Source organism: Euleptes europaea, chromosome 5, assembly GCF_029931775.1.
Source record: "Euleptes europaea isolate rEulEur1 chromosome 5, rEulEur1.hap1, whole genome shotgun sequence".
Lineage (NCBI taxonomy): Eukaryota > Metazoa > Chordata > Lepidosauria > Squamata > Sphaerodactylidae > Euleptes > Euleptes europaea.
The window spans coordinates 1,265,000-1,408,091 of NC_079316.1; the positions used below are offsets into that span (position 1 = coordinate 1,265,000).

The window sequence follows — 143,092 nt, forward strand, 5'->3', positions numbered from 1 at the left end:
TGTTTAGTTCCCCCCACCCCATAAATCGCCACCATACTGACAAGGATGTCCCATGTAAGGCCATAACTAAGCAAAGCTGTCCCTCCCCCCACCAAAGAGACACTTACCTGTGATTACTTCATGTGCAGATCTCACCAGCATTAATAAAACAGATGGGGGGGAGGTCATGTGGAGACCAGCCTTCTTGATTCTGGTGATTCTTTGCTTGCATCAACTGTCAAATGAAAGGGGAATTAATAGCAAAACGTTAACTGGGAGGGGGGGCATCCCTCCTCTCCCCCCTTTTCTCTTCCTTGGCAGCACCAGAATGGAAATGCCTGCAAAGAGGGAACTTTATGAGAGGTGGAAGATGTTCTGTCTCAGGGCTGCACCACAGTTTTTAGTCGATGGATTGTTTAAAAGACAGATGATTAATCATTTTGCAAACCTGTTTTTGTGCGACTGTTGAAGGAAAGTATACGGAAGGTTAACCAGTTGAAAAAAAAAAGGAAAACTTCCACTCGTTCTTTGAAAGAAAGATCATCTTTAATATATTATTTTGTCATGCTCATCCAAACCAGGATGAACAAGGTTTGTGTTCGAGAGAGACCATCTCTGCCCACTCCCCCACCCCCATGTTCAACCATTTTTTCTGGGCTACTCAAAATTATTGTAGGATCGCCAATTCTGAACTGGGAAATATTTGGATTAGAAACTGGGGAGGACAAGATATGGGGAAGGGAGGGACCTCAGGAGGTTGTAATGCCATAAAGTCCACCTGCCAAAGCAGCCATTTCCTCCAGGTGGACTGATCTCTGTTATCTGGAGATCTATTGTCATTCCCGGAGATCTCTGGGCCCCACCTGGAGGTTGGCAACCCTGCCCATCCCACTTGCCAGCACGTCCTCAGCAGCTTGGCCATTCCTGAGTGAAATATTCAGGGGCCAAATCATGGAATCATAGAGTTGGAAGGGGTCATGAGGCCATCTAGTCCAACCCCCTGCTCCATGCAGGATCAGCCTAGAGCACCCCTGACAAGTGCTTGTCAGAGAATTGATCTCTGTCATCTAGACAGCAATTGTAATTTCAGGAGAACTCCTGGCTCCACCTGCAGGGGTTGTGGCTCAGAGCCTCTGCTTGGCATGCAGAAGGTCCCAGGTTCAATCCCCCACATCTCCAGTTAAAAGGGACTAGGCAGGAGATGACCTGAAAGACCTCTACTTGAGACCTTGGAGAGCCGTTGCCAGTCTGGGTACACAATACTGACCTTGATGGACTAATAATATGATTCAGTATAAAGCAGCTTCATGTGTACATGTGTATGGCAACCCTAAGTAGCATTCAAAACTTGATGGGCAGGAGGGAAAGCCCAAGATACGGATACTTCTTTGTTCCAGTACAAACCAAATGAGAGGGACTCATGTGAACAGCTGCCTTCCACTGCAGGTTGACACTCTGAGCATAGGTCTGCAGAGAAGGCCTTAAAGCCCATGCCTGGGGGTTCCATAGGCCTGTCAGTGGGGCATCTTGCCATAGATGGCAAAGGAACTGTAGCGTCACATGTGGGCACACCTTTCCACACCTGCTGGTTTGGCTCACAGTCACATCCTGCCCACAGGTCACAAAAAGAAAACTGATTTTCCAGTGATAGTTTCAGGCGATGGCCATGATGGTTGGTCTGTAGTAGAAGAGTCCAGTAGCACCTTAGGGACTGACAAGATTTTTGGGGTATAAGCATTTGAGAATCGAAGCTCTTGACTCATGAAACATATACCCCCCCCCCAAATCTCAGTTTGGTGAGTGGTTCAGAATGAATTCCGATGTGTCTGTGTGATCATGCTTTTTTTTTTTTTGCACTAGACTTTCTCTCTGCTGCCCCCATCCCTCTGCTGAGTCTAATTTTTAAAAGGGCATCTAGTAAAAAGAGCAATTGGAGTAGGTGATGTCTGTTTGGTGAAAATCGTTCCAGCAGGATTCCCATGAAGGCAGCCTTTATGTCAGTCCAGCTTCTCCTAATTGCTGTCTTTGAGGTCTGCCTGGCTCCATCTCCGCACAACAGTAAATCACATTCATTGCTGTGCCCCCTGCCAGCCAGAAAAGTTGGGGGAGGGGGAGGTTACAGTGGATAGATGTTCCTGCATCAGCAGTTTGGACCCATCTCATCTTTTGGAAAGCAATTGCTCCGACATGATTGGCCATGACCTCATCCCAATTTGCTTCAGCAGCTGAATCATCTCCCTCCGAAGAGGTCGGTGCTCAGCAGAGAGATCCTATGGCACCTGAGGCTCCTGCTTTCCAAAACTGGGCATGGGGTGTGTGTGCCAGGGATGCTCAATGAATGGACGGTCACCACGCTGTGCAGGCTGATCAGCACAAAGTGGCTGTCAGCGCCCAAGCCTTCGCATTTCCCACAGAACCGAGAAGATCGTCCGACTGCAGGAAACAAATGCATTTCACAAGTCAATAGCTTCAGGAAATTGGAAATGCTGGAATTCCTTTTATTTGCTCAGCCCCACTCTGTGCCCTCTGTGGTGATTTCTTTCACTCACCCTTGTCAAAATACATGGGAGATGTAGAGGTACCCGACAGTTTTGCACACATGCTCATGCACACCTCCCATTCATTTCAATGTGTCGTGCGGAGGAGGACAATGTCCCAATGGGTTGTGCGCAGCACGCGCAAGGCTATCACTGATGATCTGATGAAGAGAAGTGTGTAACTTAGAAGTCTGCAGATTCCTTTCCCAGGCTGACCTTGGCCCAAGGAGCCATCACTGACCACATGGGCCTGGCCTCGCCATGTGAACATGCCTGCTTTGAAGGCCCCCCCACCCCGTTTTCCCAAAGCTCCTGTTTTGCAGCTGTCCTTTTAAACACTGTGACAGTGAATGGGTGTTAATTATTTAGGATTCGATATAAAACATTAACAAGCTCTTAATTGTTCCAGCGGAATGCTTTTTTAGAAGAACTTTTGTTTGTTTGTTTTTTGCATTTTCAAGGGGAGGCATTCTCCCAGCTAGGCGATTCGGAATTAGCACTTGACTGCAAACTCCAGAGTCTTTTTCTCTCTCTGCTGTCTAATATTCACTTGGAAAAGACTCTCCCTCTGCATTTCCTGAGCAGCTGTGGAGATAGAAGGGCTCTGAGCTTCAAGGGACTTCAGCCAGAAGATGCAGCTGAGTGTGCTGTTAAAATGGGTCTCTGATGTGCAAAATTGAAAACCCCCCCGCCCCTCCCCAGCAAAGTCTTCAGTGTGGCAATATCCAGTTTTTGTTCTTGCCAGCCTCTTAGAAAGGAACTGTATGCCCTGTTCTTCACGTTTTTTGCCCTTGTCCTGGGTATTTAGCCCACGATGTAAATACTCTCCTTGCTGGATGGCAGAAGCGTTTCTTGTTGACCAGGCTTCAAATAAATAAATAAATAAAGCCCCTTTGAGATTCTCCCAACCAACTGAAATAATGTCTATGGAACTGGGGTTGACAGCTCTAGGTTGTGAATAGGATTGCCAAGTCCCTCTTTGCCACTGGCAGGAGGTTTTTGGGGGCAGAGCCTGAGGACGGCGGGGTTTGGAGAGGGGAGGAACTTCAGTGCCATAGAGTCCAATTGCCAAAGTGGCCATTTTCTCCAGGTGAACTGATCTCTATCAGATGGAGATCAGGTGTAATAGCAGGAGATCTGCCAACCACCTGGAGGTTGGCAACCCTAGTTGGGAAATTGTTGGAGATTTGAGGGTGGAGCCTGGGGAAACGGGGTTGGGGGGAGCTCAGTGGGGTATAATGCCCCAGAGTCCAGCCCCCCAAACAGCCATTGTCTCCAGGGGAACTGAGCTCTGTCATCTGGAGATCAGTCAGAATTCCAGGAGATCTTCAGGCCCCACCTGGAGGTTGGCAACCGTCTTGCCAGCTACACTGTGTGTATTTGAATGTCACAGAACTTTTAGCCTGAGAGAAATACGAACTGAATAAGAAAAGGTATTTGTGAGTTCAAAGCTTTTCCCTACTTATAAGAACCACCTCCCTTAAATAAATAATGATTTCCTTAATTTACCCTTGACTCCCGATAAATGCCTTTCTCTGCTCTACCCATCATGATAGCTAAAAAGGATTCCCCTCCCCTCGTGTGAGCAGGAAGATTTAAGAGCAACCTTGAAAAATCTGCTTGGAGCCAAGAGAGAATCTGGAGCTGGAAGAACTGTTGGAAGTAAAAGCCAGACCCCGTTCAATGGCACAGACCCACCAAGAACAGGGACGACTCAGGTTATTTCTTTAGAAGCAAGAGGTAATTTATTATGCCAGTAGGAAGAGTCTGTCTCATGACAGCCAATACCACTCTTCAAAGACATCATGCAACACATGGGAGTATTTATACATTTTTGAATTCTTTGCCTAACTTTTGCTCTGTGCGCGTGCCTCATGATTTCACCTGGGTGCTTCTACGCATGTCCCATGATGTCACCTTACCAATTAGCTTAATTGGTGCAACTCTTTGGCCTTTGGCCTTTTCTCTACCATATCTCCATTTCCATGCCAACCTTCTATACGTTTGAACCTGGCTAGATACCCATGTTAGCTCATCCTGCTTTAGATATGTGAGGCCTACTCTCAGTTTGGCATGCCTTTTACCAATTAAGCCGTTACTTTGGCCTGCCTTCACCGTATGTTCTAATCCTTGGAGCGATTTCTAAACTTCTGTATTATCTAGTGAACTTTTGCACTCTTGCTGAGTTCTTCTATGAGGAGAGTCAGATCCCTCCTGGCCTATACATTTCAAGCTTATACATGCATCCCTTTAAGTGCTTCAATGAAGTGTTTTTCATACATTTCTAACATACTTCAGTGAAATGATACTATTATATGGTGGTATCTTTAATAATATGTGTACTCATAAAGTTTGAATAACATACCTTCCCTATAAGCTAAGATTTCAGCTTGTGTGCTCATAGTATGTCTTTCCTAGAATTTTAGCTTGTGCTTACTAGATTCTAGCTTATGTGCTTAACTGTTGTGATACACAGTGCAAGCCAAACAAATTGAGATTTTACACTTCCTTCAGAACTGGGTGGGTTCAGGTGATTGGAATTTGGATCACAACCTCAGGATGCCAACTCCGGGTTCAGAAATACACACATAGCAATGCAAAAGGGTCCAGGCGGACCTCAATCATACCAACATCCAAAATTCAAAAACATTCCGAATGTTGTTATGTATGTCTGCTTATTTGTAAAAAGACATAAAATGTTTTTAAAAATCACGACAACATCCAAAACTTGTTCAAGTGGAAAGGAATCCCAGTTGTGTGGAGGGATGGGCACTTGGCACCCGCCTACGGAGGGACCCGTATGTTCCTGTGTGTTCCTGCCCAGGAATTAAGATCACAGGGAGACACCCTCCTGACTGTCTCACCAATCAAAGAAGCTCATCTGGTGGTCACAAAAGAGAGGTCCTTTTGGATGGCAGCCAGTCCCACAATTATGGAATAACATCCTCAGGGAGGTACATGCGGCCCCCTCACTTCAATCTTCAAGAGGCAGTTGAATTTACAGCTTTATTTAAAACAACACTTGACTAATTTTTTGTGGGTGTTAAGTGCTGTCAAGTCACTTCTGACTTACGGTGACCCTATGATTTCATGTCCTCTCAAATGTCCTGTAGTTAACCGTCTTGATGAGGTCTTGCAAACTGAGGGCTGTGGCTTCCTTGATTGTGCCAATCCATCTCTTGTTGGGCCTTCCTCTTTTCCTGCTGCCTTCAGCTTTATTGTCTTTTCCAGTGACACTCGTCTTCTCACAATGTGACCAAAGTAGGATAGCCTCAGTTTAGTCATTTTAACTTCTAGGGAATGTTAAGGCTTGATTTTACTAACTTTGTTTTTATTTATTGGCAGTCCTGACTGGCAGTCTAGCCCCAAGCTGGATGGCCCAGGCTAGCCAGATTTCATCAGATCTCAGAAGCTAAGCAGAGGCAGCCCTGGTTAGCTCTTAGATGGGAGACCACCAAGGAAGTCCAGGGTCACTACGCAGAGGCAGGCAATGGCAAACCACCTCTGCTCATCTCTTGCCTTGGAAACCCCATGAAGGGCCACCATAAGGCAGCTGCAGCTCGATAGCACTTTCTACCAACACCAGTCCTGATTGGAGATTTTAAATTGTAGTCTCTTTTGTGTGTGTTTAAATAATGGTAAAAAGATGGCTAGCAGATGCCTCAAATAAATAAGTAATAAAATACTTCATGCTGATTCAAAGAATCATAGGAACATAGAGTTGGAAGGTACCACCAGAGTAATCTAGTCCAAGCCCCTGCGCATTGCAAGAAATTCACAACTACCTCCCCCCCCACAGCCCCAGTGACCCATGCTCAGAAGATGGCAAAAACAAACAAACAAACAAACAAAAAATCTCCAGAATCCTCCAGGATCCCTGGCCAATCTGGCTTGGAGGAAAATTGCTTCCTGATCCCAAAGTGACAATCAGCATTTCCCTGGGCATGTAAGAAAGGGCCAGGAGAACTGAGCACTGGCTCAACCCTTCCTGCCCTCCCTCTCATGATTCTTGCCAGCCCAGGAAATGAAAGAACCAGGCTAACTGTAGCATGGATGCCTGCCTGTCAATGGGTATTATCCCTGATATCTATGTTGAACCTCCGGGTTCAGCAGCAGTCTACCTCAGATGCTGGGAAAAACAAGAGGGGAAGGCTGTGGCCTTTTGATCCCATCACTAGACTTCCTGACTGGCTGCTGTTGGGGACGGAATATGAGGCTACGTAGACCCAATCCGGCATGGTTTTTCCAGTTTTCGTAACAGAGAGGGAATCCCTCCAGCTGTGGCCTAAGTCCGCGTGGCTTGACCTGTGGGGTGGGGGCTGATGCCCAGGTGGCCCAGCCTGAGTTGGTGGATGTAGTGAGGACTAGTGTGGTGTGGGGGTTGAACGTGGGAGCTGTGAGGTTCTTTAGGCTTCCGTTGTATGTTCCTTGTGCAGCCTGAGCCAAGCCTCTGCCCTCAGACTCAAAACCTTTCTGCAAAATACAAGTGACTCTGGGCGAAAACGCATGGTCGCTTTATCCTCCTTTAATCCTTGTTTTAGCCAGGATCGAACGCACATTAGGCGAAACGCATGCGTTCGAACCTGGCTGAATCCTGGCTGAAAGAGGGATTAAAGGAGGATAAAGCGACCGTGCGTTTTTGCCCACTGACCCACCTTGTAGGATTGTTGTTGGATTCCTGAGACAAAGGATTTGATGCCTCAATCACTTTTTTGAGAGGTTAAATTCATGATGGTTGGAACCATTGCTGGCTATTAGACAAGACAGCAAGATTTTAATCATTTATTTACTTCATTTATACCCTGCCTTCCTCCCCAACGGGGACCCAAAGTGGCCTACGTTGATCTCCTCACCTCTATTTTATCCTCACAACAACCCTGTGAGGTAGGTTAGGCTGAGAGAGTATGACTGGCCCAAGGTCAAGGTCAGATGAGCATGCCTATTATATTAGGTGCTTTGAAACACAGGCAGGATGGTGCTGCTGCAGTCATCTTGTTTGTGGGCTTCCCAGGGGCACTTGGTTGGCCACTGTGTGAACAGACGGCTGGCCTTTCTTATGTTCTTATGAGGCCTGGGTATGGGTGGACTTTGAGCCTAGAGATGGAGCTGGTAGGGAAGGGGTTCTTCTGGGCACATCGGCCTGCCGCTGTCCCCCCTCCCCCCCCATCAGCTGCCTTCCAGAGACACAAGACCGCGGCCATCTCCGTGGCACCTTCATCCCCGAGGATGGATTAATTTGTTTGCCGTAATAAATCCTATAGCAAAGCGATGAATCACCAGGAATAAATCTGAAATATTGCAAGAGGAGAGAACTGGCTGCAGTTGATTTACGGCCTGCAAAGGCCATGTGTCTTCCTGGGCCGCTGAGGAGGGAGGCGTCCTTGGGAGGTTGTGTCAGCTCCTCCGAGGTCTAAATCCTGCTTTCCTGCTTGTTCTGTCTGAAATGCATTGTGATTAGAGAGGTGTCGGGACCGTTCTTGCTGTCCCCCTTTTCGTGGTCTTGTGGTCAGAGCTTTTTCCATCATGGCCACCATCTAGTAATGCCAACGTCTGGTACCCAAAGCCCATGTGTTTTCTATTCCCTCTACTGCGAAAAGCAGTCTTGGATTTCTTGGGGACGGGCAACCTATGCAAAACAATTAGCTAGGGGGCTTTTATTACACACTGGTGTGTGTGTATGTATGTTGCTTTCAACACATGGCGATCCCCTATTACACAGGTAACAGGATTATATTGTAATGAAACATTTTCCAGAAAGCTGCTTGTTAAAGGAATATGGACTGTTGCGGTAAGAATGCTCCTCATAAGTGATTCAGCATCGTTTAACATGTCATGCTTAAATGCTCATGCTTGTTTCACCTTTGTGTCCAGACTTCAGCTTGTTTTCAGATTTCTGCCACCCAAATATCCCTGCACTGTTTATTGGATGTCCCATCCAGTTGCTCGTATTGATTTACACTGAGTAATCTGCCTTGAGTCTCAGGGAGAAAAGCGGACTATAAATAACATAAATAAATAAATCTTGTGCCCTTAATGTAAGATTAAGGGTTTCAGGGGTTTGAAGGTGGAACCTGGGGAGGGCAGGGACCTCAGCGGGGGGACAAAGCCATAGAGTCCACCCTCCAAAGCATCCATTTTCTCCAGGAGAACTGGCCTCTGCAGTCTGGAGATGAGCTGTAATTCCGGGGGACCCCCAGGCCCCACCTGGAGGCTGCTGGCGCCCCTACGTGCCGGCTTCTCCAACTCTGGTCTTGCAAAGGTCCAAGCTACAGCACAGGGAGGAAGTGAAACTGAGTGCCCCCCTCCCCAGGCTGTGAGTGGGACACTCAGGAGGGGAAGGGGAGCATCCAGGTGCTGCAGATGTAGGTTTGCCAGCTCTGGATTGGGAAACACCTGGAGATTTTGGGGGTGAAGCCTGAGAAGGGTGGGCTTTGGGGGAGGGGAGAGACTTCAGTGGAGCATAATGCCACAGTGTCCCTCTTCCAAAGTAGTCGTTTTTTCCAGATGAACTGATCTCAGTCACTTGGAGAACAGTTGTAATCCCAGGAGATCTCCAGATGCTACCTGGGGGTTGGCTTGGCAACCCTATGCAAACCTTTCCTCTCGAGTTCTGAGGCTCTGCAAGCCCCAGAAAGGGGTGAGATGGAGCACCTTCGTGTTCTGGATGCCTGCGGACCTGAGGGCCAGAAGAAGGTAGCGTAGTCAGATAGCAGTCCAAGGGTCAATATCAAAACAAAGTCCAAATGCCAAGTCAGTCCGTTCCAAGGTCAAAGCCCCGAGAGTCTCAGAAATAATCAGGAAACCAAGAGACCACAGGATGATGATAATAACACGTTGTTCCCACATCAGCCTGGATGCCAGTGTCTGCTTAAATAAGCCTAAGAGGGACCAGCTGTTGCTGATTCCTCTGACTCAGCACTCTCAGCTGGAGGGAACTCATTATTTCCATTGCTGTCAGCCAGCAGTGATCTTCGTAGTGCTTGTAATCTGGCACTCCTTCTACGCTCGAGTAGGAATGTTCTGCACCTTTGGTCTGCTGTTCCAGTGGCCGTGGAGAGCCGCTGCTGGACACAGGTGAGTCCCCTGCCCTGGGTGGTTGTGGGCACAGGAGACATTCATCCGTCGGTGCCCTGCTCAGTTTGCTGCTGTTCCTCAAAAGCAGCCATTTTCTCCAGAGGAACGGATCTCTGTCATCTGGAGATCAAGGGATGCCAACCTTCTGGTGTACCTAGAGATCTCCCACTATTACAACAGATCACCAGACTACAGCGATCAGTTCCCCTGGAGAAAATGGCTGCTTTGAAGGGTGGACTCTGTGGCATTATACCTTGGCTGAGGCTCCTCCCTAAATTCCACCCAGGCCCAGGATCCACCCCCAAAATCTCCAGGTATTTCCCAACCCAGAGCTGACAATCAGTTGTAATTCTAGTAGATCTCCAGGCCCCACCTGGAGGTTGGCAACCCTGGTGGGCACCTGCCCTTCTCTCTCTCCTCCCCGTCCTGGAGGGGACACAGGAACCATGCACATCCCCCTGGAGCAGCAGGAAGCATTTCCTGCAGAGGAGGGCTGTCTTATTTCATTGGTTCTTGTAGGTCAGTGATGGCGAACCTTTTAGAGACCGAGTGCCCAAACTGCAACCAAAAACCCACTTATTTATCGCCGAGTGCCAATGCGGCAATTTAACCTGAATACCACCCCCAGAGGGGGCCCAGAGGGAGAGGCTAGGGTTGCCAAGTTCCTCTTTGCCATGAGTGGGAGGTTTTTGCGCCTGAGGAGGGCGGGGTTTGGGGAAGGACTTCAGTGCCATAGAGTCCAATTGCCAAAGTGGCAATTTTTTCCAGGGGAACTGATCTCTATTGGTTGGAGATCACTTGTAATAGCAGGAGATCTCCAGCTAGTACCTGGAGATTGGCAACCAGTTCCTTAGTGTTTTCTCTCTACATATCCAGACAAATGGAAAGGTGTTTGAAGGATGGCTTGTGGGCACTTCAAAGGTGGAATAGGACTGCACCCCCCTCCGCCCGCACAGACCCAGAGGGCGCCGGAGAAGCCGCTGGAGGGAAAGAAGGAAGGAAGGAAAGAAGGGAAGGGAGAAGGAAAGGGAAGGGAGGGAGGGAGAGAAAGAAAGAAAAAGAGAGAGAAAGGGAGAAGGAAATGGAGCAAGGGAGAGAAAGAAAAGTAGGGAAAGAAAAGGACAGAGGGAGACAGAAAAAGAAAGAGGCCATTTATGCATGGGAGGTTTTGCCTTGGATTTGCCACTCGGTGGGGCGTGGCGGCGGCGGCAGGCTAGTGAGAGGCGAGCAGGGTAGGGCAGAGGACGCCTCCTTCGCACCCACCGGCCAGCCATGCTCCTCCACCCGCACAGGCCCAGAGGGCGCCGGAGAAGCCGCCGGCCATGCCGAGTGTGGGCGCTCTGCTTCTGTTCCCCGCTCTCCCACCCACCTGGCCAGCCACGCACGCTCCAGTGGCGGCAATGGCGGCAGCTTCTGTGGGAGAGTCCGGGGGCCACCGCCAATGATGTCGGAGGTTCCCCACCCCTGGGCTACAGCCTCCCCCATTCGGGGCAGGGCAGAGCCGGAAAGGCCAGCGGCTTGGAGGAACCACGCGTGCCGGCAGAGAGGGCTACGAGTGCCGGAAGTGGCACCCGTGCCATAGGTTCGCCAACACGGTTGTAGGTTATCCGGGCTGTGTAACCGTGGTCTTGGAATTTTCTTTCCACGGTCACACAGCCCGGATAACCTACAAGAACCAATGAACTCTGATCGTGAAAGCCTTCGACAATATTTTGCTGTCTTATTTCCCCCACCGAGGGCCTCCAGTCATCTTACAGCAAATAAGATTGTAAAACTGCCTTCCGAAGGCCTCCAATGGAGTTCTTCTTGCCTCCGAGACAGCAGGCATAGATTAATAAGAGCAGAGCACGCGGGAAGGGTGCATTCCCCCAGGTGCCTCTGGGCTGGCTGCCAAGAGCTCCCCTTGGCAAAGGCAGACGCAAGAAGGGGGCAGCTTTCCTTTTGGTCATGCCGCACAGCCCAGATGCATCCGAAGTCCCCCGGAGACCCACCTGCCTCTGGAAAACAGAACGCCCCTGATCTCTGGGTGAACACCTGACGAGGAGCATCATCAGGCAGCCCTGGGTTGCAGCTCCAGGTTATTACAGTCAGCGGCCGCCCTTTCTTTTCTGCCTGTCAGGCGTCAAAAGCATTGGCACCACAGGATTGCCAGCTCTGGGTTGGGAAACACCTGGAGCCTTGCTTCGCCCTGGGGTGTGTGTGTGTGTGTGTGTGTGGGAGGGGTTGGCAGCTATTCTGAGGCCCCGGGTGTGGGCTGGATCCCAAGACATGCTGGACAGAGAGTAGGGTTGGCAGTTCTTTGCAGATTCCAATTTCTGCCTGGCTCTCATTCATAGTTTCTTTGGTTAATAAATATTGTACAGCGGTCCCAACTTCCCCGGTCTCATGTCTAAACTCAATAATCTCTCCAGTTTCTTGGATGATCTCACCCCGGCTTCCAGTTCACCTGTCACGGCTTGCAGGCAGATTCTCTTCCTCAATTTCAAGCATGGATGGACCCTTCTTTTAATATTGCGTCTCCACACAGAACCACCAACTCCCAGGTTGCCCCCCCCCTGGATTGAGAAGGACTCGTTCCCAGGCACCTGCATGTTTCAGCGACACACTCAAGAGTGTGGCTGGCAGATCTGGGTGCAGCACCAGAATGGCTACCGGCCTGCTCTGCTTGGAAGGCCATTGATCCGGGTGGCAGCTCTGAGCACCAAAATCACATGGTGAAGGAAGGATCAGCCCCTGTGCACCACCCCCACGTGGCTCCCAGTGCCCCTCTGCTCCCAGTGGCCCATCAGCAGGGGGCATCACAGGAAGCAGCCATACGGTTGTCAGCTCTGGGCTGGGCAATACCTGGAGATTTTGGGGGTGGAGCCTGAGGAGGGCAGGGTTTGGAGAGGGGAGGGACTTCAATGGGGTAGAATGTCATAGAGTCCACCTTCAAAAGTGGCCACTTTCTCCAGGTGAACAGAGCTGTTGCCTGGAGATCATTTCTAGCGGGAGATCTCCAGCCACCACCTGGAGTTGGCAACCCAAAGCAGCTGCCTTGTTTCTCTGGTGCCACCTCTCACTGCCTCTGCCCGGAGCATGCCGACTCTCCCTCCTTGTTGCCTGCAGCTGTATCAGTGGAGACGAGGGTACGGCAGGGGCAGCCTGAGGCCACCGACGCCTCTTCCTTCATTATCAGGACAGCCTGAAGACGGTCTGGGCTGCGGAAGGAGAGCTTTCAAGTCACCCAGAATGAATCGAAGGAAACTCTCTTTTGCTGAGCTCCAAATTATCTCACCAGGCCTGCCTTTGTGAATTTCTGTGCCCTCCTGCAGAGAGATGCCCTGCAAGAGCCCTGGCGGATCCTGAGAAGACAGTTACCAATGGGGAGGCCACGCTGTGACCCAGGACTGTCAGAGCCGACTTGGGTGCCACCAACCCTGGAAGATTTCTCCCCAGCACGGTGCAGTCTCTCTAGGCCTGGAGTCTTGACCTCAGTGTTTGCAAGCCACCCTTCTTTCTCAGCTTTGAATCTCCGGCTGCTACACGTGTCGGTAGAACCACAAAATGCTGCTTTCAGATCCTCAAATGAAACGTTTCCTTCTCTTTTCAGGCAGCCAGCGCCGCCTCTGCCGCTTTGTAGGCGAATTCCACCAGCTGCAGACAAGTCATAGCTGGACCTCTCAGGCCACCTGGTGGAGATATTTGAGACTCTCTTTATGTAAACCCAGATATTTTCACCTCTGCGCTGACTTTGATTTGGACAGCCAAGTCAGCCCTCCTCGCCTGGTCAAGAGGTCCACGTAGGGACGCCAACCTTCAGGTGGTAACTGGTGATCTCCTGCTATTACAACTGGTCTCCAGCCGATAGAGATCGGTTCCCCTGGAGAAAACGGCCACTTGGGCAATTGGACTCTATGGCATTGAAGTCCCTCCCCTCTCCAAACCCCGCCCTCCTCAGGCTCTGCCCCCAAAATCTCCGCCAGTGGCAAAGAGGGACCTGGCAACCCTAGGTCCTGGTGTTTAACTTTATTTATTGAATAATGTGTATACTGAACTTTCTCCCTTACAGGATTCCTGGCGGTTCACAGTTTCCTAAAAACAAGAGATGTATACAGAGGAGTCCTGTTTGTCCAAGATCATAAAGCGGCAGAAGCATATCAAATACAGCCACCCTCTAAATAGTAATTTAGCCTTTTATATTTTAAATGCTGTTTTAAAGACTTGAAGTTTTAATATTGAGACGTTTTAAGGTTTTGATATTCACTGCCTAGGCTTGCCAGGCCAGCAGCGGGAGAGAAAAACCTGCAGGCATTGACTCCATGGCACAAGGTCTGCTCATCCCCAGAGGCCGGTCGCACAACTGGGCACTCCCATCCTCTCCCAGAGGTAGAGCTAAGCCACTGTGCCACCCTTTAAACTGTCTGCTCTTTTGCTGAGGCAGATCTGCACTGTGACGGCACTCTCCTGGACCTGGAGGAAGACTTGAACCCTGCTCTTGCCTCCCACATTCCACCCCGCTAAACACACATGAACACACGAAGCTGCCTTATACTGAATCAGACCCTGGGTCCATCAAAGTCAGTACTGTCTACTCAGACCGGCAGCCGCTCTCCAGGGTCTCATGCAGAGGTCTTTCACGTCACCTACCTGCCTAGTCCCTTTAGCTGGAGATGCTGGGGATTGAACCTGAGACCTTCTGCAGGTTGAGCAGATGCTCTACCACTGAGCCACGGCCCCTCCTCCCAAAAGGTGATTAGATGCTGGAGCAGGCGTGCCATAGGCTCAGATGCGAGGCCAGACAGCATCCTGTCCATCACAGGGGCCACCCTGGTTTCCCTTCAAGGGCTTTGAGAAGGGCCAATTTTAAATGGTAAAACCATGCTAAATTCCCACCCACCCAGCTTAAAGGCGTTGCCTTAAAAAATTGTTAGCTTTAAATTACAATGCATTATTATTATTATTAATATTAATATTATTGTTTCTATTTGTATTCCATCCTCACTTCCCTCATCAGAGTTGTGCAGAGAGGATCATTCTCCCAGAATAATGGGGTGTGTAATTAAACTTTCCATCTGTCTTTGGGCAGAGACATCTGGTGTGCCAATAAACAAGAGGCAATTCTATGAGTCACAGACAAAGAAAAAGGGAATCTCCTCTCTGCTCCCTCCAAGCCCGGCTGGTCTCTGGTCGGTAGCAGCGGTTATAATCTGGCTGCATTAATACCTGCCCTGCACCCACCCCCACAATTTGCAAGCTGAATGGGCTGTGTAAATTGGGCTTTGACATGTTGACCAAAGCACCAAATCTTCCCCCTCAAAAAAAAAAAAAAAAACCCCAAACAAACCCCACTTTGCCCACTGAGGGATTTCTTCTGCACCTGGCAAGCAGGTTGACAGCTCCTTTTGCCATTAATTTGGGCAGTGGTTCACAAACTTTTTTTTTTATAGTTATACTTTACATATTAATAGCATCGAAGAAAAATCACTGGCAAACAAGATGGGAAATTTCCCCTAATTAAAGGAAAATCTGAAAGTTTTTGCTCTGAAAACTGAAAAAGACACAAGTCCCCTTTCTCTTTGCACAGATCTGGAGGATATGTCTGTTCATTGGTTAGTTTCTGAAGTTAACTCCCATTCCTGAAATTGGGGAGGGGCTTTGTTTTTGTTTGTTTGTTTGTTTTTTATCATTATCCATAAAGCATATGAGGTGACTAGGTGATATGCAATTTTAGTAAACCCCATTTAAATTTCCAATTCCCTGGCTTCCACTAGAGGGAGAAACAGCTTCATGGGCAGCGGCAGGGATCCACTGCGGCGGAAGAACAGGCCCCGCTGCCTCCTTTGTCTGGGGCTTAAAAAAAAAAATCTCCCTTTGCTCAGGGAACTTTTCCTAACTCCCTCCTTCCCCACCCGGAACTAGAAATGCACGACCATAAATGAACAGATTCACCCAGCTACATCCCGCAACAAAAGACGTTCACCTTGCGTAAATAAATGCCAAGACTTTATTTTTTGTTACAGCATTGCAGTCTCAAAAAGAAAACACTCCTCAAAGCCTGTCCCAGCAGCACAGAGGACACCCTGGTAAAGTCTACAGGGCTACTTGGCTAGGCTTAGTGGCTCGGAAGGACGGAGGCGACGGGTGTAACCAGCCAGGCTCAAGGATGTGGGGACGGAGGGAGGGCCCAGACGGTCCTTGCATGGAGAACAAACAAAAAGGGGAGCGACGGTCTTGATTAAGGGAGGGGGAATGTCGACACTTTGGGGGTAGTCGTGTTCAGATGCTTTGGAAGCCAAAATGACAATATTGTTCAGACGGCCCTGGAAGCCCAATTAAATGTGCCCTGGTGGTACATAAGAAAGCTCGGACATTCGATTGAGTACTTTGCTGCCTTCACATCCTGGCTATTCATCACCTGGGCAGCCCCTGTGTTTACAGACCACATGAAAGTGGAGAAGACTTGCTAGAGGGATAAAACAGGAGGGTGCGCAACAAAGCCTCCCCGCCCCACAACCCCTTCAGTGCATATGCTTGCTTTGGCCCACACAGCACGCTTCCGCATCTCAGAACCACACAGTTGGGGTCATGACCCAGGGAGGAATGGTTGACGGGGTGTTTTCCTCTCCAACCGAAGCCTCTCGCTAAGCTGCAACTTGGTTTAAGGCCCAGGTGAGTTAACCAGCCCCTCTCATGCCGGGAAAATCTTAAAGGCAAAATGCTGTTCCGCCCGAAAGACTAACACAGCTTATCCTGGCAGAGGCTCCTGTGACTCGGTGTTCAAGTCCTCAGATGCTGGCAAGCTTGGACTGATAGAAGCTTCGGCTGGAATCCGGGACCGGCTGTTTCATTTTACTGCAACAGACTTAACACAGTTACCCATCCGGAATTAGCATCTATGGACTGTGTAGTATCTCCAGTGATAATTGTGAAAGATACTATAAACTGTGACATAAGTTAAACTTTACCATTTCAGACATTACATTTTTGTATTCCTGGGAAAACTTTGGCGAAACCAGCTATCTTGAATAATCCCAACTTTTTTTTGGGGGGGGGGGGGGCTTCAAAGGCCTGCAGTATCCAGAAAGTTACAAGGCTGCTTTAAATTTTGTTGCATCTCTATTTTGAGAGAACGTGTTTCGCAACTTTCCCACATGTTTACAGTACATTTCTCTCCCCCCACACTGAAATTTTGTGATGGTTTGAAAATGACTTTGACTTCCCAAACCCTAAGATTAAACTTACAAATCCTTTGGCCAGAGGCAGGTGCAACAGACAACCCAATAGCAGGCCAAAACAGCATTCGCTTTCCAAAGTTTAAGACTGGATGCCAAGGGGCAACACGGATGGGCAGCAGTAAGAACAATAGCCAGGCTGGCAGGAATGCATAGATGGGCGGCTGTGGATGCACGCAGTTCATGTTCAGAACGAAGAGGCCGTGGGGCAGAGGGCTCTCAAGGCGGGATTGAGCTCAATACCCGCCATGGGCTTGAAAGCCAAACCCCGGTGTGCTACACTTAATAACAACTTTCCCTGAAGAAAACACCCAGTGAGACCTCCAAGGTGGCAGCTGCCCACAGGAGGTGCCTCCCACTGGAATGGGTGCCCTGCACCCAAGGGACCTGCTGCCAGCAAAAGCTGCCCTGAACTGCAGAGAGCGCGTCCTTTGGTCAACGCCACCAGTCGGTCCCAGCTGCGGAATGAAAACTGCTTCTCTCGAGCTTTCTCCTCTAAGGGGCAGGTTTCTCTCAGCAGGAGTGATGGAGGCTTTTGTGCTTGTAACATGGGGGGAGAGGCCCCCCAAAAGGGGACTGGGGACAGGACAGCAAAGGTTTCTACTGCACTTCAGCAGCAGAGGGTCAGAAATGCGGCACAGGACTTCCCTGACACATTTGTAAGATCCACCACTCCAGGTCGGGTGACATCCCACAACAAAGGGACAGGATGCCACAGCGATGCAGCGACCTTCCCTTGTGCAGCCAAAACAGTTTTACAGCAGGCGTTCATGCTAGCCCACCAGAGCGCCAACCAGTTGCCTACACAAGCACGCTGTGACAGTGGGACTGTGAAGCTGGGGCCCATGATCTCCAGGCAGTGACCCCAGCAGGGGTATATAAAGGAAGTAAATAAATCCAATTTAAAAAACTCTTTAAAATGAAAAGCTGTCTCATCTATTGCCCAAAGAAAGAAAACTGATCAGGGAATGAAAATGCCTTTTCTTCAAAGGTGTTGACATGGTTCATAACCAGAGGGAGGATACAGCTCCCATCTCTGCTCCCAAGAACACAGGAGAAGATGGACCGGATGTCTTTGGAGCCAACAGGAGGACTTTCGTGGCAAGGAGCTCCTGGCTAGACCAGAACGGGGAGGGCAACTCTGGGCATCAGGTGGCACAGGGACGTTCCCTCGCCCCACTAGGTCCTCCAAAGGCACCTGGAAACTTTGTGCTTTTTGAGGTGGGTGGATTGCGGCTCCCAAAAGGAAAGGAAGTTGCTTGCTTTTGTTTCCCTCCGGTTCTGAGGCAGCGCTGGGGTGGGGGATTCAAGTAGACAGAACCAGAATGGTTCGAGAGGTCCCTTTCATTGGACTGTTGGTGGAAACAGATTTGGTGATCCAAAGGACTTGGATCCATGCAGGAAAGCTTCTGTGGCCAAAGCGGACCAACCACCCAGCTTGGCGTGAGACAGAAATAGCTGTTCATATGAATGGCAGGCCAGCTGGGAACATATGAAGCTGCCTTATACTGAATCAGACCCTTGGTCCATCAAAGTCAGTATTGTCTACTCAGACTGGCAGCGGCTCTCCAGGGTCTCAGGCAGAGGTCTTTCACGTCACCTACCTGCCTAGTCCCTTTAACAGGAGATGCCGGGGATTGAACCTGGGACCTTCCGCCTGCCAAGCAGATGCTCTGTCCCTGAGCCACGGCCCCTTCCCTCTTGGCTCCCAGGAAACAGAGAAGTTGGGCAGGCCCAAGTGTCCGTATTGCATTTTGATTATGACAGAGGGACGGGCCAAATTCCAGGAGACCAAAGTTATTCCTGGCAGAAACCCACAGCAGTTTCTGTGGAGGTACAATGGCCACCCCGTGCAAAGGTTCTGGAGGGATTTCCAAACAGGTGGCCCAAAGACACACTGGGTCGTCTACTGCTCTTTCAGAAAGGGGCTCTGCAGCGATGCCCCCCTCCGCCGGGATCTTGCTGCATGCTCTGAAAGCACGGGGTGTGCTGCAGTAAGCCCCACCTTTCTCCGGGGAGTCTCCACACGTGCTGGAAATCAAGCGCATCTGGTTTGCCGGAAGGGGCTTAACCGGTAGCTTTGAAGGCGGTGGGCACTGCCTGTCCTTTTGCCTGGGACTCCCCCACTCAAAGGGACTTGGAACAGCGACCACGAGTTGGTGAAACCTGGAGGTTCTCCTACACAGCCTCTCTTCACACCCACCCATGAACCGTCTCTAGGAGGTGTCTACAAGTTAACCACATGGCCAGATAAGAAGAAGAAAGAGAGCGTTGCTCCAAGATCTTGTTTTCTACAGGCACGTTTTAAGAGTTTCCTGGTCAGCTTGGGACACTGGCAAGTCCCTGGAGGACAGAGAGCAAGAGAAGAGTTTCCGGCTTCACAATCCCAAGCCTGGCCGCTGGTGTGTGTGTGTGTGTGTGCGCGCGTCTGCCCTGCCTTGACCCTCATGTGCCAGTGGGGGTGAAGAGGCACCCAAGATTTTTGCTGATTCCCCACCCTTTCTCTGACTCTACCCTTTCTGAGTGCAAACAGACTCACAGCCTGCTCACCAGTGCAAAGAAAAAAAGTAGACACCATTTGGTTCCCCACCAGACAGCTTTGCCCGGGGTGGGTGGGGGCAGCAAGAGAGTGGCTGAACACACCGAGCGAAGGGTGCCCCGGGGTGCGGGCAAGCCTTCGGCAACCCAAATTCACACCAGAACTCATAAATACAGTTTTGATGGGGTGCAAACAACCGAGGAGGGGGAAATGGCAGCTTTGTTAGTAAAAATAATTAACATTCGACTATTCCATTGTCATATAAAAATAAACATATATAAACCCAAACTGTTAGATTATGGCACTGCAGGAGTTCTGAAGAGAAGAGAAAGAAACGTGTGGTGGGCCGGGAGAAGGAACATTTACACTGTGCATATTGGTTATTTTGTTCAAAAAGAAAAAAGGAGAGAAAGAGAGCAAAAACACTTTTAAAACATTGAGCGGAAAAAAGTAAAAAGGGCTAGACGGAAGGGCAGTGAAATCCAGGTTCGGTTAGGACTGAAGTTTGAAAACAAGGGCAGGTGGTAAGTTCCTCTCTGGGGTGCTGTAGAAACAGCCACACAGACAGCACACCTGAGAGGAAGGGGAGGGCTTGTGGGATTCTTCCCCACCCTACCTGAGGCCCTTCTGATGACTTGGGGCATCTTAACACCCACATGTGGCTCTCAGAAAAATGTGGCCAGATCTCATTGTTTCAGAAACGAGTCCAAAATGATGGGGGCTCCTGAGCCTATAAGGCAGACTGGAGAGCAAATGTTAAGGGGATTTGTAGCCACTTATCTCTTCCAAGTCTAAACCCCAGAGCAGGTGAGACTGACAAGGGCAGCACATCCACTGTGGAGCTCAGAATCTGCTCTGGGGCCACCCAAGTTATATAAAAATCACACTAAAAACAAACAGGCAAATAAAGCCACAAGGGGTTTCCCAGACTGTGCATTTGATTCCCAAATGCCACGCTCACCCTGGTGCATCCAAGCAGCCTGATGCGCTCGTGTGCTCTTTCGCCACAGTAGTCGAGAACACTCTGGGCTGCTGAGTTTATGAAGCTAGTTGAGTGGGGGCCAAACCCACTTCTGGAGGGGACCTTCCGCCTCGAGGCGGCTTCAGATATTCAGGCACTTGGCTCAAGAGGCCACTGCCAGCTCCCGAGTCCTCCAACCCCTTCACAAAAGGCAGGCTCTGCCCCAGTCTTTCTCTCTCACACATTCAATAAACAAAAGAAAGGGTTTTTTGGGGGGGGGGGCAGCTGAAGAGGGAAGCCCTGAAAGTTGCAGCAAAACTCCACGCTCCAATTATGCAACCCGATAAATGCTACAGGGTCGGGAAGCGGGGTGGGGGGAGAGATTTCACTGCCCTGCCCCTAGAGAGGAGACACAACGAGGAAAAAGAAACCCACAGGCGGCAGAAAAAGAGGCACTGTCTGTGCACGGAGACCGTCCGGCTGCCGGAACCGTCAGGTAAGGGCCTCCCGAGATCTCCCAGACGCTTTCCAGTTATAGCTGCTACAGAAGAGAGTCAGTATCAACGCAAAGTCTAGTTTGTCTACTGCTTGTAGTGGTAACCTGTAAGAAAAAGAGAGAAAGATTGCATAAGGCAGCATGGCACAGTGGTCAGAGTGCCAGGCTGGACTCTACTGAGGACACCCCTCTATTGAGGACACCCAGGTTCGAATCCCCCTCTCTGTCCCAGAAGCTCGCATGGAGACACTGAGCTAGTTGCACACTTTCAGCCTAACCAGCCTCACAGGGCTGTCGTAAGGGTACAGTAGAGATAGGGAGAATGTTGTGAGCCACTTTGGGTCCATACTGGAGAGAACGGTGGAGTATGAACGAGGTAAATAAACAAATGCGCAAGCAAGCCGTGGTCAGCAAATCCCAAGAATTCTGCTTTACCTTTGGGAGTTCAACCCTGGGCATTTTCTACCCTTGGTTGCTTGGAAGAGGTCGGGGGGGGGGGGCCCTGCCCCCATATCACGCCCAGTTTCATTGCCCCAGACAAGATTACCCATCCCCCCTCCTGGGCCCAGCCCTCCACCAGCTGCTTTCAGTCCCTTCGGCACAGATGGATGCAGGGCAGGGCACAGGAAGAGACGCCCATCTTCTCATGCCACTGGTAGGTAGCCAGCTGAACACCCCTGCAGGGCATAAAGCCTCGTTCTCCCCCCCACAGCTGCTTGGGCATCATGCCTGGAGAACCGGCCCTGCCCTCTTTGCATGCAGGAGCCTACGAGAACCAGTGCTTCTGGAGCGGGTGCAGAGGAGAGCGACGAGGATGATCAGGGCCTGAAGACCAAGCCCTACGAGGAAAGACTGAGGAACTCGGGAACATTTACTCTGGAGGAGAGGAGGTTGAGGGGGGAGATACCCTTTCTCTTTGTGAAGGGCTGTCACTTAGAGAAGGGCAGGGAGCTGTTCCTGTTGGCAGCAGAGGATAGGACTCACAATAATGGGTTTAAATAGCGAGAGGAAAGGTACCGGCTGGATATTAGGGGGAAAACATTTACAGTGAGAGTAGTTCAACAGTAGAATCAGCTACCTCGGGAGGTGGTGAGCTCCCCCTCACTGGCAGTCTTTAAGCAGAGGCTGGACAAGCACTTGTCAGGGATGCTCTAGGCTGATCCTGCATTGAGCAGGGGGTTGGACTAGATGGCCTCTATGGACCCTTCCAACCGTACGATTCTGTGATTCTCCTCACCTTTATGAGAAGCCTCTGGCTTGGAGCTCTGATGGCCCAGGTGACCAAGGTCCTCCGATTGAGGCGGTGGCGGCCTGGCAGAGAGACCGTGAGAACCGTTAGGGGAAAACATCAGTAAACGCCCCCCTCTCGTGGTGCATTTAGTGGGTTGCGATTTTGTTTTCTGGGAAGGCAGTTTTAGAGGGTAGCCATGTTGGCCCGCAGTGGGACAACTAGCTTCGAGTCCAGGAGTGCCGCAGAGACCAACTAGATTCTGGGAGGGTATGAGCTTGCGAAAGTCAAAGCTCCGTTGGTACCAGACAAAGGGAACTTTGACTCACAAAAGCGTATACCCCAGGAAAAATGTTGGCCTCTAAGGTGCTCCTGGACTCAAATCTAGCTGTTTCTCATGAACAAATACTATAACCGTTAAGTAAATAGGAGAACAGTGGGGGAAATGGGGCAGAATGAATACAACCGTGGAGGGCGGGACGCACACAGAAAAGAAGCCAGCTGGAAAACAATAAATGCGACTAAATCACTCAGTTCTTGTTTGGGTCTCAATAACGGATCTCAGCAGGCCAGACTCTCCCCCCACCCACCCCACATACATACCGTGGGGTGAGGGTGGGTTTGCAAGCCCTGGGTGGGGAAATTCCTGGAGATTGGGAAGTGGGGCCTGGGGAGGGCAGGGTTTGGAGATGGGAGGGTGCCCAGCAGGGCGCAATGCCACAGAGTCCACCCTCCAAAGCAGACATTTTCTCCAGGGGAACAGCTGTCTGGAGATCAGCTGCAATTCCAGGAGGTCTCCAATCTCCACCTGGAGGTTGGCGACACCAGTCAATTCCCTCCCAAAGCAGCCTCCCCAGCCTCAAAGGGAGAACTCCCGTCCTCTCTGAACAAGGCCTTCTAGGGTTGCCAACCTCCAAGTGGGGACTGGCGCTCTCCTAGGATTATAAATGATCTCCAGGCAATAGGGATCGGGGATCCCCGGAACAAACTGGTTGCTTTGGAGGGTGGACCCCAGGGCAGCGGTTCTCAACCTTTTTCCGACCGTGGCCCCTTTCCAATCTTGTTTCCTTCCTGTGGCCCCCCACCCCACCCGTCCTACCTGCAGAAAGGTAGCTCTTTAAATGTTTTGTTTGTAGATAGCCAAGGAATAAAGAAACATAACCAGCCACACAAAATGCACACACATGCAGTTCTTAATGGGAAACTGAAATTTACAAAAAATACCCTACAAAAAGGGAATACAACACGCTAATAAACAACCATGTTCACATACAAGGGAGAACAAAGCCTCCACCCACTGTTTTCTGTTTTCTTCACTTCTCTGTTTTCTATTTTCTTTACTCCGGCACTTCTCTGTTTTTTTCACTTCTCACTTCCCTCTGTAGCCCCCTAGTCTCGTGCTGCGGCCCCCCATTTACGCAATTTTCATCTGTGCCCCCCTTGGAATATCCTGCCCCCCCTGGGGGGGGCCATATGGCCCCAGGTTGAGAACCAGTGCTCTAGGGCCTTGCACCCCAATGATCTCCCTCCTGTCTCCAAATCCCACCCTCCCCTGGCTCTGCCTTCCAAATCTCCAGGAATTTCCCAGTGTGTTGGCAACCCTACTCTTCACCCTTGGGCCCCAGGATCATGGCAAGCCCACCTTTACCACCTCTGGGAGAACAAAGTGCTGGAGCAAGCCAGAAGCATACACCCCCTCCCCCCCAATGTTCCACCCCAGCCTAGCCAGCCAGCGGCCTTGCAGGGGGAGCCCATGGAAGCCTCCCCACCTTTTGCCACAGAAGTCCCCAATGGGGTGCCCAAGGGTGCCATGGCGCCCTCCAACACATTCTCTGCGTTCTTATTTGCCCTTAGAGGTTTGATTGGCTACGCAGATTTTTAAAAATGTTGCTTCATCTGCAACTGCCTCCACACCACAAGGAACCTCACTGTGTGACTGGATGTAAGCTGCGGCAGCCGCTTTGTGGCTGGCTTTGCCTCCCGCGGGAGCTGTTTTGCAGCTGTGCCCACCACGCTGTGACAGAATTCCAAAGGTGCCCCCAGGCTCCACAAGGGTTGGGGACCGCTGTCTTACCGCGTTGGTTTGTCATTCCTGTGCCGGTGAGTTTCGGGACCTTCCCTGGACCGTGGGCGCACCAACTCATGTGTATCGTGCTGTGCAGAGAGAATACAGGGGGATATTGAGCTCACTAGGATCAGTAGGACAACAGGCAAGGACCCATTTCGTTGCAAAGACATGACGCACGGTACGTGGCTCACATTTTGGCATTTTGACCATCCCATCGAGAATCAACCAAAAGGGAGACTGCAGCCAAGAAATCAGAAGGAGATTGAGACTGGGAAGGGCAGCCATGAAGGAGCTAGAAAAGATTCTGAAGTGTAAGGATGTGTCACTGGCCACCAAGATCAAGTTAATTCATGCCATTGTATTCCCTATTACTATGTATGGGTGTGAAAATTGAAGAAAGCTTATAGGAAGAAAGTAGACTCCTTTGAAATGTGGTGTTGGAGGAGAGTGTTACAGATACCGTGGACTGCCAAGAAAAACAAATCAGTGGGTTCTAGATCAAATCGAGCCAGAACTGACCCCAGAAGCTAAAATGATTAAACTAAGGCTATCGTATTTTGGTCCCATTATGAGAAGACAAGAGTCACTGGAAAAGACAATCATGCTAGGAAAAGTTGAGGACAGCAGGAAAAAAAGAAGACCCAACAAGAGATGGATTGACCCAATGAAGGAAGCCACAGCCCTCAATTGGCAAGATCTGAGCAAGGCTGTCAATTCATAGGGTCGCCATGAGTCAGAAGCAGCTTGATGGCACTTAACACACACACACATTGAGAATGAGCCTGCTGGGTCAGAGCACTGGTCCATCCAGTCCAGCATCCTGCTTCTCACTGTCACCAACCAGCATCTCTGGAGGTCCAAAAACAGGGCATAGAGGCCGAGGCCTTCCCCTGATGTTGCCTCCTGGTACTGGGCTTTAGAGGCTAACTGCTTCTGAAGATGGAAGTTCACATTATTCACCATGGCCAGTAGACCTCTCCTCCATAAATCTGTCTAATCCCCCTTTAAAGCTGTCTATAAGAAAATGCATCAGGGCCCTCCCTGTTGCAAAGACAAGCTTGACACCTGGAGAAACACCGGAAGGAATCTCGAAGGAAATCCTCTCGAGGGGATAGCTTTTCTCACCGTGCTCTTTGAGGGGTGAAAGTGAATTTTAACTTGGCATAAGCGGAGCCATCTTTATTTTCCGCTAGGTTCCTCTGGCTAAAAGTGAACTTTTGTACCCTGACAAGTTTTTTCTGCTCGCTTTGCTGTTCTAAAAGGACTAAGAAGACAAGGCGTCCGTCCTTGAGTGCTGATAAGGGGGTACAGAGCAGAATTTTGACTAACCCTCTCTGCAGCTTCAAGAAGTTAGTTACAATTTTTAAGCCGAATGAATACGTCAATACTTGCTTATGTCTAACTGGATGGGATAATTTTTTTTTCTAGTTCTTCCCTAGTAACGCTGGGATTTCATTAAAACTATAAAAGTTGTATGCATAATAAGCTTAGTAGAACTTTCCTGTCTTCAAGTTGCTACTGAGACTAGGGGAACTTTTCAACTCGAGCTTTTAATAAAGGATTTTAATAAACGGTTCTGTTTTGTTTCGAGTGCATAATTGGGCAGCCCTCCTTGGAACCTGCAATAAATTCCCCATTAGGGGCTTCTACTAACCTCTGACTGGATCCCTACTGGAGGCAAGATGGTGGAAACACCCCCCCCCCCACACACACACACAGAGAATAGACTTTCAGTATGATCCAGCAAGCTCTTAGCAGAAGCTCAATTTAAACTGCCAAATGACCAAACATAACCTGCATTTGCATAAGATATTAAGGTTGCAGAATCAAGTTTTTCATGGGTGGGGGGGAAATGCCTGTTCCTACTTTCCTTCAAAAACATACAGCTTTGCAGTTTCTGCTTTCATACTGGTACACATGCAACTTTTTCTTTTTTTTTTAATTGTAAGTTCTACCCCACTTCTCCACTCAGTGCTCAAATTGGCTCATAAATCTCTTAACGACATCAGCACATTTAAAATAAAGAATAATTAAAAAACACTTAGAAAAAAACCCAGAGGAAGATGGAAGCCAACGAAACCCAAGCAGTGGGTTACTAACATCACATCTGACCAGAGAACCAAGGTCTCCAGCGTAAACAGAGATGTCCACGACATCCCTCTGCTACAAATACCAGTGCCCCAGTGACTTCCAGAGGCAGGGAAAACTGGGTCTGCACTGGGGCTGTTCCAGGGATGGGACAACCACCTCTCTGGGGGGTAAATGGGTAGCCGGCTGCCCACTTTGCTGGCTTGGAGCTTCACCCACCTACCTTCCAGTCTTGGTCCGGTCTCCTTCTGTCCAAAGACGACTTCTCTCGCTCCTTGGCTTTTCTGTAAGCCGCCTTCTCCTCCGCCATCAGGAGGCGAGCTATTTCCTAAGAAGAAACACACAAGTTGCTTTAAAGGAAAGGGCGCTCGGCCACAGGCACAGCGTGGTATAATGGTTAAGAGCAGCAGACTCTAATCTGGAGAACCGGGTTCGATTCCCCACTCCTCCATGTGAAGCCAGCTGGGTGACCTTGGGCTAGTCACAGTTCTCTCTGAACTCTCTCAGCCCCACCTACCTCACAAGGTGTCTGTTGTGGGGAGGCGAAGGGAAATTGTAAGCAGGGCTGAGACTCCTTAAAGGTAGAGAAAAGGGGAGATATAAAAACCAATTCCTCTTTTTCTTCCGACATGGGTCTCGAGTCTATGTGTGGACCCCTAGTCCCAGGCAGAGGGCTGAAGTCAGATTCAGAATGGCTGGGTCACGCCATAGAAGGCATTGCAGGCTGGGAGCAAAAGCAGCCCTTGACTGGCACCCAATGACTGCCCACTCCCCCCAGCCCCCGGAAGCTATGATCTTAAGAAAGATGTAGACAAGCTGGAACGTGTCCAGAGGATGGCAACAAAGATGGTGAGGGGTCTTGAGACCAAGTCCTATGAGGAAAGGTTGAAGGAGCTGGGTATGTTTAGCCTGGAGTGGAGATGACTGAGAGGGGATAGGATAACCATCTTCAAGTACTTGAAGGGCCTTCATAGAGAGGCTGGTGCCAAGTTGTTTTCTGTTGCCCCGAAGGTCGGACCAGAACCAACGGGTTTAAATTAAATCAAAACAGTTTCCATCTAGACATTAGGAAGAACTTTCTGACAGAGTGGTTCCTCAGTGGAACAGAGTTCCTCAGGAGGTGGGAAGCTCTCCTGCCCTGGAGGTTTTTAAGAAGAGGTTAGATGGCCATCTGTCAGCAATGCTGATTCTATGACCTTAAGCAGATGAGCTCCGCCTTCCCAGGAATGAGGGTGGGATATAAATGTAAATAATAAATAAAATAAATGATGAGAGGGAGGGCATCTTGGCCATCTTCTGGGCATGGAGTAGGGGTCACTGGCAGTGTGAGTGTGGGGGGGAGGTAGTTGTGAATTTCCTAGATGACCCTGGTGGTCCCTTCCAACTCTATGATTCTATGATCTACTGAAAACCCTCTTGGCAGCTTCCCATCTGTACACCAAGTTCCATGTAGAGAGAGATTCCTGGAGACTGCCCCGTGTACGGTTGCCAGCATCCAGGTGGGACCTGCAGGCCTCCCAGCATTATAACTGCTCTCTAGACTACAGAGATCAATTTGCCTGGAGAACATGGCTACTTGGGAGGATGGAAGCTATGGAATTATACCCTGCTGAGGTCCCTCCATGTCCAGGCTTCACTCTTAAAACTCCAGGAATTCCCCAAGATGGAGCTGGCAGCCCTCGTCCTGAGTCTAAACACAAGCCTGGGTCTCCTATGGAAGCCCTGCTAGACTTCTCCTTCCACCAGAACAGACCTCACATCCTCAGGTGTTCAACTCAGAAGATGTTTCAGCATCTATTTTATCCACCCCCGCACCTCCAGTCTTATTTTGGGCACAGTTTTCTATGGCAACCCACCAGCAGCCCTAAACCTGCTGAAGTCCGCATAAATAAAGCAACTACTTTGTCCACATACAGGAGCTTCCTGGTTTCTCCCTAAAGTTCGAAGGGCCAGAAGCTGGCTGTATCCAACTCTATGATGGCTAGGGAAGTGTGCACATGCACAACAGAGTCACACACAGAGTGACATTCATGGAGAGCAGCCTTCATCAAGTTCCGACAGAGACTCTCGACCCTGCCGCTCAATCACAACTGGGTGTGATTCACAAGCGTGGCCTTCTCTGCCAGTCCTGACTAGCACAGATCAGGAAGCGGAAGACCCCTTGGGCCAGAGGAAAGTGCGGCCATCAGCAGAACCGATCCGCAATGGGGACAAAGGGCTGATGGCTGCCCCAGGGGAGGCATTCAGCTGCGGAAATGGCAGCCGGGGGGGAAGGGGCAACAGGGAAGGGCCAAAGCAGGCAGGATGAAACACCTTTGCCAGGCTGTGTGAGGGGCAAGGGTGGGGGGAAGAAGCAGAAGAGGAGGTTGAGGTTGAGGAGGAAGAGGTGGAAGAAGAGTTGGTTTTAATATGCTGACTTTCTCTACCACTTAAGGGAGAATCAAACCAGCTTACAATCACCTTCTCTTCTCCTCCCCACAACAAACACCCTGTGAGGTAGGTGGGGCTGAGTGTGCCCAGTAGGCTTCATGTGGAGGAGTGAGGAAACCAACCCGGTTCTCCAGATTAGCGTCCCCTGCTCCAAACCTCTGCTCTTAACCACTACACCACTCTGGCTCTCAGAAACCAGTGCTGAAACGGAAGCCGCGCAGGAGTCTGCACGCCTTCCAGCTCCCCTCTGCACATGGAGCTGCCTTCTACTGAATCAGACCCCCTCGGTCCATCAAAGTCAGTATTGTCTACTCAGACCAGCAGCAACTCTCCAGAGTCTCAGGCAGGGTCTCTGACATGCTCTGCTCTACCCTGCTCATTACATGCCCCTCTCTCCAGTACCTACCTCGTCCTGGGCAACCTGGACTGCCCTCTTGTCCACGTGGCTGGCCTAAGGAAAAGAAATACAAAAAGTCCAGGGTTAAAACCAGAGGGGCTGCCGGCAGCGCCAGCAGGGAGTGAGATGCTGTTCACACACATCAATACCTTACTCCCCACTCTGAGCTTCAGGATCTTGACTACGAGAGACAGACTGCACACACCAAAGACTCTCTTGGGGGCTTACTAATGCTGACAGCCCCCAAACCTCATGAACCACAGGAGCTGGGAGAGCCAACAGCGGAGGTTATGACGTGGGGGGTGGGATGTTCCACAAACTTTGCAGAACAAGACTAACAGGAATTGAGCAGGACTCCTGAATACAGAGACGACCCAGACTTGGGGCATGCCAAGGCCAGAATGGAATTCCTTCTCTTCTAGGGGAATTTAGTTTGTCCTGGAATAAAAGGCACCTGATACCTGGATAGAGCATGTGTGGAAAGTGCCGTCAAGTTGCCACCAACTTATAGCAACCCCGTAGGGTTTTCAAGGCAAGAAATGTTCAGAGGTGGTTTGCCATTGCCTGTCTTTGCATAGCAACCCTGGTGGTTGCCCATCCCAATACTGATCGGGACTGACCCTGCTTAGCTTCCAACAGCTGACGAGACAGGGCTAGCCTGGGCCACCCAGGTCAAAGCAAGAGGAGTTCAGAAGGGTGCAGCTGAAATACAAACAGCACATAGCTCTTCTGCTGTTGGGGCACGAAGAGCACACAGAGTTTCTCTCTCCTTCTCTCCTCTCCCCACAAACCCTCATCCGTCCTGCTCACCAACAGCTCTTCCTCTTGCATCTTCCGGGCGATCTCTGCATCATAGAACTCAAGCTCCTGGCCAGCCACGCGGGGTTTGTGGTAAGCAGCTTCTTTTGCTCCTTTTGATTTTGTCCCTGCAAAACCAGAAGATGAGAGGTGCGATTCCTCCTTCTCATGTTCACGTCACATCCCCCCCCCCAAAAAAAATCCAAATTCTACACAAGCCACGGATTTTCGCCTGTACGGCATGTGATTCGTGCCGCTGGCAGGCTAGCTTAGTTGCTGTGCCACACACCCTGCACATGGGGAGCTGGCACATGCCAAGTCAACTCCTCTGGCCTGTGCTGCCTCTAACAGCTGACTTTCCCAGCAGCTGCCTGGCATTGAGTGCACTGCAGTGCCCACAGACGGAAGCTCGGATTTGGGGTCTGCAGGTCGGCTGCTGCACCTCTGAGCTCTGGCTTAGCTCCCAGAGACTGGAAGTGCCACCACAGCCCTGTGGATACAGAGGTTTCACCAGGTATCAAACACCCAATGGGGAGAGCCAGTGAGGAGTAGTGGTTAAGAGTGGTGGACTTTAATCTGGAGATCCAGGTGTGATTCCCTGCTTCTCCATATGAAGCCAGCTGGGTGAGCTTGGGTAGAAGAAGAAGAAGAAGAGTTGGTTTTTTTATATGCCGACTTTCTCTACCACTTAAGGGAGAATCAAACCGGCTTACAATCACCTTCCCGTCCCCTCCCCACAACAGACACCCCGTGAGGTAGGTGGGGCTGAGAGAGCTCAAAGAGAGCTGTGACTGGCCCAAGGTCACCCAGCTGGCTTCATGAGGAGGAGTGGGGAAACCAACCTGGTTCTCCACATTAGTGTCCGCTGGTCATGTGGAGGAGTGGGGGAATCAAACCCAGATTCTTCAGATCAGAGTCCACCGCTCCAAACCACTATACCATGCTGGGTAGTCACAGTTCTCTCAGAACTCTCTCAGCTCCACCTTCCTCACAAGGTGTCTGTTGTGGGGAGGGAAAGGGAAGGCGATTGCAAGCTGGTTTGAGACTCCTTAAAAGATAGAGAAAAGCAGAGCATAAAAACCGACTCTTCTTCTACCTGAGAGCCACATCTGGTGCGGTGGCTAGTGTCAGACTAGGATCTGGCAGACCCAGGTTTGAATCCCCACTCTGTCACAGAAGCTCACTGGGTGACCTTGGGCCAGTCGCACATTCTCCGCCTAACCTACCTCACAGGGTTGTTGTGAGGATAAAAAGGAGGCGAGAATTATGTAAGCCATGTTAGGTCGCCAATGGGGAGAAAGGCAGTGTATAAATGCAGTTAATTAATTAATTGATCAAATTACAAGCTTGCCTTTCTAATCATTTTACTTTAAAACAAAGGGATTCCATGCATGAAACAGAAGCGCTAAATGCTGGGTCAAGTGAAATTCTTCCACCCCCTAGATTTTTTTTTTTAAGTTTTGAATTCCACAGCCAGCTGAGCTCGGCCTGGCACATCTGGAAGGAGAACCAAACATAGAGACGCGCTCCCTCTGAGGGGCATTCCTGCCATCTGCAGACGGGGCCCCAGAGTTGGGCCCCCGCACTCAACCGCGTGGCAGAGGGGAGATTTGGCCTCCCCTCCTCTTGGCTCCGTGCTGTTCTGCTGGCAGCCTGTCCCAGTGGCTGCTGCCACCCAAGCCGGGGCTGATTCATCTTCTCTTCTATGAAGCTGAAAATGCCCAGGATCTTAAGGAGAAATGTGGCGGATTGGCACATAGCGCCCACAGCTGCTGGGAACCAGCAGATGACCATGAGAGGGAACCGCCACAGGACGACAGGGCCGGCGGGGGGGGGGGATACTGGCTGCCCCCACACTCCATGGGACACCGTGCCTTAGCAATCTGTCCCAGCTGGGTTTTTCTGGTGCAGACAAGACAAGCCAGCCACAAATGAGGGTTGCAGAACACAGAGAGCATGATCCCGAATGACGGGTGGCTGCAGCCGTTAGTCACGCTGCCTTAAAAGAGCCAGGGTTAGAGAGGTTTCTTCTGGGATGTGTTACCCGTGAGAAGTCAGTTGAGCGCATGCAAAAACCCAAACCTGCAGAGCTGTGGTGGCTCCAGGCCCAGCCCAAACTAGTCCACCACCTTCCAGTGCAAGACCAGCTAACCTTTCCTACCTTTCTGAACTTTCCAAAGGCTGTACAAGATATGGGTAAACCTCCACACCAAAAGCCTGGAGTTACTCCCCCACCCCCAGCTCATTCTAACTTGAACAGGACCGACAGCTTTCGCCTCTAGCTCTTTCTGGAGCTCACTGACCCTAGACTGGCTCAGAGACCAGGAGAATAGCCCCCCCCAGCAGAAGCCCTCGGCAAAGATCAGCTCCAAGGTCACCCGAGCCGGCATTCTCTGGCCCGTGCCTCCTGGCATCAGGCCCTACAGCTGCAGAACGCCAGCTCCGCATGGCAAAGGGTGCATGCCAGAGTAAAAGAGGACTTTGCCTCCTCCAGCCCTGTGACCTCAGCAGCACGAAAACAACCCACGGTAGGTAGATGAGGGCTGCTGTTTAGCAGCTATAAAGCACTTCGCCGCTGGCAAGATGACTCACTCCCCTGCCCTCACAACCGTCATTATCCTCCCTTTTACCGATGGGCCGAGCAGTGAGTCAGTAGCAGAGAGAAGGACTCAACGGCAGGTCTCCTCTATCCCCCAAACCACAGCCAAAGCTGCAACGAGAGAAAAGCGAACCTGCCATTGGGTGTGCAGGAACACACACACACACACACACACAGATACAGCTGGCTTGCAACCCTCTGTGATGGGTGAGGACAGAATGTGGCTTCCCTCCAGCGCCCACAAGCTTAAGCCCTTTCCTCTCAGGCTTGCAGCTCCAACTCCTCGCATTAAATGTTCTCAATAAGGGGGGGGGGGGAAGAGAGGATGCCTCCCTCTGCCTGCACTGGCTCCCAGAAGCAGGCATCCTTTGTTAAGCAGCCCACACCGGCAGCTGAGGCTCTAGCAATTGTGTCCCTCTCAGGTGCCACTTCTCGGACCACAGCCTGGCACCAAGCTGCTGCTCTTCCTCCGGGCTGAATCACAGCAGCTTTTTTGGCCAACTGATACAACAATGACATTTGCTTTATTGCTTGCAGGGGATGTTGAAATAGAATCTGAAAGACTCCCCCTGAAGAAGCGTCACGCAAAACGTGTTGGGTTTGCAAAACTTATTAAAGCCCTATTTCTCTTCCACCAACTGTTTCTTCGCCTTCGTTTTGCTTGGGTGCACCCCCCCCCGCCCCTTTTCTCGTCAACTGATACAACAGCAAGCTCTGGGCAGCGCTAGGATACAGCAAGTGACCCTCCTGAAATGCTCTCGTCTTCCAGCACCCTTAGCAGCGCTCTTTGCATCCGAAACCCGATTCTTGCCCTGGCTGCAAGAAGGGCAGCCCCGCACCTGTGGCAAGGGAGCTGAGAGGGACTGCACACTAGAGCCGCACGGCAGTGGGAAAGGTCATGCGCCAGCCCTCAACATTTGCTCCTGCAGCGCACAGAGGCAGGAGAAAGAGCCCCCCATCTGGCCCCCACAAGGAGCACAGGGTCAGCCAGGCCTGCCGGTGGGAAACATAACCGGTGTGCTCTGCAACAAGCAGACAGAACTTCCCCATCCCTCCTACACAATCTTGGTGAGAAGCTGCCGCTGTTGGAGAGCCAGCTATGATTAGCGCCCACAGGAAGAGGATGCGAGCGTCTGCTTATAGATCCTCGAGCTATTACAAGCTTGACCCTTGTTGCAAGTGACACAGAACTGGGTGTGTGTGTGTGTGTGTGTGTGGGAGAACAGGACTGAAGATTTGAGATGAGCGTGACTAATGCAACCAACTGCCAAATGGCCTGCGGAAAGCCTTCCTGCTATGGTGAGAAAAAAGGGAAGAGAGACCGGAGACCCAAATTCCTTGGGGCAGGATTCTCCCCACCCTCAGCTAGAAGATCTCTCACAGGCCTTGGGCAAGGCACCATGACTGCAATCCCTGCACCCCCCTCCCCATATGCAACATGCCCCCCCCTCGCAAGAAATTGTGAAGTGTTATTGACACTCACAGTTGGTGACAGGGGCACCTTTAAAAAACCAGACAGACTTTGTTGCGGGTCAGAAATGGGAGTAGAATTAATGAAATAACCTTAAGCAAGTGCATCTCAATCAACAACAAAGCCGTTCCTAAAGAACAAAGCCTCCCCCTGCCAGCGTTCCTGTCGCCACGCCACTCCAATCATCTCCCTATGCCGTTTTTAGGCAGCTGCTGTATACGGAGGCCGGGCTCTGGGGTCCCCAGCTAAGTCCCGGGCAGCGGCCCTCTGGCCTCTCAGGCAGCAGAAGGTCTCCACAGAGATCTTTTGAGTGGAGATGCTGGGAACTGAACCTGGGCCCTTGTGGAAACAAAGCACGTTGTCTCCCTACTGAGCTATGGCCCCTTCCTCCACACTCTCAGCCAATCTAGAAAGGGAATGTGGCTCAGTGGTAGAGCATCTGCTTGGCACGCAGAAGGTAGAAGAAGAGTTGGTTTTTATATGATGACTTTCTCTACCTTTTAAGGAGAATCAAACTGCCTTATAACCTCCTTCCCTTCCCCATCCCAGAACAGACACCTTGTGAGGTAGGTGGGGCTGAGAGAGTTTGGCGAGAACTGTGACTAGCCCAAGGTCACCCAGCTGGCTTCATGTGGAGGAGTGGGGAAACCAACCCAGTTCTCCAGATTAGTGTCCGCCGCTCATGTGGAGGAGTGGGGAATCGAACCCGGCTCTCCAGGTTAAAGTCCACCGCTCTAAACCACTACACCACACCGGTAGCAGGTTCAGTCCCCAGCACCTCCAGTTAAAAAGGACCAGGCAGTAGGTGATGGGAAAGACCTCTGACTGAGACCCTGGAGAACCGCTGCCAGTCTGAGTAGACAATACTGACCTTGATGGGCCAGCGGTCTGATTCAGTATAGGGCAAGCTTCATGAGTTCATGTGACCACGTCCCCAGGGCCAAGTTATTTCCCCATGTCTAACCACACTACGCAATCCAAGGAGCATGCCCTGAGATAGCACCCCCCGCAATGTAAAAGAGGATTCTGGGATGCGGCAGTCGGATCCTACACCCCATCAACACCCGCCCCGGAAGACCACACAGGGCGCTCGCAAAGTCAGGCAGGCTTCAGTACAACCCCAGCACGGAGCCTGGCGTGTTTTCAAGCCACACTTTGGCTTTTTAAAGACCCTAAGCAGCTTTGGCTGGAGACTGCTAACATTATCATTACAACACCCAAGGTGCATTTAAGAATTATATAAATTGTTAACTGCAGCACAAAGGGTGTCAAAAAAAGCACCAAACTATTTCGGGCTGCTGTTGGAAAGCAGTCAAAAGTGGAGTCATTTTCAAAATAACACGGCAATTAATGTGCCATTTTACGCATCAGGAGTAGGCATTTTGCTTAGTATAACATACTAAGCTGCAAGCTGTCAGCATTTGGGGCCCAAATTCTGGCATTCCACATCCAAGTCTGTCGTTATCATTCCCCCAAACCCCCCCCCCCAATTAGGTTAAAAGTAAGGCCCACTGGAACCTACCGATCTGTCTGAAACTGACATCTATCATTCCAAGCTCAGGCAGAACCCCAGGTCAACCTGGAGGGGGCCTGACCAAGGAAAGCCAGCTAGATTCCCAAAACCTAATCATTCAAAACTTTGGGGTCAGGAAGCAATTTTCCTCCAGGCCAGATTGGCCAGGGATCCTGGAGGGTTTTTTGGGGCCATCTTCTGGGCATGGAGTAGGGGTCGGGCGTGGCGGGAGGTAGTTGTGAATGTCCTGCATTGTGAAGGGGGTGGACTAGATGACCCAAGAGGTCCCTACCAACTCTGTGGTTCTATGAAAATGATGAAAAACATTCGCTGAAATGCAGCCCCCTTTCCCAGAAAATACACTTAAAAGTACCAGCTGGTCCAAAATCAGAAGCTGCTATTTTGGAAAACAATTAGCTAAGCAGTTCACTCTGCAAAAGAATTTCTAACATATTTCACCTGCCTGACTCAGGCAAAACCATCCCCTCTCTCTCTCTCACGGGAGTTCAGAGGAAACCGACAGCAGGGGGTCCCCAGCTTCTTTGGACTCACGAGCATCTTTGGAATTCGGACCCAGGGAGGTGGGCGCAACCACAAAATGCCCACCGCAGGAAGTCGAGCCAACCACAAAATGCAGGGGAGCAAGGTTATCTATAACTCTAATAGCAACTTTTCAACACTGTAGACAGAAGCCCCACATAACCACACCCACTTTCTAAAAGCACTTGGTGGGCGCCTGGAAGGCTGGTGGCGGGCGCCATGGCCCCCCCGGCCACCGTGTTGGGGACCCCCGGCCAACATCATCAGAACGCCTACACAGGATCCATCTTCAGCACAGCCCTAGTACAGACTCAGACACCTCTGCAAACATTCTTTTCAGCCATCGTCTTGGTTACCTGGAGTCCGAAGGTGTCCTCGGTCCCTTTCCCGGTACTCCTTACTAGGTGAGGAGGGAGACGCTCTTGCCCTGGGATCTGCTCCTTCAAATTCTCTTTCCACATCCCTCCGGTGGCCTCGCTGGTGGGACGCTTCAGAGTCCTGGAATCGGGGGTCACGGGAGGCCCTGGATGACGGGTGGCCCTCCCGCGGCAGCCTATGATAGCCCAAGTCTGGGGAACGGCTCTGGCCGCCCCTCCGTCCCAAACGCCTGTCCTCCATATCAACAGCCAGACCAGGTGGTCTCAGAGACTTCTCCTCCCAGCTGGGTGAGCGACTCTCCCAATGCTCATGACGCCTCCGGCCACGTTCCTCGGCTTCCCAGTCCAGGAGGAGAGGGGGCGATTTCCGGGGCCTCTCTTGGCTTCGGGGCTGCCTCTCGTGCCTCCCCCTGCTCCCCTGGTTAGCACGATCCTCCTCCCCGTCCAGAATCAGGGAGGCGGCAGTCCGAGTTCTCTCCTGGCTGCTGGTCTTCCTTTCCCTGTATTCTCTGCTTCCACTGTGGCCCCGGCGAACATCTTCATCTTCTTCTGTGCCCGGAGGGGGCCTCCGAGGTTTCTCCCGGTGGCCTGGTTTCTCGTCCGGCCTCTCTCTGTTGCGCCTCTGGCCATCTCTGGCCTTGGTCACTTCAGAAGAGCTCCCCAGAACCTCCAAGTCCAGCCCCTCCAACACAAGAGGAGGCCCCCTGCGGGGGTCCCTTGGCTGCCGGGATTGCCGAGGCCGAGAGGGGTGCTCAGGGGCCTGCTCCTGGGGGCCACCCCTCAGCTCCTCTAAATAGCAAACGGATAAGATAAACAAGGAAGTGGGGGGTTAGTGAGACATGCAAATGGGTCAGAGAGGGAGACATGAGGGCATGCAGTGGGCGAGCGGGGAAGGTAGAGCAGCAAAGGAAAAGTCCAGAAGGAACAGGCCAGGCAGGCAAAGACACTGCAACCCATAGTGGGGCCAAGGAAAGCCCCCAAGGGGGCGCAGGGGCCAAGGAAGCAGGGGCCAAGGAAAGCCCCCAAGGGGGCGCGGGGGCCTCTGGACTGACATGACCGCGGGGGCAGCCCAGGGACCGATTTTATGGGCTGCCCCCCAATGGAGACTCCAGGCACAGAGTCCTAGAGCAGGGGTGCCAAACTCAATGGCTACGAGGGCCGGAGATGACATAAATGTCACTTGGTCGGGCCTTGCCTTGCCAGGCCAGAATGAGAGTGGGGGGAGGGCTGCCTCGGCCAGCCAGATAAGAGCTCTCAAGGGGCTGGATCCGGCCCCCAGGCCTTTTGTTTGACACCCCAGTTCTAGATCTTAAGGGCAACAAGTTCTCCACCAGGGTGCAGGATAAGCGTCATAGGCTGAAGGCATTGCAACTGGTTGGCCACTGAGCGAGAAGACAGGAGGCCGGACCACAGGGACCCTGGCTGGTCTGATCAAGCAGGGCCCTTCTTGTGTTCTGATGAACCGTTGGCTGTTTTGACAAGTTTCATTCTTCAGGGGCAAATGGAAGATTACTTAGGCATGCGGGAAAAGAAGGGAACAGAGGCCACGGAGCCACAAGAAATCTCTGCCAAGCCATTAAAAGGCATGGGGAAGGCAGCCCGTAAAGCCACGGATGAGAGCAGAAGGTTGCACAGTCAGCCCCAAACAGCTCCTGTCCAGCCTTGGAGAGCTGCTGCCCCCCTTATGCCACCAAGTCGCAGCCAACTTATGGTGACCCCCCCTTATGGTTTTTCAAGGCAAGAGACATTCAGAGGGGGTATGCCATTGCCTGCCTCTCCATAGCAACCCTGGATCAGCAATTCTGATTCTGTGACCTTAGGCAGATGATGAGAGGGAGGGCATCTTGGCCATCTTCTGGTCACTAGGGGTGTGGAGTGGGGAGGTAGTTGTGAATTTCCTGCATTGTGCAGGGGGTTGGACTTGATGGCCCTGGTGGTCCCTTCCAACTCTATGATTCTATGATTCTATTCTATGATTCTATGACTTCCTTGGTGGTCTCCGATCCAAGAACTAACCAGAGCTGACCCTGCTTAGCTGCTGAGATCTGATGATATCGGGCCAGCCTGGGCCAGCCAGATCAGGGCTTGCACATTAGAGATGACAAAACTGAGCTGAGAGTGATTTCCTAGAAGGCAGCCTCGTGGATTTATGGGCAAGGGGCTTCTGCAAGAGCACCTCTCGCTTCCATGTGGCTTGTTCAGGAAAATCTCTCGTGGCCTGTGGCTATTTGTTAATTTAGCTCTGGGAAACTGGAGGCAGGGCAGCGGCTCCTCACCCTTCCTTTTGTTGGGAAAAACAATGACAAAGCAGAGAATCAGGAAGCCGGAGGGGACCTCAAGAGGCACCAGCTACTTTCCTAACACTTGCAAGCTAAAGAGGAAGTGTACAAATTCGAAGAGGTGCGTGCTGGAGAAACCACCACCGGCAGCTGCAACAGCAAAGCAGTTTCCCAATTTCACAGTCACAAAAGTCCTTGGGACCAGAGCTCGTCTGATTTCAAAGTGATCTCAGAGAAGAAAAGCAGATTCGACCCGCAGCTCAGCTCCCTGCAATTTCCCGGCTCGCGAGGCAATTTCGCCAAAGAGGACAGTGGATGGTGATTGGAAACGCATTTCGGCAAGCGTCACATCCAGCATCTTGTGGACTTCTGGCCCCGTGTTGCACACCTGTGCCGCTCTTCAGACAACCTCCAGAGAGCTGCAGTCCATTTCCTGTTGCACCGCCCCCAAATAGCCCCCAAATAGCCCCAAGCCTCGACGAGCAAACCGTTCAATCAGCACTACTGTCTAGCGTCCACGGCCACTTCACCCACCACCACATTATGCGCTCCCCAGAAAGCCCGCAATGCAGCTCTACTAGCCCTAAGATGCACACACACCATTCACACTCACAAAAAGAGGAAGAACAAGCTTAGCCAGAGCCCCGTTCCCAGTCTGTCCCCACACCCAGTCCACCATACACCCCATAGGCATCCTTCCACATTCCCCTCCTCCCACTGAAGTGCTGAAACTCACTGCAACTGCTCAGAGGTCCCACACAACAGCCAGTGGAAGTGAACCGCCCAAGGAAATAAGTGTAGAAAGACTGTTGTCCTCCAGCTGCCTGGATTGCACAATTCGGGACTTTGAGCCTGAAGTCAGACTGCAAAAGCAAAGAGGAACCTCCCCCCCCCCCTTCCACAGCATGCTTTTTGCCTGTGGAGGCGCATTACCTCTGCTGTCTGGATAGTGACCTTCTTCGTAAGCGCTGTGCCTCGAAGGCTCGGCTGGCGGGGGAGGCTTCTTCCTCCTCTTCTCTTCCTGAAGCTCCTTCTGTTGAAGAATCCGAGCGATATCCTACAGAAAGGAACTGTTACAGCCGGCCTTCCTTGGCCTCAGAAGATCCCCGGATTGACCTCTGACAGACTCACTTCAGCCTTTAGCCGGACTCAGCCTGGTGAACTATGCCTCCATTTCTGCATCATTATTTATTATTTTATTAGATTTTTACCCTGCTCTCTTCCTGGACAAAGCCGGGAGAGATATCTGTGTAATGTGTAGGGCCAGGATGCCTTCTTGTGAGAACCAACTTTGTTACTTGAAATTGTTTTGCTACACTGGCAGAAAAAAATAATTTTTGCTTTTGCTTAGAAAAAGGACTGTTTTTTTGCGTGGAGTGAGACAGGAAGCCTGAAACGATGCCAAAGAAAATGCTCTGACTCAAACAAGCATGTTCCTTATCTGGCTATTTTTTATTTTGTTTAATTTTTCCATGAAATCATTAAAAAGACACATTGCTTCAGACTCTTTTAATTTTTTTTTCTGTTAGGAGAATAATCCTATTAATGGATTCTCCCCCTTTTCGGCTGGACAAAAGACTGTCCGGCTCTTGGAACAGGGCAGCGGCCAACGCAGAGTTGCCCTGAGTCGAGGGCGGTCAGATCTCCCCAAAAAGGGACATCTGTGAGGAGTCACTTCTCACGTCCCCCCAAATCCTTTCCCAAGCCCAAAGAGCAGCCTGCCAACATTGCCATGTGGTATGCAGCTACCCCCACTTCCCAGCTCCCAAAATAGTCTCTTTCGGCCTTTTGCAAACAAGTTCCTGATGGGGCTGCTTCCTATCTACTCCACCGCACACCTGCCCCAAGCACAGTAGTGCAGCCGCCTTCAGGGGGGAGGCGTGCATGTGTGCGCTCGGCCCGAGAGAAGCCCCCTCTTGCTATGCTCACCTCATCATCCTCTTCTTGCCGCCGCTTCTGCTCTGCTTCAATGACCAGCTTGACTTGAATTTCCTGAGCGATCTCACAGTCCTGCTGTTCTCTGTGGGATGTGGGGGGAGGGGGGCAGAGAGGCAGAGGTGGTCAGAAGGGGGCTTGTGGGCAGGTCACAAGCATGGAGAGAGGAAGGAACACGCCAAGCCAGAGGCAGGGGTGGGGGGTGGGGGCTGGCTGCACACGCATGGAGAGAAGCGTCTTAAAATTGGGAAACCGTCGCATGCCCTTCCTTCCAGAGGGCAGCCGTGAGACTCGGCTCCGGGGAAAACCAGCAGCAGGCTAGGGGCACCTTAGAGACTATAACGGTTTCATTTTACTCCAGCAAAAGATTTTGTGGGCCAGAGGCCAGGGTTGCTAGGTCCCCTCCCACCCCCCACTGCCTACTGCTGCTTAACTGTTCAGCGGGAGGAAATTCCCAGGGCAAAGGGGGTGGGGACCAATGTCCCCGGTGTGATGATGACGCTTCCACTGCAACCGAAAAGTGAGCATCTGGTGACGCTTTAGCATCTAGAACCATAGAACCATAGAGTTGGAAGGGGCCAGACAGACCATCTAGTCCACCCCCCCCCGCCGCCCTGCTCAGGGCAGGCTCCAGACTAACTCTACGGTTGTGCCAGAAGTGAAGCCATTGCACCAGGGATGCCGATCGCCCCACCCCAACCACTGAACTCCCCACTTTCCCCATTGCCCACCGGTTGCCAGGCTGTGTCTGGCAGCCCTAACTACATCCCATGGCATCAGAAAAAGGAGCCTCTAGTCCATTAAAGATTCCACGAGACCCCCAGCTTATCCCTTCTGATGAAACCTCCTCTACCCACAGACTGAATTTTAAACTCTCACCTAAAGGGTCATTAAAAATACAGAAAACGTAAACGAATCAGGAGTTCAGCCTAGTGGGAGCTCATGCGGGCAGGGCGGTGCGCAGCCAGCCTCCCTGTGTGGCTCTTCCCCCACCCCCCGCCCAGAGAGAGCACCTCCCCACACACATGTTTTTGTGGCGCTCTTGGAAGCGGCTGAGCGCCTTGCGGTCCTCTTCCTCCTGAAGCTGCTTGGCCATCTGCAAGTCATACTGGACCAGGCGGTTGCGCTGAATGTTCGTGGCCAAGTGGTGCTCGACTGCAAGGGAAGGAAAACATGTGCCATTAGGCCGTGGGTCTGGGAGGATCCACACCACCTCTGGCTGTCCCCCAAGGGAAGTCTCACTCTGTCTGTAGCTCCTTCTCTAGGGTACTGGGAGGAAATGACTGCTCCAGACTTTGGAGAGTGATCCCGATTTTGGAATAGGCAGATCCCTGTCTTGGATTACACTATTCATCAGTCGCCATTTGCTCTTGAACACTTCCATGATTTGAACAATGTTTGACAGCGCAACAGAAGATGCAACACAAAATTCCTTGCCCTGGGGCAAGGAATAATCCAATAAAGCACCAAGGAGGAAATCTGCAATAGCATTTAGCTCCACTTCCCCAGCACTTTCTGGGGAAATCTGCATGTGTAGCAGACATAGTGCTTCAGTGTGTTTGTGCAGCGTTATGCCGTCTGCACACGCAGGCCTGCTTTTCTCTTGCCTAGTCTTAGAGACAGGGCAATGTCTCTGCTGCAGAATTCTAAGGGCAGAATGCAGCTTCTTAGAAAACTAAAAATTTGAATATTTTTAAAAATGGTCAACCCTTCAGAATGTGGAACTACACTGGAAGGGAAGACGGAAATGCCCGCTGCAACACCAAAGCATGTATGTGGGGGATCGGTGCCCTACATGCCTCTCCTCAAGTCGGGCTAAACCACAATTCCACAGAGCAAGAGGAATTAGGACAACGAGCATCACTTGCTTCGGGAGGCCGAAGCCCCCTTCACTTGCTTGACGGAACTTACTTTCCTGTTCTTGCAGGTTGTGGGCCAACGTGTGGTCCTCCAAGACGGCAAAGTCCCGGCAAACTGCAAAAGAAAAGCAGAGCGAGAACGGCTGGGTTAGGAGAAAGGAACACAAACCAACCAGACACCTGATGGATGTGGGGGTAAGCAATCGTTTCCAAGTATCCCCTTCCTCCCCCCAGCCAGCCCCACAGAAATGGGGGACACGCAGCTCCCTCCCACGCTACATGCATCTTCTCCATTTCCTTCCTACCAACCTCAAGCAGACCTTGCAGAATGCAAAGAAGTAAGCAGCCATTCGACCGTACAACTTCATTTGTGCAAAAGAGAACTAATTTCCTATTTGTGTGCCTTTTGAAGCCATTTCAAATCAGCAAGAGGTTAACGTTGCCATCAGGGGGCAAGTCCTCTGTGCCGCCACCCACTGAAGGAAGGCAGCTGGCAGCCATCAACAGAGTCTACCCTAAAGCGCCCCTCGGTCTCCCAATCAGTGCTTTAAAAAAATTAATTATAACCCACTTTTTCAATAACTGGGATCCAAAGTGGTGTATCTCGTCACGTGCTCTTCCTCCCCTTTATCCACACAATAGCCCCACTGTGATATCCACTGAGTTGAGAGGGTGTGGTCTCACCACAGATTTGTACAAGGGCAGAATGACAGCATTCCCCATGGGTATGATACCCACAGAGGAACAGGGCTGCAAAGCCGGCCAGGCGTTTCACCTCCGAAACCAGAAGTAATAACCATGATCAATCAATAAAGCTGCGGAGGGGGAGGAACAGGAGGACTCTGTGGCTGATCCCGGTGCCGCAGAGTCCAAGGCGGTCGCCCAGAACCTTTCCAGCCAAGCCAGGCACCTTGGGGGAGAGGGAGAGAAGGCAGCCTTGTATTTGCTCAATAAGCGATGGAGCAAATTTCTTGCCGCATGAGGAAACTTCTTTGCCTGCATGTCCTCACGCTGTATGCTCCGTTGAGTCTGTGCTGGGGGAGCCCTGGCTTGGTGCCTCCTGAAGCCACAGAGGGGGACGTTACTGGATTCCTGCACTCAGGAAAAAATGGTATTTGAGGACGTGCTTGCTTGGATCCCAGAGCAGGTGCTTACTGGGTTGCCTAACCAGGGGAACATAAGAACGTAAGAAGAGCCCTGCTGGATCAGACCAGTGAGGGTCCATCTAGTCCAGCATCCTGTCTCACACAGGAGCCAGCCGGTTCCTCTGGAGGGCCAACAGCAGGGCATAGAGGCCGAGGCCTTCCCCTGATGTTGCCTCCTGGCACTGGGCTTCAGGGGTTGACTGCCTCTGAATGTGGACGTTCCCTTTACTCAGAACAGCTAGTAGCCACTGATAGACCTCTCCCCCACGAATCTGTCTAGTCCCCTTTCGAAGCCTGTGGCCATCACCACATCCTCTGACAGTGAATTCCACATTTTAATCACTCTTTGTGTGAAGAACGTGGCCAGGCAGAGAGACTGCAGAGAAAGCCCCACACCTGCCTTCAATGGAGGTAGGAAGACCAGCAGGGCCAGACTGAAGGGCAGAGCTGGGGGAAGAGGGCCGGCACCCACAGGGAGCATCAGACACACATTCATTTCTTTTACTGGCGTTATTTACAATACTCTTTTCCTCGCTGCAACTCAAGGAATAAGTCAACGCAATCAACAGGACGGGTCATCCCACAGATAATGCCATAGGATTTGACTTGTGGCCATCCATCCACTTCTTTCTGGAAAAGCTACAATTCTGGCTCGCTCCCTAATCACAAAAGGGAGTCAGGACCTCTCCCATAAGCAGGCTCTGAAAGGGCAGGAGATACACAAGAGAAACAGCCTCTCACGCCAAGCCCCACTTCCGGGCCTCGCCAACGATGCCTCTTTTAGCAATCTGACCCACGGGCCAGTTAGGCCTTCAAGGGTGAGCACAGGCCCATCTGGAGAAGCATCTCTGTTCTCAGGGGTCCATGAAAAATATAGAATCATAGAGTTGGAAGGGACCACCAGGGTCATTTAGTCCAACCCCCTGCACAATGCAGGAAATTCACAACTACCTCCCCCCCACATCCCCAGTGACCCCTACTCCATGCCCAGAAGATGGAAATAATAATAATAATAATAAAAAAAAAACCTCTGGGATCCCTGGCTAATCTGGCCTGGAGGAAAATTGCTTCCTGACCCTAAAGTGGCAATCGGCACTACCCTGGGCAGGCAAGAAAGGGCCACGAGAGCCAAACACTGGTGCAAACCTTCCCGCCCGCCCTCCCTCTCATGATCTGCCTAAGGTCAATGAATCAGCATTGCCTTCAGATGGCCATCTAGCCTCTGCTTAAAAACCTCCAAGGAAGGAGAGTCCACCACCTCCCGAGGAAGCCTGTTCTGCTGAGAAACCGTTCTAACTGTCAGAAGGTTCTTCCTAATGTTTAGCCAGCATGGTGTAGTGGTTAACAGCGGTGGTTTGGAGCGGTGGAGTCTGATCTGGAGAACCGGGTTTGATTCCCCTTTCCTCCACATGAGCAGTGGAGGCTACTCTGGTGAACTGGATTTGTTTCCCCACTCCTCCACATGAAGCCAGCTAGGTGACTTTGGGCTAGTCACAGTTCTCTCAGCCCCAACTACATGACAGGGTGCCTGTTGTGGGTAGGGGAAGGGAAGGTGATTGTAAGCCAGTTGGATTCTTCCTTAAGTGGTAGAGATAGTCGGCATATAAAAACCAACTCTTCTTCTTCTAGCCGGAAACTCTTTGGATTTAATTTCAACCCGTTGGTTCTGATCCAACATGAAGTGCTGGGCTGGGCCTGGCCTTTGAGGGGGAAGACCCAGACCCGTGGGCACCGTGGCTGGCCTAGCCCGAGCCATGTACTCTGTGACCTGCTGTCAGAAGCGCTGAGTCTTGGTTCCGCTCCTGGACACCAGAGCCCTCCCCCCACCTCTCCCCCAGGGCAGCAGCCCACCTCCAACTTTCCCAGCAATTGTAAGAGGGCCAGTACTTGAGGTTCACCTAGCTTCCTTTTGCCCCTCCGGGCATCCTCTCTCACCAGCATGCCATCTCTCCCACTCCTGCCTTGTGCCTCAAGACAGCAACATGGACAGACTCCACACAGACAGACCCTTTCCACACAGTCCAGTTGCTGAAAATATAAGGTACAAAGACAGACGCACAAAGCAGCCTGAACCCTGCAAGAGAAGAGGGAAGACGGGCCCTAGCTCTGAACGGCCGCCCTCGGGCGCCTTTTAAAAAGCCCAAGGCCAAGGCCAGGAACACGGCAACCTTGACGAACGGAAGGGCCCTTCCCTGCGATCTGGACGGGGTGCGGAAGAAAGAACAGCTTGAACGAGCGGCGCTGGTGCTCCCAACAGGAAATGCAAATGATTCTGCCCACGTTTCTTGGCAGGCTGGGTCTGGCAGCCCTCTGGGCTGGCTTCCGCCGCTGCTTTCCACAGACATGTGCCTGAAGACCTGCCGCCGCCGCCTCCTCCAGAGATGCCTGCCTGCCACTAGATGATAAATGGGTCCTTCTTCACCGCCAAGACAGACGGGCTTCCTCTGCAGTCTCTCGGATCTGTCTCCGGGCAGCAAACACGGGCCCAGAAACAGACACAACCGCGGCATCTTCAGAAGGGCCGTCTCTGGAAAAAACTCACTCCCAAAACCTCACTCTGCCTGCCAAGAGCTGGAAGGGCACCCTGGCCTTTCCCCTCCACAAATCAATCATAACGGGATCCACCGCTCTTCAGCACAGCCTGGGGGCTGCTTATCGCTAGAGACAGGAGCCAACTTCTCTCTCCCTAAAATGCAATCAAGAAGCTTCTGGTATCCTTTGCAGCAGTAAGACTCTTGGGGGCCAGGAACCCAACATCCCTTCCTCCGCTGAAAAACTCTCTCTCTGTGCATCTGTGAGCAAATCTGAGAAATATGAACTGTACAGTAATACGTGATGTTTCCCAGCTTAAGAAACAACGCTCCCTTGGAAACGATTGTCAGTTCAAAAGAGGGTCCAGCAAAACAACGTTCTCAAAAGAAGCAACATAGAATCATAGAGTTGGAAGGGACCACCAGGATGATCTAGTCCAACAACTTGTACAATGCAGGAAATTCACAACTACCTTCCCTCCACACTCCCAGCAACCCCTACTCCATGCCCAGAAGATGGCAACAAAAATCCCTCCAGGATCCCTGGCCAAACTGGCCTGGAGGAAAATTGCTTCCTGACCCCAAAGTGGTGATCGGCACAACCCTGGGCAGGCAAGAAAGGCCCACGAGAGCCAAACATTGACGCAACCCTTCCTGCCCTCCCTCTCACGATCCGCCTAAGTTCACACAATCAGCATTGCTGACAGATGGCCATCTAGCTTCTCTGCTTGAAAACCTCCCAAAGAAGGAGAGCCCACCACCTCCCGAGGAAGCCTGTTCCACTGAGGCTCTAACTGTCGTGAACAATTCAGGGAAAGGTATTCATTTAGCAACAGAATCCATCTGTCTTGAATCACGAGCTAGTCGCTCGCCGCGCCTGTTCATTTTTGTCTTATGTATGGATTTATTCAAAAGGTTACAGTGCACTTTTTAAACAAGAACTCAAAGCAAAATACCCAGAAGCCAATAAAAACACGGGAGATCAGCGTGGACGCAGCCTGGATCTAATCATGCCCACTTTAAGCTGTTGCAATGTTGCACTCAGGACTGCCTTTGAAAACCCATTTGGAAATATCAGTGGGGGGCGCCCAGGCTGCACGGTAAACCGGGATCGACTCATCTGATCACACTTGCTGGTGCTGGAGAACTCTGCTGCGGATTTCACTTCATTTCTGGATGCAAGACCAGCTCCTACTTCTATATTTTAAAGCTTGGCGTGAACTGGGAGTCTGAAGGACCAGCCGTTCCTTCATAAAAACCACCTGTTCTGCAGGGTCCTCTGCCCAGGACCTGATCGAGGGATTCCTGTCCTCTGAACAGGGTCCTCTCTGTGGTGGCACCTCAAGCGTGGAAAACCCTCCTTTAAAACATCTGCTAGAAACAATACTGGTGCTTCTTGGGTTCCAAGTCAAAACCATTCATTTCTGCCACACATCTTGCTGAAGAGGTCAACGAGCTGTTCCTGTTGGCAGCAGAGGACAGGACTTGCAATAATGGGTATAAATTATGGGTGGAAAAAGGTAACGACTTGACATTAAGAAGAATTTTTTTACAGTGAAAGCAGTTCAGCAGGGGAGTCGGCTGCCCAGGGAGGTGGGTGTGCTCCCCCCTCACTGGCTGTCTTCAAGCAGCGGCTGGACGAACACTTGCCAGGGATGCTCAAGGCTAATCCTGCATTGAGCAGGGGGTTAGACTAGATGGCCTCTAGGGTCACTTCCAACTCTTTGAGTCTATGAAGCTTTTTCAATACTTCTTATTTCAGAGTTTTGGAGTGTGGTTTCAATTCTTTCTGTGAATTGTTTTGATTCACTGTAAACCACCTTGGACTTTCAATCAGGGAAAGGCAGGATCACAGTACTCTCAACAAAGAATAGCAATATATTAAAGGCACACCATTTTTTAAACCTTTCAACAGTACAGCAGCAGACATAAGAAACAGCCTGGAGTATCTTAAGATAATTAAAAGATCAAATGCTGGCCAAAACGGAAAGCTTTTAACTGCTTGCTTGAACGGCACAGGCTCCCAAAACTGGCAGCTGTCCCATGGCAGGGAGTTCCATAAGTATGGGGCTACTATTAATGGCAGGAGGTGTCACAACTCAGTCAGGGGGGAAGAGTATGTATTGGGGGGGGCTCTTACCGGCCTCCTGAGCCCAGGACTGGTCAAGATTTAAAGCATTTTAAAATCAAGTCTGGGAACAGCAGACTATGCGTTTTCGCCCTAAGTTACTCGAACCCCGTGCAAATAAAAGGTTATTTAATTTCCTCTTGTAATAGGGGCCAAGTTATATGATGTCATGCAGATATTTAGATAACAACTGTTATCAGTGGCTCTTATTTTCCCTTCCGGGGCAGAAAGCTCTTTCCTGGGCAGCCAAGCAGGTTTTAACTCTGAATGTAGAAATCCTTTTACACCCCAACAAGCAAAAATCCTGCAACGTTTTTGGAGGCCGGCCGGCAGGCAGGCTACTTGTGAGTTGGAGGAGACAATGACCTTCCAAGCTCTTACATGCCTGCAGCTTGCGATCCAGCGTGGTGCAGTGGTTGGAGCCTCCGACTGGGATCTGAAAGACTCAGGTTCGAATCTCCACTCTGCCACAGAGGCTCGCTGGGTGACCCAGGGCCGGAAACACACTCTCAGCCTAACCTACCTCACAAGGTTGTTGTGAGGATAAAATGGAAGAGGGCAGAATGATGCTGTAAGCTGCTTTGGGAACCATGAAGGAGAAAAATAGGGCGTACCTAAATCAATCAATCGTGCTATTAAATAAATCTAATCTAAATAAATTGATCATGCTATTATAGGACTGGGGCGGGGGGGAAGAGGCCATAGATCAGTCACCAGAACAAAAACAGGAGGAAGAAGAAAGCAAAACAAGTTCATAAACAGTTTAGCTGAGGAAAAGAAAGGATAGAAACTGCCAGCATGTTCTTCAGGGGAGTCACAGACTTGCTGGAATTTCGGTCCCCTCTTGAAACGCACTTATGACTGAGGCCGTTTGCTGCAGATAAAATGAGAAAAATGCTTTTGAATGGGGATCTCAAAGCTTCTCTCCAAGCGCTCCTCTCCAGAGTCAAATTTTTATAAATGGAAGAGAGAGAGAGAGAAAGAGAGAGAACAGTTCCTGCTTCTACATGCCTAATAAGTTTCAACTCCATACTATACTACTATCTGTTTCTGTATGATCCTGCTCTCTAATGTCTGCGTTGGTTACCATGCAATGCTTTCTTTCAGCTCTGTGTTCAGATTTCTGCAACCCAAATCCTATAGCATTTTTGTATTCCCAGCCTGTTGATTTATTTATTTTATTTATTACGACATTCAGCCTTTCCTTATGGTTCAAGGTGGCTCTACAACAACAGTTAAAAACATTTACAGTTAAAACCAAAAATAAAATAGCCCACCCCAGATCTCTTCCCCCTTAAAAGATGCCTGCCATTCAAACTCCCCCAAAAGCCCTGGCAAACAGGCGGGCCTTGCAGCATCTCCTGAAGGTCTCCAAGGAGGGGGCCCCTTTCACCTCTCCAGACAGCCCATTCCACAGAGCTGGGGCAACGACGGAAAAGGCCCCGGCTCTGGCCGATGCCAGACGGGCCGCATTAAGTGGCAGATGGCGGCCTGATGACTGTCGTTGGCGCACAGGGACATACGGAAGGAGGCGGCCCTTCCGCTACACGGGCCCCAGGTCGTGATGGGCTTTAAAGGTCATAACCAGCCACCTTTCTGGAAGCAGGTGTCGCAGTAGCAGGCGTGTGGTATACGGCATTGACTTACACTGGGTAATCTGCCCTGAGTCTCACTGAGAAGAGCAGACTATAAATACAGTTGTGTGTGTAAAGTGCCGTCAAGTCGCAGCCGACTTATGGCGACCCCTTTTTTGGGGGTTTTATGGCAGGAGACTAACAGGTGGTTTGCCAGTGCCTTCCTCTGGACAGCAACCCTGGACTTCCTTGGTGGTCTCCCATCCAAATACTAACCAGGGCTGACCCTGCTTAGCTTCTGAGATCTGACAAGATCAGGCTCGCCTGGGCCATCCAGGCCAGGGCATAAATACAGTTAAGTAAAATAAAATAAACAAAACTCCAGCTGTCAAAACCAGAGCGGGAATTAGAGGCAGGCTCCTCAGGTGAAGCAGGTGCTGAAATTTCAACCCAGCCCAGCACCCTGTTGGAAAATCTGCCCTTCCTAACGGTGTCACTTGGCTACACATTAAGAGGGGGAACTGACCAGATAGTCAGATAGATAGATGGGAAGATGTTAACAGTTGCACCTCTCCCCTCATTTCCTGCCCTTTGATGTTTAGAGCTATATTGTCAGGGACAATATCCTCTTCCCTCTCTCTTCCCTTTTACCCATCGACCAAGCAAGACCTAGGAGCCGGGTGCTCTCTGTGCCCAGGCCTTCCCACCCCAAGATGGAGTGGAAGGCAGATACCCTTTTATACCTAGAGAAATAGCAAGATAGATTAGGATAGAGAACCCTCGTTTGTCCTTTCCTATCAAATATGTATTTCAATAATAAATGTACTTTAGTTTAATTAGAGCACACGACTGATGCTCCCTTTCTTTTCACACACTCACGCACGTGTGGCTTCTGCTGATGCTAAGCTTAACGCACTCTGCTAAATACAGGAATATCTCCACGACAGATATTCTAACAGGTTATGGGCCCAGATTTAAAAGTTATGAGTTTGCCTGGATTTTGTTCCTGATTTTGTTCCTGCGTGGAGCCCGTCTTGAAGCTGCTTCCTGAACCTCGAAGGGTTACAGATTTGCTTTCTGGCCGCCGAAAGGACTGGTGGAATCCAATCGTTTCCCCACAGACGGAGGAGAAAAGGAAGCATCTCTTGGAAAGAGGAAGGGTGAGACCGAACCGATTTCTATATTTCTGGGGGATATATCCATGCCAATAAGTCACGATGACGTCCAATAAAATAGCCGAGACTCATGACCTTGTGATTTTAAGGAAAGGAAATTTTTCGGCCTGGGAAACCCGTCTGGAGTTTGCCCTTGAGTCGGAAGATTTGCTTAAATATGTAAATGAATCGAAGCCCGCAACTCCAAATGAGGATTGGAAAGCAGGCAACAGGAAAGCCAAACGAATACTTGCGGCTAGCATTGGGGATGAATTGTTATGTACCTTGAAAGGGTTAGAGACTGCAAAGGAGATGAAAGAAGGAATTATTAAATCGGTGACCAAAACGGGCTGGCCGTATAGAGTTGCATTATACAGAAAACTGATCAGCACACCCTTTAAGGAAGGGAGTGATTTTGACGCACACGTTTTTAAATTGAAAGAATTGATCTCGCAAATGGAGCTAGCAGGATCCACCCTGGACGATGCAGATAAGCTTGCATTTCTATTCATGAGTCTCCCAGACAACCTTACTGCCCTGGTTGGGCAACTCGAGTGTAAGGGTAATCTGACCCTAGAGTCAGCGGCTGACGAGATCAGCACAGAAATCGCTCGCAGGGAACTTTTGCAGGGATCGGGAAATTCCCTCTCTGAGGAGTTCGCGCATAAGGTGGCTGTAACAGATCACCGTTGTAAACCACCAAACGCCTCTCTTCATGAGAACAAAGAAAGGTCCAACCATGAGGGAAGATGGGAGGGGCCGAAGAGGGAGACAAACGGCAGGTTTAAAGGGAACAGTTTTGGCGCGAGAGCAAAGAGCCCCTCCCCTCCAATGCGATCAAGGAATCAGGCTTCTATTGTGTGCTTTGGCTGTTCAGAGGTTGGCCACAAGGTGTCTCACTGTCCACATAAACAGAGTGAATATGCAGACGACCCGGACCGCAGATATAAAGATTCAGACAGGAGGCGGTTTCATGACAAGCCCAGACATTTCAACTATTCCGTTGGGGTAACTTCTCACGAATCGTCACATTTCCTACTTGACACGGGGTCCACTACTCACCTTTGCAATATGAGACAGTTTCTCATTGACTTAGAAGAAATTTCCCCTCAGGAGGTAACTATGGGGAATGGAACAAAAGTTTTAGCCCGACAGAGGGGCACGGGAATCTTACACTGCCAACTAGAAGGTGATGAGACGTATGAATTACAATTGAAGGGTGTTTTGTATGTTCCAAACCTCACTAGTAACCTGGTCTCTTGGAGTAGACTTGCTGCTGAAGGATATGACATAAATGGAAGAGGGACCAGATGTACTATTTCACTAAATGGAAAACCATGCATGATGACAGAGGAACGGAACGGTTTGCCTGTTGTTCAAGAAGTGAAAGCTGTTGGCTCCCCTGATCTGGATGCCACCGTTCCCAAACAAGAGACTCATATGACAAAACACTGTGACAAAGCAGATAAAGTCAATCTATGGCATCGAAGGCTAGGCCACTGCAATTTCCAAACACTTCGGGAAATGGCAAAAAGGGATCTAACTCAAGATTTATATTTCTCAGATTGTGATTTTGACACTAACTGTGTGTGTTGCATTAAATCCAAAGGAGTAAACAGACCCTTTCCGAGAAGGAGTGAAAGAAGAACTACAAAGGCCCTAGAAATAATCCATTGTGATCTCTGCGGCCCTCTGGATAAAACACTAGGTAATTTCCAATACGTTGTGTCATTCATAGATGATTACTCACGGTATACTGTCTTGTATTTGCTCTCTGAGAAATCCCAGGTACTGGAAAAACTGAAGCAATACGCAGCTCTCGTGCAGAATAAGTTTAACCGGAAAATACAAGTGTTTCGCTCGGATGGAGCGGGGGAGAACACATCTAAAGCAATGGAGCAGTTCCTGGCAAATGAAGGCATTGAGCATCAACTGACAGTGGCATATAATCCAGCGCAGAATGGTGTGGCAGAACGAATGAACAGGACTCTGATTGAGATGGTAAGATCTATGCTTACTGATGCACATCTCCCACACGATTTTTGGGGGGAAGCCATAATGACAGCTGCCTACATACGGAACAGGGTGCACACAAAGGCTACGGGGAAGACACCTTTTGAGCTGTGGCATGGCCACAAACCTTCCATGCAACATCTACGTGTTTTTGGCAGCAAAGCCCATGCATATATTCCCAAAGAGAAGCGTGGGAAGCTAGATAACACCACACATGAGGGAATTTTTGTAGGCTACTCAGCCAGGAGCAAGGGTTACAGGATCTTAGACCCAGTCTCCAAGAGAATCTCAATAAGCAGAGCAGTCTACTTTGATGAAAGGGAAAGACGGCCAGCTTCAGAGGGGGTGAAGGCAGAAGTGGACAGCACATTCAGGTACCCTTGTAGCTTTGGCCCCAAAGAGGAAGACACTGAGGAACCTTTGAGGAACCAACATGAGGCAAAAACCACAGATGTTGAACCGGAGGGGGCCGCTGACTCACAGGAGCTTGATGAAGCGGAACAGGCCACACAATGTGGATTGAGGAGGTCAGAACGCACCAACCGGGGTGTCCCACCACTGAGGTTGTCCTACCTTGCAAGAACGGCGGACGACTTCGAGCCAACCTCCTGGAGTGATGTTTCCAAATTACCCCCGGAACAAGGGCAGCTGTGGAAGCAAGCTGCACGAGAGGAGATCCGCTCTCTACACAAGAACAAGACTTGGACTTTAGTTGAGTTGCCCTCCAACAGGAAGGCAATAGGGTGCAAATGGGTCTTTAAAAGGAAACGAGATGCCAATGGTGAGGTCCAGCGCTACAAAGCCAGGCTTGTGGCGAAGGGATATTCACAGAAATTTGGCACAGACTTTGACCTGACATTTGCGCCTGTGGTTAGACATACCACTATCAGGACTCTTTTGAGTGTAGGAGCAGCCAAGGACATGCATGTCAGACACATTGATGTGAAGACTGCCTTTTTGCACGGCGACTTGGAAGAAGAAATCTACATGCAGCAGCCCCCAGGGTTCGTCCAAAAGGGAGAAGAGGGACTTGTATGTAAGCTGCAGAAAAGCATCTATGGGCTAAAGCAGGCTGCCAGAGCATGGAATGCAAAGCTGAATGACATTCTGCTTCAAGCGGACTTTAAGAGAAGTGAGAATGATCAGTGCCTGTATACCAAACATGAAAAAGGTAAATGGACTTTTGTTCTCTCGTACGTTGACGATTTGATAATTGCTTTTGAAGACCCAGCTGACTACAAGACACTCGTGCATCACATAAGCAAAGAAGTAGAAGTGACAGAATTGGGACCTGCCAGTCACTACTTGGGAACACAAATCCAGAGAGAAAGTGATGGGAGTTTCCTAATCAGCCAAGAACAAAAGATTAAAGAGCTGATATCATTCCTGAGGATGGACCACGCCATCTCTTCACCAACTCCAATGGAGGTCAGTTATGTGAAACAGCTGGACAACAGTGCTCCACTACCGCCTGAAAACGTATACCGTGAAGCGCTAGGTAAGCTGCTATATATAAGCACACTAACTAGACCAGACATCAGTTCAGCGGTGGGCATATTGTGTAGGAAGGCTTCGGCTCCAACTAACAAGGACTGGAATGCAATAAAGAGGGTTGTAAGGTACTTAATTGGCACAGTGCACTACAAACTTAAGCTCCCTGCCAGTGAAAGGCCCAAACTCATAGCATACGCAGATGCAGACTGGGCTGGAAGCTTAGAGGACAGAAAATCCACCAGTGGCCACATATTTTTCTATGGAGGTGGAGCTATTAGTTGGCTAAGCAGGAAACAGGAGACTGTAGCCACATCCAGCACAGAGGCCGAGTACGTTTCCCTTGCACAAGGCTGTCAAGAGTTAACATGGCTACGCAGACTCCTGACAGACCTAGGAATGGATATTTCCGATCCTGTAGAAGTTAATGATGATAGTCAGAGCTGCATATCTTTAGCAAAACAAGAAGACACGAACAAACGAACCAAGCACATTGATGTCAAGTACCACTTGGTAAGGGAAATGCATAAAGACAAGATTATTGCGCTGAAACACTGTCCTACTGGAGAGATGACTGCAGATATCCTTACCAAGCCGCTTACCAGAGTGAGATTCGAAGATCTCAGAAGAAAAATGAACTTGATAGAGTGAGTCAAGTTACACCGAGAGGGGGTGTTGGAAAATCTGCCCTTCCTAACGGTGTCACTTGGCTACACATTAAGAGGGGGAACTGACCAGATAGTCAGATAGATAGATGGGAAGATGTTAACAGTTGCACCTCTCCCCTCATTTCCTGCCCTTTGATGTTTAGAGCTATATTGTCAGGGACAATATCCTCTTCCCTCTCTCTTCCCTTTTACCCATCGACCAAGCAAGACCTAGGAGCCGGGTGCTCTCTGTGCCCAGGCCTTCCCACCCCAAGATGGAGTGGAAGGCAGATACCCTTTTATACCTAGAGAAATAGCAAGATAGATTAGGATAGAGAACCCTCGTTTGTCCTTTCCTATCAAATATGTATTTCAATAATAAATGTACTTTAGTTTAATTAGAGCACACGACTGATGCTCCCTTTCTTTTCACACACTCACGCACGTGTGGCTTCTGCTGATGCTAAGCTTAACGCACTCTGCTAAATACAGGAATATCTCCACGACAGATATTCTAACAACCCCACTGGGGCGGGGGCTGCTCGCAAGCCCCCCTCGTGTCTCCTCCCCCCCGCCATGGTCTCAGGGCAGAGGTCTCGGCTTTCCCAACCAGGAGAACAGAACAGGGTCGACCCCGAGAGGCCTTTGGCCTCCCCACTGAGCTAAAGCCCCTCCCAAAGACCTCTGCGTAGGTCCTGCTCCCTTTGGTCCTGATCCCCCCATGCACCGTCAACGTGTCTATGCCCTCTTGTTCACTCTCAAATAGCAGTTCGCTCTGCACTTTGCAAAATGCTGAAAATTCAACCTGGGGCCACGTCCAGGTTCAAGCGCAGTCTCAGCAGACCCACGGGGGTGACCCTGGTCAGGAAGAATTTCAACAGAAAATAATGCTGCACTGAGAGGTTGACAGAGAAACACCCCCCCCCCCAATAAGGGCTTCTGGGGCCGGCACAAAGGGAGTCTGCCCCTCCTCTCAGGCAGACAAATGAATAGGCCAGCTCTGAATGGAAGGAAGCAGCCGCCAACCGACCACCTGGCCTCCCTGCCCCACGGAGGATGACTCAAGCGCCCTTTGCCCCACACAAACAAACAGGGAGGCAGGGAGGGAACCGGCTGCAGCTGGCGCCAGGGGGGTTGCCCTGGTGATGGACACCAGTTTTCTCCTTGGCCCTTTGTCTGGCGACGGCCGCTCAACCTTAGCCGAGCTGAGGGGGGGGCGGGCTGCGGGGTCTTGCAGGGGCTTTCATGCAGCTTCTGGCTTTAAATCCACGAAAACCCCTTTCTCGTTCTTTGCAAGTGAAAGCCACTTGAGTGAGCCCTGCCGATCAACCAGAAGAGCAGAAGACACTTTTCTGCACTCCCACGGGCTCAAAAGGCCCTGGATTGTGAGGGGGTGGGGGTGGGAGTTCCCAGCTTGATTCAGAGTTAAGAATTCACACAAAGCCTCACCCCCCAAGAGGTTCTGCCAGTTTTATCAAAACTGTTCGACTTCCCTCAAAAATTCAGTAGCTACTCTTGCCACAACCCATCAGCTGCTTGCAGGAACTGGCTTTACACAGTCTTGCAACTGTTGGATTGTGCCCGTCCCAGAAGGAGCAGAATGCTGGTAGCTCCAACACCAGGACCATGTCCTCCTGATCCTTGGGGGCGGGAAAGGGCTGTGACTGACCCGACCCTCTGGACAACAGTGAAATCAAAGAAGATGAAGAAGAGTTGGTTTTTATACATCGCTTTTCTCTACCGGTTTACACTCTCCTTCCCTTCCTCTCCCCACAACAGATACCCTGTGAGGTAGGTGGGGCTGAGAGAGCGTGACTGGCCCAAGGTCACCCAGCTGGCTTCGTGGGTAGGAGTGGGGAAACCAATCCAGTTCACCAGATTAGAGCCCACCACTCTTAACCAATACACCACGCTGGCTCTTAAATAGACCAACATATGGGGGGGATCAAGCCCCCACCCTGCAGTCAACCTGGAGATTTTGTCCTTAGATTTCACTCGGGCTCATTCAAGCCAGGGCTGACCAGATGGGCTGAGAGCTTTCAGGAGCAGCAGTGAAGCGGCAGTCGATCCCTATAGAATCAGAGTTGGTTCTGGTCCGACCTTCTGGGGCAACAGAAAACAACATGCCCTAGAGGGGGCACGCTGGGATCGCTTGCAAAACTGCAGAAGCCGGGCACGATCCCTCCCCAGTATCTTCTGCACCATCACAAGCCATCCTGGAGCATCTTGCTCAGACGGTGTGACAAAGTCGTTTAGAGTGGCGTCAGCAAGGGGTCATCTGGGAGAGGAAAAATTTCGGGATGCATTCTGCAAATCCATTCTGCAACAGGGCCCAACAGCAGAGCTCCTGCATTAGCATCAGGAGAACTCAGGATCCATCCCTGGCACCTCTAGTGTAAAGGGCTTTAAGTGCTGGGAAAGTTTCAGGTCTGCAGTAGGAGAGCAAAATTTGAGTCCAGGAGCACCCAGAAGACCAACAAGATTTCCAGAGTATAAGGAGCCTAAGTTTTATTGTACATGATGAACGAAGCTTCGACTCTCAAAAGCTCAGATCCTGGAAATATTGCAGGTAACTAATGTGCTGCTAGACTCAAATCAGTGCTGGGAAAGAGTCCTATTGGAGGGGATGCTACATGCTGAACTTGGTATAAAGCAGCTTCCCTTGCGCACTCACAACCGTGTTTCTTACCCAAGACGATTTTCTGCTAAGCTGCACATTTTCCCAACATGGAAAAGTCCCCTCAGCTTCCCCCCACACCCCAGATTCCAGCCTAGCAAGCCGACACTTTCCCAGACTTTCCCTACAGCTCAGCAACAGCTTGAGGAGACGACATCAGGCGAGAACGTCATCAAAGGGAATTTGGGGCCCTTTTGTAGGGGAGGGGGCGGTTGCGAGGGTAAAATCAAGGAGCCGTCCAAGCTTTGTGGAAGTCTCCTGGGGGCTCTGCAGCCCCCCTCTTCAGAGGACACAACAAGGGGACCATTGAGATGGACAATAGCACCCACGCCTCCCCATTCCAATGTCTCCCCCCCCCTTCTCTCTTCGGCCTTGCGTGAAAGAAAGAGACACGGTTAAGACTTGCAGCTTCCTTTGTTAGAGCCGGGCAGGGCAAAGCCAAATTGCACTCAACACAAAATGCAGTTTGCACAGCCCGTGAAATGTTGAGTAACTGTGTTTTTTAAAAGCATGCTTTTTATAATGGCCAGCAAAATAAACAAGATAATTAATATTCAGAAACAGAGAAGCATCTCCGCCCCGAATGCCAGTGGGAGGTCTTCGTAGGAACACTCGAGGCAACCTCCTACTGAGTCAGACCACACTGGTGTATCAAAGTCAGTACTGTCTACTCTGACTGGCAGCTGCTCTCCAGGGCCGCAGGAAGAGTCCACCTTCCAGTCCACCTTCTGCCTGGTCCTTTTTAACTGGAGATGATGGGGACTGAACCTGTTTTCATTGGATGTCCCACTGTGTAGGCCATACTGACTCTCTGTGCACACATGAGCACATGAAGCTGCCTTATACTGAATCAGACCCCCCTGGGTCCATCAAAGTCAGTATTGTCTACTCAGACTGGCAGCGGCTCTCCAGGGTCTCAGGTAGGGGTCTTTCCCATCACCTACCTGCCTAGTCCCTTTAATTGGAGATGCTGGGGATTGAACCTGGGACCTTCTGCATGCCAAGCAGGGGCTCTGCCACTGAGCCCCAGCCCCTCCCCTGTGTAATCCGCCTCGAGTCCCAGCAAGAAAGATAGACTATAAAGAACATAAATAAATACATAAAATGGCCCAAGGATAAATTGAGCAGAGCAGACACGGCTGTGTTGGTGGCGCTGAGGGGCCCGCTCGGCTCAGACCTGGTTAGAGGAGACAACGGCACGTGTAGTTCCAGTGGCATGCTGCCCTTGCTACTGACAGGGCCCACGCCAAGTGGCCCCTGGGGTTCAGCCCACTCCTGCCCACCAGCAGCCCTCCAGGAGCCTTTCTGCTTACAAGGGCCCCCCAACGAAGTACAACGAGTCCCCCAAAACTTTTTGCCTCGCACCACTGTGGCGTCACTGTGGGGAGCACAACACCTTCTTCCAAAATGGTGCACTTTTGTGCTCCTAAGGAAAGGGGCCTCTTCCTCGCCTAGCACAGGGGAGAAGCACGCAGAAATCCCAGAGGGATCTGTGCATTTCCCCACTACCAAAAGGAGCCGCCAGCAGCTGATGATGTATGGAAACACACTTCTCCAAAGCCCTCAGTTTGTCCAAATTAAGCAGCCCCCATCCAATACATTGTCTCCTCCCAATTTATAGTACGCACAATGAATTTCCTGCATTGTGCAGGGGGTTGGACTAGACGACCTTGGTGCTCCCTTCCAACTCTAAGATTCTTCCTAAATACAGTGGATTGATTGATAGGTTGCAATAACAAGGCTCTTGTTTTAGAAAATGTACACGGGGCCTCTTGTCCAACAGAGGCCGAGGGACAACCAAGCAAGGCCTTGGTTCGATGAACTGAAACCAAACCTTCCTAGTGCTTTCTAGAGGGCCCTGGCTCACAAAAGCTTCTGCCAGCACCCTGGTTTTAGCCTTTGACGTGCTGCAGGAATCTCTACTGTTCTATTACTTTTGAATCTCCAAAGTACTTCATGCACAAATGTTCGCCTCTCAACAAACCCACCACCAGCTCCCAGCCCACTGTGAGAGCAGCTGCCCCCATGGCTGCCTCTCCAGGTTCAAATGGCAGGATTGGGCCCTGCAGGCAGGAACTGCTCTGGTGTGGGAGTGGGCATTGCCCTCCACCCTCGCCCACTGCCAACTGGGCAGCAGCAGCCTACCCGTTGTACCTGGGAGAAGGAAGGGCAGACAGAGCAGCCCACGCAGGAGGCAGCATGCCCAGCGGGCACAGAAGAGGGCCCCAGCAAGATGGCATGATGCCAAGGGTGCCCCAAACCTGGAGCCAATCCGGCGCCAACTCTGGAGGCTGCACGCTCCATCTCAACCCAGGCCTGTCTGGGCTCGAGATGCACAAAACCAGGTGGTGCTGTTGAGAGAATGAATTCTGTTCATGCAGCAGCTCTTTTAGACTAGTACTGGGAGTGTCAAAAGTCGGGTGCCAGCAACCCACACATCTGAAGGGCCGGCAGGAGAACAGAACAGCCACTCGGAGAGGAAGCTACAATCCCTTTCTTAGCCTTGGGAACCTGTCGCAACTCCAAAGGTTTCTCTGTTCTGAAACCTGGAGACCCCTCCCACACCGGAGCCCACCCAAACAAAAACGTACTGTATACTGGAGGCCAAACTGGCTAACGAACAACACGGAAAACCCAGCTCCAAGAAAGGAAAAGCAGCCCGATTCTGGGAACAAAAACCATTCGTGTCTCAAAAGGCTGAACGATATTTTTCCTTAATGATCTAATTTTGCTCCTTCGCCCAGGCATTACAAATTTGGACATCTGTGCATTTGCATACTTCCCCCTGCTCCCCTCCCTGCCTTAATTTCCTTCTGTAAACATTTTTAAAATAGAACTTTGTTTAAAAAAAGTTGAAACAGATTCCTTCCCACTCGGAGGGCCCCGGAGAGACAGTCACTGTCTGCCGTTTATTCGATTACCAGTCAGAGCTGAGAATGAAAGAGACGAGCAGATTGACTCTTCCTCTGCAGCGGGACACAAAAGCTTCGGGACGATTCACACATTTCATTTTTCAAATGTTACCGGTAATTGTTTGGGGGCTTCCTGGAGGCCCCTGGTTGGCCATGGTGTGAACCGACTGCTGGACTTGATGGACCTGGGTCTGATCCAGCAGGGCCCTTCTGATGTTCAAAAAAGGGACCCCTAGAGTTGCAAAGTGTGACGGCACCACCACAGCGGCTGGTCAGGTGAGGTCATTGCCTGGGAATCCCGAGAGGGTCGGCCTCGGACAAATCTGCTTCAAATGTGTGCAGCGCCCTTTTTGCGGCTGAACCCCCCCCCCCATAACTCTGCAATTATTCTGGCCCAGAGACACACTTCTCACCGCCCACAGGATCGTGTCCACACGTGCCCCCTGCCTGCCACCCTTCCCAGCTGCGGGCATTCACCTGTCAAACGCAGAAAGGCGGCGGGGGGTCCTGCTTGGGCCCTGGGCGCGCCGAAGGCTCGCGTGAACCGGGGCGGGGGCAGACAAAAGAGCCCCTCGTGCGTGGGCCAGGCAGCCCGGCTCCCTCCCCGACGCCAAACCACGGGGAATCCTCGCCCCAGGCTTGGGGGGGGGGGCAATCTCTGGTGCCCAGTTGCCAACTCAAGGTAGGGAAACTCCTGGAGGTTGGGGGCGGGGTTTGGGGGAAAGCGAGACCTCCGCGGGTACGATGCCACGGAGCCCCCCCCCCCTCCAAAGCAGCCCTCTCCTCCGGGGAAGGGCTTCCTCCGGGCGGGAGGTCTCCGCGACACGCCTGGGGAGCAGGGAGGGCAAGGGGCACGGACACCCCCCCGGCTGCCAGCCTGCGGGCTCCCTCGACGGCCAGCCGGCGGCTTCCTGGACGGCGGCCCCGCCTGCGCTGGCGGCCGGGCGCGCTGCCCATCCTTGGGCAGAGTAGGGGGCCCCGATCCCCGGCTGGCCCCCCCTCCAGGGGCTCCCGCGCCGGCCGCCTTACCCTCCTTGACGCCGGGCAGCTTGGACTGGTCGATGCCCAGCTCGGCCATGGCGCCGCCGACGCCCAGCGCAGCGCAGCGCCCAGCCCCGAACCGGGCAGGCAGGCAGGCAGGCAGGCAGGCAGGCAGGCAGGCGCCGCTCCGGAGCAGCTCCGCGCGCGCCCAGGCGGCTGCGGGCGGGTCTCCTCGCGAGTCAGCCCCCCTCCCCACCCACCGCCCGACCCTCCTCCTCCTCCTCCTCCTCCTCCGCCCACAAAGGTGAGCTGGAGAGAGGTGGGCGCAGCATCCGCAGCATTCTGGGGATTGTAGTTTGGGCGCGCCTCCCAGCCTTTCTTTCCCCCCCCCTCCCCCCACGCGGCACCTGCCCTGGGCTGCCCCCCGGCTCGGGAGCGGGTCCCCCGGGCTGCGATGGGTCCGACTCCCCGGCGGGCTGGCCGCAAACGAGCGCGCCTCGTCTGGAGGGCTGCCTCCGCGCTTGGTTTTTGACATGGGGCGAAGGCGCGCGGCCGCTGGAGCCGCCTTTCTTCCCTGTTCCAGCCAGGATCCAGCCAGGATCGAACGCACGGACGTTCTTCGAACGTTCGAAGAACGTTCGAAGAACGTTCGTGCGTTCGATCCTGGCTGGAACGTTCGAAGAACGTTCGTGCGTTCGATCCTGGCTGGAACGTTCGAAGAACGTTCGTGCGTTCGATCCTGGCTGGAACGTTCGAAGAACGTTCGTGCGTTCGATCCTGGCTGGATCCTGGCTGGAACAGGGAAGAAAGGCGGCTCCAGCGGCCGCGCGCCTTCGCCCATTCAGTTCATGAATCCCCCACCTTTCACCCCTAAGGGGGAGACAAAGCGGTTTGCATCATGACCCTGAGACAGCAAGGTAGACTTCCCCTGCCTATGGAAGATCCACCGATTTAGCAATTGGTAGTAATCTCTTTTCCTTTCTGTAAATGTATTGAAATGTATTAGGACAGCGAGGGAATAGCTTGTTGCTGGACAGGATATCCCTCTGTGTGTCTGTGTGCTAGTAACTGGGGCAAGAGTCACGGAGGGTGACAGTAAACCATCACAAGAACTGGGCGAAACTGTTACTCTACTGCCGCCTCGATGTCTGTAGTGCTATCAGCTTCACCCTGAATGTTGATGGGTTGTCACATCTTGAATTTGGATAAATATCTCTCCCTCAGTACGATCGGGGCTCAGCGATTTCTGCCCATTAGGGCCTCTGAGTCAGCCGCTGCAAATAAACTGTGTTCTTGAAATAACGATCTCAGGTCTCTCTTTTCCCCTTCGAACCCCCGTTTACCACATCAATCCCTTCCTCCATTTCATCCTCACAACAACCCTGTGAGGTCGGCGAGGCTGAGAGGGCGGCTGGCCCAAGGTCACCCAGCCAGCCAGCTTCCGTGACACAAGTGGGGATTCGAACCTGGGTCTCACGGGTCCTAGTCCCATGCTCCACCACACTGGTTCCTGAATGTTGTTGAGGAAATTGTGGAGGGGGGGGGCATCAGTAACGAGTGCCCTACCTGTTCTTTGCAGTCGTTCAAGCTAAGTTTCCACCAACTGGATGGGGGTGGGGGGAATGTGCTGCCCATTTAAAAGAGGTCCAAAATGCAGGAATTCTCAGCGGGGGGGGGGGGGGTTTGCATAGCGTGCAGCGGGACATCAACTGACAGTTGTCGCAGAGCAAACGTAGTAAAAGGGCCGTTTTAAAAGATGACAACCCTTGCTTTTGTAGTTGTGCCAATGCAAAAGCCATTTTGTGTCGGAAGAAAAACTCCTAGTTATGGATGGGCCTTACGGCATTACTAATCACGATCCAGCTCCCTTTTGTAAATCTAGTCAATTATCCAAATTATTTCCAACAATCGGTGGCCACCTGTAACCTTCCAATCTGACCACTGCATCCTGGTTTCATTTTCCCAGGCAAAGCCCATGAGCGGGAGATATGTGACTGGCAGGGACGTTATCCCACCGAAAGAGTCCTCCCCACCAAACAGCATTCTGCTGAGCAGCTTTTTTGTGCTCTGCTTTTCCACTGTGATTCAAGGGCTCTGGGAGTTGTCTGAGTTGAACCCAGAGCAGCCCCACAATTTCCCCCCTCCTGCTCCAATCCCACTGCAAGTCCAGCCTGACTGCATTCCTTTCATAAAGCTTCTGGAGCTGGAGGCAACCGGGCCCATGACCAAGCTGGATGAGTGTGAACACTTGCCGCAGCGCGCATGAGGAAGATCTGATCAGCGGGACTGTGAGGTTTTCTTTTCCCTCCCCACTTAACCCCCCCCCTTTTTTTGCTACTGTTATTTGGTGTTCAGTATGGTTTGTGTTGTGTTATTCGATTACTTGCTGGGTGTGCAATTCAAATATTTTATCTGAGTGGGAGTGTTTCTGCCTGTTCCACTCGCAGGGACTGAGCGGCACGCACGCACCTCCTCTTTGTCAATAAATAACTTGTGCCAGCCACACGATTATCGAACGATCTCCCTAGAGAGGTGCACCCGGCCCCCTCACGTTCAATCTGGAGGAGGCAGCGGAAGACGTATTTAGGGCTGCGTTTGACTCATTTCATTTTTATTTTTTTTGCCCCCCCCCCCCCGGTTTGAGATTTTAAATCATGGTCTTTGTGTGTGTGTGTGTGTGTGTGTTTGTTTGTTTGCAATCATTGTTTTATTTACATTGTAAGCCGCCTTGAGTTCTGCAAGGTAGAAAGGTTGCTAAAAATATTTTAAATAAATAAAATGTGTGTCTGTGTGTGTCGACCAAACTAGCCCAAATGTGTTGTGTTCAGTACTGTGTTCAAACCTCTTAGATGGTTGTCTAGTTTGCCTCTGTGCCATTTGCTTTAATGCACACGCCCCAAAACTGCCTTTCCACCAAAAGTTCCAGTGTGCGTTTTACACCAAACTTATCCACCGAGCAATGAAGAAGAGAGCGAGAGAGTTATTACCTGGTGAGAGGATTCACCAGCGTCTGCCATCTGTGTCTTTGGAGCGCTTTAAAGCAGGGTAATTAAGCAGCCCCATGGTGCAGAGTGGTAAAGCTGCAGTACTGCAGTTCAAGCTCTGCTCACCATCTGAGTTCGATCCCGGCGGAAGTTGGTTTCAGGTAGCCGGCTCAAGGTTGACTCAGCCTTCCATCCTTCTGAGGTCGGTCAAATTAGTCCCCAGCTTGCTGGGGGTAAAGGGAAGATGACTGGGGGAGGCAATGGCAAACCACCCCGTAAACAAAGTCTGCCTAGTAAATGTCTTCGGAATGTGACGTCACCCCATAGGTCAGGAATGACCCAGTGCTTGCACAGGGGACCTTTACCTTTACTAATCAGCAGCACATCTGCTTCTATCTACAGCATGGCAGCGCCTGTGTCTTCCAGTTGGTGCAAGCAAAGCATATGCCTCTCATAAGAACATAAGAAAGGCCCTGCTGGATCAGACCCAGGCCCATCAAGTCCAGCAGTCTGTTCACACAGTGGCCAACCAGGTGCCTCCAAGAAGCCTCCAAACAAGACGACTGCAGCAGCAGCACCAGCCTGCCTGTGTTCCACAGCACCTAATGTAATGGGCCTGCTGCTCTGATCCTGGAGAGAACAGGTATCCATCATGACTAGTATCCATTTTGACTAGTAGCCATGAATAGCCCTCTCCTCCATGAACATGTCCACTCTCCTCAGGGCTAATGTTTTTCCCACACATGGATAGTTTCCCCACTATTGTGGCAATGGGGCTTCCACATGGTTGGATTCCATGTAGTTCCCTTCCCCAGTCCCCCAGCAGTGGCCTCCCCCTCGTGCAGCCCCTGGATTTTTTCCATTTAAAAACAACAACCCTAGGCAGTGGGAAATCATTATATTGATACAGCATTATAAAGAAGAAGAAGAGTTGGTTTTTATAAGCCGACTTTCTCTACCACTTAAGGGAGACTCAAACCAGCTTACAATCGCCTTCCCTTCCCCTCCCCACCACAGACACCCTGCGAGGTAGGTGAGGCTGAGAGAGCTCAAAGAGAGCTGTGACTAGCCCAAGTTGGCTCCATGTGTAGGAGTGGGGAAACCAACCCAGTTCACCAGATTAGCCTCCGCTGCCCATGTGGGGGAGTGGGGAATCGAACCTGGTTCTCCAGATCAGAGTCCACTGCTCCAAACCACCGCTCTTAACCACTACACCATGCTGGTTCTCTGTAACAAATCCTCCACATTCCCAACTTTAATTAAAAATAAAAGTAAGTTTCTAGTCCTTTACATTGAAGAGATATGCTTTCCCCCTTATAAGTGCTAGAGAATTTTCTTTAAAACAATGAAAGCTGGGAATTCAGAGACCCCTGTTGCATATCTGTTGTTATAATGCTGTATCTGTCGATGATGGGTGTTGCTCGAGTGCTGCAATAACACAAGTTTATCTGGTGGAACGAAATCGTCAGATCCCAGCTGTGCTTCTGGAAAGGGATGGCGTGACTGTTTTTAGTGAGATGCATCACTGGGGAAAGCGCAGAGCACACATCCTCTGGGTTGCCGCGTTTTCTCCGATGGAAGATCTTGCTGTAGAAGAAGAGACGAAGAGTTGGTTTTTATATGCTGACTTTCTCCACCTTTTTAAAGGAGAATCAAACTGTCTTACAATCTCCTTCCCTTCCTCTCCCCACAACAGGCACCTTGTGAGGCAGGTGGGGCTGAGAGAGTTCGGAGAGAACTGTGACTGGCCTGAGGTCACCCAGCTGGCTTCGTGTGGAGGAGTGGGGAATTGAACCTGGTTCACCAGATTAGAATCCGCCGCTCCTAACCACTACACCATGCTGGCTCTCAGAGGCCAGCGGTCATAAACCCAAACTGGCAGGATGCAGCCAGCAGGCCTCCAATCCAGAACTGGGAAGGTGTTTGCTCACTGGTTGTGGCTGGGGAAAGGGAGGGTGAGCCAGCCTGCAGCTGTCATTGTTCTGGAGAAAAGGAGGGCTGTCCCCTGTGATCCCAGAAATGGTTACGGCCAACTTTGTGTCCCTTTGTCTGTCATTTATTTATTGACTTTATTTATTGCCTTTCTCGCTGTGTTCAGCCTTCCTTGTCTTTATTCATTGACTTCATTGATAGCTTGACTTTCTCGCCAAGTCGCGAGGTGGATTGCAGGGTCGCCTTTGCCCGCCGCTGGCCATAATTCAGGCCTGGGGAGGCAGCGGCTGACCCATCCCACTGGCCAAGGAGGGGAAAGGGATTCCAAGCAGCATACAGCCCAGGCTAGCCCAATCTCATCAGATCTTGGAAGCTAAGCTGGGTGGGTTCTGGTTAGCATTTCAATCTCGTCAGATCTTGGAAGCTTAACCGAGTCAGCCCCAGCTAGTACTTAGGGAGAGGTCACCAAGGAAGTCCAGGGTTTCTCTGCAGAGGCAGGACATGGCAAACCATCTCCCAATGTCTCTTGCCTTGATCTGGATGGCCCAGGCCAGCCCCAGCTCATCGGGAGGTCTGCCCACACACCAACTCAGCACTGCGTTTGCACCCCTGTCTTTCCTCAGATGCACCAGATGACCCTGCAGATGTTTTCTTTCTTGTTTTGGAAGAAGAAGAAACTTTTCACAGCTAAACAGTTATAATGTGCCCTAAAAGTCATTAGCTCCAACACTAACAACACCCCAGAGAAGACCCCCCCCCTCTCTACAATGGCCTCTGGAAAGCCAGCGTGGTGTAGTGGTTAAGAGCAGTGGTTTGGAGCGGTGGACTCTAATCTGGTGAATTGGATCTGTTTCCCCACTCCTCCACATGAAGCTAGCTGGGTGACCTTGGGCCAGTCACACACTCTCAACCCCACCTACCTCACGGGGTTGGGAGGGGAAGGGAAGGCGATGGTAAGCTGGTTTGAGTCTCACTTAAGTGGTAGACAAAGTCGGCATATAAAAGACAGCTCTTCTATTTCTTCTTCTTCTTCCTCATCCACAAAGAGCCCCTTGCCTCTGCCTCATGTCAGCTGGCATGAGAAAGAGATTCTTGAGCCCTGGCAGTTTCCAGGGCAGGCGTAGCATGGGCCACCCACTGGCACAAAACACATCCCCAGAGCAATGCCTCCGGCCTAGGAGCTGTCCTGTGTGGCTGTTCCCAAAGAACCAGTCTGGATGAACTGAGCCAGAGCAGAACAGTTCCAAGATCCGAGGCATCTCCCTCTGCCCAGGAGTCCCCTCTGAGGCTTCGCTGTCCTCCTCACCCCATCATAAGCGAAGCAAAGGTGGCGATTATGTGGTTTGCAAAATGACAGGGGACCGGTCCTTATGGTTTTCCAGGCTGCGCTTAGCAATCTGAGGATAGCAGTAGTAGAAAAGGGCCAGAGTCCAGTAGCACCTTAAAGACTAACAAAAATATTTTCTGGCAGGGTATGAGCTTTCGTGAGCCACAGCTCACTTCTTCAGATACCTGAGGATAGCAGGTTAATTCTCCAGGGCTTTTGCTGGGACTTGCATGCCTGATGGTTGCATCCACCGGCCAGAACGGGGACAGGATGGAGCAAAAGCCGGAGTGTTTTGCAGGAATCGACACCTTCCCACCCGCAGACGTCATCCAGAACTCCTCAAGAAAATTCCGCTGCCTCCGGCTTGACAGAGATTGCTTCAAAGTCCCTGTGCTCATTCCCTCTCTTGGGAGGGGAGGAAGGGCTTTACATTCTTTCATATTTCCCATTTGCCCCAAAGGGAGGTGAGTTGCAGCGTTGCCAACCCCCAGGCAGGGCCTGGAGATCCCCCGGAATTACAACTGATCTCCAGTCTACAGAGATCAGTTCCCCTGGAGGAAATGGCTGATTTGGAGGGTGGGGCTCTATGGCATTATATTCCGATGGAGTCCCACCCCTTCTCAAAGTCTGACTTCCCCAGGCTCCACCCCCACCCCCAAATCTCCAGGAATTTTTCAGTCTGGCATTGGCAACCCTACTGGGGACTATCAGAAGTGCCGCTCCATTCCTGGTTTTGGGTTGGGCCCGGCTCTGCCTTGGAAGAGACTCCTTGGCTGGAGAATAGACAGGTTGGGTCATTCCAAGCACCTTTTGGCGCGTTCTCTGCCTGAGTCCGTTCTACATTTTTCGGCTGAAACAGCAGCTCATTTTCCTGCTGCTTCCATTGGATCTGATTTTAGGAAGCTCAGTTATTAAAAAGTCCAGAAAGGAAGTGTGGCTTGAAAGAGGCTTGACAGAAGCTTAGAAAGCTGCCGGGTTTAATGGCTTAATCGGTGTGAGTAATCGGCTAAAGCCTTTCTCCCAGATTAAGGTCCTCCTCCTTCCCAGATCGGGGTGTCGCCATTTGTACTGATCCATGCTTTTTGCAGGACTGAAGTGTTTGGGGTAAGGAAAAATCCTTACATTTGCAAAGAGACATCCTGGGATTTCCAGATGAAGGCATTTTAATGCTCCGTCAAATGCATCTCTCCTATTGCATTTTGCATTAAAATCTTTCTTTCTTTCTTTCTTTCTTTCTTTCTTTCTTTCTTTCTTTCTTTCTTTCTTTCTTTCTTTCTTTCTTTCTTTCTTTCTTTCTTTCTTTCTTTCTTTCTTTCCTTCCTTCCTTCCTTCCTTCCTTCCTTCCTTCCTTCCTTCCTTCCTTCCTTCTTTCCTTCTTTCCTTCTTTCCTTCTTTCCTTCTTTCCTTCTTTCCTTCTTTCCTTCTTTCCTTCCTTCCTTCCTTCCTTCCTTCCTTCCTTCCTATCTTGTTTCCTTCCTGTGCCCCCCCCCATCCTACAGGTAGAAAGGTAGCTAAATGTTTTGTTTGTAAATAGCCAAGGAACAAAGAAGCATAAACAGCCACACAAAATGCACACATGCAGTTCTTATTGGGAAACTGAAATTTACAAAAAAATACCCCACAAAAAGGGAATATGACACACTAATAAGCAACAATGTTCACATACAAGGGAGAACAAAGACTCCCCCACCGTTGCACAAGATTACAGTGATACAAAAATCCACAGTTGCAAAGGATGCATAGAAGTGTAATGAAGAAAGTAATGTGTTAGGTTTTCGGTCACTTCTCTGCTTTCTTCATATTCACTTCCCTCTGTGGCCCCCTAGTTTCGTGCCGTGGCCCCCCGTTTAAGCAATTTTCACCTGTTTGATCCTCTCCTCATAACTAGGATTCTGGTCTGGAGATACCATCAGCACAGCCCTGCTGATCACATTCGTGGCTCTAACAACGGTCGACCTTGGGAAGGTTCATAAGCCAGGCAGGATGGAGACAGCTCTCCCCAGATGCTCATTCCATCCCTACATCTGGTACACAGAGGGATGGGGCCAATTCACATCCTATCTGAAATGGATCTGAGTCCACTCGTGGATAGGTCCCTCTTCACCATTGGCGGGAGGTTTTCCAGGTGGAGCCTGAAAAGGGCGGGGCTTGTGAAGGGGAGGGACTTCAATGCCATAGAGTCCAATTGCCAAAGAGGCCATTTTCTCCAGGTTAACTGATCTCGATTGGCTGTAGATCAGTTGTAATAGCAGGAGATCTCCTGCTACTACCTGGAGGCTGGCAATCCTACTTGTGGACTACCAGAAGGTATATTTCATTTCAGCTTTGCTTTGAATGCTCAACCCTGGCAAAGGGCCTCATGCTTGGAAGCTCACGTCCAAGCATTTTGAGGGCAAAATGCATTCATTTCCCTTTCCTAGCCAGGTAAATCAAGCTACAGAGCTCACCTGGCCTCATCTAGGTGCTCCTTCATTCCCTATTTTGCTCAGCAAGTAACTTATCCCCCAAAATCCAAAAATTGGTTGTACCATGGAAATGGTGCAAACCTGACAAGGGCCCAAAGGGAGGCTGAGATACTGGGTGACCTCTACATTCTCACACATGCTGTTCAGATGACGGTTCACTCCAGCGATGCCAAATCCAAAGTGATCTGATTAGAATAATCTGTTTCTCGTCCTACAGGATATCCTTTACCAAAAGGACAATAAAATGAAACACAAGTGCATTCTAAAATCTGTGTGTAAAATATCCTGAATTCCAGCAGGAAAAAAGGCGGGGTAATCTGCCCCTTAAAACCCTGGTTTGCAGTTTGCATGTCTTCCTCACTTCAGCCCGGACGCCGGGTGTCTAGACTCCTGCAAGCAGCGTCTTTTACCATCTGCAAACCACCCTGCAGTAGTCAGACTGGGCCTGCCATTTGGTTGCACGTGATTTGGTGGCTTTTGAGGCTGCGTTGTTCTAGTGTGCTCTGCATGGAGCTGACTTTGAAAAACCCTTGGAAATGGCATCTGGCCTAAAATGTGGAAGGGCAGCCATGAAGGAGCTAGAAAAGATTCTGAAGTGTAAGGATGTGTCACTGGCCACCAAGATCAGGTTAATTCATGCCATCGTATTCCCTGTTACTATGTAGGGGTGTGAAAGCTGGACAATGAAGAAAGCTGACAGGAAGAAAGTAGATTCCTTTGAAATGTGGTGTTGGAGGAGAGTGTTATGGATTCTGTGGACTGCCCAAAAAACAAATCAGTGGGTTATAGATCAAATCAAGCCTGAACTGACCCTAGAAGCTAACATGACTAAACTGAGGCTATCGTAATTTGGTCACATTATGAGAAGACAAGAGTCACTGGAAAAGACAGTCATGCTAGGAAAAGCTGAGGGCAGCAGGAAAAGAGGAAGACCCAACAAGGGATGGATGGACTCAATAAAGGAAGCCACAGCCCTCAATTTGAAAGACCTGAGCAAGGCTGTCAAAGATAGGACGTTTTGGAGGACACTGATTCATAGGGTCGCCATGACTTGGAAGTGACTTGACGGCACTTAACACACACACATTAAAATGTGGATACCACCCGTTACAGAGAGGGAGATCCCAGTTGCATTTGTAGAATTAATTCGAAATTCCACATTGTGGAACTTGGACTCACTAAACACTGGGAGGAGTTAGGTCACTAGGCGGTTGGGGTTCCCTCCGCCAAGGCATATCTTTACAACTTGCCTCGTCAGGTCATCACCAGCTCTTATTTCCAATCCCTCCTCTTGCATGGAATTGGCCTTATTCTCTGTTTCTGTCCCCAGTGTCAACAGTCTTTTATGCATGGCTGTTTCCCTCGCCGTCACCCCTCGGCCAACATCGGGTCTTTGGGTTGACTATGCGTGCCGTTTCCTACCGTCAGAGGTTGCCTCGCTTTCCCCCTGCGTTTCCCCGTGTTTTACCCGCGTTTTCAAATTCGAGCTAAAACAAAATGCAGGCAAAATGCGAGGAAGCGCAGGGAGAGAGCGAGGCGACCTCTGTTAGTTGGAAATGGCATGCATAATCAACACAAAACCCCCAAAGTCGTTGGAGGGGTGGCAGCGAGTGAAACAGCCATGCATAAAAGACCATTGCTTCTGCAGAGCCCTCCTCCATTTGTGATCTCTCCCCTGGTTTGTTGCTAGCTTGACCCCAATTAGCAGATCACCCTACATGTCCTACTCCCACCAAACCACCATTTTCCCATCACTCTCCTTCTCTGTAAGAACAGCCTGAGTGTTTGTGTGTGTGTGTGTGGGGTGTGTGTGTGTATCTTCGTGTTCTTTTGTTCTACAGAGTGGTCTTTTAAAAAAAGACTCCAGTTGCAAACGATCCATTTTCGGCATTTGAATCGTCATGTGGAATCCAGATTTTGCCTCTGATAAGCAGTGTCCCCCACCCCACCCCATGACACATGACTCCTCTTTGAGGGAAACCTCAGAGGCTTCTGCCTTTCATTTTGAGCTTGCTGTAGCCAGGGATTGAAAACAGCTGGCTCTTTCCGGTATGATTTCCCCAGCAGGGGTTTCCCAAATCAAATGCTTTTATTTTCACTACAGTTTCTAACTCTCCGAGCATTGTGCTTTACTGCACCTGAGACCTGTGGATTGGGCCCTTGCGCATGTAGCAGCAGCCCTAAAGCAAGACCTGGAATATTGCACGCACATGCGCATATGCACACACACGTTTCTTGTGCCATATAATTCAATGCTCATTGTGGTTGAGCTGGAGAATTGACCCCATACAATGAGCTTGAAGCATCTTGGCTCAAGCTGCTTATTTTTTTTTCTGTTTTGCCTTCATAGCAGATGCCCCAGAAACAGCATCTTTTTAATGATCTGGGGGCCAGGCCAGGATTGGTATATACTGAGGAGGGGCAACTGCCAGGATTCCAATAGATTTTTTTGGGGGGGGGCACTGCTGCTGAACCCCTCTTCACACATCTCTTCTGATGCCAGCACTCAAACTCTTCCACTGGCCACTTGTGAGTGCTTTTTTCTGCTGTGCTCCTGGCTGCATGTGCTGCCTGGCGCTACTGGAGAAGGGCAAGTGGGTGATGCACAAAGCCCCGGCATCCCTGGTGGCCACGGCAGTGGCGCTCCTAGCTGCACCAACCCCTCAGCACCATCGGGGAAAGGGCGCAAAGACAGTCTGGGCAGCTGGGGATGCAGGTGGTGGGAGAGCTTGCAGGTGGGCAGAGGAAGGATGCACCAGCAGGCAAGGGCACACAGGTGGGTGGGCATGAAGGGAGGCCGAGTAGTGGGCATAGGCCTGGGTGGCAACTAAAATGTTATCTCTCAGATATGCAAAACCCAACTGTGTCATTAGCCACGTGCCTTGATAAATTAATGGATCCCTTATGTACGAAGACAGCCTACTGCCGAAGATTAGATGCTACAGACAAGGAGACGGGAAAAGCCTCGCTTTCATGCTCATGAGCTTCTGGGTGCATCCAAGGTGCTGCTCATGGGAGGAAAATCCTGGATGGGGTGAAGAGGTCGTCCTCTCTTGCCTGAAGCCCTGTATAAGGGAGCAGGAAGGGGCAGCTGCCAGGCATGCTCCACAGCTGCTCCTGCGGCTCCTGGCTGGTTGCACAGCTTCAGTGGATTGGACCCCAAGCTTGGATTTTGATGACCTGCTCTCTCATTTCTGACTCTCAGCCTGGCTGTATGGTATACACGTTGTACACATTACAATGGAAGAGTCTGTCGTCTCTTTCTCCCCCCCTCCCCCATATCTGTGCATGTTGGTTGAGTCTCATGGGGAGGAGTCTCTGCTCAGTTAGTTCTGTTTGTTTTGTTAAACTTGTAGATTACAGGAGCTCTCTTGTCCTGAATCTGGCTGCTCCTGTCCCTGTGCCCCCTTGCTAATAAACAGATGTTGTTTTGAGCATACCCCTCTCTGCTGTGTGAACCAAAGAGCCGCAACCTGAGTGTCCTAGCTATGGCATGCAAGAGAAAGGAGAATGTGTTCCCCACTTCACTCTGTCCTGGGTTCTGCGGGGGCTAAACCCTGCAAGGAGCACTAGATCTGGCCAGACTCCTTGACTGGAAGATGGGTTCAGTGGGCAGAGCCAGAGAGAAGAAGAAGAGTTGGTTTTTATATGCCGACTTTCTCTACCACTTAAGGAAGAATCAAACCGGCTTACAATCACCTTCCCCTCCTCACAACAGACACTTTGTGAGGTAGGTGGGGCTGAGAGAGCTCTAAGAGAGCTGTGACTGGCCCAAGGTCACCCAGCTGGCTTCATGGGGAGACGTGGGGAATGAAACCCAGTTCTCCAGATTAGCTTCCACCGCTCATGTGGAGGAGTGGGGAATTAAACCTAATTCTCGAGATTAGAGTCCACCACTCCAAACCTCCGATCTTAACCACTACACCACGCTGGCTCTCAAAGAGAGGGCAAATAGACATAATTAAAGTGCTAGAAAGATGTTAACATGAACTTGGGGCGTCATGCCTGGCAGGCGACAGAGCTGTGGTCTGTTCTTGTGTCCCCTGCGTGGCCAACAGTCGTTACGGACTTTCACACTCTGGACTCCTTTTCCTGGGGCCCTGACAGGTGTTGATATTGGTGTTCATCTTCAAGTACTTGAAGGGCTGTCAATAGAGAGGCGGGTGCCAAGCTGTTTTCTGTTGCCCCAGAAGGTCGCACCAGAACCAACGGGTTGAAATTAAATCAAAAGAGTTTCTGTCTAGTCATTAGGAAGAATTTGTAATGGTTAGAGCGGTTCCTCAGTGGAACAGGCTTCCTCGGGAGGTGGTGAGCTTTCCTTCCGTGGAGGTTTTTAAGAGGAGGTTAGATGGCCATCTGTCAGCAATGCTGATTCTGTGACCTTAGGCAGATGATGAGAGGGAGGGCATCTTGGCCATCTTCTGGGCACGGAGCAGGGATCAGTGGGTGAGTGTGTGGGGGGGACAACTGGAGTGGAATTATTTCCCTGCAGAACTTTCCTCCGAACCTTCAGCAGAGCTGATGAGAGCAGCATGAAGAATTTCAGCTACTTCGAGGCTGGGGTTCCCTGATAAAATTGCATCCAGATAATGGTGATGGAAATGCTTTGCATTTTCCCCTGTTGTGTCAGCTTGGGCTGAAGTGAGACATATTCTACACATAAGAAATTAAAGCTCTCATACACAATTTCAACTTTTGTTTTTGATCTTTAATTGCGAAGGACATGTAAAAAAAAACATGAACAGCCACCCATATCTGCACTGTTGATGGTGACATTTTAGAACAGTATATAATGTTAAGCTTCTCAAATCAAAAGGCGACCCTGTTTCCTGCAGCCCTCAAAAAGCCACTAACTCAATATTATCCATTATTAGTAATGTTGTAGGAGACTCGGCCCGGCAAGGAAGACTATGACATTTTACTGGCAAAGGAGAATTCCCATTTTGCAAATGGTGGGACCACTCCATGCACCTGGAGTATTGCATGCAATTCTGGAGGCCTCACTTCAAAAAGGATGTGGACAGAATGGATAGGGACGAGGATGATCAGGGGCCTGGAGACCAAGCCCTGCGAGGAAAGGCTGAGGGACTTGGGAAAGTTTAGTCTGGAGAAGAGGAGGTTGAGGGGGGGGCATGGTTGCTCTCTTGACGCATTTGAAGGGCTGTCACTTAGAGGAAGGCAGGGAGCTGTTCCTGTTGGCAGCAGAGGAAAGGACTCGCAACAATGGGTTTAAATTGTGGGTGAAAAGGTACAGGCTGGATATTAGGAAACATTTTATTACAATAAGAGTTGTTTGACAGTGGAATCAGCTTCCTCGGGAGGTGTTGAGCTCCCCCTCACTGGCAGTCTTTAAGCAGAGGCTGGACAAGCACTTGTCAGGGATGCTCTAGGCCGATCCTGCATTGAGCAGGGGGTTGGACTAGATGGTCTGTATGGCCCCTTCCAACTGTACGATTCTATGTATTTACTCCTCTCTGCTCTCAAATCCTCAGAGCAGTTGCACACTTTTAAAGAAGGCGATGAGTGAAGGGATAAATGCATAAATAATCTGCTACATTATTTTTAAATTCTTGAAGCGTGAGGGGAGGAGGCTGATGTTTCCTGAGGGAGGGGAGGTGTTTGTGGACGTAGATGGGGAAGCAGGACGGGCAGCAGAATTAAAGAATGGGTGCGGACAGAAGTATGAGAAGGAACAGATGAGAAAGGCCCTAAGCTGGGACAGAAAGGCTGATCCCGCTGAGTTGGATCCTGCAGATCTGTTGGCAGGTGGCTCCTTGCATGGCAGGATCACACCACTGCTAGCAGGACCAGATCTGTGGGGTGCAGTCCTCTGGTTCCACATGCTGGCCCTGCATCTCAGGGTTTGCAAGATGCCACCCTCGTGCTTGTAGCCATTCCAACCTCCCCTGGCTCGTGCCCTTCCATGTAGCCCCCGCTGCCACGGCGAAGCATGGCCAGAGCAGCTTTCCACCTGGGAAGCTTTAAGGAAGAACTGCAAACTGTGAATTGAATCATAAGGAAACGGTGGAGTTGAGGAAAGCTGCATCCTGATCCGAGTGAAGGGGGAAAATCTTTGATTTTGCCAGAGGCAAAGGAGAGGGGACCAGAAAGTAGGATGCAGGTTTGCTAGACAAGGCAGAAACGTTTGCAGTTGGTTACGCCAAATGAAACTGGGACAGATCAGACAGTAGCTTGGCCTGGTAGGGCTGCTACCTCCGGGTGGGGAAATTCCTGGCAGGGGTGAAGCCTGGGCAAGGTGGGGTTTGGGGGAGGGGTGGTATAATGCCATAGTGTCCCACCCTCCAAAGCAGCTGGTTTCTCTCGGGAAACTGACCTCTATAGCCTGGAGATCAGTTGTAGTTCTGGGAGACCCCCAGACCCCACCCGGAGGCTGGCAACCCCACTTAGTGTGTTGACCTCTCTTTGTCAACTAGCCCTCCGTAGACTAACAAAGTCCCCCAAGTCTTGAACGAAAACGGCACGCAGCACAAGCATCTACACTCACTTTCTGTTGCCTTTTTATCAGCAGGACAGAGCGTCGGTGAAAGAAGGTCCCGATCCAGCGGACTGAGTCCATTCTAGCTCATACAAGGTAACATAGGAAGGGTACGGGTTCCAGGAGATCAATTCCTGAAGTCGTTAGTCCAGGATTGGGGGGAGGGGGGAAGCTCGCAGAATCGTGTTCTGGAAAGATCCCAGGGTGGGTGGGTAGGTGGGTGTGTTCTGGACCAGGAGTTGAAAAGGTCGGGCGGACCTGCAGCAGAAAGGAAAGTCACGACACGTCAACAGGAAGCACGATTTGCTGGCTAGAAGTGCACAAGCAGGCGCAAGGGGGTCCGGAGAGGGCCTGGCGGGAGAAGGAGCCCCAAGAGGCCTCGGAGCAAGAGGTCCAGCGGGTTTGCTGTTTACACTGCCAAATGAAACTGGATTCAAACCTGACTGAGCCCTCTAGCAGGGAACTGCATTTGTGTCCAGGTGCTAGGGTAGGGTTGCCAGCTCTGGGTTGGGAAATACCTGGAGATTCTGGGGGCGGAGCCTGAGGAGAGCGGGGGTTGGGGAAGGGAGGGACTTCAATGCCATAGAGTCCAATGGCCAAAGCAGCCATTTTCTCCAGGAGAACTGCTCTCTGTTGGCTGGAGATCAGTTGTAATAGCAGGAGATCTCCAGCTAGTACCTGGAGATTGGCAGCCCTACTTCCCTCCCCCAATTCTGCCCTTCCCAGCCTCCAGCCCCAAATCTCCAGGAATTTCCCAGCCCAGAGTTGGCAACTCTAAGCACCGCACAGAATTACCATCCCCAGCACAGGCGCCTAAGGTCTCAGGTCAATGGACGGTGCCTTCCTCCTAGACTGACGTTAGCTGGCTTTTCCAGAAGCTGCCCCATCCTTGGGGAATTGGGGACCCCCTCCCAGAAGGAAAGATGAGTGCCGCCCCTCCTGGTCTCCTGGAGCAAGCAGAAGACTTTCTTATTCCAGGAGGCCTTGGAACTAGATTCAGCAAATTGGACAGTGCCTGACTCTTGATTCCCCTGGACTCTGGTTATTGATCTGTCTGAGGGCCATTAGGTTGCATGCGTCTCTAGTTTTGGGTTTGTTTGTTTGTTTGTTTTTAAATCCTATTCGTTGTATATTTCAAATCCTGAGTAGGCAGCTCTCCTGAGGACTCATATGGAAGCACATATTGGTACATAATAATGAAAGGAAAACAAATCTACAAAAACAACAAGAACAAAATCCCCAGAAAACTGAAACTGTGGCCAAAGACATAAATAAATGTGAAATTGGGTGCTTTCCAAAGGCTGCAGATCTCCCTCCTCCCCCAGAGGAAAACCACCCCCACTGTGTTTTCCATGCAGGTTAATTTCCATTGAGCAGAAAAACCCTGCTGTTCGGCACCCATCTCCAAGCGAAGGTGGGCTTGGTTTCTACACATCTTGGTGACTGGCTCTTACCTGCCTCCACTAACCCCTGGAGTTACTCAAGCGGTTCATCCCAATCCGGTCTAGAGGAATCCCAAACCGCCGCTTTGGCACTTCCACCACTTTCCTGCAGGATGGGGAGAATTGGTACTTGTGACTCAGCAGCACACTCCCTCCCTGCGGGACTGCAGGCAGCAGCTGAGAGGCAGAAGAGAACTCCAGGGAACGACTGCTGTGAGGTCACCCAGGGTCAGGAAGCGGACCAGGGTCATCCAGGACCCAAGTCAGCTTGAGGACCCAGTGAAGTTAGCATCATGGACACATGAACACATGAAGGTGCCATATACTGAATCAGACCCCTGGTCCATCAAAGTCAGCATTGTCTACTCAGACCGGCAGCGGCTCTCCAGGGTCTCAGGCAGGGGTCTTTCACACCGCCTTCTTGCCTAGTCCCTTTAACTGGAGATGCTGCCGGGGATTGGACCTGGGACCTTCTGCACGCCAAGCAGATGCTCTACCACTGAGCCACAGCCCCCTCCCCTGCGGGTGCAGAGGAGAGCGACAAGGATGCTCAGGGGCCAGGAGACCAAGCCCTACGAGGAAAGACTGAGGGAGCTGGGAATGTTTCCTCTGGAGGAGAGGAGGTTGAGGGAGGAGAGAACCACTCTCTTTTTGAAGGTCTGTCACTCAGAGGAGGGCAGGGGAGCTGTTCCTGTTGCGGGGTTCTTCTTTTTATGTTCTTAAGGTCATTCGCATCGGGGGTGCACTGGGGCTGATCTGGCAAAACGGCACAGTGAAGCAGCACCTGCTGTTTCCAGAAGACCTTAGAAGATCAAGAGCTGTGGAATAAATGAACTAGCTGTGTCAACAGGATGGGAGCCTGACCAACTTTTACGCCAGGAAGGATTTGCACGATGGAAAGCAAACAGGAGCCCAGCCGGGCCTTTGGTAAGGGAAGGCCGCCCTCTAGTGCCGCCCCAAGCTATAGCAACGCATTTCCTTTGCACTGAACGATTTTACTGAGTCCGTTTACAAGCCACTAAGGGGGTCGCTCCCCCCAATCTGTTCTGCATATTATACGAATCAATTTGCACAATGATGTGCATAGCATGCAAATTACGCTAGTAGGCAAATCAAGAACAGTCATTCGACCATTTCTTTCTTTATCAGTAGTGTTGTGGCTGCTCTTGTGGTGTCGTAGTATTGGACTACAACCGGTGAAACCTGAAATCCCAACTCGGCCATGAAGCTCACTGGGTAAGGTTGCCAGCTCCAGGTTGGGAAATACCTGGAGATTTTGGGGCTGGAGCCTGAGGAGGGCAGGATTTGGAGAGGAGAGGGACTTCAATGCTATAGAGTCCAATTGCCAAAGCGACCATTTTCTCCAGGGGAACTGATCTCTGTCACCTGGAGATCAGGTGTAACCCCGGGAGATCTCCAACCACCACCTGGAGGTTGGCAACCCTACTGTACATGCAGCGATCGCCTTGACTCCTCGGGAGCTTAGGAGGAGGGGCAAGGAGTGGAAATGCTGCTGCATGACATGGGCCACCGTCACTTCCGGGTCAAACCCTGGACGTGATGTCAGTATGTAATCTGACATGCTGATGTCATGTATGAGGTGTCACCTGGGTGTGACAGTGGCACATTGTACAGCATTTCTGCTCCCCACATTTCTCCCATGGGCTAGGAAGCAAATGTGGGTCAGCCCATCTGCTGGGAGGTTACCCGCCTGAAGTGGGTGAGTGGTCAGCCTGAAAAATTGGCCTCCCATGCAACAGAGGCTCTGGACTGCACTACTTCAAACGAGGGTTGCCAACAGCTCTGGAGGAAAAAACTGCCCCGTCTCTTTAGTAGAGGTGTAAGGGGCTGTTGTTTGCCAGGTGATGCTGTTTGCCTCTGTGCCATGACAAGGTTCAAGCGCCCATTTCCACACCTTATTAGAGGGAGGGAACTTTTTTCTCCAGGCCTGTTGGCAACATTACTTTACCAGGAGTTTTTTGTTGTTTTTTGCCGTCTTCTGGGCATGGAGTAGGGGTCACTGGGTGTGTGTGGGGGGGACGTAGTTTTGAATTTCCTGCGTCTTGCAGGGGGTTGGACTAGATGACCCTGGTGGTCCCTTCCAGCTCTGTTTCTATGATTCTGGGATCCTAAATAATAGGCATAGGGAGGGCCACGTGATGGATGGGGAGGGGCTGTGGCTCAATGGTAGAGCATCTGCTTGGCACGCAGAAGGTCCCAGGTTCAGTCCCCGGCATCTCCAATTTAAAAGACTAGGCAAGTCGGTGATGTGAAAGACCCTCTTCTGCCTGAGACCCTGGAGAGCCGCTGCCAGTCTGAGTAGACAATACTGACTTTGATGGACCAAGGCGCTGATTCAGTGTAAGGCAGCTTCATGTGTTCATGTGGACTTCGCCCCTCCATGCAAGAAAATCCCACGCAGACAGAAGGCAGGGAGAAAGGACCAGTAACATGCCCAGAATCAAGGAAAGATCCAGATTTCTGGACATCACAATGAGGTGATCTTATGCTAGTTGCCCAAAGACCTCAGAGCAACAGTCTGCCTTCACACCAACCCTGCAAGGTTGGGCCAAGGTCACATTTGGGGTTAAAGGGGAATCTGAACCCCCTCTACACCTCATCTTCCACTCCTTCCAATTCCACTCCACCCTCACCAGCTGCGGCAGAAATAACGCTATGAGGAAACCTGGACATTTGCACCCCTCCGGATACGGCCCACCTCTGCTTGGCTTTCAGATCCAGGGAGCCAGTCGAAAGCCTGTCGAGGGGGGAGCCGAACCCCGGGAAACTGCGCTTCTTTTTGGTCTCCGTGACGTCATTCTCGATGGACACCAGTTCGTCTAGGAGCAGCAGCTTTGTGGCCAGATCGGCAGCCGACTTCTCTTCATTGGAGGGGGACAGTGGGCCCATGCCCAGGACACGAGAAGAACTGAAAGGCTGCAAAGGAAATGGAGAAGGGTGGGCCGGCTGCTGGCCTTCCCCCCCTCCTTTAGCATTGGCAGGCACAGCCTGGGTGCAAGATCCTGTGGGGCTGGGTCATGATAGAGCGTCAAGGCAGTGCAGATCAACGGGGCAAACTTCTTCCTTGCCCCCATGACACGTTCTGCCGGGTGTCTGCAGGCTCGACCCTCTGGTATTGTTTGGATGGAGAGAGAGTGAGCTGCAAAGAATCAATAAGAAAGGGAAGGAGAAATCTGTTGGGGGATTCCTTAGGAGAAAGATGGTGGTCAGTAGTCTAGACTAGGGTTGCCAGGTCCCTCTTTGCCACCGGTGGGAAGTTTTTGGGGCAGAGCCTGAGGAGGGTGGGGTTTGGGGAGGGGAAGGACTTCAATGCCATAGAGTCCAATTGCCAAAGCGGCCCTTTTCTCCAGGTGAACAGATCTCTGTCAGCTGGAGATTAGTTGTAATAGCTAGCACCTGGAGGTTGGCAACCCTAGTCAAGATCCATGGCTGGTTCTTGGGCCAAACCGCCCTCACAACTTCTTGGGGGGTGGCACAATGAGGCAGGCACCATTGCTCTGCGGGGTCTTGGCTTGTTTCCACTCATCAGTAGCCACGGGAGACAACTGGCCTCACCTCCTGGGCAGATGGCGCTGGTGGGCGGGTCCAAGCCGAGCCCCTCCCTGCGGTGTTGCAGCTGGAGGTGGTGGGTGTCAGGATGACCACATACCTTGAAATAGCTCTGCCCAGGTAGAGCCTCAGGTGGAGCAGGTGGAGCCCCAAGTGGGGCATTCAGCACATGAGCAGCATCCTCTTTCCCGTGTCCTTTCCCTCCTCCCCCAGTGGATCTCCAAAGGCAATGAATTGCGTTTTCCTAACATTTCACCAAAGTTTTGATTCCCAGGTAATTAGCTTCTTGTGCATGATCTTGGGGGCCCTTCTGGACCCCTAACATCAAGCCCAGCCCGGGTGGGGCTATAGGGCCACCAGGCCGGCCGGCTAGTGGAAGGACTTGCCCTGCCCCATCAGCCAGGGTGGGTTTTCAGAAGCTCATTTCTCTTTCCTTTAGGGTTGCCAACTCTGGGTTGGGAAAATCCTGGCGGTTTGGGGGTGGAGCCTGGGGAAAGCAGACTTTGGGGAGGGGAGGGTAATCAACGGAGCGTAATGCCTTTTAGACCTTCTGAAACTGCTATTTTCTCCAGGCTGACGGATCTCTGTCATCTGCAGGTCAGTTGTAATTCTGGGAGATCTCCAGGCTCCACCTGGAGACTGGCAACCCTGGTTCCTGTGCCTGTCTCATCTGAACATGCAGCGGAGTCCAATGGCTCTGCCTGACAACCTTGGCTTCATGTTATGGTTTGTCCACAAACTGTGCTCAGCAAATTGTTTGATGACGGAAAACTCTTTGTTTTTATTCAAATAGTTCTCCAATGTTTTATGTTGTGTGAAAAAGCGAATTGCTCAGGCTGGGTCTTCGATAGCTTCCCTGCAGCATTCCTGCGCTCCCCTTCCTTCCTTCCCCGCTGCTTCCTCATCTGCCACATTGTTCCTGTTCACAAAACCCTTCCTGAAGTCAGACGCCTTCTTATGATGTCTTCCAGACTCCCTGCTAAACGAATGCCTCCCTATTGCAACGGGGAGGGACCCGCAAACTGTGGGGCTCCCAGGGGTCCTCTGGGAAGAGACACTTCTCTGCTCTGCTCCGTGGCCCTCTCCTAGATCTTAGCTTTCCGCAAAACTGGTTCTTGTAGGTTATCCGGGCTGTGTGACCGTAGTCTTGGTATTTTCTTTCCTGACGTTTCGCCAGCAGCTGTGGCCGGCATCTTCAGAGGAGTAACACTGACACTGTCCTTCAGTGTTACTCCTCTGAAGATGCCTGCCACAGCTGTGGGCGAAACGTCAGGAAAGAAAATACCAAGACCACGGTCACACAGCCCGGATAACCTACAAGAACCAATGAACTCTGACCGTGAAAGCCTTCGACAATATTTCTGCAAAACATTTCCGGAAGCGTCCAAACCCTACTGTGCCTGCTCCCTCGGCCCCCTTGCCCTCTGTGGTCCCTTCCTTGTGCCAAAAGAGAATGTCTGTTGGTTCGGATCACTCCCCCAAAACATGGCTATTTCTGCCTGGCTGTTTCCTCGCCGTCACCCCGCCGACTACTTCGGGGCTTTGCTTTGATTATGCTTGCCTTTTCCGACCCTCAGAGGTTGCCTCGCTCTCCCTGCGCATTTTGGCCACGTTTTCTGGATTCGTGTTTAGCCAGCATCCAGAAAACATGGGAAAATCGTGCAGAAGCGTGTTGGGAGAGCCAGGCGACCTCTGGCGGTCAGAAAATGCAAGCATAATCAAAGCCAAGCCCCGAAGTAGCCGGCAGGGTGACCTCGAGGAAACAGCCATGCATAAATGGCCTATGAGTTTTACATTATAACCCTGTTTTGGCTGGTGATTGCTCCTGGTGCTTTATCCTCAGGGGCATTGCGGCAATATAGCTCACTATGTCTGCAATGCGTTTTCTGTGGCAGGTGCATTAAATTAAGGTGAAATACAAATCTGAACGCTGGGTGGTACTTTCCCAACAAGGAAGTGATTCGTCCAGGGAGAAAGATGGTGAAAAGGTACCACGCAGTGAGTTTTGCTGGTGAGAAATGCCAGCGCCCGATTCCAGGCCAAGCACTTACCTGTTGCAATGCATCGGTGTGAAAAGAGGGGCCAGATTGCCACTGGAGCAGGTTCACAGCCAGGAGGAAGTATGCAGCCACTCGCAGCATCTGCAAACCACAACAGGTAATTTTTTACAGTCCAGCAGGTGGGCCCGTCAAGTCCAGTCTGCCGCCAGAGGTATGAACCACACCGCCTCACCTGCTTTCCTGTGCCAGTGACAGAATCTAAAACCGTTGGTCCTCCTCGGCTTCATCATACTGCAAAGCACCATGGGCTGGATCCAGGTATTCCAGCGGCAAGCGCTGGTGGAATAGGATTGCCAGGTCCCTCTTTGCCAACGGTGGGAGGTTTTTGGGGTGGAGCCAGAGGAGGGCTGGGTTTGGAGAGGGGAGGGACTTCAATGCCATAGAGTCCTATTGCCAAAGCAGCCGTTTTCTCCAGGTGAACTGGTCTCTATCGGCTGGAGATCAGTTGTAATAGCAGGAGATCTCCAGCTATTACCTGGAGGTTGGCAACCCTATGGTGGAAGGACTTGTTCTCTGCTGGGCTGCAGCGCCACCACCGTACAAGGCCAGGGGTGGAACTGCAGCTTCCAGTTCCGCAAGGGCTCAGGAGACACAATGTCAGGTCTTCCAAACCCCCTCCTTTTGGCCTGACTCACCAGTAGGGTTGTGGTGGGGGCAGTGTCTGGGGAGAAGAATTAGTAAGAAAAACAAGACCATGTATACTTACAGGGGACAGACTTGAACACACATGAACACACGAAGCTGCTTTATACTGAATCAGACCCTCGGTCCAACAAAGTCAGTATTGTCTACTCAGACCGGCAGCGGCTCTCCAGGGTCTCAGGCAGAGGGTCTTTCACATCACCTACTTGCCTAGTTTCTTAACTGGAGATGCCGGGGATTGAACCTGGGGCTTTTTGCATGCCAAGCAGATGCTCTTCCACTGAGCCATGGCTAGGGTGGCCAACTGCCAGGTAGTAGCTGGAGATCTGCTAATTCAACTGATCTCCAGCCGATAGAGATCAGATCACCTGGAGAAAAATGGCTGCTTTGGCAATTGAACACTATGGCATTGAAGTCCCTCCCCTCCCCAAACCCCGCCCTCTTCAGGCTCTGCCCCCAAAACCTCCCACCAGTTGAGAAGAGGGACCTGGCAAGCCCAGCCACGACCCCTCCCCATAGAGTCTACCTTCCAAAGCGGCCATTTTCTCCAGGTGAACTGATCTCTATTGGCTGGAGATCAGTTGTAATAGTAGGAGATCTCCAGGTAGTACCTGGAGGTTGGCAACCCTATGTAGAAGCAGTTTCATGTATGTTCAGGACTGTCAGGGGCCTAGACTGTGCAGAACTGCTTGTGGGGGGGGGGCAGGAACAGTGCTTTGGCTCTTCAGGTGGAACAAGGATCAGAGGAGACCAAAAAAGCCACCGCCCCTGGGGTGCTGCTTTGCACAGTGCAAGGACTCAGCCCCCTACCCTGGTCGTTTTTCTCCAAGGCCCTCTTTTTGTCCAGGGATTTCCACCGGAGTGAGAAGTTGCAGTCTATCCCACACAACGAACCACATCCTGATTATCTGGAGACGGAAGTGGAGGGGGTGTGTGTGTAAAAATAAACGGTGAGGTTAAACACACACCGTTTTCACGGCGAAACATCTGCACCGCTGTTCAGTCATCCCAGGCAGCTAAAAATAAGCACCGGCACGCTAATGAAAATAAACAGGATGGGATCCAAGATACAAAAGTCATTTTGATTCGGGCAAAATTAGAAGCAAAGGCCAGTTTGCAGGCCAAGAGCCCGGCTTTGCTCTCCAGAACTGGAGAGGCCTTGCTGAGGGGGGCAGCCGTCCAGAGTGCCTCGAGATTGTGGGGTGCAGCAAGAAAACTGATCCCTGTGGTCTGGAGATCACTTGTAATTCCAGGAGATCTCCAGCCACCACCTGGATGTTGGCAGCCATTTTTATAGAGCCTCTTTGGGGTTTAGCTTTCCCTCTCAAATCTCAGCTACTACCGTATAGACTGATCCTGTACTGAGCAGGGGATTGGACTAGATGGCCTGTATGGCCCCTTCCAACTCTATGATTCTAGGATTCGCTGTGCCTGACTTCAGCTTCAAGTTGCCAACCTCCAGGTGGGGCCTGGAGATATCCTGGAATTATAACTGATCTCCAGACTACAGAGATCAGTTCCCCTGGAGAAAATGGCCACTTTGGATGGCCAAAAAATGCCCCTCCAGGGTCCCTGGCCAATCTGGCCTGGAGGAAAATTGCTTCCTGACCCCAAAGTGGCAATCAGCACTACCCTGGGGATGTTAGAAAGGGCCACGAAAGCCAAACGCTGATGCAAACCTTCCTGCCCTCCCTCTCATGATCTGCCTAAGGTCATGGAATCAGCATTGCTGACAGATGGCCATCTAGCTTCTGCTTAAAAACCTCCTGGGAAGGAGAGCTCACCACCTCCGGAGGAAGCCTGTTCCAATGAGGAACTGCTCTGACAGTTAGAAAAATCTTCCTAATGTTTAGCCAAAAATTCTTTTTATTTAATTTCAACCTGTTGGTCTGGTTTGACTTTCTGGGCAACAGAAAACAACTCGGCACCATCCTCTACATGACAACCCTTCAAGTACTTGAAGGTGGTTATCGTGTCCCCTCTCAGTCTTCTCCTCTGCAGGTTAAACATACCCAGCCCCTGCAACCTTTCCTCATAGGACTTGGACTCCAGACAGCACTTTTCTTTCTTTCTTTCTTTCTTTCTTTCTTTCTTTCTTTCTTTCTTTCTTTCTTTCTTTCTTTCTTTCTTTCTTTCTTTCTTTCTTTCTTTCTTTCTCTCTCTCTCTCTCTCTCTCTCTCTCTCTCTCTCTCTCTCTCTCTCTCACACACACACACACACACACACACACACACACACACACACACACACTTCTAGGGTTGCCATGTCCCCCCTAGCCACCAGTCCTTCAAAGGCATCCATTCAAAGCATCCATTTTCTCCAAGGGTACTGATCTCTGTATCCTGGAAATGAGCTGTAATTCCAGGACATCCCCAGGTCCCACCTGGAGGATGGCATCCCTACAGTCAGGGTTTCCAAAATTGTTATCATTAAAAACAATAAGGTGAGCAATGCACTTGGCCCACCCCTAGTCCATTTTCACAGACACATGGGCTATTGCGTACTCTGAGAAGACAGAAGCCCTCTGGAAAGATGTGCCTTGCCAGCTGGCTGGCATCCTCTCCTTTGCCCGATGCCAACTCCAAGGGGAGAGGTGGTTGTTCTGACAAGAGCAAGATCAGTCGGTGAATAAACGGGGATCATCCAAAGGGTGAGCCAGTTATCTTTGGATGCATACCTTATAATCTGCCAAATGCCACAGATGCTTCTCAGCTCCACCCTTTAGATAATCTTATTTCACATTACCAGGAAAAGGACTTGGCCTGAATGAATCACAGATGCCCGCAAATTATTTAGGCAGTTCACTTGGAAGGAGAAGTGACATCAGGAGTTGTGCATATCTCTCTCTCTCTCTCTCTCTCTCTCTCTCTCTCTCTCTCTCTCTCTCTCTCTCTTTCTCTCTCTCTCTCTCTCTATCTATCTATCTCTGTCACCTCATTTCATGTGCAGCTTTTAAAGACTGATCATAATCTTGATAGACTACCAAAAGGTTTCAACAGAGAACCATTTCCTGGAGTTATCAAAAGGCGTGGGGGTAGGGGAAATTGTCATTTAGAATCATGGTGACTTGGCAGAGGTTTAAAAAATCACAGCTGGCCTGGAGAAAATAGACGGGGAGAGATTTCGCTCGCTCTCTCTCTTCTAACTTTCAAACTTGGCATTTCCCGATGGAAGGGAGGACCTTCGATCCAGTGCAGACAAAATGGGAAAGACCCTGTGTAAAATTAAAGCGTGGCATTTGGGGTCACCCATGGCAAATTCACAAAAGCAGGGTCAGTCAATCGTTACTGGCCATGATAAGTAGAAGAAACCTCTGTGTTCAGAGACGGTGGCCCTTGGAATATCCATGGCCAGGGAGGCACAAAAATAGGGTTAGGGGTTGTCCAGCTTGTGGGGTTTGGGGAAGCATCTGAAAAATTCCTGGAGATTTTGGGGGTGGAGCCTGGGGATGGCAGGGTTTGGAGAGGGGAGAGACCTTAACAGGGATGTGATGCCAACAACTTCACCCCCCCCCCAAAAAAAAGCAGACATTTCCTCCAGGGGAACTGAGCTTGGTAGCCTGGAGACCCATTGTAATTCCAGGGATCTCCAGGCTCTGCCTGGAGGTTGGCAACCCTAAGGGGGTCCCATTCAGCTGGCATGGCTAAAATATTTGCCCAAGAGGTCTCGTAAGAATTAAAACAACTTCATTCATCTCAAAGTAGGTCCATTTAACTTCTTTGTGGGTTTGTCTGCCGCGGCAGGAAGTTTTGAAAGAGCCTGAATCTCCTGGCACTTTGTTTATCTCAAAAAAGGAGATTACCAGTTAATTCCAGCAAAACATGGCTCAATCCAACCTGTAGCTACAACATGAAAGGAACCCTTCTGTTCTCATATTCCAAGAGAGAATGAGAATCCACAAGTAGTTTGTTATTTGTAATTAAAAAAAAAAATGCTTTCAACTCCGGCACTGCCAGGAACAAGCATCTCATCGAATGCCAGATACTGGGGGCCGTTAATCACTTTTGAAACCTGGTGTCATGATTTCCGAGTCCAGAGAAAACACACTTCCTTTAGTTAACAGTACAGCAGAGCCAGAAATACAGGTTTTTGTTAGCATTTTTTCAGCTGAATAAATGCCACCGCTTCAAGGCAATTTCTCAGCACTTTTCTTCCCAAAATATTCAGTTTTTCATTTATTTTGCCCTCACTTGCCCTCACTGATGCCCAGCTGCTAAACCTGTGCTGTGCCCCTGCAGAGCATGAGCCCTGATTGGGTGAGAACATTCTGGGGAATATTTGAACCATCTTTGTATTTCCCAACAAAATTTCAATCCTACCAAAATTGTCAGATTCTACCCCAAAACTTTGATACACCTGTAGTCAACATGTTTTGATAGGATGCAACATAAAACGGTCAAGTTTAGAGTGGTGTCAGGTTTTTTGCCATGTCCTGGTACTTTTAGAGAGAGCCAGTGTTGTGTAGTGGTTAATTTATCAGACTAGGATCTGGGAGTCCCAGGTTCAAATCGCACTCTGCCATGGAAGCTCACTGGGTGACCTGGGGCCAGTCACGCACTCTCAGGCTAACCTACCTCACAGGGTGGGTGTTGTGAGGATAAAATGGAGGAGAGGAGAAGCATGTCAGCTGCTTTGGGTCCCCATTGGGGAAAAAAGCAGGGTGGAAATAAAGTAAATAAAAATGCCCAGGGTAATGCTGATCGCCACTTTGAGGTCAGGAAGCAATTTTTCCCCAGGCCAGATTGGCCAGGGATCCTGGAGGGTTTTCCCCCACCTTCTGGGCATGGAGTAGGGGTCACTGGGATGTGTGTGAGGGGAGGTAGTTGTGAATTTCCTAGACTGTGCTGGGGGTTGAACTAGATGACCCTGGTGGTCCCTTTCAACTCTATGATTGTATGATTCCCCTCTCCCCCCAGCAAATGGCTGCCAGGTCTCCCTTTGAAAAGCCCGCTTCTGTGTCAAAACTTTTTAAATTTCTCATACTGCATTCTTCTTTTTTAAAATGTTGGATCATATTGGAAAACAAATCCATGTGACCACCTCTATTAGTTTTTGCATGAATATGGTGTGGCTTTAATCTCCCATTTCAACCCATTTGTGGCTTACCAAAGATAGTAGATATTGGGAAGGATAATTATACTGTGGCAAAACCAGAGGGTTTTATTCCTGCTGCTGTTGTCCCTTCTAGGGCTGCCAACTCTGGGTTGGGAAATTCCTGGAGATTTAGGAGTTGGACCCTGGGAAAGGATTTCCTGGGAAGAATTAAAACAACTTCATTTGTCTCTTTGGTAGTCTACAGTATCTGTAAAACAGAAGAGTTTTACAGATTTCAAAGGAATCAACTTTCTTCCTGTTAGCTTTCTTCATTATCCAGCTTTCACACCCATACATAGTAATAAGGAATACAGTGCCACAACTTAACTTGCACTTGGTTACCAGTGACACATCCTTACACTTCAGAATCTTTTCTAGCTCCTTCATGGCTGCCCTTCCCAGTCACCTTCTGATTGGTTGCAATTTCCCTTTTGGTTGATGGTGGAGCAAGGAATAGAAAGTCCTGGACAATTTCAGTTCCTCACTGTCAACCTTAAAGTTGAGTAATTCCCCAGTAGTCATTACTTTTGGCTTCTTGATGTTCAGCTGTAGTCCTGCTTTAGCACTTTCTGCTTTAACTTTCACATAGTCATTTCAAATCTTCGCTATTTTCTGCCAGTAATTTAGTATCATCAGCATATCTCTAACTGATAATGTTACTCCCCCCAATTTTCACTCCACCTTTATCTAAACCTAGTCCAGTTTTGCTTTTGATACGTTCTGCAAACAGATTGAAGAGACAGGGAGATAAAATACACCCTTGTGTAACACCTTTGCCAATTGGAAACACTTCTGTTTCTTCATAGTCTGACCTAACAGTAGCCTCTGGACCAGAGTACAGATTGTGCATCAAACCAATCAGATGTTGTGGTGCAACCATTTCTTTTAAAACCAACCATAGCTTTTCATGATCCACACTGTCAAAAGCTTTACTGTAATCTGTGAAACCCAGGAATGAGAACATAATTCCTCACAAATAGTGGTTGTAGGATTGCCAATTGCAACTTGGGAAACTCCTGAAGCCATGCTGCTGGAGAACAGATTTGGGGAGGGGCAGCTGGGATGCTGGGTTGCCAACCTCCAGGTAGTGTCTGGAGATCTCCTGCTATTACAACTGATCTCCAGGTGATAGAGTTCGATTCCCCTGGAGAAAATGGCCACTTTGGCAATTGGGCTCTATGTTATTGAAGTCCCTCCCCTCTCCAAACCCCGCCCTCCTCAGACCCCCCCCCCTCCAAAAAAAATCTCCAGGTATTTCCAACCGGAGCTGGCAATCCTACTGGGGTTTAGAGTTTTACTGTTTGATTTTACTAATGATTTTATGTATTATTTAATGTTTTTCTATGTTTTTAAAATGATGTTACCCACCTTGAGCCGGCTTGCTGGGAAGGGCGAGTTATAAGTCTGAAAATAAATAAATAAATAAATAAATAAATAAATAAATAAATAAATGCCATAAGTCCACCCTCCAGAGAGGCCATTTCCTTCAGGGGAACCAATCTCTGTAGTGTTGGAGATCAGTTGTAAATCCAGGAGAATTCTTGGCCCTGGAGGAGGTTGAAACCCTAAGTGTGTGTGGCCCCAAAGAATCCCCTGGACTTATACTCTGCCCTGCCCACAGGCTTGCCTCCCCACTTCTGTTTCTGCTGGCAGAAGAAGAGTTGGTTTTTATATGCTGACTTTCGCTACCACTTAAGGGAGAATCAAACCAGCTTACAATCACCCTCCCTTCCCCTCCCCACAACAGACACCCTGGGAGGTAGGTGGGGCTGAGAGAGCTGTGACTAGCCCAAGGTCACTCAGCTGGCTTCATGTGTAGGAGCAGGGAAACAAATCCAGTTCACCAGATTAGCCTCTGCTGCTCATGTGGAGGAGGAGTGGAGAATCAAACCCGGTTCTCCAGATCAGGGTCCACCGCTCCAAACCACTGCTCTTAACAACTACACCATGGTGGCAAGCAGAAAAACAACAACAGGGAGGGACACTGAGGGAGCTAGAAAGGCATCCAATGAAAGCTTCCACCTTAAATTCCCAAAAAGGAGTCACAAGGATGAGGGAAGGGCATCCAGGAACAAGGCCTGACTCCTGGTGACTGGGTTTTTTTTGTCTGTTTGGAGCAATCTGGCCGCTACCTCTCTACCAATATAGCAACCCAATGTTGCTTACAAAGTAATAAAAACAATGTAAAACAAAAGAATCCCATTTCTACACACATAGGAAAGAACTGATTTCTTGATTGTGCCATCGTAGAAAGGGAAATTCTACACACACATAAAAAAAGCTCAGATTCTGTGGTTAAGGCGAAGAATGACTTCCGTACATTAAAATAATAGCTGTCCTGCGCAATTGCTTTGGATAATCTTCTATTTTTATGTAATTTTGTAACTTTTTAAATTGCTGCTGTTCCTCTGAGAAGCTCTTGGGATCTTACGTGGTTCTCTCCTCCTGTGTGTTATCTTCACAACAACCCTGTAAGGTAGGTAAGGCTGAGAAAGTGTGGCTAGCCCAAGGCCACCCAATAGCCAAGCAGGGATTTGAACCCAAGTCAACCCTATATCAACCCTCTATTCACTAGTGCCCACATTAGTTTCCATGAAAGAAGACAAGAGGTACCACGGGGAAGCAGCTGGACTGGCAAAAGATTAGGCATTCAGCACGTTTGAGGAAATGTCTTGGTGTGTTTCACATTCCCTTAAACCTTACTGGGAAATCTTAGGTATAGCCTACCAAATAGGGGTTTTGTGAGGATGAACTTGAGGAGAGGAGAAGCATGAACATGGCTTGCTTTCAGCATTTCGGAGGAAGGGAGAGGTAAAAAATGTACAGCATGGAGACACATAACATTCAGTGTATGGGACCATTATAATGAACACACACATGAAAAGAAACATAAAAAAGTCACGATGAACAACAGAGAAAAACAAGGTAAAAAACCCACATGGAAAATATCTTACCAAAATGTACGTAGCTAAATAAAACATTTCAGTCTCCAAGTACAGCTCTAAAGCATGTATGGATTAATTTAGGGTGGCCAACCTCCAGGTGGTGGCTGTAGATCTCCCAGGATTATGACTAATCTCCAGACGACAGAGACCAGTTCCCCTGGAGACAATGGCTGTTTGGGGGGCTGGACTCTGTGGAATTATACCCTGTTGAGGTCCCTCCCCAAACCATGTCCTCCCCAGGTTCCAGCCCCCTTCCCAAATATCCAGGAATTTCCCAACCCAGAGCTGGTAACCCTAGACTTGTGAGAGGAGAAAAAAACAAAAAACCCCTGTGTGTGAATTTGGAAGTCTTAAGGATACCCCGAGGGAGCTGATCCAGCATGAGTCTCTGGGTCCATCAATAGAGGCTTGGCACTTTGCAAGAGAATCAAGTAAGCCCACAGTAGCAGCAACGGAGGTTTCTGCCTGCAAGGAGCTGATGTTCTACATTTAAACAGGGAGGGGGGATTGGTTGGGAGGAATGAGTCTGGGGGGGAGGGAAGGTGCTGAGGAGAATGTCCTCCAGAGCAACTCTGGCCCTTCGATGGACGAGTTTCCTCCCTGTGGAAACCACAGTGGCTGCAGCTCCTGGCCCTGCCTCTTACGCTTCCCCACATGCACCTGGCACACAGCAGGAGACCTCGTTTCAGGCGGGGATGAGGTGTATTGGGAAACATCTGGATTTGTCTCTCTAGTCTGCATTTATAAGCCTGCGGGAGTCCGAACAACACTTTAAAACACACCTGCAGATGTGAACACTGAAAGAGTTTAAGAGAATCCCTCATGCTTCCCAGAGTGAAAATTCTCTTTTCCAACCCACGTTGCCATATTTCATAGAAAAGGAGCAGAACCCCTTGACCTGCAGAGTGGTTAATCCAGGAGCTTCCCAGCAGTCTTTTGAGGTAACATTTCATGTAATTATTCTTAGACTCAGCTAAACAGAGCGAACATTAAAAGAAAAAAAAAGAACAGGGTTATCTTAGGCTGCAATCTTTTGCATATTTACTTTGGAGTAGGTCCTATTGAATTCAGGGAGGGCTTACTTCCAAGAAAACTGTCTCAGGATCACCCCACTTGCCTGCTCAAGAAGAATAAAAAGCCGCTTCTGGTAGAGTGAGCACAATGCCACCCGCGAAGACAATTTTGGTCCACTTTTATTTCTCTGCTAGAGAATTGCAGTGAGACAAGACGCGTCAGAGGTGAAAAGGGAACCCAAGTGTCCCCCTGCACAAATGGTGCTTTTTTTCTTGCCAGTTCTGAAATAGCTTTTTGTGTTTGAATTTTTCTAAAAAGCATAACAGAAGCACAGAGTAGTAAGAAAAGTTGCAGAGATGCCCACTCCCCACTCACCTTGCCTGCCGTTGCAAAGGAAGCGGCTGGACCCCGGGCAAGATGGGACCTTCTGGGCTGAAACCCTGTTGCCTTATCTCTGATCTTCATTCGTGCTCTGAGTTTTTATAGTCTCTGATGAAGCCTCCCCACGCCAGTCGCTGCCTCTGCTCCTCTTACATCATTTCTCAAGATTTTCCACTGCTCCTTGTCCTGCACCTCTCCCTCCCTCCCTCTCTCCCGCCGCTCGGCACATTCTCCCGTCTCTTGCATTGTGCTTTGTTGCACTGATCAAGGTTATTGGATTATCATGAGCGACAGGCCAGGCTGGATCCAAACAAGCTCCGATCCGGGCCATCGTTTGCCAAACATTCCTCTTTTCCTTGGTTCTAAAGACTAGTGATTAGCAACTGGGACATCATCTCCTTTTGTTTTTGTTCAGGAAGATCCCCAAAGGTTAATGTCAAATATTGTACTGACTAGCCCAATGAACGGTGGCATCTGCATCCCTCATCATCCCTCTGGGTTGTGCTTTCTGTAACATTGCCATGGCATTCACCAGATAGGTTCCAATCAGAAGTGTCTCCTGTGCAAATTGTCACCAGTCATAGAATCATAGAGTTGGAAGAGGCCATCCAGTCCAACCCCCTGCTCAATGCAGGACCAGCCTAGAGCGTCCCTGACTAGTGCTTGTCCAGCTTCTCCTTGAAGACTGCCAGGGAGGGGGAGGCTCACCATCTCCCTTGGTGGCTGATTCCACTGTCAAACAACTCTTACTGTAAAAAGTTTTTTCCTAGTATCCAGCCGGTACCTTTCCACCCACAAAAAAAACCATTATTGCGAGTCCTGTCCTCTGCTACCAACAGGAACTCTGCCGTACTCCCTGCCCAGCAAGGGCGTCTGAAAAAGCAACCCATTTCAAACTCTATTTTTATCAAAGGAGGGGGCAGTTGTATGCACGCGTGGAAGATTGGGCATTCTAGTTTGCTTGGGTGAAAGAAAAGAGCAACCTCTATACACTTGGGAGCTTCATGTGTGCATCAGCCCTCTGCATTGAGGAGAAACTGCTGGAACAGGAGGGGCCGTGGCTCAGTGACAGAGCATCTGCTTGGCATTCAGAAGGTCCCAGGTTCAATCCCTGGCATCTCCAGTTAAAAGGACCAGGCAGCGGGTGATGGGAAAGACCTTCACTTGAGACTCTGGAGAGGCGCTGTTGGACTAAGTAGACAATACTGACCTTGATGGACCAAGGGTCAGAGTCAGTAGAAGGCAGCTTTGTATGCATTTATGAGTGTTCATGTGATGCTCTGTAGTGTTCACTGGAGTATACACAGATTAGTGTCCCACGTGCATCACACCCAGGGCAGGGTCTCTGGCCAAACCCTCAAGCAACTGTTTCATAGAATCACATAGTTGGAAGGGACCACCAGGGTCATTAAGTCCAACCCCCTGCACAATGCAGGAAATTCACAACTACCTCCTCCCCATACCTAGTGACCAGAAGATGGCCAAGATGCCCTCCCTCTCATCATCTGCCTAAGGTCACAGAATCAGCATTGCTGAAAGATGGCCATCTAACCTCTTCTTACCTCCTCCCGAGGAAGCCTGTTCCACTGAGGAACCACTCTGTTAGAAAATTCTTCCTGATTCAGAAACTCTTGTGATTTAATTTCAACTCATTGGTTCTGGTCCGGCCTTCTGGGGCAACAGAAAACAACTCGGCACCATCCTCTATGTGACAGCCCTTCAAGTACTTGAAGATGGTTCTCATATCCCCTCTCAGTCTTCTCCTCTTCTGGCTAAACATTCCCAGCTCCTTCAACCTTTCCTCATAGGACTTGGTCTCCAGACCCCTCACCATCTTTGTTGCCCTCCTCTGGACACGTTCCAGCATGTCTACATCTTTTTTAAATTGTGGTGCCCAAAACTGAACACAGTACTCTAGTTGAGTTCTAACCAGAGCGGAGTAAAGCAATACCATCACTTTTTGTGTTTGTCACAGCACACATCACAGTTTGTCACAGCACAGTGAGGAAGGTGGTGGCACACACTGCAGGGAATCCTCTGCTGCCTTCTGGCTATTGGTGGTGGTGGTGGTGGTGTGTGTGTGTGTGTGTGTGTGTGTGTGGTGTGATGTGCATGACCTCTGGACTGTCTTGCACCCAGATGGCAGGGGTGCAGGAGGAGGAGGAGGAGAAGAGTTGGTTTCTTAGGCCAATGTTCTCTACCACATAAGGGAGAATCAAACTGGCTTCCAATCACTTTCCCTTCCCCTCACCACAACAGACACCCTGTGAGGTAGGTGGGGCTGAGAGAGTGTGACTAGCCCAAGATCACCCAGCTGGCTTCATGTGTAGAAGTGGGGAATCAAACCCGATTCACCAGATTAGCCTCCGCTGCTCATGTGGAGGAGTGGGGAATCAAACCCGGTTCTCCAGATTAGAGTCCACCACTCCAAACCACCGCTCTTAACCACTACACCATGCTCACTCCCACAAGGCAAGACAGGTGTCACACTTTAAACATGCTACACATCATGGTGAAGATAATAAATCATAATCAATAATGATTCTACAACTAAAAGAAGAATCAAACCAGCTTACAATCACCTTCCCTTCCCCTCCCCACAACAGACACCCTGTCAAGTCGGTGGGGCTGACAGAGCTGTGACTAGCAGGCTTCATGTGGAGGAGAGGGGAATACAGCCCAGTTCACCAGATCAGACTCCACTGCTCCAAACCACCGCTCTTAACCACTACACCAAGCTGGCTCTCAAAGGGCATACCTTGTTTTCTTGTTTGGGGGCTTCCTAGAGGCACCTGGTTGGCCACTGTGTGAACAGATTGCTGGACTTGTTGGGCCTGGGTCTGATCCAGCAGGGCTTTTCTTATGTTTGGGGTGACAAAATACATCGAAGCAGCTCTGATCGTATCCTGGGGAGCCACAGATGAGGCACAAGTGCTGATGATGTGTAGATTCTCAGTTTTGTGACCAGTGGATCTGGCTCTCGTGACCCCCATCCCTGCTGCTGAAAGCCCCCCATGCAGTGAAGGTTCCAGAGTTCTGTGGTGTAGATTCAGGCTGGAAAAGCTATGATTTCACAAAACATAGTATATATGCAATTGCAGCTCCCTTGAGTCACAGATCCAGGAGTTAATTCCTGGTAAAAAATAATTTAGAAAAATCTCCAGCAAAAAAGATAATTCCCCATGTCTTTTCATCTTAGATAACGGGGAAATGAGAGAGTATTACAGAAGTGTGCCCATGGACTCTTTTGTCAGGCTTCTCCATTTCTTCCCCTGCTGTTCCTCATTACCTGAAATAAACTCTCCCGCACCCGTCCCAGCCAAAGCTTATTAAGAAGCCGCCAGCCGGCCAAGCGTAGGAAAATAGATGCCTTTGCAATGGAACACGTCATTTACTCTTCAGCCTAATTGCCCATGTGGACAGAGGAGCATGAAAGGTTGCGGCGGGGAACTGCCAAGCTGAAAGATACGCGGTTGTGTGGAAAAGCCCAAGCTGACCGCAAAATTTTTCATGAGTCAGGCAGTACCTTTCTAGACCACATCAAATCCTCATCCTCTTTCACTTCCTTTTATCTACATGGAAGGAACCTCTGTCATCCTTTCTTTAGAGAGTCATAGGCTGGAGGACTGGATCAAGGGAGCAAAATGGTACTTCAGTGTTCAGGGACAGTATACCTAAGTGACAGGCGCTGGAAGGACGGTGGTAATTCTGGGAGACCTTCGGTCCCCACCTGGAGGTGGGAACCCTAAGCTTAACCTTGTGACAAAGTATAGGGTCAATCATGATTGACCTCTGAGCATTTTTCATACGCATCTCCTTTGCTACTTAGTAATGAAGCCCTCAAAATCCAACAGTATATATATTATAAAGGTAAAAAGGTAAAAAAAGGAGAAGAGTTGGTTTTTATACACTGGTTTTCTCTGTCTTTAAGGAGTCTCAAACTGGCTTACAATCACCTTCCCGTCCTCTCTCCACAACAGACACCTTGTGAAGTAGGTGGGGCTGAGAGAGTTTGGAGAGAGCTGTGACTAGCCCAAGGTCACCCAGTTGGCTCCATGTGGAGGAGTGGGGAAACCAATCCAGTTCACCAGATTAGCCTCCACCACTCATGTGGAGGAGTGGGGAATCAAACGTGGTTCTCCAGATTAGAGTCCATCACACGTAACCACCACACCACGCTGACTCTGCCATCACATCGCTGCTGAGCTCCCTCCTCTCCCCAAGCGTTCCACACTCCCCAGGTTCCACCCTCAAATCTCCAGGAATTTCCCAACATCAAGTTGGCAACTTATGAAAGGCAGGTTCCCATTACCTGCCAGAGACCCTTTCCAAGGGACCATCTACCCTTCCAGGGCCCTAGAGGTCTCCCTGGTTGCTTAGGGTTGCAGTCAAGATGTGCTTTAGTCTTCATTTCGGCTTGGAACCCAGAGGCCCTGATGCAAAGACGTTTCTCAGATAACCCTGTATTTATTTTGATTCCATTGGGCTTGGCCTGTTGTGCTGCCCTCAAAAAGGAGTTTGTCAGCAGAGTTCGCAGTCAAGTCCTGGAGGCTGCAACTGACGAACGGGGCCTGCCGGTTGGCTTCTGGGTTCCAAATCGCTTCCCCCCTTGGACTCTTTGCTATGCGAGCCCTCCCTTCGCAGGCAGCAAAATCATCGGGGGTGTCTGTGCAGCCCTCCAAGAGAACAGGAGGATAAAGGCAAACGCACCAAAAAGGGGGAAAGATGTTGACGGGACGGCATCTGAAAATGATTTGCAGCCTTCGAACCGCCCTGGCCGCAGGAGCCCGAATGTAGTGATTTGGCTGGTGCAGGACCCTTCTGATAGTCTCCCTGGAAGTGATAAAGAGCCCAAAATAGACTCAAAACCAGTAGAGGGAACGGAACCACTGACTAAGCACAGTTAGCCCAGGCCCGAAACCAGGCCTTGCACAAGTTGCCAGAGAGCACGGCCCTGCTGCGCTTGACCTTTGTAAGGTCACCTTGCTGAAGATTGCGCTATAGCAATTATTTGCAAGTGGGTTTTCCTGTGTGGACAAGACTAATCATCCACATTGGCTCCCAATCTGTTTCTGGGTGCAACTTAGGGTTGCCAACCTCCAGGTAATAGCTGGAGATCTCCTGCTATTACAACTGATCTCCAGCCGATAGAGATCAGTTCACCTGGAGAAAACGGCCGCTTTGGCCATTGGACTCTATGGCATTGAAGTCCCTTCCCTCCCCAAACCCCACCCTCCTCAGGCTCTACCCCAAAAACCTCCCGCCAGTAGTGAAGAGGGACCTGGCAACCTTATTGCATGCTCTGTGTTTCAACGGCCAAGCCTTGGTTCTTTATTGGAAGATGTCTGTATTGGCTCTGAGGTGCATTTGTCAAGGATCCCCTGCTATACCTCCTTGAGATGAAGCCTTTGTCACATGAACCAGCAGCAGCTGCTTGAGATGGGATCTTTGGCAACAACAGAGACAACTTCAGTTTAAGGAAGATTCAGCCATCCCTGCTAGACCCAGAGTTAGCAAGGCTCCTGTTCCTGGTGTGTCAACATTGCTTGTGTGTGTGTGTGTGTGTGTGTGTGTGTGTGTGTGATGTGCCTTCAAGTCACCTCCAACTTATGGCAACACTATGAATCAATGTCTTCCAAAATGTCCTTTTGTAAACAGCCTTGATCAGGTCTTGCCAATGGAGGGCCGTGGCTTCCTTTATGGAGTCAATGAACACATGAAGCTGCCTTATACTGAATCAGACCCTTGGTCCATCAAAGTCAGTATTGTCTACTCAGACTGGCAGCGGCTCTCCAGGGTCTCAGGCAAGGGTCTTTCACATCACCTACTTGCCTAGTCCCTTTAACTGGAGATCCATTTCACAGAATCATACAATCATAGACTTGGAGGGGCCCAGACAGGCCATCTAGTCCAACCCCCTGCTCAATGCAAGAGCAACCTAGAGCATCCCTGACAAGCGCTTGTCCAGCCTCTGCTTAAAGACTGCCAGTGAGGGGGAACTCACCACCTCCCTAGGCAGCCGATTCCACTGTTGAACAACTCTTACTGTCAAATATTTACCCACTAATATCCAGCTGGTACCTTTCTGCCCACAATTTAAACCTCTTATTGCGAGTCCTATCCTCTGCAAATACATTAATCTCATGTTGGGTTCTCCTCCTTTCCTGCTGCCTTCCACTTTTCCTAGCATTATGGAGCAGTTACTCATTGAACTGATCGATCCTTTAACAGTTCCACAAGTTTGCAAATAGTTTGTCAAAAGGAAGCAGAAGTCCCGTGTGGCCTCTTCGAGGCTAACATTTATTCCACAATGAGCTTTCATGAGTCAGAGGAGCTCATGATGGAATGAAGGCTGTTAGTCCGTAAGGCAACGCTGGACTTCTGTTTCATTTTGCTAGTAAACAAAAGTACCCCCCTGGAAGTGTCCCCACTGGAATGATCGCATTCCAGTGCCTAGACATAGAGAGTGAGATACCCCCAAAGAATAAACTTGTGAACTCCCTGGCCAGTTTAACCACAAATGGCTGACGTTGCTGTCACTGCGCAACAGCAAACATGTTCTTCTCAGTTTGTCGTCCTCCTTTCCTGTTGGCTCTCCCACCGCTTAGGATGGCCCGTCTGGCATCAACCAGAGCCGGGGACTTTTCCATCGTGGCTCCGGCTCTGTGGAAAGGGCTCGTGGACTAGGTGACGGGGAAATCCCTCGTTGACGATCTTCAGGGGGGCGCTGCAATGCCTGCAAATGACCTGTTTGCCAGGTCTTTTGAGGGGGTTTGAACAGCAGGCATCTTTTTTGGGGGGGGAGGGGGAAGTGTTCTGGGGGTTGCTATTCTGGGTCTTTGGTTTTAGGCTGAAAATGTTTCATATTGTAAGCTGTGTTGAACCAAGAGGAAAGGAGAGATATAAAAGTTTGCATGAATAAAATAAATAAATTTCTCACGTCAAAGAGCAGGACTTGAGGCAGGGAAGGAGTGGCTTGCTCCTGCCACACAGTAGCTGAGGTGGGACTTGAACCCAGCACTCGGCAGTTGCCAACTTTAACTATCTTTGGGTACAATGCCAAGTCTCCCCACCCTTCCCCAATCTTGGCTACAATTTGCCCGTAAGGGTTAGGCTAGAGAGGGTAAGGTGTGTATTTCTGTTTGTAATCAACTCGTTGTGTCTTCTGCCTCCGATTCTATTTATCAGATCCATGCACTGCATCTGTTCCTATGGGAATAGGAGGCTAACTGGACTGGATCTTTTTTTTTTTTGCGATGTGACAGAGGCCAGAAATTGCAGCAGCAAGCTGTAATCTGTCTCCACTGCTGGCAGTCGGCTATTTAGAAACAAGACAATGATTTGTAAAGTGTGGTTTCCCAAACCATCCCAAATTTTGCAAATTGTTTTCCGTGAATTCGAAATCGCTTTGGAGAGGAAACCTTGACTCCGGAGGTCGGTTCTTTTGGGAGCTTCCACTGCTCAGAGATCCAGAGTGACTTGCTCAGAGTACAGTTTTATTTCATTTCAGGATTTCTGTTGCCACGAAACTGTAACAGAGGGCAGAAGATCAGATTGCGAAGGCTGAACACAAACACACACCCAGCACTCTCCAAAATGCCCCCATTAAAGGCTCACAGAATGCACCAGGGTGTCATGTGGGCAGGGATGCCAGCAGCCTCCAGGTGGGATCTGCGGATCCCCTGGCATTGCAGCTCATCTCCCAACTTGCAGAGATTAGTTCCTCTGGAGAAAATGGATGCTTTGGAGGGTTGAATCTATGGCATTACCCCCCGCTGAGATCCCTGTCCTCCCCAGGCTTCACCCTAACATTTTCAGGTGGATCTGGCAACCCTCCCTCCCCATCCTGCATTGTGCAGGGGGTTGGACTAGATGACCCTGGTGGTCCCTTCCAACTCTATGATTCTATCCTCTGCCAGTGGCCAGGGAAGACTTGGCAACCCTACATGTGGCGATTTTGAACCCGGGTACTGATTTGACACTGTAACCACTACACCAGGGGTGTCAAACATGCGCCCCCTTGGCCTGATCCAGCTCCCGGAGGGCTTTTCTCCAGCCCCTGGAGGACTTTTCTCCAGCCCACGGAGCTGAGATTAATGATATTATTTTTTTAATTTATTTTTTACTTAAAATATTATTTTTTTAATTTATTTTTTACTTAAAATATTTTTTACCTAATACAAACATACTTTACAAAATAACAATAAGACTTAAATAAAAGAAAATAGTGCAAGAATACTGTTGTAAACTTGTTTGTGTTTTAAGCAAAAAACAATATCATTAATTGACTTTGCCTGTGTCTTTTGTAAAGTTTGTATCTCCAGTATCTGGCATTACATATGGTGTTTATTTATTTATGTGCACATGGCCCGACCAAGTGACATTTATGTTATATCCGGCCCTCCTAACAAACGAGTTTGACACCCCTGGACTAGATGACCCTGGTGGTCCCTTCCAATTCTATGATTCTATGATTTATAGTCTGGAGATCAGTTGTAATTTTGAGAGATCTCCAAGCTGCACCTGGAAGTTGGCAGCCCTACACCTAAACCAACCTATAGCTATTTTACATAGGTTTTTTTTGGGGGGGGGATATGGTTTCCAACCTCCAGGGGGTGGCTGGAGATCTTCCAGAATTACAACGGGTTTCCAGGCATCAGAGATCAGCTCCCCTGGATAAAACGGCTGCTTTGGAGGGTGGACTCAATCGCACAAAATCCCCAATGAGTTCCTGCCTTTCCCCAGATGTGGGAACTATCCTCCTTAGAGGCCTGACTGATCTTTGCCTTGGAGCCCCACCCCTGTTCCCTTCTAGAAGCCCGCCCCCTCTTTTAGGAGAAGGAGATGAAGTGACTTCCAGCTACCAAACCTTCTGGGGGAGCTCTCCGTGTGGCGGCACCTGCTTTCTCCACCTTGCCTCCAAGAAGCAGAAACAGGGTGCTGACGGCACACGGGGCTTGAACTCACGCCAGCGGACCTAAATGGAAAGCAGAGTTTTGCCTGCAGGCCTTGAACACGAGGCACCCGAGAACGTCAGAGGCTTTTAACCACCGGATTGCTCCTGATAAGAAGGCGAGAGTCGAGAGCTCGCTGGTGGAAGCTGTGCCTTCAGGCAGAGGAAGAAACAGCTGTACTTAATCGAATGGCTCCATGCAGATTCAACTGGAAGCACATTCATCTTGCAATGAAGACGTCGCAGCCCTCCTAAATATCTTCCTTTTTGAAAGGCAGGCCCCTGGGCAGCATCCATCAGTTTAATAGGTGTGGAAAGAACCAAGCATCAGGGTGATTTGCAAAAATCAAATTAAAAAAGTACCGACTGTAGCTCATTATTGTAGCAAAAGTCTCCCAAAAACTTTTGTGAGGTGCAAAAGCCAATAAATGGGCATTGTGTTGATTACTGAACCTGTTTTAATTAAAACACCTGCTTTTGTGAGTCATGTGACGATGACCAGAAGGGATGAGGTCCCCTTGCTGCTGGGATGAAGCCTGAAGAACACCAGGGCTTCTTTCATACCTGTTGGCGCATTTCAAGTTGGTTCAGGTTTGTCACTGCAGAAATGGAGCCTGTTCTCACAGCCTGTTCTCTCTATCATAATACTAGAAGACAAGATCATCTGCTGAAGCTGGAGGGTGAGAGATACAAAACAGACAAAATGAAGTATTTCGTCACACAACGCATAGTCAAATTGAGGAACTCCTTGCCCCAGGATATGGTGATGGCTGCCAACTTGGAAGGCTTTAAGAAGGGAGTGGACATGTTCATGGAGGAGAGAGCTATTCATGGCTACTAGTCAAAATGAATACTACTCATGGTGCATACCTCTTCTCTCCAGGATCAGTGGAGCATGCCTGTTATATTAGGTGCTGTGGAACACCGGCAGGACAATGCTGCTGCAGTCGTCTTGTTTGTGGGCTTCCTAGATCACCTGGTTGGCCATTGTGTGAACAGACTGCTGGACTTAATGGACCTTGGTCTGATCCAGCAGGGCCTTTCTGATGTTCTTATGAGAGTACTGTTAGGATTCCAGATGGCAATCTTGTATCTGAAGAAGTGACTCACGAAAATTCATATTGGAACAATTGTTTCGGAGGGTAGCCATGTTGGTCTGTAGTAGAAGAACTAGAGTTGAGTCTAGTAGCACCTTAGAGACCTACAAGATTTTGGGCGGGGGTGGTGGTGGTATAAGCTTTTGAGAGCCAAAGCTCCCTTCACCAGATAGAATTGTTGTTAGTCTTTAAGGTGTCCCTGGACTTCTGTTTTGTTTTGCAATTCTCATACAGCCATAAAGCTGGCCAGAATCCTCCCTCCTCCAGATCAAAATGGAGAGCCGTGGAGGGGACCGTAACACCATCCAGGCTACCCCATGCACAAAGGTATGAACGTTTGCCAACCTCTGCCCCAATTGGTGACTTGCTTCTCATGGGATTGTTGAAGAACCAGTAGAATGCCAGATCCCTTTGCACAAATGACCTGCACACATATTTGGTAGAAGCAGGAAAGAGCTCAATGAGGAAACTCTGAGTGAGGAAGGGGTTGTGGCTCAGTGATAGAGCATCTGTGTGGCACACAGAAGGTCCCAGGTTCAATCCCAGGCATCTCCAGGTAGTGTGTGTGTGTGTGAGTGTTAAGTGCCGTCAAGTCGCTTCCGACTCCTGGCAACCCTATGAATGAAAGTCCTCCAAAATGTCCTATCTTTGGCAGCCTTGCTCAGGTCTTGCAAATTGAGGGCTGTGGCTTCCTTTATTGAGTCCATCCATCTCTTGTTGGGTCTTCCTTTTTCCTGCTGCCCTCACCTTTTCCTAGCATGACTGTCTTTTCCAGTGACTCTTGTCGTCTCATGACGTGACCAAAATACGATAGCCTCAGTTTAGTCATTTTAGCTTCTAGGGTCAGTTCAGGCTTGATTTGATCTATAACCCACTGATTTGTTTTTTTGGCCGTCCACGGTATCCGTAACACTCTCCTCCAAAACCAGATTTCAAAGGAGTCTACTTTCTTCCTGTCAGCTTTCTTCATTGTCCAGCTTTCACACCCATACATAGTAACAGGGAATACGATGGCATGGATTAACCTAATCCAGGTAGTAGGTGATGTGAAAGACCCCTGCCTGAGACCCTGGAGAGCCGCTGCCGGTCTGAGTAGACAGTGCTGACTGGATGGACTGATGGTCTGATTCAGTATGAGGTAGCTTCATCTGTGCCTGACAAAAGTTACAACAGAACTGGCCATGAGCATCCAGGCATAAAGATGCTGGGCACGACGACCCCTTACCTTCGACGCTGCTATGCTCTGCCCCAGGTGGTGTAGCAGAATTTGCTGTTGATACCCTGCAGAAAGACAAGGGTGTTTTATGCATGGCCGCTTTAACCTCCTTTATTCCCCTTTTCAGCCAGGATCTGAGTAAACCAGGTTGGGGGAAACTGTATGCATTGGCTGGAATGATCAAGGACGAAACTGTGTGCTAGTGGAGGCATGAATACAGAAAAGCAGTCTCCCAAGTTCAAATCAAGACCCACCCCTTTAAATGCTGCTCTGTAATTGGCTTACCTCACGAGAGAATATTTCCTTCCCCCCAGACTCAACTGCCGCATAAAAAAGCTTTTTAAGAACAAAAAACAAAAAAACAGAGCAATCTGAAAGAAAGGGGGGGGGATCCAAGCCTCGTTTTTAAAAAGCCTTTCTTTTGCTCAGAAAGAGCTCCAAGGTAGCAGGAAGCACTTTAATCCCCGCCTCTTTACACATGGCTTTGTGATTGGCTGTGAGAGAAACCAATCTTCTGTGCTTTCCCTGTTTGGCTATCTGCATGCTGCCTTGAAGAGGGGTTTGGAAAAGGGTGGGGCGAAGCTCTACCTGAGAACAGAGTATGCACGCTCTGGGACTCCGGAATGAGCGAGGATGAACGGTTTAATTTGGGCCAGAAGAGGAATGGGAAGAGCCGGGTTCGTTTTGCATTGAAACAGCGTTGAACTTCCAAGGAATGAGGTAACGTGCATACTGGAAAATTTGATCCTGGCTGAAACAGGGAATAAAGGAGGGTAAAGCGACCATGCATTAAGGGCATCTCCCATATGTCTGACTCTGAGAACAGCGGGGATTGCTCAGGAGGTGCTGGCAGAATCTTCTGGGCTCCAGAGGCACAAGGACGGGAACCAATGGCCCGAATCAGAAGTGCCAACTTGGCATTGGGGCGATGATTCAGGGGGGATGATTCATTTGCATTTCTGTCTCTGGTGTGCCACGTTGCCCTGGGGAGAGGAAAGAAAGTCCAGGATGTTGCCCCACCAAGCAGTCTAGCTTCCTGGAAAAGAGATTAGGAAGTTGCAAAGAATCTTCTCCTCCAAGATGGAAGAATCAGACTCCTTGTCCAAGACCTCTGGAGACAGAGATAATTGCATGGAAGAACTGACTCCAGCTGCTTTCTGTAAGAAGGTTTACACTGTTCTAGGGTGAGCACGCCACTCGCACAGTATGGTTTCCAGTTTCCTGCATCCCTCTCTCTGCCATTAATGGGCCATCTGTAATGAGCTCTTTTATTTTAAGATATGCTTTTCAGCTCAGCCGGTGACTGTTGCATCAAGACGGCATCCGCGTCCCCAGAGCTCCAAAATGCTTCTGATTTTTCTAGGTCTGATCTGGAAGTTCTGGCAGAGCCGGCTCCTCCTGGCAAGGGGGAAGGGACATGTGTCGCAGGTGCTTGGAACACCAAGGAAAGGCCCACCCAGCACTACACCATTTCTTACTGTGGCCAACTGGAAGCTCAGAAGCAGGGAATAACAGAAGCAGCCTCTCACCCATCTCTGCCCTACGCCCATTTTCCTGGTTTGTCTTGTCTCTTTAGACTGTAAACCGGAGGGCACAGCTGGTCTCTATTGGTGTATGCCACCTTTGGGAGATGGATACATTTCTTTATAGTCTACCTTTCTTACCAGAACATAAGGTGGATTACACAGAATAAATCAACAAAATCAACAGAATGGGAAATCCAGCAGACAATGCAAGAGGATTTGACTTGCAGAAAGCTGGAGACCAACCAGGGGTGAAGCCCAGCATCAGTATTAAGCACGTTAAACAGAAGCAAAAATCACATAGTTGGCATCTATCTACAGCAACAGATAGCACGAATGAAACGCAGGAGTCTGGAGACCAAGTCCTATGAGGAAAGGTTAAAGGATCTGGGTATGTTTAGCCTGAAGAGGAGAAGACTGAGAGGGGACATGATAACCATCTTCAAGTACTTGAAGGGCTGTCATATAGAGGAGGGTGCCGAGTTGTTTTCTGTTGCTCAAGAAGGTCGGACCAGAACCAACGGGCTGAAATTAAACCAAAAGAGTTTCCGTCTAGACATTAGGAAGAATTTTCTAACAGTTAGAGCGGTATCTCAGTGGAACAGGCTTCCTCGGGAGGTGGTAAGCTCTCCTTCCCTGGAGGTTTTTAAGAAGAGGTTAGATGGCCACCTGTCAGCAATGCTGATTCTGTGACCTTAGGCAGATGATGAGAGGGAGGGCATCTTGGCCATCTTCTGGTCACTAGGGGTGTGCGGGGGAGGTAGTTGTGAATTTCCTGCATTGTGCAGGGGGTTGGACTTAATGACCCTGGTGGTCCCTTCCAACTCTATGATTCTATGAGATTCTATGAGATACAGGGGTGTAGCCTTCAGTCACTCCCTCATCTCCAGCTAGTACCTGGAGGTTGGCAACCCTAGCCTTTCAAGATCAGCACACACCATTCACAGCAGTTTGGGGCATTACTTATAGATCTTACATGCATTATACCAAAAAGCTCTCTGAACTTCTAACTCCAGCTTAAAGAAAGGGACCCCTGGCCTCTGGGAAAGAAGCCTGATAACGCTGCTTCCCTGCCACATACCCATCCTTCTTACCTCCAAGGCCATTATTTCCAGCCTCACTCCCAGAATTCATATCTATTTGACACCCTTTTTTGCTTTGAAACCACCTATGGTTGCAAAGCCTTTGATGTGACTCCCCCACATTTGAAACAAATACCTGCCTAGGGTTGCTAACACTGGGTTGGGAAATTCCTGGAGATTTTGGGGGTGGAGCCTGGGCAGAGCAGGATTTAGGGAGGGGAAGGACCTCAGTGGGGTATAATGTCATAAAGACCACCCTCCAGTTTTCTCATCCAGAGACCAACTGTAATTCCAGGAGATCTCCAGGCCTCACCTGGAGGTTGACAATCCTAGCAGATAGCAAGTGCTGGGGAAAGACCTTTATCTCTCTCTGCCTGCTGCACTGATGCCAGCTAGCCAGACAATATTAAGGAAGATAGATCAAACGTCTGACTCAACAGAAGGCATCTTCGTCTCCCTCTGATCAGTTTACAAAAGATGGCCATCTTTGCATATTTTTATGCCAATCAAATTCTGTTGTATTTGCTGTGCTCTGAACACTTTTTGCTGAAAAATGTTACAGCTAGATTCAAGTCCAGTAGTACCTTAGAGACCAACAAGGTTTTGGGAGTATGAGCTTTCGAGAGTCAAAGCTTCCTTCATCAGATACAAATTAGAATTGAGATCTCTGAGCCATTATATACCAGTCAGAAAGTGGAAGGGGCATTGCAAAGAAGAGACTCAGGATGCAGAGGTACAAAGTGCATAGTAATGAGCTTGACTAGAGTAGAAGGTGTAATGCCTGAAATCATTATATACTATGGGAAATGTATTGGAAATGTATGCTTTTATGCTCCAGTTCACATACTTGCACTTATAAAGATGCTAAGCCCAAAATATAAGACTTAGCATCTGGCACAATACCATGTGAAGGGCACATATATGTAATAGACATGCAGCCCCAGGTATAAGGGGTAAAGTATTGATCCTTGAAACAGATGCCCTAATGTATAATCATTTAAGTTAGCATAAGTCTGGCAGACACCATTATGAGCTGCCAGAACAAAAGACTGCATCACGTGCCTGGCACAGCCGTGCACCTGTAGAGAAAAGCAATGTCTTAGGAATGTGGTCACAAGACCTGGTGCTTGCTTAGAGACAGCTTCGACCAATCTCTAAACACGATGTTAATTAGAGTAAGGTAGACAACCCGTGTCTAGTGAGTCAACATAATTGGAACATCCCTAACCAGAAGTTATAATTGGGGTGGCAATCCTTTGTTTAAGTGTGTGAGCTGTCCTGCAGATTTGGGAAGCTCCCACCCGGTATGTATTATGGAGCTTAATAAACAAACTGTTTTGAATTATCAACCTCTTCCTGTTTTATGGTCATTGGGACTTAATACCATAACTCAGGCTCTTCAAAGGGAAATGCTTGGGGGCAGAAAATTAGCATCTTCCATGAGATAAGACTCCTATGTCCCCATTCAGCCTGGGGGTGTCCGTTCTTCTGAATTTGTGAATTAATTCTAGCTCAGCAATCTCAAATTCCAGTCTCCTTTTGCAGCTTCTCTGTTTGAGGACTGTTTGAGGACACAGGTAGCCAGTGGCGGATCTACATTTTTGGGACCCTGAAGCTTGAACTGTTATGGTGGCCCCATCGCAACTAGCAACAATAAGGCAGGCCATATGAAATGAGTATTAGAGCATATTCTAAGGTCAATAATACGTAATTCAACCCATTCACTTATGATCCAATCACTAAAATAGCCTTATTTTAATTAAAAACACTTTAAAAAACTCCATCAATTTTCTTGAGAAATTCACTCATTAAAAAAAGCTGCTCTGGGGGCCCCTCCAGGATTAGGGGCCCCTGAAGCTTAAGCTTCATTTGTTTCATAGTAGATCTGCCACTGCAGGTAGCTGTGTTGCTCTGCACTTAGATTCTAGTCCAGGAGACCAAATTTTTGGGGGGTTTGAGCTTTCGAGTGTCAAAGGCTCCCTTTGTCAGATACAAACATCTGGCATCTGACATCTGGCATCTGACAAAGGTTGCTTTGACTCTTGAAAGCTTATACCCCCCCCCAATGTTATTGGTCTCTAAGGTAGGGATGCCAGGTCCCTCTTTGCCACCGGCGGGCGGTTTTTGGAGTGGAGCCTGAGGAGGCCAGGATTTGGGGAGGGGAGGGACTTCAATTCCATAGAGTCCAATTGCCAAAGCAGCCATTTTCTCCTGGTAAACTGGTCTCTATCGGCTGGAGATCAGTTGTAATAGCAGGAGATCTCCGGCTAGTACCTGGAAGTTGGCGACCCTACTCTAAGGGGTTCCTGGGCACAAATCTAGCTGTTCTACTGCAGACCAACCTGGCTGCCCTCTGCAGTTATCTTGCTGAAAAGCGGACTCCAAATGTCAAGATGAAGGAAGTTCAAATGAATCCATACCTGTTTGAATTCGTCAGAGCAGCTGTATAAGTAAGCGCCACATGCACAAACGTACAACCCTGACTTTGTTCGGAAGCCGTGACCTCTATTAAGTTTAATTGCTTCCCCTGCAGTTTTCAAATTAAGGATGGGTGCGAACCTAATACACGCACCACCACTTTTTAAAATTGGCAACTGTCTCGTTTTGCGTCGCACCCTTTCCTCGTAGAGTCCGACAGAAGGTGACCCTGTGTTCCTGGCGCTGCCTTCCCCTGTGAAATGGCAGGAGAAACTCATTATGTTTAATAGGCACCCTCTTTTGTTTAGTGGGGGATAAATTTAGCGCTCTGAGCACCACACTTTGTCCAAGAGGAAAAGGTTAGAACGATTAAGTGCCTCGCACAGAACAAGACAACAGCCAGGCGTGGGAGGGGACCGTCGGTGCCCTAGAGAAATGCCAAGACCCAGCCTGGAGGGGAATTGTTTGGGGTGGGGCTGGGAGATATAATTAGCCAAGGGCCATCTCGATTTCGGCTTAGCAGCAGGAAAAAAGGCCTCATGGGAGGGAGCTGGCGGCTGGTGAGAGAGGCTTCCAGGGCCAGCGGTGGTAAGACCTTTGGCGCATGAGTCACTTTGCGCGGCTGGTCTTGGGACAGCCCTGCCCAGGGGGCACCGCTGCCCACCAGATCATTAAAGTGCCCCAGAATAATTAAGGAGTTGCCAGTGTGCCCTAGGGTTGCCAATCTCCAAGCGGGGCCTGGAGATCTCCCAGAATTACAATTGGTCACCAGACAACAGGGATCAGTTCCCTGGAGAAAATAGCTGCTTTTGAGGGCGGATTCTATGGCATGATATCCTTCTGAGGTCCTTCCACCCCTCAAACTCTAGTCTGCATCCTCAAATCTCCAGGAATTTCACAACCTGGAGTTGGCAACCCTACCTCTCATTGCTCTGCAGGGAACTCAGCTTCCCTCTCAGGTGATGAAGTCTGGCCTTTTCTCATTTCGTCAAGAATTGCATGAATGTTTTCACAGCTTCACCCCTAATTACATTTGCAGATCAAGTTTTTGCCCCTCTTCTCTCCTTAAGCATTCACAGAATTGAGTCCACAGCTGCTGCTTCTGCATGCCTGACTGATCTCCCAGAAATTACAACTGATCTTCAGGCTACAAAGATCACTTCCCCTGGAGAAAATGTCTGCCATGGTGGCTAAATTCTATGGCATATTACCCCACTGAGGTCTCTCCCCTCCCCAAACACCATCCTTTCCAGGCTGCGCCCCCAAATTTCCAGGAATTTCCCAACCAGGAGTTGACAATCCTACCAGCAGCAGCCCTCTCAAAGGCAGGGATGACTGAACCTGAGACCTTGTTATGCTAAGAAGAGTAAAGATAAAAACAGGGAACATGATAGAGGTTTATAAAAATTATGCACTGTGTGGAAAGAGTTAACAAGACAACTTTTTATATTTCTTCCAAAATACCAGAACTTGAGGGTATCCTGTGAAGGTGATGGGCAGTCGATTCAGGACAAAAGGAAATATTTCTTTGCATCTCAAGTGATTAAAATGTGGACTTTGCTGTCAGAGGATATACTGATGGTTACAGGCATAGAAGGCTAAGGGAAGGGGATTAGACAGATTCATGGACAAGAGGTCAATCAGTGGCTCCGAGCCATGGGGACTAAAGGGGAGAAGCGGCTAAATGGGGGCAGATAAAAGGTGGATCTGTGGGTTGGTGTGAAGAAGGAAGCAGGGAAAGGTGAAGGAAAGAGTAAATAGTGTGGGGATGTAAGCCACTTTGGCCAGTAAAGTGGGATACAGATAAAATAAAAATAAAAAATAAATAAATGTATTACAACAAAAATATTGACTTTGCTAATATGTCCTTCATATCTCAGGGAGAGTGGGAATAGTATAGTGGTAAAGTGGAATCCTACAACTTTTCCTTAAATTTTGGAGGGACCATAGCTTTGCATGCAGAAGGTCCCGGGTTCAGCAGCATCTCCAGGTAAGAACATAAGAAAAGCCCTGCTGGAGCAGACCAAGGCCCATCAAGTCTAGCAGTCTGTTCACACCGTGGCCAACCAGGTGCCTCCAGGAAGCCCCCAAACAAGACGACTGCAGCAGCACCATCCTGCCTGCCTGTGCTCCACAGCACCCAAGATAATAGGCCTGCTGCTCCTCTGATCCTGGAGAGAAAAGGTTTGGTAGTAGGTGGTTTGGTAGCAGGGGGTGTGAACGGCCCCTCTGCCTGAGACCCTGGAGTCTGAGTAGACAGTCCTAACTGTGATGGATCGAGGATCTGATTCAGTAGAAGACAGTTTCAAGTGTGGGGAGGGGCCATGGCTCAGTGGCAGAGCCTCTGCTTTGCACGCAGATGGTCCCAGGTTCAATCTCTGGTATCTCCAGTTAAAAGGATCAAGTAGCAGGTGTTGTGAAAGACCTCTTTGCCTGAGACCCTGGAGAGCCGCTGCCATTTAGAGTAGCCAGTACTGACTTTGATGGACCAAGAGTCTGATTCAGCATAAGGCAGCTTCATGTGTTCATGTTAAGGTGCCCGAAATGGTGGTGCGGCATAGAGGTGAGCAGTAATAACTAGGGAAGCCCCTGGATCAAAGCAAGCCACTCCCTTACATGGCAGCAGCGGCAAGGATTGTGGGAACAGGCGGGACGGCCTCCACACACCCTCTTCCTGAGCTGCTGCCCCTGCTCCTTCCTATCATGCCTGTGCATTGGACCTAGGGCTGCCAACCTCCAGGTGGTGGCTGGAGATCTCCTGCTATTACAATTGACTTCCAGTTCACCTGCAGAAAATGGCAGCTTTTGCAATTGGACTCTATGGCAATGGAGTCCCTCCCCAAACCTCGCCCTCCTCACGCTCCGCCTCCAAAACCTCTCGTCAGTTGCGAAGAGGGACCTGGCAACCCTAATTGGGGGGCGGGGTGGGCATGGAAGAAGAAAGAGAAGCAGTGCCAGTTTGTGAATGCATGCCATGCCTCTGGAGCAGTTGTAACTATGAAGGTGCCAACCCCAGTGGATCAACAGAGCCCGTGTTCAAGATAGAGGGGAACAGTCGGCCCCCTAAGGCCAGAAACCCACATCTCCAGAGTAGGTTTTCTGGAACTGCTCTGCATTGAGAATGCCACAATCCACAGCAGGAGTCGTTCCCAAAGGGCAGAGCTCTGCTGCCAACCTTCTCATCCCAATGCATGGGCTGCCCCATTCTTGGTTGCTGTATCTGGAGGAGGTGGAATGGTCCCAGGCCGGCTTTCGAATCTCCAGCTTCTCTCTCCCTCCCTCCCAGCCTCAAGGGAAGATCCATTTTCCACGAGCCCAAATGTTCTCACATTACAGGACGCTGGAAAGGCTGGAATATTTCATTAACGGCTGCAAAAAGGAGGCCGGGAAAAGCCATTACTTTGGCAAAAAGGTGGAAAATGACGGTAAGCACTCATCCAAGCGTCAGCTCACCAAGGAGAAACCGAACATCTCTCTTCGCCACAAAAGAGGTGTTTAGTGCTCTGGCGTGAGGTGGATATTTCCGCCTCCTTCCGGAGCCGGCGATGATGCCAGGCCCTCTGCAACCTGGGGGAAATCAAGGCAACATGGAACTGTCATCAGTGCACAAACCCATCAACACAAGCTGTGTTGCTGTGGCAACCAGCCAGGCCGAAGTACGCCAACAGGTCCTTGCCGAGGGCCGTGTGGATGTGTGTTTGAGCCCATTATCCTGCTAAAACTCCGTGTATTTGGACTTTAATGCAACCCCTCATCTTCTCTGGAAGGCTCCAAGCAGAGTCCCTCAGTCTCACCTGGTGTTTTGGAATCTGCCTCAGTTTGTACAGACTTGGTCTTGAGTCGTGTTGAGTAGTTAGAGAACAATCCTAGTCTGACACTCTTACCGCTACCCCATACCAGTTCTATGGATTACAGTTTATCCTACTTTTTCTTTGAGACGCTCAGGGCAACCTAGAAGAAGAAGAGTAGGATTTTATATGTCGACTTTATGTACCATTTAAGGAAGAATCAAACCGGCTTACAATCACCTTCCCCTCCCCACAACAGACACCCTGTGAGGGAGGTGAGGCTGAGAGACCTGTGTCTAGCCCAAGGTCACCCAGCAGGCTTCATGCGCAGGAGTAAGGACACCAACCCGGCTCATCAGACTAGTGTCTGCCGCTCACGTGGAAGAGTGGGGAATCGAACCCAGTTCTCCATATTGGAGTCTACCACTCCAAACCACCACTCTTAACAACTGCACCATGCTGGCTCTCTACTTGGTTCTCTCCTCTTCATTTAATTCCCCAAACAACCCTTTGTGGTAGGGTAGGCTGCGAGTGGGATTAGCCCAAGGTCAAGTTGTTTACAGCCGTTTTAGTTAGGCTTGTGCATATCGATAAACCCGAACTGAAAGTGAACCTGAAATTAGCCATTTCAGTAAATTTCCATTTCAGGTTTACTGAATGCACAAACCTGGGGGGAAAGCTAAAGCCGAATAGGCAATTTTGGAAAAAGCCGAATAATTATTTCGGGTCCTGGGGGGGGGGCATTTTTCAAGGTAGAGCCCTCAAATTCACAGCGTAGCTTGAAGGGACTCTCCTTGCATGTCCCCCAAAGTTTGGTGAAGATTGGGTCAGGGGTCCAATTTTATGGGGTCCGGAATGGGTCACCCCCTCCTCAATAGAGAAACATTGCAAACTTCACCAAACTTTGGGTGTCATGCAAGGAGAGTCCCTTCAAGCTACTCTGGGATTTTGGGGGCTCTACCTTGAAAAATGACCCACAGGGCTGTTTTTTTTTGTTTTTTTTGGGAAACTCAAAAATAAGCCGAATGCCCATATTTACCGGTATGGGTATTTGACCTATTTCAGGTTTCCCGAAAAAAATCAGGCCCAATAAACCCGAATCCAAAATTTACCAAAATTCTTTTCTTTTTTTTTGCACAACCCTAATAATGGTCCAAAAGTAAACTCCAAAAAGTAAATGATTTACAGGGATGGTTTTTTGGACCCAAGGTCACACAGTGAATGTCATGGCAGAGCGGAGATTTGGACTCGCGTCTGCCAGATTTGGACTCACGTCTGCCAGAGCTCGCTCCTACACCCTGATGCCTACGCCATATGGGAGGACGGTATAGTCATTCGTGATATAGCAAAGTCGGGATACCAGAAAGTCAGGGGTCCTTGGGCTAGTCACAGCTCTCTTAGAAGTCTCTCAACCCCACCTACCTCACAGGGGGTCTGTTGGGAAAGTGATTGTAAGCCAGTTTGGTACTCCCTTAAGTGGTAGAGAAAGTCGGCATATAAAACCAACTCTTCTTATAGCCCGATCTCATCAGATCTCAGAAGCGAAGTAGGGCCGGCCCTGGTATTTGCATTGGCATCCTCCAAGATATACCAGGGTCATGACGAGGAGGCAGGAATTGGCAAACCATCTCCAAATGTCACTTGCCATAAGGGTTGCCATAAGTCAGCTGTGACTTGACAGCAACACACACACATCTTTAAAAAAGGAATTTCCTGCGTTGAGCATTGGGGGGGGGGGCTTCAGTGTTTTAATCATTAAAAGAAAACTAAGTTTCCCCCAGTGAATAATATCTGTACTGACATGGCATTCGGGTTCAATTGGAGATGCCCAGGATGCTGACAGAGATGGGGGGCGGGGAGGAGGGGGGGGGAAAGGGCACAGACACCGTTTCAATCCAGCATTTACAGGCTTGGGAAGAGCCAGCAACAAAAACCTCCATAATGGTTATTAGGGGTTTTATAGATGTTGGATGGATGGGTGGTTTCGTTGGGAGCCAAACCTTTTTATTTTATTTTTTTATTTTTAAATAATTTAGAAAAAAGCAAAGATCATTTTGGTCTGGCAGGAAATCTCAACAGAGCCTTGAAATAACAAAGCATAAAAAATAAGCAAACAGAAGCTCCTGAAAGGCAATTGCAGCCAGCTGCAGGCCAAGGATGGGTTCCTCACTGGGCGACGGCGGAGCGTGGCCACCGACAGGCATGCTCAGTAGGCCAGTGGTCCTTTCTCCCTTAGTCTCCCTTAACCCCTCCAGTCTTGGGCTGAGAGCTTCTCAGTGCGAGGAAGGCGGGGAATAGAAGTAGGGTTGCCAGGTCTCTCTTTGGCACCAGCGAGAGATTTTTGGGGCGGAGCCTGAGGAGGGCGGGGTTTGGGGAGGGGAGGGACTTCAATGCCATATCCAATTGCCAAAGCAGCCATTTTCTCCAGGTGAACTGATTTCTATCGGCTGGAGATCACTTGTAATCCCAGGAGATCTCCAGCTAGAACCTGGAGGTTGGAAGAGATCCAAACAGCACTACAAGGTAATGTTAACAAAAGATAAATTTATAAGAGTGCAGTAAGTGCAAGAAGTGAACATATATATAAAAATTAAAGGGAGACACAATCAGAGTTTTTCTATACAATTAGCATAAATAGTCCAGCAAGATATGCAATATAACAAAGGAAATTGTCCATTGGATCACATAAAAACAATATAACTGTCCATAATAGACTTTCCTGTGCTTCTCAGTAGCTGGACACAAGATGTCAAAAAAAGGACCACAGCGAAGAGGTGCCAGAAGAGGTGCCTGGATGTGTCGTCTAGATCATGCACACGTTTCGCACATGGCTTCATCAGCTACACGTATCAAAGAAGTTCATGACAATCATATCAAATTCAACGAGGGACCAAAAGGATCCTTTTGGTCCCTCGTTGAATTTGATATGATTGTCATGAACTTCTTTGATACGTGTAGCTGATGAAGCCATGTGCGAAACGTGTGCATGATCTAGACGACACATCCAGGCACCTCTTCTGGCACCTCTTCGCTGTGGTCCTTTTTTTGACATCTTGTGTCCAGCTACTGAGAAGCACAGGAAAGTCTATTATGGACAGTTATATTATTTTTATGTGATCCAATGGACAATTTCCTTTGTTATATTGCATATCTTGCTGGACTATTTATGCTAATTGTATAGAAAAACTCTGATTGTGTTTCCCTTTAATTTTTGTATATATGTTCACATATTGCACTTACCTGCACTCTTATAAATTTATCTTTTGTTAACATTACCTTGTAGTGCTGTTTGGATCTCTTCCATTATCTATACAGCACTGAGCCTTCATTCTCTCTAGATCCTGGAGGTTGGCAACCCTAGATAGAAGCCAGCCTCCCATGATTCAAAGGGGCCTCTCCCAGCATCTCTCTTACCTGCCTGGCCCGTCCCTCTCTTCAGCCTCACCTGTTATCCCTGACCCAGTTCCAGGCCCCTCAGCGTTGCCTGTCACCCCCTTCTGCCCTCCGTTCTGGTTGGAACTGACGGATGAGGATCCCTGATTCTTTACAAAAATACTGTAGCCTCCAGGTTGTGATCTGGGAGGGGCTGTGGCTCAGTGGAAGAGCCTCTGCTTTGATTTAAAAGGTCCTGGGTTCACTCCCCCGGCATCTCCAGTTAAAAGGACCAAGCAGGAGTTGATTTCTTTGCCTGAGACCCTGGATAGCTGCTGCTGGTCAGAGTAGACAGTAGTAACCTTGATGGACCAAAGGTCCGGTTCTTTATAAGGCGGTTTCATGTATTCATGTGATGGGGAGGGGGAAGCATTCACATTCTTGGCTCAGTGGCAGAGCAACTGCTTTGCATGTAGAAGATCCCGGGTTAAATTCCCAGCATCTCCAGCTTAAAAGGACCAGGCAGTAGGTGATGTAAAAGACCTCTACCTAGACCCTGGAGAGCCGCTGCCAGTCTGAGTAGACAATACTGATCTTGATGGAGAAGGCATTCCACTCCAACCCAGGTAAAAGGTACCTGTTGTAATGTTCAACTGAAATCTCCCTCATAACTTATAGAATCATTGAATCATACAGTTGGAAGGGATCCTAAGGGTCATCTAGTCCAACCCCTGCACAATGCAGGAAATTCACAACTACATCCCCCCACACTCCCAGTGACCCCTACTCCATGCCCAGAAGATGGCCAAGGTGCCCTCCCTCTCATGATCTGCCCAAGGTCATAGAATCAGCATTGCTGACAGGTGGCCATCTAACCTCTGCTGAAAAACCTCCAGGGAAGGAGAGCTCACCATCTCCCAAGGAAGCCTGTTCCACTGAGGAACCGCTCTAACTGTTAGAAAATTCTTCCTAATGTCTAGATGGAAACTCTTTTAATTTCAGCCTGTTGGTTCTGGTCTGACCTTCTGGGTATTACAGAAAACAACTCGGCACCCTCCTCTGTTTGACAGCCCTTCAAGTACTTGAAGATGGTTATCATATCCCCTCTCAGTCTTCTCCTCTCCAGGCTAAACATACCCAGCTCCTTCAACCTTTCCTCATAGGACTTGGTCTCCAGACCCCTCACCATCTTTGTTGCCCTTCTCTGGACACGTTCTGTGCCATAGAGTCCAATTGCCAAAGCGGCCATTTTCACCAGGTGAACTGATCTCTATCGGCTGGTGATCAGTTGTAATAGCAGGAGATATCCAGCCACCACCTGGAGGTTTGCAAACCTAGATACCAAGGAAGGAACAGGGGGCCAGGAGAGGCAGCCCCCAGAGGGGGCTGCGCCTATGCTTCAATTTCGCTATCTTTCTAGAAGAAAGAAATAGAAAAGTCATTGTACTTACCTCCAAAGGACTTTCCAGGTTGAAATTGACCATCTGTATGAGTAGCTTGTTTGCTACATTTTATCCTTGTATATACTTTATTGCATGTATCTCCATTATTGTTGGCTTCTTGCACTTGTAAATAATAATATTGCACTTTTGCATAAATAGTGTGAGCAGAATACTATTTTTTTCACATAAATAACCACCTGGAGGTTGGCAACCCTATGCAAGACCCTGTTCTTGCCTGCCATTCGTCATTCCATTGATGCTTCCCAACTTGCCGCTGCCAGCCAGAGGAGGCAAGACTCACTGACAGGCCAACAGCCTGATTCTGCATCGGGCAGATTGGTGACGTGGGCACCTGAGTGTTCAAACTAGGCTGCCCAGATCTTGATACCTGAGATATGGCCACCCCAGACACCTGACAGAAGAGGGGAGCCCATTCAGCGAGCACAGACATTTCCCCATCCAGCTAGGGTTGCCAACTACGAGTTGGGAAATACTTGGAGATTTTGGGGGTGGAGACTGGGGAGGATGGGGTTTATGGAGGGGAGGGACCTCGGCAAAGTAGGATGGCATAGAGTCCACCCTCCAAAGCAGCCATTTTCTCCAAGAGTACCGATTCCTCTAGTCTGGAAATCCGTTGTAATTCTGGGAGATTTCCAAGCCCCACCTGGAGTCTGGCAATCCACCCCACATTGACCAGGAAGTGTGAACGCTGCCCTACAGCATCACGTAGGGTTGCCAGTTGTGGGTTGGGAAATACCTGGAGATTTTGAGGGTGGCGCCTGAGGAAGGGAGGGTTTGGGGAGGGGAGGAACTTCAATGGGACATAATGCCATAGAGTCCACCTTCCAAAGCAACCATTTTCTTCAGGGGAACTGTTCTCTGTCGCCTGGAGATCGGTTGTAATCCCCAGCTACCACCTGGAGGTTTGGCAACTCTGGTTTCAGACTCCCCCCTTCCACCCCAGGCAGGTAGGAGCATGACCAAGTGAGGTGGTTTTGAGCACAAAACAGGCGAGTTTTATTTTGCAGAAGTCATATCAGCAGAATTGTTCCCATGAGCACCTCCCAAGCCTTCCCAAATCCAAATGATATCAGTATTTTCTCCAAATAGCTCTATTTTAAACCCTCTGATTATCTTTGTGGCAGGGGCCTCAGAGCCAGGGAGGGATGAGCGCCAGAGGCACTTTTAGTCCGCCCGGATTTGCCAGCTGGATGGGTGAGGTTTAGAACTGCTCCTCCCTTCCCTTCCTGGCTCCTCTTCTCTGGCCTCCACACGGGGTGTCAAACTCTGACAAATGTGCAGTGCTCTGAAAACAGCCACAGCCAGTCTTGCAACACATTTATATAACTGGTTAAAAGGAATGGCGGAGGGGGATTCCCCCCCCCCACAAGCACCCTCCATCTGAACTGCTGTGATGTCACGGAATGTTAATGAACATTCCAACAGGTGAAGGTGAAAGGTCAGATATGGACACACACAATGAATCTTTTGTGAAGGCAGGGGAAAATGCAGGGACTTTGTGCTGGTGGTAGGAAGGGAAAGACACGGATGCTAAACTGACAGGGGAGGGGGTGGAATGCAGGGCTGCCATCAGGAAACCCTGAGGTGGGGTAGCTGCTAGGGCCCACGCCTTCTGGCAGGGGGAGCTGCTGCCAACCCTCCCCCTGGCCATCTCCCCTGATGCCCGCGGCATGCACACTACGACTGCTCCGTCACCTACACTCCCAGCTGCACTGACTGACTGGAGAAGGGACTGCAGATGGCATAGTTAAATTGTGGATCTCCCTGTCCCAGGATGTGGTGATGGCTGCCAAATTGGAAGGCTTTAAGAGGGGAGTGGAAGTGTTCGTGGAGGAGAGGGCTATCCATGGCTATTAGTCCAAATGGATGCTAGTCATGATGCATACCTATTCTCTCCAGCATCAGAGGAGCATGCCCATTATCTTAGGTGCTGTGGAACACAGGCAAGACAATACTGCTGCAGTCGTCTTGTTTGTGGACTTCCTAGAGGCACCTGGCTGGCCACTATGTGAACAGACTTGATGGGCCTTGCTCTGATCCAGCCAGGCCTTTCTTATGTTTTTATGGGGTACAGGCCAAAAGAATTCCTGGTGACCATGGTAGTAGCACTCCAACATTGTTGAGGAAAGGGTCTATGGTGATATGGACAGTTGTGACCGTGGGTGGTAGGAGACCTTGCAAGTGGGCAAGGGAAGGGGGGACATGTGAGTGGGTGGGTAGGAAGGGGGAGTGGTTGTGGGCATAGAGAGGGGCCCTGGTCTATCTCTGCCCAGCCCCCCCCCCAAAAAAAAATCTGGAACCTCTCTTGGAATGGGAGGTGAGCTGAGAAGCAGTAAGGCCCTGAGGAAGGGAAGAAGCAGAGCCCTGCAGGAAACAGGAGGTTGAGGAAAGAAGGGGGCATGGCAGAAGAGCTAGGAAAAGACGTGGTCCTGGGGAAGGAAGTGACATCCATCATGCAGGCTAGTCTGACACTAACAGCAACACCACCATTTATTTGGAACTGGAGGGGAGCAGTGTAGTAGTCAAGTTTGCAGATTATTCAGGATGGTGAAATGAAGGTTGATTGTGAAGAAGTATAGAAGGATCTCTCTAAATTGGCTGAGTGGACAACAAAATGGCAAAGGAAGTTCAGCGTAGGTAAGTGTAAGGTGACACACACTGGCACACACACACAACAAATCCTAACTGTTGATGGGGTCTGAACTGGCTGAAACTGAGAGGGAAAGAGGTCTTGGGGTCCAGCTCAATGAAAATGTTGACTCATTGTATGACAGAAGTGAAAATGGCAAACTCCATGCAGGGGATTATTAGGAAAGGGATTGCAAATATAGCAGCCACTAGAGAGAAGAAAGAAGGGTTGGTTTTTTAAACCCTGCTTTCCCTCTACCATAAGGAGTCTCAAAGCAGCGTATAACTGCCTACACTCCCTCCCCTAACAGACACCTTATGAGGTAGGTGAGGTTGAGAGAGTTCTGAGAAAACTGTGACTGGCTCAAGGTCACCCAGCACACTTCATGTGGAGGAGTGGGGAAATCAAACCCGGTTTTCCAAATTAGAGCCCACCACTCCTAGCCACTTCACCATGCAGGCTGTCACCACTACACCACTATATCTTTTGTGAAGGAATGGACTCACACAGTTGCCGTACTTGTCCACTTTGCTCATACAAGCTAGCACAGGGGCAATCTATAGCAACTTTGCAACTTCAAGTATCCATGCTCCAGAGATGGTAAGCTTACCTGATGCCCCTCCCTATTATTATACCCCAGACAGATAGACTGAATAGGTATGGTGTGTTTTCAGAGACAAAGCTTAGAAAATGCAAAATATAAAAAATGTTAATAAATGGATTAAAAGAATACACGTGGTCTGTCTGAGCAAGGATACAAAGAAAAGGTGACATGCCTGCAGCCTCCTTCCCTACTCAATACTTATCCTAAACAACGTTTAAATAGGACAGACTAGTATTACTTGACGTTGCAGTACTTTGAAGTTCAGCATTACTTAGTTCTTTGGGATGAGATGTCTCCCCACTGTCCTTTGGCATATGGGCAAGAGTCCCTATATGAAAGCTTAGTCCTCCATGACTTGTGTCCCTTGGTCAAGAGCAAGATACAAGCTAAGACAGCTTCTTCTCTGTGCCCAGAGAATTTATAACCGCTGCCTTTCTCCCTCCCCACTTAAAATGGCCTTCCTGTCCCTTCCTGTCCCAAAAGAAGAGCTTTCTTTCCAGTACTTTAGTCTCTAGGTGTGACACTTAGTTGTGTGTGTGGGACCCTTGGTGGATTTGTTCTCCTAGCTGGGGTACATCTGAATTTCTATAGCACCAGCTTGCTCTTGCATTGGGGTGTGACTCCCTAACCTCAGCAATTCCTCTGTGTACTTTTTCAGACTGCAAAAGAAAAAAAGTTTCTGTCTGGCCCTTAGATGAATGCAGACCCAAATTAATATAGAATCATAGAGTTGGAAGGGACGACCAGGGTAATCTAGTCCATCCCCCTGCACAATGCAGGAAATTTACGACTACCTTCCCCCCTACAACCCCAGTGACCCTTACTGCACGCCCAGAAGGTGGCAAATATAACCTTCTGGAGTGACAGGCATTTCACTATACCCATGTGTGCATCTATGGTGTGGACTCATTTGGAATACTGTGAATGGTTCTGCCTGACATATATCCAAAAGGATATTGCAGAGCTCAAAAAAGGACAAAGCAAGGGGGGGGGGGCAACCAAGATGATTAAGGGATTGGAGCACCTTTCCTATGAGTCTGGGACTTTTTCAGTCTAGAAAAAAGACAGCTGAGGAGGGACATGATAGAAGTTTATAAAATTATGCACACAGGGTGGAGAAAGAGGATAAAGGCAAAGGTAGTCCCCTGTGCAAGAACCGGGTCATTATATATCACAACATATACTAGACAGACTAGATGGTCCATGCTTGTTGGGCACTCTGCATACTTATGGCACATAATTATAACTAACACATGAGCACATGAAGGTGATTTGATTTCTACTGAATCCGGCCCTCAGGTCCATCAAGGTCAGTATTGTCTACTCAGACTGGCAGCAGCTTTCCAGTGATTCACGTGGTGGTCTTTCATTTCACCTGCTACCTGATCTTTAACCAGAGATCCTGGCGATTGAACCTGGGAACTTCTGCATACCAAGCAGATGCTCTACCACTGAGCTACAGCCCCTCCCAAAGCAACCAAGGAGCAACTAAGGAGCAACCAGCCTCTTCCTTACATCAAATTGCTGAGTTTGCAGAGGTGTGGCAAAGACTTGGCTTAAAAGCTGTGCCTCAGCTTCATTGAGGCCGCTGAAACGGAAGCCTGGAGCACACCTGTGCATTTGGGCGGCTCCTCTCCTGGCTTTTGGGAAGCCTATGAAATCTGGCTAGCCATGTAGGCATTGGGCTGGATCTCTTAGGAGCCTGAAACTCTGTGCTCTGCCACCCTGTGCCTTTTCACTTGTCCTTCATGCACACTTTTTCTCAGAGTAAAGTCTGGTTTTGGCATCTGGAAGGTTATATTATAATATTATATAACCCAGGGTTAAACTGCGGAGGCAAAGATTGCTTTAACTGTTGTTTATATTTTGTGGTGTTCTTTTGTTTGAGACTTCTGTGTATTTTATCTCGGTCAGAATGCGAGGCTTAGATCTGTCAGTCAAAGAACTAGAAGAAATAAATAGAGCAAGAAGCATCCAGCCAAGATGCAGTTTGCACTGCTCTTAACCACAACACCATGCTGGCTCAGCTACTTCAGTTATTTCTCTCTCTCTCTCTCTCTGTGTGTGTGTGTGTGTATAAAGTGCTGTCAAGTTACGGCTGACTTATGGTGACCCCAGCAAGGAGCTTTCAAGGCAAGCGAGCAGCAGAGGTGGCTTGCTATTGCCTTCCTCAGTAGAATCATAGAATTGGAAGGGATCACCAGGGTCATCTAGTCCAACCCCCTGCCCAATGCAGGAAATTAACAATTACCTCCCCCCACACATCACCAGTGACCCCAGCCCTCCCCATGCAGGATCCCACAATCAAAGCACTCCTGACAGATGGCCATCCAGCCTCTGCTTAAAGACCTCCAAAGACGGGGACTCCACCACCCTCTGAGGCAGTGCGTTCCACCATCGAAAAGCCCTCACCGTCAGAAAGTTCTTCCTAATGTTTGGGTGGAATTGCTTTTCTATTAGTTTAAATCCATTACTCCGTGTCCTAGTCTCTGAAGCAACAGAGAACAAGCTAGTTCCCTCATCAACATGACATCCCTTCAAATATTTAAACATGGCTATCATGTCTCCCCTCAACCGTCTCTCAAACTAAACAAACCCAACTCCCTAAGTCTCTCCTCATAGGGCATGGATTCCAGACCTTTGACCATTCTGGTCACCCTCCTCTGGACAAGCTAAGTGGCTATGAGCCCCCCCCCCCACGCATTCTGGCCCTGCCCCCTTTAACCCTTCCATTGATGCCACTTCCGCCCCCAGCCCTCTTGTAGAGTCTTCCTTGGAGATCTCCCTTCCAAGTACTGACCCTGCTTGGATTCCACCTATCCTATCCTAATTTAACATTGTTTAGGATAAGCCCAGAGTGTTGGGTAAGAGGTCTGTGGGTTTTCACTGTTTCTTTATATCATTGCTTCATTTGATGTTTTTATATAGGCCATATTAAACCTTTGATTTTGAATGCTTGATCTCTGTAAACACATAACACCTATTCAAGTTATGCTTTCTAAGTAGTGGTCAAGCAGAGGGGCAGCAGTTGAGCTCACCATCCCTAAAGCATGAAAGTGCTATTGACCAAGCCCGCGCTAGCTAGTATGAGCAAAGCAGGAGAGGCGGCAACTAGGTGGAGCCTTTAAACAGCAGCACAGATGCTACACGTAAAAATCTGTCTAACAGGAGATGCTCTTTCCAATTTTTCAGTGGTTACTACCCAGAGACCAGTTGGTACTTCCTGGGGAACAAGGGAAAGGTCAGCTTGACTGCTGCCCACTGGCACCTGAAAGGTCAGTAAGAGAAAATAGATGCAGTTTGGTGGAAGGGTGCGCCAGCATTGTGCCGGTATGCTGACATCACTTGTGGCAAAAACCAGAAGTGATGTCATGATGTCAGGGGATGCTCTAGGATTTGATCATAGAGCTTTTTGCAAATCCTAGAGTACCCCCGATGTCGGGTTTTTGCCAGAAGTGATGTCAGCTAGCCAGCATGACACCTGCTTGCTAGTTCCCACCCCCAAAACACTCCCAGAGGGGCAGATCTGATCTCTTAGGGTGCCCGACTCCAGAGGAAATGGGTCCTGTGTGTGTAGTAGGTTATTTGTGGAAACTGAAGCACTACTATGTAACATTTGCTCTTACCGATATGCAATGATCTATCACAGTGGTTACCTGCAAAGAAAACCTTCAGCATTTGATATGGAACCTCTGCATGTTGCAAAGGATTCTGGGGCATGTTCTAGGGTGCACACTCAATTTACACAGGGTAATGCTGGGCCTCTGCCGTGAACCGAGTGTGTCCTAGAACACACTCGACATTCCAGGGATGCTGGACATCCCAGCGGAAGATTGTTCTTGGGAGCCCTGCTGCCTTTTTTGCCATTCTCGTTGATTAACCTCCGAGAAACTCTTGAATAACCCAGAGGTGCAAGCAAAACCCTCTGCAAACTCCTGTTCTATCATACTTGATAGCAGCTGCTGGTTGGCATGCTATTATATTTCACATTAGGCAGTAATTGGCAGTTAGCCTTTATGTCTTTTTTATTGTAGCGCTTGATAGATGAAGTGCAACAGTACTTAAAATGTGAACGATGCTGACATGTGAGACTTAACATTTGAAGCCTGTTAAAGTCAACAAATAATTCAAAAGATGCTGACAAGTCTAAACTATACAATTTAAGGATACATATCAGGCTACTATACAGTCAGCTTTAATTGGTTTAGAACAGATTCAAGACCTAAGGCCAGATTTTTCCCCATCACTGTCTGTCTGTTTTTTTATAATGAAGAAACCACTTTGGATGGAATAAGAGATAACGTTATGTCGTGGGTCTAATGTAATGTAATACTATTTCTGACTGACTTCAGGAGGATGTAGGATTATCATCTGATACTAGATATTATACAAGGAGAAAAACCTCTTCTTTCTGTATTTGCAATTAAGGGATATAACATGTACTTTATTAAGCATTTCACCATTACGTGGGAAATCCAGATTTGACACAGCAGTTGCGATGTATAGGAAAGGATGAATGGAAAGATGTGTCAAATTCTCCTAGAAACAAGTGAAACAAGGATTTAAGGGTAAATGAAGCACCGATATGGGCTAGAGAAACACACGATAGAATAGCCATGGATATGGGAACATGTGGGGAAATGTTTAATACACGTAAATATAAAATATTGCTTTGAAGTTGTGAACTTGGATCTGTGGAATGTTGGCACCGAGAAAGGGATAATAGAGGGTTATTTGGTATTTTGGGGACTTGAAAAAATAGACAGAAACTGTGGGTACATTTAAGGACTTTCTTGGAAACTCTTGTGATCCTAAGGCCATGCTTCTCACATATGTCAAGGATATAGAAGAAACAGGCAATTATAAACAGAGACACTGTCCTTCAGTGTTACTCCTCTGAAGATGCCTGCCACAGCTGCTGGCGAAACATCAGGAAAGAAAATACCAAGACCACGGTCACACAGCCCGGATAACCTACAAGAACCTATAAACTGATGATTTATTAACTGCAATAAGGATGTACCAGGCACACATAAAAGGGAGAGCTACAGAAGTTTCATCATTGTCTGAGCATAATTGTCAGAAAGTTTGGAGAGTTGCTTCTGTAATTAAATTGCTGCAGTATAATAGAGTTTGTGATAGGAAACTGCAGGCTAGCCCAATCTTGTCAGATTTCAGAAGCTAAGCAGGGTCGGCCCTGATTAGTGTTTGGATGGGAGACCACCAAGGAAGTCCAGGGTCGCTACGCAGAGGCAGGCAACGGCAAACCACCTCTGTTGGTCTCTTGTCTTGAAAACCCTACGGGTCACTATAAATCAGCTGCAACTTGATGGCCCTTTCCACCACCACTTTTGACATCCACGCTCAAAGATATAACTACTACAGCGCCCGGAAAAGAGACTGAAACCAGAACACCAAAGGAAGCAGGGAACAAGGCAGATTTGGATCAGTGATTTACCACCAGGGAAACAATCCAGGAAGTGTGGTCTGTCCCTAGATTAGATTCTCCAGGTTTGTGTCTGAGGATCCTTTGGTTCAGAGGAGGAGGAGGAGAAGAAGGAGAAGAGGAGGAGGTTTTTATACCCCAATTTTCTTTACCTTTAAGGAGTCTCAGACCAGCTTACAATCTCCTTCCTTTCCCCTCACCACAACAGACACCCTGTGAGGTGGGTGGGGCTGAGAGAGTTCAGGGAGAGCTGTGACTGGCCCAAGGTCACTCAGCTGGCTTCATGTGGAGGAGTGGGGGAAACCAACCTAGTTCACCAGACTGAAAACCCTATGGGGTTGTCATAAACCAGATGCGACTTGTCAGCACTTTCCACTCCCATTATAATAGAGCAGTGAATATGTTAAGGGGAAAATGGATTTTAATGAGGACATACTATATTGGAATGGTAGATTTTTGGAAAAAGCGCAACCCATAATATCCTTTCTTTGTTTTGAGTAATTGCTATTTATGATTGCTTCATAATAAAAATGAATTACATAAAAACTAGGGGATTGAATGGCATCATAAGATATTTCCTGCAAATTTAAAGCGAGCTTTCCTGGTCTGAAGTATTTCTATTGTCTAAGTTCCTCCTGACTCGCAGCAGCATCTGTGTTCCTCAGCACATGTGCATGTGACATGCCGTCTCTTTTCACAGGAGGAATGATTTCACAATGCAAGGGTACTCCTGCTGGAAAATCCGGGATTGTGAGGCCTTGCTTGTGCTCACCTTCAGAGTAATGAGAATCGCAGGTGTTCCTCAGCTGTGGCTGCTAATTCTGCCGGGCACGGGGAGGAAACGGCACTGCCTTTCGTGTCGTCTCAGCTTTCAAGGAGAAATTGATGCTGGCAAAAGGAAAGGGATGGAAAGGGAAATTAAATTAACCCAATTTGGGAGGGGGGAGGAAGATTCATAATAACCAAGGAGCCTTAGGGACTGGCAGAGGAGCCAGGGCGAGAACAGCTGGCGTGCAGGAAGCCGAGCAGACGGGCTGATGGCAGCCCCCCCCCCCCAGCCTCTGGGTAGCTGCAGCATCCTGCAGCATCGGACACAGCAGGAGGGCTTTCTGGGTTGGGGGCCAATCCGCCTGGGAAGGCATGCCTGGGAAGGGAATCTCCTTGGTCAACGTTGTCCCTCTTCTGGGTCCCAGGGCTCTGGCACCCAGAACTGAGCCTCTGAGCATGTGCAAGGCTCCTCCCCCCCTCGGAACAAAACGTTTTAATGAAAGATTCTAAAGGCAAATGCCCCTGAGCATGCACAAATGCTTTCTCTAATTAGGATTGCTTCCTTACCTTTCTGGATTCTGCCTGGGTGGAGCTGGCCTGGTGCATTTCAGCATCCTAAGTACCTTCTTCCCATCTTAGCCCTGTGAGAAGAAAAGATGGGCTGCAGAGGTCTTCTGTTGTCCATCTTGGATCCTGTAGAACTGGCAACCATCAGGAGATTGTGGGGGCATAGGGACTTGCCTTTTTGGTGTCGCTGTGATGACGCTTCTACTGTGACCTGGATGTAGGGTTGCCAGGTCACTCGGGAGTGGGGATCATGCGTGCGTGGCTGTGGCAACACAATCATGTCACTTCCGGTTAATACCTGGAAGCACTGCGTTGCAACGGGCAGCTTTACCACTCAAACCCATGGGTCAATTCAAAGTGTTGGTAATGACCTTTAAAGCCTTACATGGCTTGGGGCCAGCATAGCTGAAGGACTGACTGATCCCATATGAACCCACCTGTCCACTCTGGTTATCTTCAAAGGCCCTGCTTCAGGTGCCCCCGCCTTCGGAGGCCAAAAAGACAAAAAAGCGGATTCTAGATCAAATAAATCCTGAACTCTCCCTAGAAGCTAAAATGACTAAACTGAGCTTATCCTACTTTGGTCACATCATGAGAAGACAAGACTCACTGGAAAAGACAATAATGCTAGGAAAAGTTGAAGGCAGCAGGGAAAGAGGGAGACCCAAGAGGAGATGGATTGACTCAGTCAAGGAAGCCACGGCCCTCTGTTTGCAAGACCTGAGCAAGGATGTTAATGAGAAGACGTTTTGGCGGTCATTCATTCATAGTCGCTATAAGTCAGAAGCTGCCTCATGGCACTACACACACACACAATTTTTTTAAAAAGTGTTTAATGACTTTTTAACTGTTTGCCACCTTTAAGGCCCTAATTGGGTGGAAAGGCAGGATAAAAATGTTTTAAATAGAAAAAAATAAACAGCATTATAGGAGTCGAAAGAATACTGCTCAAAGTCCTGCTGCCTGCATCTAAAACTGCTACGCCCTTTACTGGCAGCCAGAGGGTGCAAAATACAGCATGTTTCAATAATGAGTGATTAGCAGAGGTATCCTAAGCAGAATCCTGTGTGTGTGTGTAAAGTGCCGTCAAGTCGCAGCCGACTTATGGCGACACCTTTTGGGGTTTTCATGGCAAGAAACTAACAGAGGTGGTTTGCCAGTGCCTTCCTCAAGCAGAATCCTACTCAGGTTTATTTAGGGGGCTCACTCCCTTCACTATAACTGGGGAGTCCTAATAGGGTTGTCAGGGTCCCCCTGGGCTACAGATGGGGGATGGGAGGTTGGGCGGACAGATCCAGGTCGGGGAAACTCCTGGAGATTTGGGGATGAAGCCTGGGGAGGACAGGGACCTCAGCAGGGTACAATGCAACAGAGTCCACCCTCCAAAGCAGCCATTTTCTCCAGGGGAACTGATCTCTAGTCTGAAGATGAGCTGTAATGTCAAGGGATCCCCAGGTCCCACCTGGAGGCTGACTTCCCTAAATCCTAAGCAGAACTACCCAATTCTAAGCCTTCAGTCAACACCAGAGGTATACCTTTCTAAGCATGCTAAATCTTCAATAGACTTAGAAGTGTGTACCTCTGCTTGCAAATGCACTGTTAAAGACTATTAATACCTATCAGTAAATAAATACCTATCAGTAATCAGATACTCAAGAGCTACTGTTCAGTAGCCATGCAAAAAAACAAATATTCAAATCAGTGCCATGTCAAATGTTCACAAACTCAAGGAACCAGTGTGATGTAGTGGTTAAGAGTGTTGTGTACCAGTATCTGGGAGACCCAGGTTCGAATCCCCACTTGTGCCCTGGAAGCTTGCTGGGTGACCTTGAGGCAGTCACACACTCTCTGCCTAACCAGCATTACAGGGTTGTTGTGTGGATAATATGGAGGAGAGGAGAACGATGTAAGCTGCTTTGGTTCCCCTTTGGGAAGAAAGGTGGGCTACAAATGAATTAAATAAATAAAAATAAATTAAAAAGTCCTAGTAAGAAAAGAGCTCTTTAGTGGTCCCTCAAAAATCCCACAAAGATAAAATTATGCCAAACCATTGTAGCCACAGATCTGGAACAACAGCCTCCCTCCCAAGGCCTTCAGGAAAGTGTTCAGGCTCTGACTTTGTTGAGTCTCCAGAGTAAGCCACAGTTATGGGCACCTACCCAGTGGTCCCTCTGCCCTGTTCTCCTGTGGATGTGGCACATGAATGGGATAACTAAAAGTGTGATCTTGGTAGATCTAAGGCAGAAGTCCCTAAACTTTTTTGAGCTTGTGGAATCTTTGGAATTCTGACTGTGTAGCACAGCAACAAAACGGCTACCACAAAATGGCTGCCTCTGAAGGTGGAGCTGTCACAGTCTCTGACATAATTATGGTATTTTGTGTACATGTTCAGAATTAATTCCATGTAGAGCTTGAACACATCATGCAAACTGAACCACAAAGCTGCAGAGGTTTGTGTAATGAAAAGACTGTGTAATGCAAATGTCCTTAGAACAGGCTGACAGAATTCTCTCAAGGTCAGCTCTTTCAAGAGCTAACTAACTAACTTACTCTGGTCTTGTCCTTGAAGGGAGAAGAGCAGAGCACCTTTCATTATCTGTCAGGAAGATGTAACTAAAATCACCTTTTCTGACTCAGCTGTCAGCTGAATCTCAAAGACCTCCTCAAGGTCTACTGAAGATATCTTAATGTACTGAGAGTGCATTAATAGTTTAAACTTTGCTTTTTATAACTTAAAGGCATTAAAGATTCCTGCAGTCCTATCAAGGATATGAGTAATATGCTTCCTTGCTTTTTGTAACCTTGCTCAAGGCTATGTGCTACTGACCAGATGGTCACAAAGTGACAATGTAAGCAATAATTATGTTTTATGAGTTATATAGTTAAATATTGTGCTACAGATTTCTAAGTAGTCTCATTTAATACATATTGTTCTAATGAAGAGAATGGTATAAAAATTAAGTATATAATGTGATCATGAAACTCAGAAATGAGTGTTTATACTTTAAGCAAAATAGACTGAAAGGAAAGGAAGCCCATATATGGTCATGGGGAGCTGAGCAGCTGTAACTATGGCATTACTGGACTGCTCATGATATCTGATAGAGGGAATAAAAGGTATTCCTCTTGATGGATGAAAATGTTGCCTGAAAGTGGGGATAAAAGATTTCTCTTCACTCTTAATGAGTTTGAAACAGTATAAATACAGCCACAGTACAGCTAGAGAATCAGAACCTTCCAAAAGGCTCTCAGAAAAGGCTGACTGGTATGTATGGCTTAAATACTTTACTCTAGACTTTGTGAATTAGATACTTTGAACTGAATCAGAATAATTTGACTGTTATATTCTCGAAGTTGGATTTTGAAACTGAATAGTATGTAAGACTTGCTATCTTTTACTGCATACATTGTAATACATACATTGTATTTTGACAAGAGTTTTTATAGAAGGGTTAAAGACTTGATAATCTGCATTTACACATATTTTACTAGAAGTATATCAATAAAAGACTTGCTTTTTAAAAGTAAGTAAAGTTGTTGAGTCCTGCTTAATCAATGACTGGCTGAATAAGATACCTTCACTTCTCAGTAAGTGAAACATTCTAAGAGCCTGTCATCTGAACAGCACAACCCGCTTCAGAGCCACCCACAAAATAGCTGCCACATCTTACCTTCAGTCACATAGTGAAGATCCTTGTGCTGTGGTGGCAGCTGCTGCCAAAGCAATAATTTTAACAATCTGCACAGCCTATCAAATCTCCAATGGCCAATCAGAAGCCTTGCTGGGCAAAAGCCTCACCTGGCCTCACCAGGTGGTGGGCATCAGGAAAGGTGTCAGCAGGTGCTGTGGTGCCTACAGGCTCTACTCCTCATCAGGAGTAGAGCCTGTAGGCACCACGGCACCTGCTGACACCTTTCCTGATGCCCACCAACTGCTTTTAGAGGGGGAATGTAGCTGAAAAAGTGGTCTCTCACACATGGGGGACATTGTTTCCTTATGGTATTTGTGGGACATCTAAAAATAAACTGTCTAAAGTGGATTTTTTTAAAAAAAAACACCCCAAGCTGAGGAGTAAATTTGGCATGCCAGTGATCAGTATGAAAATCCAAATGTTATTTTGCTCCTAAACATCTGGGATTGTACTCAGATGGACTGAACCAATCCATCTGGATGTTATTTCCACTGGAAAAACTGTCTCCATATCAGCACCTCCAAGATAACGTTTTGGATGTTACTGGTCAGGAGCTTCTTCACCCCTGGATGGCTTTGTTGTCTTTGCCTGAAGGCAGACTTCAGAGCAAATTTCAGTTGCTCTAAACAGAGCAACCTTTCTACAACAGAAACAGAGGAGTAACACTGTCTTTCAGTGTTACTCCTCTGAAGATGCCTGCCACAGCTGTGGGCGAAACGGCAGGAAACAAAATACCAAGACCACGGTCACACAACCCAGATAACCTACTAGAACCGATGAACTCTGGCCGTGAAAGCCTTCGACAATATTTGGAAACATAATGACTTTGTGGAAATCAGGAGTGCTGCTGAACAAATCTTTCATATTTACCATCTGCATTTACAATAGCTAAAGCCAAAGATGCTTTCACACATGAGTGTTTCCCTTCAATCACAGTCACACTGTATCATATGTATTGTTGTTATTGAACTGCATGCACATAGTGACAGAAGACCACCAAACCCTGGATTCAGTGCAGCAGTGAGAATGTGCACAAAAACACTGGGTATTATAACAACTGTAAATATTGCATGGCAATTTTCAGCACTAATCCAAACTGCAGCTGTGGAAAGGAGATTTGAGCAAAAGTTCTTCTTGGGGGAGTTTGCACATCCCTAGGTGTAATGCTTCAAACATTTCTCTCTGCACCATTAAATCACAATGGGAACTGATAAATATCTAGTTACTCACTCCTGAGCATGTCAAGTCTTACTGGAACTGAGGAGATGGCCGAGCATCTTGGATCTTTCTCTGCTGCTTTTCAGAAGACAGCCATTTTATCTCTGCTGGCCATTTGGCTTTGGTGTCCTTTCAAATGCTCAGCCGCTCAAATTGATAAATGGCTGCCCAGATGTTCCAAAAAATTGCATCATCCCACGTCTGATTTTGATTTTGTTCATTATCAGGATAGGCTGGGAGAAAATTACAGACTCAGGATATGAAGGGGGCAGGGAGGGATACCAATGGAGAATTGTGACTTCCCCAGAATTTCCTGATATTCTTTTTGGGAGTTTAGTTATTTTATTATTCTTCCAGTCTGGTCTTATAACGATTCATTCCTAAAACAAAGTTAAAAACAAGACTGTTACATAGTCTAAAGACTAATAGATAACAAGTCTGTGTTATCTGTATAACCACAGATGGTTTCTCAGCACAAAGTCAAGAAATTCCCAAGGTCAAAAGATGCTCTATATCTTCTGTTCCAAAACAAAATAAACAACATCCAGATTTAAATAAGGGAACGAATGTACCAAATTGTTAGTAACAGATTAATAGATAAAGTCTTCCCAAGCGACCATTTTTTGTAACTGAAAACAAATGCTTAGACGCTGAATAGACTGGGCCTGATCCCTGGTTTGGAATCATCTCTTCTCCACCGGGCTCTCCAGTTACCTTGGCGTATTGGATGAGCAGGAAAGGGAGAGAAGCCGCGACCAGACAGGCAGGCAAAACGTCCAATATGTTCCTGTAGCCCCAGCAACACAGAAACAGTCCAGACAACACTGCCAAATGGTGTAACATTTTGGAAGATGAGCAGACAGATAATATCGATGCAAAAGTGAGAATGACTCCCCAGTAAATCTCTCTCCAGGCAGATGGAAACGCCAGGAAGCCAGAGGTGCTGCCGGGGAAGGGGTAAGTCTGTTTCACCCGGCTACATCTGCTGGAACCACAACAGGGACTGACTGAAACCCCACAAGGCCTGTGTGGATGACGTCATGCTCAGAGGAGAGGGGGGTCTTCGCTTGCAGAAGAAGAGGCTCTGGGGATTATCTGCCTGGAAGTCTCATTACCTGACCCAGAAACCCCTGTAGTCGATATTCCTGGGGAGAGCGATGTTGTTCTCCAGCAGGGGGGCATAGGACAAAAAGGTGCATCTCTAGTAGGGTTGCCAGGTGCCCGGTGGTGGAGGGCAACCCCCCGGCAATTCGCCCCTCTGCCCGCCTACCACCTGAGGGTCGGGGGAAAAACGTGCATGCGAGCGTACACACCGCCTCGCGAGGGGCCTTATATCACTCCAACTCTTATATCACTCAAACCGCTTTACCACTCAAATTAAGAGGTATAAGGCCCCTCGCGAGGCGGCACCTCCGGTTGTAAATTGGAAGTGACACGCACGCGCAATCCCGACCTCAGCCCCATAGCCTCCTGCCAGAGGAGAGGGGGGAAACCTGGCAGCCCTAATCTCTAGGGTTGCCAACCTCCAGGTACTAGCTGGAGAGCTCCTGCTATTACAACTGATCTTCAGCTGATAGACATCAGCTCCCCTGGAGAAAATGGTGCACGTTCCACAATCAGCGTGGTGTAGTGGTTAAGAGCAGTGGTTTGGAGCGGTGGAGTCTAATCTGGAGAACCGGGTTTGATTCCCCCACTCACTCCTCCCCATAAGTGGCGGAGGCTAATCTGGTGAACTGGATTTATTTCCCCACTCCTACACATGAAGCCAGCTGGGTGACCTTGGGCTAGTCACACTCTCTCAGCCCCACCTACCTCACAGGGTGTCTGTTCTGGGAGGGGAAGGGAAGGTGATTGTAAGCCAGTTTGAGTCTCCCTTAAGTGGTAGAGAAAGTTGGCATATAAAAACCAACTCTTCTTCACCAAGGGGAAATGTCAGAAAGGAAGCTGTGGCTTCACAAGGGGCAAAGCTAGAGGTACGGTGGCAAACTTCACAAAAAACATGTTCAACATATTCAATTCTTTTTTTTCCCCACACGGTAAATGAAATTTCTTTATTTAAATCAGTTTGCTTAGTTTATATTCAGGACAGTATAAAGGCCCAGCTATCTGACCACTTAGACTGGTCCACAAAGCAGACTTCAAATTGTCAAGGGAATTTGAAGAACAGTTGGTCTTCTCTGAAGTCACAAAGTTTAGGATAGTTACTCTGCATATATTTTTTGTTTATATAATTTAGTATGCAATGCACCATTCACTCAGCAATATACTCTGAAAATATACAAAACTTACATAGTCAAATCAGCAATGTTTGACAGTCATCAAATTATTATCCAAACCAGTTTAAGAGACAGCCAATACTCCTACAGGTCCATTTTAAACTACAGATAGAACGTAACTTCTATATAAAGCACATCAGCCATTTTCCTTCCCAACATATTCAATTCTGATGACTACAATCACTTGTAAGCAGGGCATCAGACCTCTTTGTCTTGGTCACCTTCTGATTCGAGGGGCTCGCAAACAGCTTTCTGGCTGTGTGAAAACGACAACGATCGAGTTGCCAACAAGCGGCGTGAAAACACGCATGTGCAAAGTAACATTGGTAACAGATTTAGAGGCACACCAAATGGTAGAAAAAAACTTTCTGTGTTTTTAACCACTGGCTGACTGACTGGTTTGTTCACTCTTGATTTCAGTGATCAGCTGCCGAGTGGTGCACAGCAATGGAGGACCTGGGGAGAGACCAAGGACTCCCATCTGCTTGTGAGAATGCGCATGTATGGGCAATACTGCCGATTGCACTGGAGTGCATGTTTATGCTGTTAAGGGCGACCCCTCAAGGCAAGTGAGGAGCAGAAGGTTTCCCATTGCCTTCCTCTTCAGAGCCTTCCTTGGTGGTCTCCCTTCCAAGTACCAACCTTGCTTAGCTTCTGAGATCTTAGTAGATCAGGCTGTACTATGTGGCCCTTCCCTCCCCATTGCAGTGTACTGTGACACAATAAGCTCCAGAACGTATTTTAAATGCCTTTGGTCAATGCCGGCTTTAAATTCATTGTTATGTTTTAAAAAAAAAATCAGAAAGAAGGGCGATGACTCTAAGCATCCATGATGTGCATTTTTCTTCACCAGTAAGTGAACACATGAAGCTGCCTTATACTGAAAGAGACCCTTGGTCCATAAAAGTCAGTATTGTCTACTCTGACCGGCAGCGGCTCTCCAGGGTCTCAGGCTGAGGTCTTTCACATCACCTGCTTGCCTGGTCCCTTTAACTGCAGATTATGCTGGGGATTGAACCAGGGATCTTCTGCATGCCAAACAGGTGCTCTTCCACTAGCCACAGCCGCTCCCTTGTGTTCCAAGTGCAGCACATAACTTAGACAACACACCTTGCATGTCAAAGCATACAGTTTCTGAACTCTAGAACCTTTTCTTCTTCTTCTTCTTTTAAAAAAACTAATTAAGAACCTAAAAAAGGCCCTGCTGGATCAGACCAAGGCCCATCATGTCCAGCAGTCTGTTCACACAGTGGCCAACCAGGTGCCTTCAGGAAGCCCACAAACAAGACGACTGCAGCAGCATTGTTCTGCCTGCATTCCACAGCACCTAATATAATAGGCATGCTCCTCTGATCCTGGGGAGAATAGGTATGCATCATGACCAGTATCCATTTTGACTAGTAGTTATGAATAGCCCCATCCTACATAAGAACATAAGAAAGGCCCTGCTGGATCAGACCAAGGTCCAGGAAGCCCACGAGCAAGACAACTGCAGCAGCATTATCCTGCCTGTGCTCCACAGCACCTGATATAATAGGCATGCTCCTCTGATCCCGGAGAGAATGTATGATGTGCATTTTTCTTCACGAGTAAAGTGCAGCACGGGGCTTAGAGAACACAACTTGCAGGTCAGAGGGTACAATCTCTGAACTCTAGAACCTCTTCTGGTTGCAATGGTAATTCCACTCCACTGAGACCTGGCTTTTGCTGGCTGAGTGATTGTGCAACAGAGCTGCTCAAACTTATTCAACTGTACAGAAAGCTTTATTCAGGAATTAATACTTGATAGTAAAGAGGAGAGGCAGAGATAGGGTCCTAGCTACATCACACACACACACACACAGAGAGAGAGGCTGAGTGTGGAACTTCTGAGAAGAAGCAGGATATTGTCCTAAAAGTAGCAACCTGCAGACAAGGAATGACACTTAACAGGAGAGGAGGAGGAGGAGGAGGAGAAGAAGAAGAAGAAGAGTTGGTTTTTATATGCCGACTTTCTCTACCAATTAAGGAAGACTCAAACCGGCTTCCCTTCCCCTCCCCACAACAGACACCCTGTGAGGTAGGTGGGGCCGAGAGAGCTCTTAATAGAACTGTGGTTAGCCCAAGGTCACTCAGCTGGCTTCATGCGTAGGACTGGGGAAACCAACCTGGTTCACCAGATTAGCCTCCGCCGCTCATGTGGAGGAGTGGGGAATCAAACCCAGTTCTCCAGATCAGAGTCCCCCGCTCCAAGGTGGAGAAGGTTTTATCCCCACTATCTGATCTAGTTTTCTTCTTGCAGCCCCCTCCAGGGTCTTCTTCTCTTCTTTTTTGTACACCAGACGTTGCTTATTCCAGCAAGTTTGAGACTGAGCACCGAAAACAAAACACGTTTGTCCTTTGCCACCTAGTGGCAGGCAAGGAGAAATCACAGCTTTTGGGGCAGCCCTTTTCTAATTCCTGCTGGAGTAGCAAATTCCACAATGGTAGTTGCAGCAAAAATAAGACACACACACATCCCGGCACCTTAGAGATTAATAGCTTGACTGTGGTGTGAACGTTTGCGGACTGGAGCCTGCCAACAGTAGAGATGAAAGATCATAACAAGCAGACAACAGCAGGTGTGTCAGAGTCCGAGTGTACACAACAGAAGAACGTAGAGCCCTCTTTGCATATAAGGCGGCCTTTTTACCATGCTGACTTAATGCCTCAAAAGAGAAATCACTCCTCTGGTGGGAAAGACAGCTTCCATCTTGATTAAGTCCCCATTAGGGTTGTGCATATCGATAAACCTGAACTGAAAATAAACCCAAAACTATGCGCCCCAGATATGAAGTGAGCCCCCAGACTTTGAGGTGCCAGCCCGACAATCGGCTCTTTCTGCCAGTCCTTGGCAACGCTGAACTTCTGAATCTGAAAACCGATGGACAGCTCAGCTCACAAATGCCTGGAGGATGAGGGCGACCCCTTTGTGGGCCCATACAATAGGACCCCCTGTCCCAAAGTTCACCAAGCTTGGGTGACCATCTAAGGAGAGTCCCTTGCAGCCACACTGCAAATTTGGGGACGCTACCTCCAAAACTGTTCGCACAGGAGCTGCAAAAAAAAATCCCTATAAACTATAATGGACCTGAATTTTTCAGTAAACCCAGAAACAAGCCGAATGCCATATTTACCAGTATGAGTATTTGGCTTATTCCAGGTTTACCAAAAAAATTGGGCCCAATAAACCCGAAATTTACCAATTTTTTTCGCACAACCCTAGTCCCCATTCAATAATATTACTTTGTGCTCCTCTTTTGAGCATCCAAAGCACTTCACATACATTACGTTGTCACTATAATCCACACAATGACCTTGTAAAATAGGCCACTATTACAATCCCCATATTGCAGGTGTTGCTTAAGGCCTCCTAGTGAGTTTGTGGCAGAGGGGCTTTTTGAACCAGGGACCACCACGATCAGTCCCTTAGCCACGATGCTATGCCAGCTCCCCTATTCAACAGAACTGAACTGGCTGATCAAGAATAACCAATACGAACACAACAACTTTCAGAAGCTGTTGGGAGAGGACTTCAATTGCCCCACGACCGTCTTCTACTAAATTCTGAGTCTATGAGGAAGGGGGCAACTCCAGAGAGAAAATGTTAAACAAGAATTTGTGTTGGTTCTCGTAGGTTATCCGGGCTGTGTAACCGTGGTCTTGGTATTTTCTTTCCTGACGTTTCGCCAGAAGATGCCGGCCACAGCTGCTGGCCAAACATCAGGAAAGAAAATACCAAGACCACGGTTACACAGCCCGGATAACCCACAAGAACCAATGAATAGTGAAAGCCTTCGACAAGAATTTGTGTTCCTTGGCTTTTCCACACGATGGCGCTATGATATCACCATTGTAGGGTATAGAGACACTTATCTGGAAATTAGACTCCCTGCATTTATTTCAGCCCTGGCGTGAACCCGAAATCTACCTACCCATGTTCACAATGTATTGGGCAGATATTCATGATTTAATTTTAGATCTTGCCTTTCTTTACCTTTCTTCAAAAAAATCAAAGAACTACCTGGATATTTATGCACGTGAACATTTGTTCATTTTGTAAAGGGAAAACCAACATGCAAACTGCTGTGGGGAGGTGGATGAGACTTGCGATGAGGCAGGCAGGGTTGGATCTCTTCTGTGCAGGACCAGTTTCTTCAGGAAGGGGGGAGGGCCTTAGGGGAGGGGCCATGGCTCAGTGGCAGAGCATCTGCTTGGCATGCAGAAGGTCCCAGGTTCAGTCCCCGGCATCTCCAGTTAAAGGGACCAGGCAAGGAAGAGATGTGAAAGACCCCTGCCTGAGACCCTGGACAGCTGCTGCCGGTCAGAGTAGACAGTACTGACTTTGATGGACCGAGGGTCTGATTCAGTATAAGGCAGCTTTATTTATGTATTTTTAAAAATGTTTTTATTTGCTGTTAAAGATATGGGGTACAGAAAAGAAAAAGGGAAAAGGATAGAGGAGGGGATCCACCCTACTCATAACTCCAGAGGGAGAAATAAATGCTATTTGCGTTTTGTTTACATTCTTGACTTGTGCTAGTATACTCTTGCTACAAGACTGTGTACTAATCCTCATTTTATACTTAAATGCTTGATTTCCTATTAATTACCTACAATATGTTACTTAACATATCAGTGTTACTCAGAGAAAGAGGAATAGACAATTGAAACAGTAAAATCAAATCCATTTTTCTGACTTACACTTATTTTATATCTATTTCATTAAATGATACTTATATTTAATTTCCGATATACTCCGTCCTGTTTTTCCCTCTTAGTTCTGTCTTTCTTAATACTGATACTACCATTAGCAAAAATTTCTGGGGGATTTTTCTCAGTAAACCCTGTTTCTTAGATATCCTATTTAACATTTTGGGTCATGAATCTGTAATATGGTTCCCAGCTATTTTGGTGCTGTATGTATGTATGTATGTATGTATGTATGTATGTATGTATGTATGTATGTATGTATGTATAACATTTTTATGCTGCCTTTCCAACCAATCAGGTCCACAAGGTGAACACAGAAAACATTAAAACAATTAAACGATTAAAATACAGTTAAAATTATAAAATAAATCAATTGAAAATTCATAAACAAACACCACTATAAAGAGGGCCAATAAACATTCTTGGGGGTCTGCCCAATAAAACAAAAAAGTTTGCTTTTGTTTTTAAAAAGTCCCTAATCCATTTTTAAACTATATATGAATGAATTAATGAATAAATTTATTTACAGCAAAAGCCAGAATAACACGACCAGATACAACCTGTGAGAGATTAAGAACATAAGGACATAAGAAAAGCCCTGCTGGATCAGACCAAGGCCCATCAAGTCTGTTCATACCGTGGCCAACCAGGTGCTTCCAGGAAACCCACAAGCAAGACGACTGCAGCAGCACCATCCTGCCTGTGTTCCACAGCACCTAATATAATAGGCCTGCTCCTCTGATCCTGAAGAGAACAGGTATGCAGCATGACCAGTATCCATTCTAACTAACAGCCATGCATACCCCTCTCCTCCATGAATATGTCCACTCCCCTCTTAAAGCCCTCCAAGCTGGCAGCCATCACCACATCCTGGGGCAGGGAGTTCCACAATTTAGCTATGCATTGTGCTAAGAAATACTTCATTTTATCAGTTTTGAATCTCTCACCCTCCAGCTTCAGCAGATGACCCCGTGTTCTAGTATTATGGGAGAGGGAGAAAAACCTCTCCCTGTCCACTCTCTCCAAACCATGTATGATTTTATAGACCTCTATCATGTCTCCCCTTAGTCACCTTCTTTCCAAGCTAAACAGCCCTAAGCGTTTTAACCGCTCCTCATAGGGCAGTTGCTCTAGTCCCCTGATCATTAAGATCTCTTTTATTTAAGAATATCAAAATCTAAAAACAGTTAAAACCAATAAAATTAGCCAATCCCAGTGTCAGCCTTATCAGTCTTTCCCATACGGATCTTAATTGCCGCAGCGCAGAATTTGGCAACTTGTGACAAAAAGAGTCCCTGTCCCAAAGAAGAAATTTCATTACATCTGGCCTGCAAGCCAGCAGGGGCCAGCCACCCCACCCGTCCCAAGGTGTCAATTATCAAAGACTGTTAAATAAAAGAAAATACTGTAAGAGTGTTATTGGTTTAATCACTTTTGTTTTTTAAGTAAAAAATAAAGAAAAAATATCATTAAATTGGCTTTACCTGTGTCTTCTATAAAGTTTCATCTTCAATAACGGGCGCAAAATTTCATGATACACATGGCCCAGCCCAACCAAGTGATGTCATATCCAGCCTTCAAAACAAATGAGTTCGACACCCCAGCTTTAAAGGGTGCCACCTCGCTCTGACCAGGCGACAGGGCTGTAGGAAATGTTGGACAAGTGTCACCTTGTTCCATTCCCTACCTGTTCCATATTCACGCTGTTGTTCTGCACCATCCCAGTAATCCAGTGCAAATTCCTGTGGGCTTGGTTTGTGTGGGAGCAGAAATGATGAGCATTCAGACATGCATTTTATATGTGCTTTATTCAGTGATTCAGTGAAATCTCTACTTCTATGGTGATAATAAATATCCGACCTGTGTATCCAGTGCGTGCCCCACCCAAACCAACCAACCTGGGGCACACCACCAGAAAAGGAGTGAAAAGATTTGTGCATCCAGTTATGTTCCATGGCATGGAAAACTTCAATCACCAAACCTATTCCAGGGAGGATTTCTCCTGGGGAGGATTTTGGGAACATCCCAGCAACAGGGACTTGGAAGACTGGCTCCGTTTGCCTGGCCCAGCCGTCCCATAGAAGACAAGCCCCATCCTCCACAAAGAAGCCCCTCAATTCCTTTCCAGCTGCAGAATGACAAACATTACCTAATCTGCTGCCAGCAGTAGCCTCTTGTAAAAAACAATTCTTTCCTGGTGTGAGTTCAAAAAGCTTCGTGGTGGTACTTACCAGGGAGAAAGTATGCAGTGCCACATTGAAG

General features: G+C 49.2%; 2 protein-coding genes across 2 annotated transcripts; both read right to left on the reverse strand.

The window, feature by feature from the left end:
* Positions 1-20,885: 20,885 nt before the first annotated feature.
* Positions 20,886-61,741, reverse strand: CCDC50 (coiled-coil domain containing 50). Its single transcript, XM_056849881.1, has 11 exons — positions 61,684-61,741; positions 42,435-42,497; positions 41,549-41,678; positions 40,518-40,608; positions 39,522-39,645; positions 29,822-29,937; positions 29,021-29,065; positions 26,408-26,512; positions 24,103-24,182; positions 22,038-22,111; positions 20,886-20,905 (listed from the first exon to the last, which is right to left on the reverse strand). Exons 1-11 carry the CDS (start codon positions 61,730-61,732, stop codon positions 20,886-20,888), a joined length of 897 nt encoding a protein of 298 aa, XP_056705859.1. The 5' UTR covers positions 61,733-61,741.
* A 16,552-nt stretch (positions 61,742-78,293) lies between these two features.
* OSTN (osteocrin) lies at positions 78,294-106,786 on the reverse strand. The gene is made up of 5 exons (XM_056849882.1): positions 106,783-106,786; positions 105,263-105,318; positions 83,903-83,992; positions 81,001-81,218; positions 78,294-78,387 (listed from the first exon to the last, which is right to left on the reverse strand). Exons 1-5 carry the CDS (start codon positions 106,784-106,786, stop codon positions 78,303-78,305), a joined length of 453 nt encoding a protein of 150 aa, XP_056705860.1. The 3' UTR covers positions 78,294-78,302.
* Positions 106,787-143,092: the final 36,306 nt, after the last annotated feature.

Excerpts from the sequence above, each read along its gene's own strand:
- CCDC50 (XM_056849881.1), bottom strand. The coding sequence starts at position 61,732 with ATGGCCGAGCTGGGCATCGACCAGTCCAAGCTGCCCGGCGTCAAGGAG. Across the intron at positions 42,498-61,683 it reads GCTGCCCGGCGTCAAGGAGG|TTTGCCGGGACTTTGCCGTC; the intron begins GTAAGGCGGCCG and ends TTTCTTTTGCAG. Across the intron at positions 20,906-22,037 it reads GCCAGAGGCTTCTCATAAAG|GTTACCACTACAAGCAGTAG; the intron begins GTGAGGAGAATC and ends TTTTTCTTACAG.
- OSTN (XM_056849882.1), bottom strand. Across the intron at positions 81,219-83,902 it reads ACACCGATGCATTGCAACAG|CCTTTCAGTTCTTCTCGTGT; the intron begins GTAAGTGCTTGG and ends TTTCCTTTGCAG. Across the intron at positions 78,388-81,000 it reads GATCTGAAAGCCAAGCAGAG|GAAAGTGGTGGAAGTGCCAA; the intron begins GTGGGCCGTATC and ends CCCATCCTGCAG.